Source organism: Lutra lutra, chromosome 5 (genome assembly GCF_902655055.1).
Source record: "Lutra lutra chromosome 5, mLutLut1.2, whole genome shotgun sequence".
Classification (NCBI taxonomy): Eukaryota; Metazoa; Chordata; class Mammalia; order Carnivora; family Mustelidae; genus Lutra; species Lutra lutra.
This window is the reverse complement of record NC_062282.1, coordinates 127350602-127494780: the sequence shown is the minus strand read 5'-3', so window position 1 is coordinate 127494780 and position 144179 is coordinate 127350602. Positions and strand designations below refer to the sequence as shown.

Here is a 144179-nt window from a genome sequence, read left to right as displayed (position 1 = left end):
GAAATCTTGCAAATGAAAAGAAAATTCTTTATTATGACAAGTGGCATTCCCAGTTTCAAAAAAGAAAAAAATGTGTTCTAGATTTCTGTGCACACATTACTACCCCTGGCCCATTCAAGTCATAAAATCTCACTCATGGAATGAGAACATTTTGTGGGTCAATCACAGGCACGTTTGCGTGGATGGGCTGCTACACAGAGTCAGAGTCTCCAGGTCAATGATGAGCCAGATGTTGCCAATGGTGCCACTCCCAGAGTTACTGTTTCTGAGAGCTGGTGCTTGTGAAGTACGGCCAGCTGAAAGAAACAAGCAACCACAAAAAAATATAATGGAGCCTATAAGAGGTCTGGGCCAAAAAAAAAAAAAAAATGCACATATACAATCACCTGATTGTTAGGCTTTACATTCAGTTTCAGGAGTCTGCATTATCTTGAAATGACTTGCTGAGCGGTGCTGGAAAGTCACTAAACTTTTTATGCTATGCAGTTTTTCAATCTATAAAATAACTTAATAAAAGCAATTTGATATAGAATAGTGTTCCATATAAGCAGGTGTCCTTGAAACCATTCACTTTAAGAGATCAAACAGATTAGCTTCCTATGGACAGCCTCACATGCTATCACAGGAAGTATCTATGGAGGACAACAATCAAATGCCACGGGCATTCATAAAACCAAAGTTCAGAGTTAGTTGGAATTTGAGAAGGCCCTTTCTCCTCTGTTGCTCAGGCCCTCGAATTAGGAAATATCAAGAATCCCAAGCCTTTAGACAAGCAAAAGAATTAAATTCTCCCTCCCACACAGCCAGAAACAGTCACAAAGATGGCTCCACTGAAGAATCAAGGCCAATAGAAAAGTAAAACTAAAATGCTGCCCCATAAGCAATCCAACTTCTTCCATCCAAACCACTTTGGGCTCAGTGTGGAATTATCTGGAAAATACAAGATTTTTTTAAAAGAGAAAGGAGGAACAAGCCCAAGAACAAAAGTTGGAAAGGGGATGAAGAGTAGTTTATGGAACAGAGACCTTCACTCACACTTCTTTTTCTCCCAGGCATAACTATAATCTCAAACTACTACACTCATAAGGACAAAAAGCACTCTTATTTCTTTATGAACGTTCCCCTACCCCATCCAACCCAGTATCTTCTCACTCTCACCTAGCTTTTAATGAAGTACCATGCAAACAGAGCAGATGGTTCACTGGTTCAGAAATGTTACCTGACCTATAAGTCTAATCATCTGAATCCAGCAATTACTGTTGGAAACAAGTATCACTTTTCTATACTTTGATTTTACATAATTTGGTAGAAGAACAGATTGAGAGAAATATATAGCTCTTGGAACATACAGAAGCACAACAATTTACATCTGTATCTGTATTCATGCATGAGTTTTCTTTAATCTTTTTCAAAACTTGTTTCATACTTCTGTACAGATAAATGTATAGGGTGAAATTTCATCTCCACATAGATTTAAATAACTGATATAAATTCTATCCTCCTTATTAGAAGGTAAACTGTTCTAAAGCAAAGACTTCTATTTTACCTCTAGTTCCCAATAAATGCCCATAGATGAAGAGATACATATATTTTTAGAGTCATTCTGTTAAGGTAGTTCATCTCTTGCCATTGCTAATTTTATACTCATATGTTTAGTCTTTTGTTTGTTTGCTTTTGTTAATATGAACCATCTGTGCCTCTCATCCTGTGTTTTTAAATAAGCTACCTAATTGTAGGGTTTTAAATTTTTATATTTTACTCTCAAGCCTGCTGTTGATCATTTTTGTCAAAATTGAATGCCTGCCCTTTAAAAGGTCATTTCTGAGGTTTAAACCTGTTGGTTTGTGTTATTACAGCAAATCTCACCCCAGAATGTTTGGTGTTGTACAATAACCACCCATCCACTGCTGTGTGGAATGAATAACTAAGTCAAAAGCCACTATTTTCTCTTAGTTGTGAAGATCAACTTTTAAACATGCACGCAGTCTGTGGTTTGCCATTTCACTTTTTTCAAGTAGTCAGCCAATAATATTCCAAAGAAAGTATACAAAGGCAATCCCCTTTTAGACAACTTTTTTGAAAGGTAGTATTGTTACACAGGACGTATAGTAAGACAATGATAAATTTCAGTAATACAGTCAATAAATTATGTCTCTAGTCATAATTTTCTTTGACCTCATAGATTCAACAACCAAATTATCCTTTATTTTTATATGACAAGGTAATACTATATTATTCTGCAGAAAGAGAATACTTGTTCTTTCTAAAAAGAACTGGAGGGCACGTAGTGCATGGAGCACTGGGTGTGGTGCATAAACAATGAATTCTGGAACACTGAAAAGAAATTTAAAAAATAAATAAAAAGTTTAAAAAGTTTAAAAAAAAGAATTGGAGACAATCTAAATTATAAGCATATTATCAAAAAAAGTACATGTGAGAACAGAACAATAAAATTAGATTTGAGAAGAGAAATAAAAAACTTTAGAAGATGAGAAAGCATTTTTTTTTTTAACAAGAATGGAGCTTAGTTATAACAAATGTGTACTGTTTGACCCTAGGTTTCTAGGCAGTCAGTGGTAAAGGGCTGTGGGAAGAACTAATGTGTTCTCTGATATCCACTAATCATTATAAGAAACACATACCAACACTGTTTTCTTGATAACTGCAAAGTTCACAGGTGTCCCAAAAATGAATACTGCAATGGCTTTTTGGTATTGATAACCATGACCTAATGAGATCAAGTGCTTCAGCCTGGAGAAATGAAAGAGAGTCAGGTAATCCTGAAAATTTACTGGTCCAATAAAGTGTCCAATTTTGGAAAGTAGTAGTAAGATTAATACTAATAATGTTAGAAATAATAAGGAACTAGTACACTGGTCTACATAAGACCTTATAAGAACATTAGGTATACAATTCTAGATTCTGGAAGACAACCATCTCAACATGAGAGGTATTTCAGTCACTGTAAGTTTTTTTTTGAATATACTCAATGGAGTGTAACAAAAATAATTCAACTATGTTTTATTTTTGATGTTCTAAAAATTACAAATATAAAATTGTGTTGTTTTCTTTAAATTAGTTAACCTGGAAGGTTTAAAATACAGATAGGGTTTCAAATATTTAAATAGAGTATTAATATAGGATTATCTTTAGAACTAGTTTTACAAGAACACAAGACTTATGTTTTATTAAATGCATAGTATTCCACGGTCATCTTTCGCATTTTCATTAAAGAGATGTTGACGGCAACATTAGGAAAATGGGAGCCAGAGGACTCTGACACCCACATCCACTACATATTGTCTGACCAGGCCATATTACCTAAGTACTTGGCATTTCTATTTCATAATCTGCACAAGGGTAGTAACACAGACTTGGAAGACTTTCATGGGGGTAAAATCACAGTCTCTCATCCACAGATACTGCTTTAAAAAGCCTATCTGTCCATAAACAACCTCTCCACAATTACATAAAATGCAAAAGCAGAGACACTTCTTTTGAGTTTAGTTCTGAAGATCATTTTACAAAGATTGCTAGCAATAAAAACAATACTAGTGGCAAGAGGAAGTTTTATTTTTTATTACCAGTATCAGTGAAATCCTATTTTATCTGATAATTTTCTTGGTTCCTCCCTGCTCCACTATTTTTTCCTCTCTACTTCACTTTTAGCTTCCTCCACTTACACATAATCTCCATCCTTTTGCCAAACCACAATTATTAGAGAGGAGACTATGGAAGGAAAAGTAAACTAATATGTCTCTTGGTATCAACAAAATCATGTATTCCTAAAAGGAAATCTGTCTGCAAGCAAACCAAATATTTTCAGCAAATCAATATATTGAGAAGCTGTGACATCTAATAATACCTCAAAAATTAACTTACTACCTTTTTATTCATATTAGTAATGGATTCCCAACAAAATCTCATCAAAACATAACCTTTACCTCCAAAGACATGGTAAAAAAGGAAGTAGATGTAAGGAATATCTTTGTATACTTTATTTGGTTTTAAATAGTGATTTTCTACTTTCACACATTGAAAAGGGGACTCCTCAGTTTATCCTGTCCTTTTCAACAAAAATATACAATTCCCTTGGGTGCCTGGGTGGCTCAGTTGGTTAGGTGACTGCCTTTGGCTCAGGTCATGATCCTGGAGTCCCAGGATCCAGTCCCACATCAGGCTCCCTGCTCAGCAGGGAGCCTCTTCTTCTTCTGATCCTCCCCCCTCTCATGCTCTCTCTCTCTCTCAAATAAATAAATAAAATCTTTAAAAATATATATATATACCATTCCCATTCTAAAATTTTCTGGTTAAAAAAAAAAAAGTTTTGCTATTGGGATACTTACAGATAAAAGACCACTCTGTGAACTATATAAATAATGTTAACAGTATGCAATATGATATCAGTTGAGTGGTTCTCATGGAAACTTTATAGAAAAAGAAAGCATTGTACATTACTGGTAAGAATTTCAATTGTGCTCATGGTAATTAAAATATTTAAAACATAAATCAAGGTATAAACTCCTCACATAAACATAAAATCAAAAATATGAATTCAATATAATCAAAGCTATAAAGCAATAAATTAAAATTAGTGTTAATTTAATGTAATGTCTGATGATGCTTTGCTTTTAGTCAAATTACCAGATCCAACATGTTTATATTACTGGCTACGATAAAACAGCTTTTCTTAAGCTCAGTATAACTACACAACTGCTTTGTGTAATGACTTCTTTCTTCCCACTATTTTATGAGCTATCTATTAGCCACACCAAGGTTATGGTTGGTAGGCAACTGGACAGAGACATCCAGAGTTCTGGATGTTTGGGAAGTGGTTTAGGCTGGAAATTTTAGGCTTACAAATTGAACACAATTTTGTGGTATTTTATGAGACAATGGGAGGAATGAGGGTAGTTAGAGAAGAGGTCCCACAGCCAAAAATTCATTTTTGGAATCACAATAAAATAATGATCCAAACCCACCAAGAAAAATAAATGCCTCCGCATACCTGGATCCTTTGGTTCCTTTCATCACCTCTTTATGGACTTCCCTATATCTTCAGTTCAGATTAGTGGGTTTTAAACTGTAGGAGGAGGGGACAACAAAATTGTCCCAGCAGGTGACAATAAGAAATGGGGAACACAAAGGGAAGAGCCCGAGAGACACTTCCCACCACTACTTCAAGTGTACAGGACTTCATCTGCTTTTAAATATGAGTGAGCTAAAAAAAGTTTCACTTAAAGAATTGGTTCTGGGGGCACCTGGGTGGCTCAGTGGGTTAAGGCCTCTGCCTTCGGCTCGGGTCATGGTCCCGGGGTCTTGGGATCTAGCCCCGTGTGGGGCTCTCTGCTCTGCGGGGAGCCTGCTTCCTCCTCTCTCTCTGTGCCTGCCTCTCTGCCTACTTGTGATCTCTGTCAAATAAATAAATAAAATATTTATATAAAAAAAAAGAATTGGTTCAGTGGCTAGGAAAAAAATGGATTAATTCTCATTGTATGTCAAGAAATAGAGAAAAACTTGAGTTACCTTATATAACAAGAAATGTACCATAAGGATACACAGCTACAGAAACCCAGGGCAATCTGGTGCTCAGAAGGATAAAATCCTTGTGGCGTGGTAGATTCTTCACATCAGTGTACTGGCATTACCTTAACTCAGTTTTTTTGTCAAATACATACTCCACTGTCGCTATTCATATACCTAGAGACAGACCTATAATCTTTTCTCCTCTTTGTAACCACTGATTACTCACAGTTCTACCTCCTCAGAACTTTGATTTAAGATCATCACTCAGGGTTCTATTTATATCTCACGACATCTTTCAGCTTCTCCTCCTCTTCTTAACCACTAATGTTTCCCTATTTTCCAATCAGTCAATTCAAGGGGGTAGAGTTCCATTATCCGCACAGGTCAGATTCCTCAGCAATGGCTGTGGATAGGGAAGATTGGCCTGGGAAGGATCATAGTTTGTTAGGCACCAAGGCTGACATATTTAACATAACAATGAGCACAATTTATTAAACATATACCTTCATTAAAAATGAAGATAAAAATATGTATTTTAAATAATTTACTAAAGGATAATTATTTATGGCACAGTACCAGAGAATAGCCATAATCCGTAACTACTAGCAAAATGCATTAATTTCATCCAAATACTACCTGACCTTAGTGATTTTATGTGTGTCAGGCTGCCCACTACAATTTAAGGAGCAATTTATAAAAATCAATACAGTGTGCAGGTAACCTCTTAATGAGTTCTGACGTATTTTCTACCTCAAGTGGAAGACATTTAAGAATCTCACATCATGGTGAGAGGGGATCACGAGTTCATATTCAAATAACCAGAGAAATCTCAGCTGCCAAAAAAATAAAGTGAATGAATTTCACAAAAACACTTCGTATTCATTCCTTTTTATAAGAATGGTTGAGGGGGGAAAAAAAGAAAAAAGAAATCAACTTTTTAGCCATGGTAAAAATCAATTTTTAACAAACATAAACGCTTTAGTTTAGAGCTGCCAGCTGAGGAATCAACTGTGAGAGCTTTTAACTTAGATTTAATAAACACAATAACTCATTCCTACTGCTTCCAGGATCTCTATAAATTTCCTAGTGCTGAATATAACAAAAAGTATCTCGAGAAGAGAATAAAATTCTTAAATACCCCAAACTCAAAATAAACCAATTTGGGGGCAGTGTTTCCTTTTTCGTGTAAAATTTTCTCTTACACAAATGGTCATTAAACACCTAGAATGTAAAGTAGAGGGCATCAAAATCTCTACATAATAAAAATCTTCTCAAGAAGGTGAGAACTCCATATCTGATGAAGACCAGATTATTTCAATTCATCATGAACACCAAACCTCAGTGTTAGGAAACATGTCAATTTCATTCTCCTTCTCTAAAGAGTTAGGTCATATTTGTTAGTCAATGAATTCTGTGTACACATTCAACAAGAAACTTCTATTCTATTTAGCATATATTAGTTCTAGTCACACAGAAGATTGATACATAGAATTTGGCATAATTAGCCAAGAGCCTGAAAAGAGATACAAACAAATCAAAAAGAAAATTTAGAATGCCTTTGGAGTGTGCGTGGGGAAGTCATCGCCTTGAGAAAGTGTAAGTCAGGGGTACCTGGGTGGCTCAGTGGGTTAAATCCTCTGCCTTCAGCTCAGGTCATGATCCCAGAGTCCTGGGATTGAGCCCCACATCAGGCTCTCTGCTCAGCAGGGAGCCTGCTTCCCTCTCTCTCTCTCTCTCTCTGCCTGCCTCTCTGCCTATTTGTGATCTCTGTCTGTCAAATAAATAAATAAAATCTTAAAAAAAAAAAGTATAAGTCATCTTTTAATTAATGATACCACAATGGTGTGATGTTACTGCTATTTTTTTCAACACTGTACAGCAGCAACATCACTACATCCATTCATTATACTTTTATAGATTTAATTAGTTTTTTTTTTATAATTTTGCAAAGAAATTATGAATGGTGTTATAGTCCTGTCTGGGAGGACAAGTAATGTAAATATTTTTACGTTTTGTGGTCTATTTTTAAAATCTCTGTTTGGGAACAAATGAAGTACTTCATTACCTGTTGATTACAGAATACATGGAACTCATTAACCCCAAAATGTTATTCAAATTCTAACTCAGAAAAAGTTTAAAGGTTGAGGTGAATTAACAGATTGACTCCCTTACAAGTTTTTCAATGGGTAACATACATGAACTAGAGAATAATGTTACAAAGATAGTACCTTGAACTCTTCCCACAATGTAACTTGTGTGCTATTGCCCTAAACCAAGAATCATTACATCTTAAAGACAAAAGGAATGCTACCTATTTAAATTCTCAACTTTCACATTTTACTGATGGGAAAAACAATGCTTTCAAAAGCTTAACTTCTGACTTTAACTTTTAACTTTTCTCAGAGTCGAATAGTGTTGGAGTCTGCACAGGAATTTTTGCATATTCATTTAGAATTAATATCTAGATGGACTGTGTTGCTAATTCAGCAAGCCTGTTTCTAAATAAAATGAAAATAAGAAATCATAGAAAATTTCTGTAGAGAAAATGGTGTCTTGGTATCAATTTAAATGATAGTAAAAAGAATGTGTTCTACATTCCATCTATCTTTTAAACTTTACATCATAATTACTTTTTAATGCTTTAAATTAAAGTAAATGGGAAGATAAGCATTCTCCTGTATTCAGATAATGTGGTCTTATTATCACTATCCAGGAATGGCCTTAAGAGATCATTAGTTGTGCTACCTATGCAGTACAAGGAAAAAGAGGTAAATATTAATCACAAAAGCATAAGATGAAATAAGAACTCAATATATGTAGCAAAAATTTACCACTTTTTCTCAGAAATTGAAAACTAGAAGCATACAGGTAGACTCTGGCTTTCAACTTCAATTGTTTGGCCCCCTTATGTTTTAATTTTTATAAATTCAATTAATTATAAACCTTTAAAAATTGAGAGATTTCAAAGGTATATCCAAATTTTCAGATTCTCTCAACAATTCAAAAAACCTGACAGTACGAGGATAGCATTTTCAAATAGCAACAATTTATAGGCGCTGGGTAGCTGCCCCTTACGTAGATTACACCCTCTTCGAGTGCCCCACAGTCCTCACCACTCCTACTGTTCTCTCAAATACATTAACTGCCTGGACTCTGTATTCTTAAAAGATTGTTATCTGATTTAGTAACCAATATCTAATAATTACACATAGCACATCTATTTGTTCAGCTCCCTAGAGCTATATCATGGTTAACAATATCCATTAGTACTTTTCAGCAGCAAATAAATACCCAACTAGAATTTATTAAACAATATAAATATTTATTATCTTGTATGCCAAGAAGTTCTGAACTCAGTTATTAGGTTGCCTAATTCTCCAGTCCAATGATATCTCAAGTGAGTATAATCTCTCACCTTCCTGCTTTACTGTCCTGAACAAATAACCACAGTTTCTCTGGCTACCTTCTCTTCCCCTCCCAAATTGACTAGCATTGCTCCTGGTGTCTCACCAGCCCATAAAGTCCAGAGTGATGTAAGAGACGATCTCCTCTTTTGTATCTCTTTTTATCATTGAGGAAACCCAAAATATCCCCAGTAGAATTCTTATAAAATTTCATTTTCCCCTCTTTTTGCTGAAAGGAGGACCAACCTCCCTCCGAAGCACATGGCTACTATATTAGGGTTCACCAGAGAAACAGAACCATTAGGATGTGTATATATATGTAGAAACATTTAAGGAACTGGCTCACATGATTCTGAAGGCTGGCAATTCCAAAATCTGCAGGATGGGCTGGCCAGCAAGCTAGATGTCCAAAAAGAGCTCATGTTTCAGTTCAAGTCCAAGACCATCTGCTAACAAAATTCCCTTTTGCTGGAGGTCTTTTGTTCTAGTTAAGTCTTCATTTGATTGGTTAAGACCCACCCACTTAGGGAGGTCAATCTGCTTTACTCAGAGTCCATAGATTGAAATGCTAATCTCATCCCAAAACACACTCACAAATATACGGAATAGCATTTGACCACATGTCTGTACACTGTAGCCCAGCCCAGCTGACACAGAAAATTAATCATCACACCATACAAAACTTCAACAATCAAGCAAGTAAAGGTAGAGACGGAGGAATGGCTACAGGAGGCCAAGGGTGATTTATTCTGAAAGGCACATCAGTTGGTCCTGTTGCTTAAACTTGAAGGTTCAAGGAGAATAATCAAGAAGAAAGAAAAAGCTGCCTTCTTAAATAAAGTTCAGAGTAATCAAAATTGGCGCAGAAATGAGCCTCCTGATGAGGTGATTCAGGCCACATGCCCAACAGGGAAGCCAAAACAACTTTGACTCTCCTTTTATTTTATGGTTGATTCATTGCCCATTTCATGAATGTATTCTTACACAGTGAAAATTAAATGAATTAGCACATTCACCTTCCGCAAGTACCACCAAGAAACGTAGACTCGGGTTTATATCCAATCACATACACACTCTAATAACTGTCTTCCCCATTATGAGCCTTTAAGCAGGAGGATAGCCTATAGGTTAAAAGTACAGACTCTGAAACCAGATTGCTTGGAATCAGATTCCAGTTGGCACTAACAAATGTGTGACCTTAAGAAAATTCTTTCATCTTTCTGAGTTTCAATTCTTTCATGAGAAAAAAATGGTTTTTATTAATGTACAATGAGTTAACGTGTGTGCACTTAGAACAGAGCCTGACAAATAATAAATATGTGTTTGCTATGCTTATTTTTTAAAGCGGCATCAAAATCTCTTAGGAAGAGAAAACAGCAAGTAGTCTCTCCAGAGACTGGATGTTAATCTTTTTAAAGGTTTTATTTTTAAGTAACCTCTATACCCAATGTAGGGCTCAAACTCACAACCCTGAGATCAAGTGTAGCATGCTGTACTATCTGAGACACTCCTGGACAATCATTTTTCTTAGGGTGTAGAAAGAACTGTCTCATGATGGAAAAGGGAGAAACATAGGAAAGTGAGGTCTTTAGAAAGCAAAGGGAACAAATTTCTCTGAGGGGGAAGGATGCAGGCAATTTGATGTGGTGTAGGGGGGAGTAGAAAAAAAATCCTTGGTCCTCTAAGAAAATTAAACATAAAGAATAGTTTAAGGACCCAAACAGAAGAGAAACTGAAGATTTCTCCATATATTTTGCATAAGTTATCTATTGCTGCACATAAGAAATCACAGAAAATTTCTGTAGAGGAAATTGTGCTTTTAACAAGACACAATTTCAGTGGGTCAGGAGATCAGGAATGATTTACCTGGGCCTTCTGTGTCAGAGTCATACAAGGTTTTAAAACAGGTGTCAGTGGGGCGCCTGGGTGGCTCAGTGGGTTAAGGCCTCTGCCTTCAGCTCTGGACATGATCCTGGGGTCCTGGGATGGAGCCCCACATTGGGCTCTCTGCTCCACAGGGAGCCTGCTTCCCCCTCTCTCTCTGCCTGCCTCTCTGCCTACTTGTGATCTCTGTCAAATAAGTAAAATCTTTAAAAATAATAAAAATAAAAATAAAATAAAATAAAACAGGTGTCAGCAAAGGCTGCAGTGTCATCTGAGGCTCAACTGGGAAATGATCCACTCATGTGATGGCTGGCAGCATTCATTCTTGTGCTGCCAGAATCAGGGCCTTTGTTACTTGCTGGCTGTTGGCTGGAGATTACCCTCCCGTTGCCATTGGCGTTCTCCTATGGCAGCTCACTGTATGCCATCTTGGTTCTTCACAGCCAGCAAGGGAGAATTTGAAAGTCCTAGCAAGATGAGTGGTATAGTATTATATAATATAATTGCTCACATATAATCCCTTCACCTTTGCCCTACTGTACTAGTTAGAAGTCACAGATCCTCCCCATTCTCAAAGGGGGGGTTTATGTAAAGGAAGGGAAGGGTTTATGTAAGATATGAATACCAGGAGGCGAGACTCTTGGGGGCTACCATAGTCTGTCTGCCTCAGATTAGTAATACTTTTTCTTCTTTCCAACAACTTTTATCACATAAGATTTGCATTGCTCTTTCTCTTTGGCCACCAGGACGCCCAAAGCCAAAATTTTGACTCAGCTTTAGAAACTACTAGTTTCTAAGATCTAATAGTCTCTGTATGTGTATCTGCCTTATACTGACCTTCCCTATAAGTATATGTTAGTTGGTGCTAATAATTCATACATCTTTTCTCCATTTACTTTAAAAATATATATATTCTATATAATTCCTGCAAATCCTCTGGAGAATAAGACATGGAATCAATAATTATACTATAAGGGCATTATTTAAAAAAAAAATAGCTCAGCTTTGAAAAGCCATGAAGTCAAAATGCTGCATCAGCTTTTCTGATTTTCTCCATTAGTACAGCAGAAACCCTATAGGTTAAAACACACTCCATCCCTCACCTTGATGCCACTACTGATCTCCCTAATTACAGCATAAGTCATTCAATTCAGTTACTATATATACTACAATTTTCACTTAATCAACAGAAATGTCCCTTTCCACTTGGTTTGTACAAGCTCTCTTCTAAAACCTAGACAAAGAAAAATAATGCAAGCAATATAATCACATCAGGGATTAAAATTAGGAAGAAAAGTATTCAGTTTATAATACACATTCCATAAATGTGAGCATATTCAATGCAGTGGGGATAAAATGATAGTGTTTTAGAAAAGCATTACTTTGAAATGACTTCCACGATACACAAAACATTTAAGAAGACTTTTCCTTAATTTTGACCAATATCAGTATACAATTTTTAAAAGAAATTTTGCTTTATCAAGCATAGTTTTATCTCGTGTTTTCCATGTTTTTAATTCAAATGATAGGACTAAAACAACTAAGAATAATTAATATCTTTGAAGTCACCTATAATTTTTATGTCAGCTCTTCTAAGTAATTTTTGTTTCCCAGTGAATAATAATTTCATGCTGTGAGAAAAATGAAAAAAATTTTAAAGGATGCTTTCATCTTATATTTGTCTAACCTTTCTAAAAAAAAAAAAAAAATAAGTGCATTAATTCTTTTCTGGTCTTAACTTTACTCACTCATACAATTAAATGATACTCCGTGATGTTCAGTGCAAGCCATAGCTTTGTTGATGATGGTGACTGCAATCTTCTCAAAGGAGACTACATTTTTCAGTTGTATGGGTTAAATCGCCTCACTTTACACAGACACAGATTTTTTTAAAAGTTTAAATTCTCTCCGTTTGGGTAAACTACGATTTCTTCATAGTCACCAACCCAGGTCCTATCACCATACCTTCCAGTGTGACGCAAACACCCTGACTTATAGGGTATGGCTGATACAATACTCAGCAATATGCATGGAATGTTCTTTAGAGTGTCCCTGGGATTTTAAGAGGTAATAGTTATGTGCATGCTAAATCTAGATGCCTTTTAAAGAGAAAAAAGGACGCCACAAGACTGCCTCAGAGGGCTGGGGTTGTGTGGCGGGAAGGAGGGGTGGTCCACTATAAACCCAGACATGTCTGCTTTGGAAAGTTAATCTCACGGCCTGCACTTCACATGGGACTATTTGTCAGCAGATTGCTTTCTGTTCATTATAACTCTCATATTCAGGAAGAAGAAGAATTGGCCAAACCAGTAATATAAATGCATTGTATGCTCTACCCCTCCCTCTTTATGATTAATTCTACCAGTGGTACAAATTTGCATGAATGAATGTCAGTGTGTTTTCTGCCCTGAACATTTCCTGCTGGCTTCAGTTCAGCCCTGCTGACATTTATTACAAATAATAGCTAAATATTCCTGATTTAATAGCGGCAGTGGCCCCACATCTGAAGGTGATGTCTGTAATAAAAGCAGACAAGATGAGCTTATAACAAATACTAATCAGATTGTGTTTGCACACATAATGGATAAGCCTCACAGATATACCCACAAAATGTAATGGTTGTTTTTTTAAATGCATCTGCCAGAAGTCACAGTTCAAGAACATACTGGTCGCTTTATTTCTTTTTCATTTCCCTTCTTCCTCCATCTCCTTAAAGTACCAAAGGCCTCTGTGCACAATCAAGATTGAATATTATCCCCTTTTTTATCTGGAAAAATGGGACACTAAACACAGAAGACTGGCTGTGGTCTTTTATTCATCTTTTGTTGCTCCTTCTAAACAAAGGGCATTGTCCCCTGATAAATTCCATTTTCTGTCTCTTATTCAAAGGTAGTTTACACACTAGCTACAGTGATTCTCACACAATGCAGTGACTGGCAAAGATACAAATAACTTTCAAAGTTCTTTCAACCTGTTGACCCAGGTGTCCCTTCTGAAAGATATAAACTAGCCCTTCCACACCTCTCACAATTGATAAAGGAGACTATAAAACCTGAGATTACAAAAAGAAGACACACAGTGCCTACTAAAGGCAGGTTTAAAAAGCTTCTGAGAATAAAAGGTGCTTTTCTCTTTATCCTACCCAAACTTCACAAGCCTCCATATGAAAATTGAAGGAGGACAAGTTAACATTGTCTTTCCCTTGGCATTTAAACACTTAGGGATTTTATTCACTTGGCATTAATTGTGAATAATATCCTGAAAATATACCTTTTTCTATTTTTATAGTTTTCTTTCCAGAGTAGACTGTGCAGAAAATTGTAATGAGAAGGGATTACAACCACCAGAATTTTTTTTTTTTATATTGCACTGAAAAGTATTACTTGATTGGCAGACACTCCCTGAGGTGCGTAAACTGACTATATCATACTTGGAAGCAAAAGTATTAATCACAAATTGTTTTAAGAACTTCCTCAATGATGAACCCCAAAAATATATAACTTGAAGTTGAACCATCATGGATGCAGGCATAAGCTAAGGGTGGAACATTTTTGTTGAAGGTCAAATATCATGTCCTATGCTACAGAGTCACCTTGGGATGTCGCCCATAGTAACTTCTAACTCCCACTCTCCTCTGATTCCTCCAGTAGTCCAGTGGTCAAAAAGTCTATGAACATGGGTCTGGGGTCCACTGCTGCTTTTTCTCACGCATCGTGCTTCGACCACTACTACCTGAGTGTCCAACAATGCTCCATGCGAATTGATATCTGGAACGTAGATTCAACAATCTTTTTATTATCTTGATATTCCAAAAGAAATGTAAACTGCCCACCTCATCATACTGATAGTCACGGTCTCCCAGATGAAATTTGTTGGTTTGCTTGTGATCTTCAAAAGAACTAGAAAATTAGGCAAAAAGTACCCACAGTGGTTGGGAAGAGACACTATCCTCATTTTACAGATGAGGACAACGAAGTCCAGGGAGTTGAAATGACTTGCCAAAAGTCACACAGTGAGTCTATGCTTTCTCCATTACGCTATTCTCCATTTACCCCGAACTCACCTGTTCTCTTCTGTTACATGAGAACCACTTTTCTTGATTCATCTGTCCTGAGCTGCGAAGTTTCATAAATGGGTTTTCAGGATTCTCGAGCTATTCGATCCATTTGGCCATACATATGACCCATGTATTATTCTGTCTGTTCAGGGTTTCCAGTATTCCCAGTGTGGCTGCCCATCATTTGATGGTGCCATTAACTTCTAATATATCCTTTTCTCATCTTGATGAGAAATCTTGTTTAGACCGACAAAAAAGGACTTCATATGCATTTCTTCATTGCCACATGTGATCTTTCCATGGCTAGCCTTTAGTAACCAGGTACTCACATGGACTTGCTGAACTTTGCATCCTTTCTCCCTGCAGCATTATTTTTCTCCCATTTTTGTCACTAACAGTTATGCTCCTTCTAGTTCATATGCTTAGCACATCGCGTTCAGATTTCTCTGCCTCCCACCACTTGCCTTCACATACATTCAGCTTCAGCAAAATGTCCATTATGTTTCTGGGTACACTGTATATAAATCTCTTTTAGCCTCTGTGCCCTTTTTATGCTCTGGGCTGGGAATACCATTTCCCTATTCCATTTTGTTTCTATTCATACACTGCCTCTTCTTCGGGCCTTTTCCTGAATATCAGGCTGATGTGATTTCTTTCTACTCTGAGCACCTAATGCCCTTCCTGTCACTTCTATTTTCATAGCACTTATATAGTGGCCTACCTGTATTACAGTTAACATGCACTAGGAGCTCCAGACCATGTCTTTTATAATTCATCCTTATACCACATAGCACACAGCACATTGGAAAGGATTATAGAGAGATAGATAAATAGATAGATTAATATTTATTATCCATAAACCATAACCATATATTTTAATCCTTAGCAAAAACAAATTTCTTCCATCATAAAAATAATACATCTTCGCAACTCTATGTCAAAACAAAAATGAAGCATATGCCACTTCAGTGTTCTAAGAGCTATATGAAAACTGAAGAGAAAGCAAAATGGATTTTATATTCTGGCATACTGTATCTAGCAGAAGCTGTATGCCTGAGACCAGACGGTTAAACTAGGAAAGAAGGAATCACAGGCAGGCAATCAATCCAAGAACTGACCCACCTTGGAGGGAGGATGGGAGAGCTGATCGTGTAAGTCCCAGTCTGAGTCTGAAAGCTCAGGAACCAGAAGCTGATGTCCAGCATCCAAGGGCAGGAGAAGACGGATGTCTCAGCTCAAGAAGAGGAAGTGAATTCACTCTTCCTCAGTGTATTTGCTCTATTTAGGCCCTCAATAGATTAGAGAATGCCCACCCACATTGGGGAGAACCAACTGCTTGACTCAGTGTACTGATTCAAATGCTAATCTCTTCCAGAAACAGCCTCACAGACACACCCAGAAGTAGTATTTTACCAGCTATCTGGGAAACCCTTAGCCCAACCAAGTGGACACATAACATTAACCACCACAGAAAGGCAAGTGTTCACATGTTTCAAAGTCTAGCATCTATAACCAGGGTCAAATTCTAGAAAAATTCTGAAGAACTGATAATATTCCAACAAAGGTATCAAAAAAATTCCACTGAGGTGATTTCTGAAGACTAGATGAAGGGAACTGTAACCTGGAATCAGAGATTAAAAATTTTTTTTAAAGATTTTATTTATTTATTTGAGAGAGAATGAAAGTGAGAGAGATCACAGAGAAGGAGAAGCAGACTCACCGCTGAGCAGATAGCCCGATGTGAGGCTCGATCCCAGGACCTGGGATTGTGACCTGAGCTGAAGGCAGTCGCTTAACCGACTGAGCCACCCAGGCGCCCCCAGAGATTAAATTTTGATAGGCAAATGGTAATGCAAAGAAAGAACATTGCTAATGAGCAAAAAGAAAAGTTGTGTCAACAGGGGCCCAGAACTAAGTTGTGTTAGAGTCTGGCTCCATGCTCACAGAGCATTTCCTTTAGTTCCTACATTGCAGGAAGCCAGGCACTCTGGAATAACCTCTGGAGAGTCAGTTACTATCCTTGCATTTAGCAAAAAAAAAAAAACACTACTGATTTGCGTCTAATAAAATGAACACAAACTTTTAAGAGACAACCCACCTTACTATGAGACAATCACCCAAAGCCATGTTCTCAAACTCTAATGTGCATAAAAATCCCTGGGGGGGGGGGGGTCTCATTAAATTGCAGATTCTGATTCAGAAGGTCAGAGATAGGCCTGGAATTGTGTATTTTTCTCAAGCACCCATGTTCATACCGGTTCCTGAGTCACACTTTGAGTAAGGAAGACATACAGAATAGCTAAAGTGGAGCCCAAAATATAGAGTAGTCATATTTTAAAATCACAACCTAATGCATAAATTAAATAATGTATATACATGACTTATATACAGACTGTATAATTTGTTACATTATCTGTGATAACATGTTATATTCTTTCAGAACTCTGAATATATGTTATTATATTCCCTTGCCAACATTTAACAAAAATTTTGAAGTGCTTGTTTTCCATATTTATCTCTTGCCTCTGTCTGCTTATATTCTTTTTAATAGGTTCCAAATGAGAAATGTTCACTTCACAGATTTTAATTACCTGAAATCCTTTTTTCCTTATTGATTACCAAGAGCAAAGTAGCTTTTTGCGTTAACCTTTCAAAATGTCCAATTTAATTTATGAATACAATATTTTTTCAGTTCACTGTGTATAGATGATGCATACTGTTTCATACTGTTATAAAAAGACTGTTTTAATTACCCCACAGAAATGTGCCTGGGATGGAGAATTGTGAGAGTTTATGAACACAACTGCCCAACAATTTATTGGAAGAGCACCCGGCATCCACAAAGCAATGGTACCAGTGGTAGATAGAGCATTCTCTCAACTGTGGGGTAAATTTGTTTTGACATCACATTAGGATTAAATCAGTTATGCAATATTCCATTATGGTTGCCTTTATTTTGTATTTTTGAAAACAAAAGCCTGATTTTCTGGATTTCTGCTAACGGGCTAAACATTGACATAAAGCCCCGAGAAAGCCCCGAGACATCACAGTAGGAGGAAGGGGGCTGCTGCTGATGAGGTCATCCTGAGGCATCTGAATCCAGGGCTTCCATTATTCCAAATGTGGTAGCTATTCTGGGAAGCTTCAAGGTCACAAGCCAACACTGCTTGATTGCATTCACTTCTCTGATGCCTTCAGCAAGTGTTGCTCCTTTTTACATTTTCTGGGCTTTGAAATTCACATAGCAACTTTATCCCCCCCAACCCAATCAGAAGGCTTTCATGCAAGCCATTCTGCAAAACACAAAATCAGGGGGAAAAGAAGCTAAATCAAACTCAAATAAAAAGCAGTGATAGAAGGCTTCAACAAAGTCCACACAGGGAATCAAACCTGCTTTTAAACAAAAATATTGACATAGCAATTTAAAATAAATACCAGTTTCATATGCTGAACATTTTATTATTGGCTCACAGGACTGCAAATGTAAGGAACACATTCTTCTCTGAAACATTGCCAAAGGCAAACCTCTTAAAAACCAAACATTGTGACATGTTCTTAAGCAGCTTGCCATCATGTCAATTGTTGCATTTGGTATAACATAATGCCTGCACGTTCATTAAGCCCACATTTTGCAATTAAGGTACATATGTTTTGCTTCTCCAAATGTCTGAAAGCCAGGTGGAACGAGTCAATCGCTTTGGTGACATTGAGCATTTCTACAACAATGCTGAATTCTAGCTCAGTATTTTGCATAGTCTGCCTATTATATAGAAAACAGAATTGCCAATATGTCCTTTTGTGTAAAGCTGTAAATGCTCAGAAGATCTTAGCAAATACTGGCTATGTTGCTGCTAAGGTACATGAAGCAGATGTCTACAATTACTTTGTTAAAAATTTTCATCGTAAAAGACCCTTCAAATAAAGCACTGCTGCTGGTAATTGTACATTAATTGGCTTCATTCCTCTCTGAAGGTCTAGCAGAGCACCATCCTCTGATTTGCTGCTTCCCAAAGCATACTGTATGCTAAAAATATTGAGGGGGTCCTTGTTCTTTCATTGCCTTTTTACATCTTTAAGTAATGTGCCTGCAGAAATAAGTCCAGTGATTGTGTCCTGACATTCAATATTTCTTCAAATTTTTAAAAAGCAAAAGAAAAATGGATGTCATTATGATTGGGACTGGTAATACCTAAGGATAAGAGGCAAGGACAGAGTAAAGATGCTGACCTAAAGTTAAGATGGTAAGTTTCAGTTCATTGGAACCTTGAAATTGTGAGCACTTGGGCAACTGAAAAGTTAGGTGTCAAGTAGCTAAACAAAATATGGCTTTCACAAATAAATCCCAGCAAGGCTAGAGTTGTGTGACCTCCCCAATTTACCTCTCTAGGTAGAGCACCTTATAACTCCCATCTCGATGTCAGGAAAAGCTAATTAGCTGAAAGCTACATCAGAGGTGAAAGGGCAATGGGAAGGCAAAACAAGGATTGCTTCAAAATTGCTCTCACTGTGTGTCTACTGGAGAGGGGTTTGAGAAGATTGCTTAAAGTACAAAAGCTCTTTCTGATATTTCTGACAGTTAAAGTACCTTAAATTGGAATGCACTCCCATATAACAGAATAAGGAAGAAAATCATTGCTGGAGAGTGGTGGTGATTATGGGATGGTTGGTGTTCGCTGTAAAAACCCATGCAAGTTGGTAAGGTTTTTTTTTAACAACTAGGAAAATATTAGATAAACATGACCTATGAAATCTTTGATGTTTAACCACTCACTACTCACCCTTACCCAATCTCCCACACTTAACCAACCCAGCTCAGCAGGATATTTCACTGTTTTTGTTTTAATAGTTTCAGTAAAATGTTTAGAGGGATCCAGCCATTTATGATCTATTCTAGACAGAAGAAAGGGCAGGAACAGAGCTCGAGAGATGTGAACATCTAAGGAACTTAGGAATTACCTCCCAGATAGTGGTATCAAAGGAGCACTGGAATAGGAGCCAGGATCCTTCAGTCACTGATTAGTCTGCATCTTTCATAAATCATTTAATCTTTATTTGACCTTATTCTTTTATATGTAAAAGGAAGAGGCTTATCAACATCCAGTTTTGAATTCCCTATGGTGACTACAAAAGTCCCACTTCTGCATTTCCTTCAGTGTTCTTAAATACCAGCATTCAATTCTTCCCTCTGTAGTGGTTTACCATTGACAAAAAAGAGATTTGGGGTTTAATCGCCTACATTTCTCTCAAGTAAACTTTATTCAGAAATTGTCATCTATACACATATCAGTAACACTCAATGATATAATAAATTTTGGAGTTTCAACAAATCTAAAAAATAAAAAGTGAAAAGAATGGGGTATTTGCAACTATTGAAAGAATCTCAGATACCAGATAGAGCTCCCATTAACGTGAAGTCTTCAAAGATGGTCAAAATTTGGGAAGACTGAAAGAGCTCAGGAGAATATCGTGATTCAACCAAGACTCCAGAGAATTCATATCAGAACCACGCAAGTGAGGTCCTAATTTATGATAAAACCTATATCTCAAGTAAACAAAATAAGAGAATACATAGAGATTAAAATAAACCAAATACTGAGCCCCTACTGGGTAGAAAGCACTGTCCAAGATGCTGAAAGATGAACACGTCATGGACCTGTCCAACAGCAGAGAGCTGCTTTGTAAAAATACAACAACAACAACAACAACAACAAAAAATACAACAACAACAAAAACCCCTCATGCCCTTGAGCTACCTGCAGACCATCAGTTGGGAGATTACAGTAATGTAAGTAAAATAAACTCAGTTAATCAAATCAGCTTACTAAAAGGACTAAACTGGATAGCCTAAATGGAAAACCATCAACCCAGTCCAAACTAAAATCAGACAATTTGGTCAGGGTGTGAAAGCAAACCACTGTTCAGTTAATTTAACAGACATTTCACTTTGAACCAGGTGTTTGGCTACCACTAAGCTTCATCTAGAAAGTGGGACCTGGCTTGTTTTATTGTAGTACTTATAAAACAGTAAGAACAAGATGAGAAAAATGGGAAAACAGAAGAATAACAAATGACCAAGATGAACACAGAAATCATATCAACGGTAAAGTAAAAGAAAGGAGAAGAAAAGAAAATGAAGAAATTGAATTAGATGATTTCTAACTATCCTTTTTCAATTCTAAAAAAAAAAAATCCATTGTATATCAAGTTTAGAAATTAGAGAAAATGTGTACAGGCCATCCAAATATCACAAATAACTCCATGATTATACATGGAGTAATATATTTCAGAATACATTTATCCAAAGTCCAATTTAAATTATTTCTATTCAAAAAGTTTAAGAAGTTAAGTGCCAAGTTCAATGTCAGGTTTGAAGATGAATAAAACACATTTAATAGTTACGTGAAGAACAAATGCTGACTTCCATAAACAGATGTTTCTTTCTTGTGATCATTTAGATTACTAGCACTAAAAACATTCAAAACATCATGATATTTTTCATCCAGTTACATAATTGTATCATGTTTTGGTACTTTCTTTGGAAAACAGATTAAATTCTTTCTTTGGAAAACAGATTAAATTCTATCAGACCCATAGGCTTAACCCAAAATGTCCTCTTTCTTTTACATGGCATACTGTGGGTAGAGGGCAGGGAAGAATTGCTCTCAGAAATATGAATTGAAGCATCATAATTAAGGTTCCATGTTTAAAGCTGAATTATCTCTAAATATCTCTAGGTAGTCTTCCTTATGTCTGGGTAGTCTCTTCCTATGTCTCTAGGTAGTCTTCCTTATGTCTCATCCTTATATTTCTTTTAACATAGATAGCATCACTGAATTCTAGAAGTTTCTATAGTAATTTGGAAAGACTAGGGTTAAAATGCCTCATTTGCTGGATGCTAAAATAGTACTTCCCATGGGCTTTTATTAGGAAAAGCCAGTGGGAAAAACTGAAAAATTATTTTGAAATTAACTACAATCTATTAAAAAAATCATATTCATTATGTTAATTTGAGTTTTCCATGCCAATATACTACTACTATTTCTGTATGCTGCTTTTATAGACTTACCATGTTGCACTTAGCACGCAATGTAAAAACACTATGACTAATATAATAAACCCTAGGACCTTTAAGAGAAATAACTAGGAAACACATTCAGATTCTCCAAAAACATACACTAAAAATAATGATTTAATATCTTACATATAAAATCTTATCATTGTCTCTATTGCAAAGACTACACATAACATACTAGGTATTCCCAATCACTGAATTTTAGAACTGAAAATATCTTATAGCCTGCATAGTGCAGGATAGCTGAGACACAATGCACACATGCTGCCATTCATCTTTCCTAAACCCAAGGCAGACAGTACCAATCAATTTCAGCTTTCGTTTTCACTGAGCCTAGGTGTAGTCTCCAATGATTATCCACACAGTGCTCTAGGCTGCCCTTACCAATAGATCACAGTTGGCATAGCAGATGAAATATATTGGCTAACTCTACCCCAGTCCAGCATCCTCAATGTACACACACACAAAAAAAGCAAAAGTAAGGAGAATATAAGTAATTCCCCATTTTGCTATTCCATTAGTTTTACAGTAGAACCAAGATTAAAACAGACTTTGAGCTTTTATAGCTGTATCTTGTTGCCTTAGAGAATTTTTTTTAATAGTAAGAGACAGGAGGTTTGAAATTAGAATATTTTTAATTTAAAAATCCTATTGCCTTATTTTCATCACATTGCAGCTGCTGATTTTCATATACATAATGTGTTATTTTTTCCTGCTGCCTCGCTTCATAAGCCAAAACAGTTCTTAAGAAAAGAACATTAGTCTCCCATCTTTTAGAAAAATATATATATTACTGAAGAAGTTACAGTTTGTGACAAATAGGTTTAAAGAATTCACAGAGCTAGTCAGTCCTGAAAACAGTTTCTTCTAGCTAGCGTATCTCCGGTTTGCTTTCCAACTGACCAAAAAATTCTGGAGCTACCCACCTCTACATGAGGATATCCTAATTCGTTACCCTGATGCCTAACAAAGTCTATCACCCATCTTTATGTTGCATGAATCATTTTATCATCACTCAGAGCTAGAATTCCCTTCCAAAGAGTTTGGTTTGGTGCCAGCCAGCTGACACTTGGACTCTGGCTTCCATTCTCTTTCTACAACATGTCCATCTCCCCCTTCCCATCCTATTACACAAACATGACCTAACTCCAGCCCTTGCAACTTTCAAGCAAAATAAAAAGAATGCTTGTTTCCATTACCATCCACTCAGTAAATATGTATTTAGTACCTATTACATGATAGATGTTGTTCTAGGTGCTAGGAGTCAATAGTGAACGATAAATTGCTGACTCAATAAGTTTACATTCTATTTAAAGTTTAGGAGGTAAATATACAGCATGCCAGATGTTGCTTAGGGCTGAGGAGAAAAAGGAAGATCAGGGGCTCTAAGGAATGATGGGGGAAACTGACCCTTCTACTGAGGCAGGTCAGAGAAGACTTATTAAAAACCCAGTGTTTGATCAGGGGCCTTGAGAAAGTGAAATAAGTAAATAAAACCAAGCTGTTTATATATGGGTAAAGAAGTCCTTGGCACAGAGATAGTACTTAAAGCCACAGGAATGAAAAGAACAATGAGAAATTGCTCTCCAAATTTTAAAGGTCAGGGTAGCAAGGAGACACTAAGGAGGAATCTCTAGCTATGTAGGAAACCAAGATTGAAGGGGTAGCCTAGAAATCAGTTACAGTGTTTTAGGAGTGAGGAAGTGTTTGTGTAAAATGATACTGAGGGGCTGAGTAAGACAAGGTGATAATTGACCATTCCATTTCACTACATAAAAGTCAGGCATACTTTATGAGAGTGGTTTCAAGGTCATCAAGTGGGCTCAAAGATGAATGAGGACAGAGAGTATACAGTATGTATAGAAAAGCCTTTACTAGTAGTTTTACTCAAAAGAAAAATAAATGGAGTACAGGGAATTTGAGAGGTTTCTTATTACTGTTATTTGTTTTGAAGATAGGAGAAAGCTTCTACGTTAATTCACTGGAATGATCTGGTAAAAAGCAAGAAATAATAAAGCAAGAGAGAAAAGATCTGTTAGAGTAATACCCTTGACTAGGCCAGAGAGGATAGGGTCTTAAGAGTAAATTGTGGTGGTAGGAGGGGAGACAGAGGATTTTACCATACCTAGAAACACTTTATCCATAGTAAAAGAGTTTATGTGTGTAGATGCAGTGTGCTGAATGATGTGATGATAGGAAGATGAAGAAATTCTCTCCCGATTATTTCTATGAAATGAGAAACAAAGAGTTTAAAATGAAAAGGTTGAGGAGAAAAAAGATTCTCTCCTCTATTAAACAACCTTAACCAATCATCCTCTTGCCCAAATTAATAGAAAAGCATAGGGAACTATCCATTCTTTGCTAATTATTCACTCCACTGCTCCCTTACATAATCAAGAGTTGACTGTATATTCCAGAAAGACTGACATAGGGTTGGCTTATTACTTTCACCTTGAAGGTAGTTTCAAAAATCACTCAACTCACAAATACGTTATATACTCTGTCTCTGCCCATCTCCAAATATTTCCTAATTATAACCATATCATTTTTGCTTTCTCTGACTTTACTCAGGACATAAGCATCCCTCTAAAACAAAGTTCTTCACAAACGCATTCACTTAGGAATCAAGAGGAGAGGAAAATTACTCACTGTCCTAGAGTCCTTCCAACTCATTTTCATTAAACCTCATCTTTATCTCTCTAGTCCCTTAATCCCTACTTATTTTAAGTTGTGGTCTGAGAACTATGCCCTAGGCATTTAAAGACTGGAAATATATTAGGAAATGTAAAACCTACAGTAGTGAAATGAGTAATTGTTATTCTCATGGTGTCTTACTGAGACAAACAAAAAGCAGTTCACATTCATGACTGTTTCCAATACGCAAACTCAGCATGTTTTTGCTTATCTGGGAAAGAGGAATGAAAGAAAAAGGAGGACTGAGGGAGCCATCCTGGGATGTTTCTGGAACCTCGACACTCACCCTCTCCAACACATAAAATATTTGACCTAGATATTATGGGAAAAGTCTTTTGACCAAGGGTAGAAACATATTGGAGTAGCAATTTATTCTTTGCTTAAGGTAAGACAGTCACCTCACAGAGAAGAATATTTAAAAAAAAAAGAGAGAGAGAGAGAGAGACAGAGAGAGAGAGAGAAAGAGAGAAAGAAAAGGAAAAAAAAAAGTTCTGCTGACTGAAAGCTAGGGCTGGAAGATCTTAGAGAATCAGAGGGTTCTCCTTCCCTCACTTCTCATAGGAAGAGCCTTACATATCTGTGATTTATTTGGCATTCGTTACTGTGAGTGGCTCAGCCCGAGTGCCTAAAACCTGGTTGACAATTCAAGGCATAAGAGAGAGCCTTCAGAGGATAGCAGAGGGGAAAGCAAAGGGCACTCTAGGGGGGAGTTGGCAGGGGTTGTGATCTCTGGCGGCAGAATTTGAGGGAATCTAGAAACAGAGATACAAAGAGGAAAAGTAAATACAAGTAGAAGGAAACAGAAAAGGGATGAGGGGAGCCACAAGAAGAGACTATGAGGAAAGTAAAAAAAAGGAAGGTGGTATAATAACATAGAATAAATAGCTTAGATCTTCCCCTCTTGCAAAAGATTAAATGACAAAATAAATGTCCAATTGATCAGATAACTAAATGCAAACAAATTTAGAAAAATTAATATATTTTTCAATATCTCTACGGGTGTATTATTTTAGACCCAAAAATAATACATTAAATCACCCAAAAAAGATCAACCTATATACTTAAAGAAAATATAAAATTCCTACCATCAGAAACAGCATACAATAAAAAGGCAAATGGTTTCTTTCATATCCTTATATCCTTCCCTTCTTTTCCTACAAAACTTCGTCCAGAATTAAGTGACAGAACCCATCAAGGTAGGCGTAGGTGGTCCGCTGAACCGGTGAGAAGCTGCAGCCTTCAGCTGCCTCTAGGGGAAGGGGCTTCCTCTAGGAAGTAGGAAGAGAGTGGGAACAGATGAGCAGCCTAGCACAGCTGTCAGAGCTCCAGCGGGAAGAGGAGGTCATGTCTATGTAAGGGAGCAACCTGGCACATGATGTGGAAGGCTGAACAGAGCCAGGAAGACATGCGGAGTGATGGGAGAGGAAAGTGGTAAGACAGGAGACTGGTTACCAAAGGATTGATGAAATAAGTGAATAAGAAGAGGATAAAGAGAGCCAGATTTCTCACAGTGTTTAGGGCTGACAAAGGGGGGTCAGGGGAACCACAGCTAAGATGATGGGGAGTTGGATTAAATATATCGATGTTAACTCACTTATTTCATAATAAACAGATACATGTAGAAATACAGTTGGAATGTATATGTGTGTATTACCTACCTCTGTCCGCTGAGAACGCCTGTGAGCAGTGACGGCCCCAATACTAATGAGGACACTGAGCACTCCAATTTTGTTTTCCAAAGTGACTAGGAAATTGCAAGCCAAAATATTTACAGTGACTATTTAGGATGTTAAATATTTCTCAAACATTCTTCAATAAGCCTCTAATACTTTTATAATGACAACCAATGGTTTAAAAAATACGTAAGAAAGGAGAGGAAAGTAAAGGTTCTGCGGCCTCTTCCAGGCACTACATCCCTTTTCCAGGTCTCTTTGTCCAAGTCTGCCTACTCTCTCAGCTAGAAAGCAAAAACATTGCGCTCTTGAGCTTGCTTTGGAGCCAAGTGCAGCGATGTCAGAGTTCAGGCCATAGGAACTAGGTAGAAGTTCCTAGAGATGATTTCATTATGAACATAAAGCCTACTAGTTCTTTTGCTCTCTGGCTTCTTCCTGCCTGGATAACACATTCTGTCCCCGTAGGTTCAGTAGTCATCCTATGACCCTGAATCAGGAAGCAGGAGGACAGAGACTTACATGCTAAAGAGAGGAGAGTGTGAAAATGGAAAGCAACCAGGTCCTTCACAACCATCTTGAGCTGCTATGCCAGCTCTGGACTCCGCACCCCTGAATTTGTTTCATAAAACAAATATGTCCTCATGGGTTTAAATTGCTATTTACAGCAGAATGCATTCCTAACTGATACACATATTTAAATTGTGAGGAAGAGTGACAGAAAGAGAAAAGTACTTACATTGTATACAAACAAGATATGGGCCAATATATCAATGACCTCCCTACCAAGGCTTCAACATAACAATAGTGTTGTCATCCTCAGATTTAAAACATGCCAGGTATCTACCAACCAAAAGGTCACCACTTTTTATTTTTTAAAATATTTTTGAAGACTTTATTTATTTATTTGACAGAGATCACAAGTAGGCAGACAGGCAGGCAGAGAGAGAGAGAGGAGGAAGCAGGCTCCCCGCCGAGCAGAGAGCCCGATGTGGGGCTCAATCCCAGGATCCCGGGATCATGACCTGAGCTAAAGGCAGAGGCTTTAACCCACTGAGCCACCCAGGCACCCCAAGGTCACCATTTTTGAAAAACCACTTCTTTGTTTGAGTGAGAACCACCTAAGCCTCCTAAAACGTGATATTTAATTCAACAGCACATGCAACTCATCCTTACAAACATGACTTTAATCTTCTAAAATCTATTAAATATGACTCCATATTATAAATTCTATAATATTCCAGAGACTATGAAGTATACTAGTGAACATTGTTGAATTTAGCATTGTTAATCACTTCTCAAATCTTTCTGGATTGAAAGGAGCCCAGGAGAGGGCTGGAGAATATGGTACCTAGACCCCTAAGTGGTAGTGGAGCAAATACGTGAGAAAAGTTTCATCTTATGTTTGGGGCATAACCCAAAGTGCCTTCTTGTAAGCAGTATTTCATTCAAGTCTCATATATTAGCCAAATATACTTATATGTCAATATGTGGTCTGAGAAAAGATATTATTAATATGGATATTTGGCAAAGGGCTAATATCAGAACACATAATGAACTTCTACAAATCACTAAGAAAAAGATAAAAACAGAAACATCCCATTTAAAAGTGCACAAACTTGGGGCACCTGTGTGCCTCAGTGGGTTAAGCATCTGCCTTCAGCTCAGGTCATGATCCCTGAGTCCTGGGATCAAGTTGCACATCAGGCTCCCTGATCAGCTAAGAGACTGCTTCTCCCTCTACCCCTTCCCCCTGCTTGTGATCTCTCTGTCTCTCATTCCTTTTCTCTCTCTCTCTCAAATGAATAAAGTCTTTCAAAAAGAAGTGCACAAAAATTAACACTTAACCAAAGAGAATTCGAAATGATAAAAAATATGAAATTTTTCATTAGGGAAATGCAAATTAAAAGTCACAATCAAGTATTACTGCATACCTACTGAAATGACTAAAATTAAAAAGATGGAAACCTTTATCAACAATCTAGAGCAGCCAACACTCTAAGATACTGCTAGCATGAATATCAATTGCACAACCACTTTGAAAACTGTATCTTTTAAAGCCAAACATATACAAACACACAACCCAGCAACTTGGCTCTTAGAAATGCACACATATGTCCATGAAAAGACAGAGTTTCATGTCATAACAAACCTACTTGTATTAGCCAAAAACCATAAACTACCAAATGCCCATCAAGAGCAGAGCATATAGACAAAATGTGGTACCTTCACACAATGAACACCATACAACCAAGAGCATGAACACTCTACAACAATACAGAAAATGCTGATGACTCTCCCAAACAGAATGATGAGTGAAAGAAGCCAGACACAAAAAAATACACACTGTATGGTTCCATTGACCATAACGTTCAAAACAGGTGAAACTAATTTGTGCTTTTAGAAGTCAGGAGAAAATGCTACTCTTTGTGAAAGGAGGTAGACACCAGAGAAGTGCATGGGGGGGTTCAGGGTGCATGTAATATTTTATTTCTTGATGAGACATGAGTAGTCACCAGTGAAAAGTCACCCTCTCTACACATATGCTTACTTTTCTCTTGTGCATTATGGTTCAAAAATGATATAAAACTTAAAATGCATATAGACTTGTAATCTATCCTCGTTTAGTATTTTTAATTTTTTTCCTTGGGGTAATCAAGAAAAAGTTGGTATTACAGAGAAAACAGGTTTATATATCAGCCTTTGTACCTCGTAGCATCAACCACATGCTCCCAGAGACGTCGGCTTCCCAGTATGAGAAGTATGGAAAGCTCATATTCTTTTCCAAAACACCATTCAATACAGCATACATTCTATTCTCTTCAGCCTTACCATCAGTTATACTTCCAGTCAATATTATATCCATGTCAAAATATTTGGTGTTTGCTATATATGCCCCATTGTGTCATTTCTCCAAATCTTCATGTTTGTCCACTATCCAGAACCTAAAACATAATGATTACTCAATGACAATATTTATTAAAATAAAAAATAAAAACTTGGTTTTCAAATTCAACATCAGCAATGACAGCTAGTCCATATAACAATCCCTCACTCATCACAGAAGTTCTTGGGGCCGCTCCCCTTGGGGATCCAACACATCACAAAGTCCAGACATTTTGCAATAATCAGAAAGTATGATTATTTTCTGCAATAATCAGAAAGTATGAACCCTGCCCTACTGCATCATGCTCTCCTACAGCAGTAGTTACTGTTACACTTTGAGAAACTAAGGCAGACCAAAGCTTAATATGTTACTACCCAGCTATGACCCACACATTCTATATACCCCCCAAACTTTCACTCCCCAAAGACACACCAAACGCATGTGTTTTATGTAAAAACAAACAAACAAAGTGACTCAGTAGATATGAAAGCAGAACAGCTTACTGGTAGAGTACGCACTTTGCAGTCAGAAAGCTCTGAGATCACACACTAGTTCTGCCTTTCTACCCCCAGAACAGAAATTCTTTGAATACAGGAATTTTTGTCTTTTGATTACACTGTTGTATTGCCAGCACACAGACCAGGTCTTGGCACATGGTTGGCACTTAAAGATTATTTGCTGAGTGAATAGATCACTTTGGCAGTATCAGAAATTGACAGTCACACCTCTATTCCATCCATCAAAACACTTGACATCCCCAGACCAATAATGCTAAAGTTGCTATGTATCTTTAGATCCCATTATAAAGGAAGAATGTGTGGAAAAAATATACAGCTCTGTGTCAGCAACAAAATTGAATGCAAATAGTGGCCACAAATTTCTATATACTGTACAATATCCAGATCAAAAAAAGAAAGAACTATGCAATAAATTATGCAATCTGCTTTTCAGAATAACCTTTCCAAATCTACTAAAACTAAAACAACAAGAGTTACATTTTTCTTCACCAAAACCTTCTCACTTGGAGAGAGTACGAACAAAGTGAAACTAATTAAAATATTTATCTAGTCATGGACATGCAGAGAGGTGACAAGAGTGTTGGGCTTGGAGTCAGATGGACCTAAATTTTAATCCAGCTCTGGCACTTACTAGTCATATGAATGACCTTGGAAAAGTTTCACCTGCAAAAAGAAGATAATTATATACCCCATGTGGTTTTATAAGGAATAAAAAGAGATAATGCATTAAAGTTTCAGTGCACAGGCTAGCACAGACCAAGTTCTTAATAAATGTTAGATCTTGCTTTTACACTGTCTTGTAAATATTATGTTGGAGTTTTCACTTGTTTTAATTCTTAAAGTATTTTTAGAGACAATTCAGCAGCGTCCGTACTTCCTAGTTTCTGAATCTGTTGATATGAAAAAAATCAAAAGCTCATTTCACTCATGGGGTCAAATTTGCTTATGAGATCATCATCCAATCTTCATCTATTATGTTGAGTAAAATTATTTTCCCAAAGTGATCCACCTTTAATCCAGTCATAAAGAGCTAGCTGTTCCCAATTTTAATTGACAAATCTAATTACTGTGATGAGTTTATTTATAGTCACTATTCAATATCTATTGATAGTTTCTTGACCTTGAAAAATATCATCCAATTAACATGGCAATATGTGTTAATGGATTTTTAAATTACTTCACACTTGATAAAAGGTAAAAGAAAAAGGGAAATTCATTTTTGGAAAGAGGAATCACAATTTCGAAAACAAGCCTTATATATATGTCATTGAATATGCAACATTAAGGGTTTCCATTGCATGCATTTAATATTATGGTAGGGGAGAAGTTAGTTTATTGATTGGTGGTACATGTTTCTGGAATTCTTTCAGGAAGTCAGTCCCTAAATTCAGGCAACAAAATGTCTGCCCAACTCTCAGGAGAGAGTTTTGGGGTTTTTTCTTTTGTTTTGCTTAGAATTTGTTAAATGTTAGTTCATTCTTTCAGAACATAAAGTTGGTGGATGATTGATTAATAAAAATCACCAACTGCCTGAACTACATGGGAGATGGGGGACCATTCTTAGAAAATTGAAGGAGAATGATCTCAGTCATACCAGTAGCCCTTGGAAAGGGAGTGTCAGTTGCTACTGTTCCCACTGCCCAGTCATGCTCTTTTCCCACTCTCCATATTTATTACACGCTGTGTTTGTCAAACCTAAGTTTAGACATAGGCTTGGAATCACAGATCATCAGAAGCTTTTAGGAACCCTAAATATTATTTTCCCAACTCACCATTTATACGAAAAATGGTGAGAAGCTGAGAGGTGAAGTGACCAAGTATCCTTGGTCAAGAGATTCATACTTTTGTTCTCTTCTCTATCTCCCTCTCTTATAAATCTCTCCAAAGCAGGGACTTTTTATTAGGGTGTGATATGAATTGGGCTGTATCTCCCAAATTCATACACTCATGTCCTAACCCCCAGTACCTTAGGATAGGACTGTATGTACAGATAGAGACTTTAAGAAGTAATAAAGGTTAAATGAGGTTTTAAGATAGGGGCCCTAATCCAATATGACTGGTGTACTGATCAATAGAGAAAGAGACACCAGGGATGCCTGTCCACAGAGGAAAGACCATGTAAGATTACAGCAAGAAGACAGCTGTCTACAAACCAAGGAGAAAGGCGTAAGCACAAACGAAACCAGCCAAAACCTTGATCTTGGACTTCTAACGTCCACAGAGATGAGAAAATAAATTTGTGTTGTTAAACCACCTATGATATGATATGGTATTTTGTTATGGCATCTCAAGCAGACTAATACAGGGAGTCCATGTCCCAGCACCCAGTACAGTAAGTGGCACAGAGTACGTGGTCTTTACAAAGAGAGGATGGGACAAAGGAAGGAAGGTATGAAGGAAGGAAAGAAGGGAGTCCCTTACAGATGGAAATTGGTGTCCACAGAACAAAACTCAAAAATGTCTAGGTTTTTTCCACTGTGGCAAATGCTATGACATTTCTCAATTATAAAACCTGGTTAGCACTTGCCTTTGCATGTGCTTTGCATATACTTTCAACCTTTAATGTTTATTTATTATTATGCACCTGCAGGACAGTAATTTTATTTTTCATGTCTCAAATCTACATGTTTGAAATCAGCTGTTATATCTGAAGAGAGAAAAATAGACAACACCTGTGAAATTCCTATTTTGCTTCAAGCAATTTATTAAGAAAAATTTTATGTATTGAACAGAAGTAGCTCAGCCAGGCTACATCTTAAAAATCTGCACAGTTACTACAAATTATTTTGCTCTGATAACTAATCTTTTAAATATAGGGATGGAAAGGAGTAAGGGAGAGATTTAAATATTTGCTTTTTGTTTGGAAGTGATATTTCCTTTTAAGACAGAATGCGTAAGAAAGGAAACTGTGCCTCTGGAGTTTAAAAAATACTCATTTTCTTGGCATAAGATAAATTGGAATGGACTATTGCATTGAGAACTATCTCTAGTACAGTGAAGTGTAGCAAAATAATGCTTAGTGAGCCTCACTGTGCATGAAGATGCTTCAGTCAAATGTACTCAAGGACAGTTCCGAAATTGTTCCTTACTTTATTATTCTGGGAGATGCCAGGTAATAACCTATTTAAAATGATATTTTTAAAAACTATTTCTTCCATCTGGAACAAGGGTTGGAGGAGGCTACACTCAGAGCTTGTCGAGATAAGATGGCAATAGAAGACCTTGCCAGGTAATTTGAAAAGCCAGACCTTGACTGGCTGGCAATCATATGGACATAGTTACCTGTTGATTCAATCTGTAAGGCATCCATGGCTCATCCCTTACTCCCTACTGATTCTGTGACCCTGTGGATACCCTAAGTACCTGCCTGAAGGAAAACAGTATCTCTAATACTATTACCTGAACATCTGGGTAGAATTATGGTCCAGTAATTAATTTACTTTGGTAGCTGCATCAACATTATGTCTAATCCTGTCACCTAAAACCATCGAACAATTCAAACGGAAGAAGAGTGTGTATCAGTATATGCATATGCTTGTATGTTTGGATATATATGTATATATCTGAGTACGTGTGTGTGTGTGCACATGTTTCTATCTTACAGACAGGGGACAAAGAGAAAGAGAAGACATAATTTGTCCTTCCATTAAGACATTCTTAGATTTAATCATGCATTTCATTCATTGCAACCTCAAAACCACCAAAACCATCACAAATGACTCCAGTCAAAAACTGAGTAATGCTTGTTTTGCTGCAGAACCTATTTTTTAAATTCAAATTGTGATTTCGTTTTTACCCATTTAACCTTCCTACCCTCCCTAACATATGTTGTTCTATCTACAACAATCCGATCCACTATCTTGGAACCAAGTAATTTCCTTTTTTATATTTAGCAGTTTTCCTATCCAAGTGAGCCTTGTGTTGTGTCCTCCATAGTTTACAACTTCAAGTTTACAAACCTGACAAATAACATAAATGAGTGAATAACTGTAAATGCTTGGTATCTATGTTCATTTCTCATTTTTCTCACACTTGATATGGACACAAGTAAAAGTACTAACTTTACCACAAGAGAAACAAACAAAAAATATTGAAGTGGAAAGATAAATGGCAGCTGACACACAAAATTCATCCAGGAAATAAAAGGGAGTGGTGAGGACTGTAGCAAACAGATGACTAAAGCCTCTTTTTAAGTGAACAACAGCTATGCGGTTGCAGACAATGTTTCCTCATAAGAATGTGGATAGAGGATATCCGTATCTTCTGAACTATCAGGAAGAGCCAAACATCTGAATATTTATGGAAAATCCCTCACTTTTTAAGTCCTGGCAATTAATTTCAAATTTTTAAAAATACACAGAAACTTCAAAACAACCTGCAGGCAAAACAGAGTGTGACCCAAAGAGTGAAGGAACAGATTTAGCCCAAGCCACCATCTAGCCACCCCTGAGATACTCACTAATTTAGCATATATGTACTGCCTCATGTCACCTCTTATTACTGTCTAAAACACACATACGTGCTCTGCAGCCAACCTGTTTGGCTTTGAATTCTGTTCCACCATTCACTCTCTGTGTGGCCTTGGGCAACCTCTCTGTGCCTCGGTTTCCTTCTTTGTAAAATGCAGATTAGTAATAGGGTTGTTAAATGATTAAATGAGGTCCTATTGGTACAGCAGTTAGAAGAGCTTAAGGCACAAGGTAATTAATCACAGTAAGGCAGTTAGTATTAAATCTTACATTGTATTATCACTTGCTGTATTTCTTCCCTGCCTCCTCCCTGACTAAACTTTAAAAGCCTCAAAGGTATCTGTTTATACAATGTGATGCTTAACATAGTCTCTTTTTAGAAAAGGATCACGGTATTTTTTTAAGCCCCAAATATAGTAGAAATCTTAAAAGGATATTTAAGGAAATTGACTGAAAATCAAGGTTAAGCTACTGCTTGTCCTTGCCTTTGTTCTATATATTTAAATCTACTGTAAGGTCAGGACATTGCACCAGTCCATGTCAATTTGTTCTATGATCAGTTATAATGAATGTTTTCCAAATCCCAGACGTATAATTTCCTCTTTGATATATTCTATCCAGTTTGCAGTACAACAGACAGGAACTATTCATGTCCTTTTCTTTTCTCCTTTTGAAAAGACTGGGAGAGAGTTAGGGTTAGATAGAACAGTAGGTACATGTAGGGCAGCCTTGTGTGGCTGGAGCCCCTGGGTCTTTCTCACCTGCCTTTACTTAAATTGACGAAGGTTACATCACAAAAACCTGACAGGGTGCTTGTAAAATGGAGCCATTATTATCCTCATTCTTTTCTTCCACTATAATCCTTGTTCTCTTTGAAAATAAAGAGTAGGTTCTAGAAAGGGAGTGTTACAAAATGGAACCCCATATTTCACAGCATGAAATTCAGAATTCTGAGACAGATAACACAAATAGAGTTTTACACTATAGACTAGGATAATGACTGTACCAGAGAACTTTGGGAGGTAGGCTCTAAACATATAAAGTTAAAGGCATGTCTAAGTCCAATCTAAACTTCTCTCTACCCCAAATTATATTTAAAATGTTGAACATAACCATGTGTCACTAAGCAATCAAAAAAACCCTTTTCCTAAGTATTAATGGGTAGACAGTAGCAACAATGGAGTGGAGCCAGAGAAATACAAGGTAGTTTAAAATGTGTTTAAAATGTGCTGCTATTAATATCAAGGTTTTTCAGAGGAGATTTTTTGTTTGAAAAAAAACATAGCCATGAACCCTGGATCACCTTGTTGTGTAGGGCACATGGGTTATATGTGGGTTTACATAGAAGGGGTGAGTGGTAGAAGAGAATATGGAAATATTAGAGTTAAGAAAGAACAAGGGGTTTTGGAAGGAGCCAAATAAATCATGGAAATTTAATGAAGAATTACATAAATCATGCAGAGAAACCGGTCTTGAAAATTTAACATAAGAAAAGGTGAAATTTGAAAGAAATGAACCATACCATAATTTACAGTACTAATTGTTTCTTTAAATAAATATTCACTGATTGCCAACTCTGTTCCAGGCATTGGGCTTGATTTTGGAGGAGGAAAATGCAAATGAGACACAACCCTGAAGAGCCACCAAATGTATTCTATGTATCAGTGAGTATTGGGAGTAAGCTTACAAGACAGAGAGAAAATACTGAAGAATGTAAAGGTAAAGTCAAAGGAGAGACTGGTTTGCTAGGAAAGGAAGGGGTGGACAGAGGAGAAAGGATTTCAAGTGCATTAACTCTTGAACTGAGTGGGTGCTGCTAGGCAGATGGCAACTGAAGGACATCACTTCATAAAATTAATTCCTGCGAATGCTTATTTTGCTCCTCTTTCCACAAATTCCAAAGCCCGTGCCTGTTAGGTTATGGGGAAACTCGGTTAGGCTCTTGCATATTATTACATATTGCCAGGGATGTTGCAGCAATTACATTCTTTGTATCCTAATAATCACACTTAGTTTTAAGGAAACAATGGATAGTGCTTTGCAAAACTTATCCAATGCTTGCTCTCTAATAAACTCCATAGACCCCAAAGCCAGGGGAAAAAAAAAAAATCAAACAGAAAATTAGGCTAAAAATGATTCAGAAGACTGGAGATTGGAACCTCCACCCCAAAATGAAATCAATCCTAGCTAATTTAAATAGGAAGGCATCTATTAAAAGAATATTAGGTATGTCTCAGATTCATTGGCAAAGTTGGGAAATGAGACACATAGTTAGGCAGTCAAGAATAATGCCCCCGATCTGGCCACTGACCGCGTGGATCTGAACCCCATGACTTGGCCCTCCATACTGGATGCAGGCAGAGGCAGCACTGCTCTCGCTCCCCCTGAGTTCAACCCAACAGACAACTCCTACCGCTGACAAGAAAACTTCTCGAAGTACCGCCTATTCTAGGATGGCTACCACTGACCTAGAAGTACCTAAGTCACATGTCCTTGTCCTAGCTAAAAGGGAGGCTAAGAAAGTATCTAATATTTTCACCTTCTATAATGGGAAGTGGTGATGCCCCTTTCAAAATGCACAAAGAAAAGGTCATTCCCCTACATAGGAATAGGGTTCAAATGCTGGCCAACCAAGTGGAATGTCAGGCTAAGACGTAGTTTTGTCTAGCAGAAAGAATACAGAATTTGAAGTCTGCCAAATCTCGACTTGAATACATCCTCGGCCTTTCATTAGATATGTGACAATTTCTCTGAGATTCATTTTTCACATCAGTAAAGCCAGGAAAACAATGTCAACATTTCTGATTTGTGGGAAGAAACACACATACACACACACACACACACATACATAATTTGGAACTGATTAACCTAGATTTTTATCTCTTGGCATCTTAAAAATGGGAGAGAGATTTCATTTACCATGAAATATTGATGTCTTATTTTGCCTAATTAAAGAGAACAAATAAAAACAACTTTCAAACTAACTTCTAAAAGATTCAGAACCACTCAAGAATCATGTAGGGATGTGAAATGAAGTAGTCTTTATGCCAATTACCTGGCACTAGGCATTTCCAAAGAAACCAAAACTTTGCCACAAAAAAATAAATAAATAGGATAGACGGCACATACCTCAATATTATCAAAGCCATCTATGAAAAACCCACTGCAAATATCATTCTCAATGGAGAAAAACTGAAAGCTTTTCCGCTAAGGTCAGGAACACGGCAGGGATGTCCGTTATCACCACTGCTATTCAACATAGTACTAGAAGTCCTAGCCTCAGCAATCAGACAACAAAAGGAAATTAAAGGCATCCAAATCGGCAAAGAAGAAGTCAAACTATCACTCTTCACAGATGATATGATACTCTATGTGGAAAACCCAAAAGACTCCACTCCAAAACTGCTAGAACTTGTACAGGAATTCAGTAAAGTGTCAGGATATAAAATCAATGCACAGAAATCAGTCGCATTTCTCTACACCAACGACAAAACAGAAGAAAGAGAAATTAAGGAGTCCATCCCATTTACAATTGCACCCAAAACTATAAGATACCTAGGAATAAACCTAACCAAAGAGACTAAGAATCTATACTCAGAAAACTATAAAGTACTCATGAAAGAAATTGAGGAAGACACAAAGAAATGGAAAAATGTTCCATGCTCCTGGATTGGAAGAATAAATATTGTGAAAATGTCTATGCTACCTAAAGCAATCTACACATTTAATGCAATTCCTATCAAAGTACCATCCATTTTTTTCAAAGAAATGGAACAAATAATCCTAAAATTTATATGGAACCAGAAAAGACCTCGAATAGCCAAAGGAATATTGAAAAAGAAAGCCAAAGTTGGTGGCATCACAATTCCGGACTTCAAGCTCTATTACAAAGCTGTCATCATCAAGACAGCATGGTACTGGCACAAAAACAGACACATAGATCAATGGAACAGAATAGAGAGCCCAGAAATGGACCCTCAACTCCATGGTCAACTCATCTTCGACAAAGCAGGAAAGAATGTCCAATGGAACAAAGACAGCCTCTTCAATAAATGGTGTTGGGAAAATTGGACAGCCACATGCAGAAAAATGAAATTGGATCATTTCCTTACACCACACACGAAAATAGACTCAAAATGGATGAAGGATCTCAATGTGAGAAAGGAATCCATCAAAATCCTCAAGGAGAACACAGGCAGCAACCTCTTCGACGTCAGCCGCAGCAACATCTTCCTAGGAACATCACCAAAGGCAAGGGAAGCAAGGGCAAAAATGAACTTTTGGGATTTTATCAAGATCAAAAGCTTTTGCACAGCAAAGGAAACAGTGAACAAAACCAAAAGACAACTGACAGAAAGGGAGAAGATATTTGCAAATGACATATCAGATAAAGGGCTAGTGTCCAAAATCTATAAAGAACTTAGCAAACTCAACACCCAAAGAACAAATAATCCAATCAAGAAATGGGCAGAGGACATGAACAGACATTTCTGCAAAGAAGACATCCAGATGGCCAACAGACACATGAAAAAGTGCTCCATATCACTCGGCATCAGGGAAATACAAATCAAAACCACCATGAGATATCACCTCACACCAGTCAGAATGGCTAAAATTAACAAGTCAGGAAATGACAGATGCTGGCGAGGATGCGGAGAAAGGGGAACCCTCCTACACTGTTGGTGGGAATGCAAGCTGGTGCAACCACTCTGGAAAACAGCATGGAGGTTCCTCAAAATGTTGAAAATAGAACTACCCTATGACCCTGCAATTGCACTGCTGGGTATTTACCCTAAAGATACAAACGTAGTGATCCGAAGGGGCACGTGCACCCGAATGTTTATAGCAGCAATGTCTACAATAGCCAAACTATGGAAAGAACCTAGATGTCCATCTACAGACGAATGGATAAAGAAGATGTGGTATATATACACAATGGAATACTATGCAGCCATCAAAAGAAATGAAATCTTGCCATTTGCGACGACGTGGATGGAACTAGAGGGTATCATGCTTAGCGAAATAAGTCAGTCGGAGAAAGACAACTATCATATGATCTCCCTGATATGAGGGAGAGGAGATGCAACATGGGGGGTCGAGGGGGTAGGAGAAGAGTAAATGAAACAAGATGGGATTGGGAGGGAGACAAACCATAAGTGACTCTTAATCTCACAAAACAAACTGAGGGTTGATGGGGGGAGGGGGTTGGGAGAGGGGGTGGGGTTATGGATATCGGGGAGGGTATGTGCTATGGTGAGTGTTGTGAAGTGTGTAAACCTGGCGATTCGCAGACCTGTACCCCTGGGGATAAAAATATATGTTTATAAAGCTGTAAAAAAAAAAAAAAAAACCTAATGATGTACTTTATATTGGCTAATTGAACATAATAAAAAAAGAACTTAAAAAAAAAAATAAATAAATAAAAATTTTTTAAAAGCCTAGTTGTAGAAGAGAAGGGGCATCCATGGAGAATGGATAGAAAAGGATTTGTAGAGCACTTACACTTCCTCCTTTCTCCTCTGTCCTTTGCAGAAATAGACAGACCTTTCACAAGCACCAAGCACTGTTTGCTAAGCACCAAGACCTGCAAACAATCGGGAATAGGGCAAAGCTTACTCTCTTTAATTTCTCCCCACACTGAAGCTCCAAGGCAGAGGAAATGAGGCTTTCTAAGTACTCAGAGCAGGCTACAAAAACAATGTCAGGCAAGGAAGGATAGGTGGTGACCACAGGAGACCACACAGAAACCATCCAATAACGATTCTGCGGAAAAGAAGTGGCACCATCCCCATATTTTGCTGACAAAATATTGAAAAAATCGAATATTACATGTTTACATGTTGGTAAACTTAGATTGTTCAATGCATTGATTTTTATAATTATTTCATAGTCGTGTGTGGAGGAGGCTAGAAAGAGAGGCTATGTATAGAGGGAGCAGAAACAAACAAACAAACAAACAAAACTAAAGCCAATCAGTCATCACTGAAATGAGTAAATCTCATCAAACAGAATAGATTTTTTTCTGATACTTGCGCATCTTCAAATTCCAATTTTTAAGAAACTAAGAAAATGTTTTAGTGGGTTCTAAATAAACCTATCGTTCATGCTCTTCCCAGAAAGAAAAAAGTATTATACCTGAACCTTGTACCTACTCCAGTAGAACCCTCATAACATTTAAGCTGAACTCTCGATTGTTAGCTAAGAGCTACTCAAATCTTGACTGGCAGTGTTGTTTATCCCAATGTACTGCTAATAATGATCATTAACTTTAATAACAGCAATAAATTCCAGTGTTCAATGTGTCTTTTCTCTGAGAAACTCGAAACAATTTCACATTTACTATGTTTTTTGTTCACAGGCATCCCTGTGAGGACTGAAAAAGAACAGAAAGTATATTGATTGTGCTATAGAAAAAGACCCAGTGAGGTTAAGTACTAGACCAAGGTCATAGAGCTAGTTTGAGGCAGACCCATGATAGATATTGCTTAAGTTAACTACATAAACTAGAGTTGGCCTAAACCCAGGTATAACAGATTTGATTAAGACCTATATCTCTGAGGCAGAGAGAATTGGACCTCCTCACCAGAGTCACGAAGTCTTTGCCCTGGGCAAACCTCAAATTCTCTTTCTAAAGGAGCCTTAAATCAGCCTATTGACCCCTGCGTCATTTTATTTTCTTCACGTTGTTTGGCATTATAGTGCCTTCCTGGCTTGCATGAAGCTAGATGTTTTGGTCAATGCAATGGGCAATTTTGCTACCCAGGCTTCTGACTATAAGTACTTGCCTGGTAATGAAGTATTTCTTCAATTGAAACAAATTATTTTTTATCATCACATTTGAAGACCACAAAGTTCCTGTAACATGTGATCACTGTAAAAGTATTCTGACGCTATTTTAATAAAAAAGATATTTTCTATTGGCTAATGTATATTGATTTTTGTCTTTTCTATTTGACCCTACCTGCCCTCATGTTGCTATGCACACTGGCCATTTCAGACACTTGCTTTAGGCTAACATTTTTGGTGCCTTGGGACTATTACAGGATTTTCTCAAACATGTTATTGTGTCCAATTCTTACCATTATTTACCAAAATCTATACTTTCAACTCAATTATTTTGCCACTTGACTCACTTTTTTAAAAGGTTTATTTATTTGAGAAAGAGAAAGAGGAAGTGCAAGTAGGGGGGAGGCACAGAGAGAGAGAGAAAGAGAGAAGTAGACTCCCTGCTGAGTACAGAGCCTGATGTGCGGACTCCATCCCACCCACACCCTCACACCCTGAGGTCATGACATGAGCCAAAAATCAAGAGTCGGATGCTCAACCAACTGAGCCACCGAAGCAGCACCCTTCCACTTACCTCATTCTTATTTCTATAGTTCAATATGGAAAATATTGGCCAAGAGCTACATTTTCTAAAACAAAACACAGATTATTTGAATACAAATTTTAGCAAGAATTTGACTATGCTGGCTAATTACTGGAATAGAGTTTTCTTCTACAATGTGTTCTCAAAAAGAAAATTACTTTAGTTCTATTTACTAAAATAACAAACTCTTTTTAAATCCTTGCCAAGACAGTCAATGAGTTACCTCCATAAAAAATGAAGAAGCTTCCTCAGTTTTCCTAGGGTTTATAAAGCCACTGTTTATAAATATCTGTCTATAAATATCTTTCCATGGTAGCATTACTGTAGGGTAAAGGGGGAGAACTAAAGTCCATGAAGCCTGCACCCCCCCCATCTTCTAATGACATATTAGGTGCCAGCAAAAAGCTATGTGCCATGTTTACAAGTTGTGATAATTGGGAATTTCATTGTCTGCAGTGAGGTTATTAACCAAGTCATATCTGGTAATGTTAAGGAGTCAGGAGGCAGTGTCACATTCTAGTTTGCCCTAACGGGGACTGACTTTATCTTCTTACATAGTATTCCCTATGAAATTTCCTTAATCTATTTTTCTTCAGAATTATATAGAGGCATATAGGGAAAAGCAGCTTATAAGGAAAATAGCAGTGTTCCATGTTCTGGTTCTGGCTCATCCTTAACTCACTGAGAATCAGTTTCCTTAACAGCACAACGGAGGCAATAATGCCCACTCTATATATCTCCACTCTCAGAGAGCTATAAGAATAAAATAAAATAATGCAAAAGTGCTTGTTGTACCATAAAGAACCACTCAAACAACTCACACATACAGCACTTTTTTTTTTTCAAAGCACTCTAAGAGTACATTTACTCTTTTCTCAAGTAGTGAACAGCACTTTTCAAACCTTAATAAATGTCAAGGTTATAAAGGTACAATACCATTTGTAAAGTTCAGCTTAAAGGTAAACAGGGCAGCTTATTAGCATCCACAAGAACTGTAAGTTAATTTTAACCTAATAAATATCTTGAAAATACTCATAAGAAGATAGTTCATCATGCCAAGGAAACTTATCCTTTAAATTCGTGCCATACTCAACTGGTTTCTTAGGCAGGCTACTAGTTGACTCTTTTTGCAAACTTTTATGATGCAACTAACTTTAGCATCTAGTATGCAAGTGAGCTTGGAAGTCAGAGAACCTAGATTCAAATTCTTCCTCCCACATACTAGTTCTGTGATTTGGGGCAAAGTATATAACCTCTTTATGCATCTATTTCTTTAACTGTAGGATAAATAAAATGATAATGCCTGCTTCATAAGAACGTAACATAGATTAAATGAAATAATAAACATGAAACACTTGGCTCAGTATTTGATATATAGTAACATGACACAAATTTTAGCTATTAATAACATTAATAATGATGATGGTTATAATTGCTAATAATTACTATACTAAGAATCTTCATAATCATTTTAATATTGAATGACCTAATAAATAAGCATCAGCTGTGCTGGAAGGGAGCATGTTGTTTCAGTACAGAGAAACATAAAGAGGACAATTTTTCATCACCAGTTTGCTCTGGATAGACATAAGTTAGTTACAATCATTTTTTATACTTCTTTTTTTTCCCCTTCTAGTTGTCAAGTACAACTGTCCAATGTGGCAAATGTCTCAGAAACTTTCAAGTGTTAAAGTAGGATTCTGAAGTGTTGTATGTGAATAAGTTATAAAATATATAAAATAAAGCTTAGGAGAGCCAAGAGTTGGAAACATGTTAACAATTGTATATGACAAGTCATACAAGGTTTTTGACCACAATGCCTGCATTCTATTTGTCATGATTCACAGGGGTCAACAAGTTATGTAAAAGCGTGGTATCTACTCCTATGGGCAACACTCCCAAACACAGTCATACACATGAGGCAGAGATAATAAGCAACCACTACGTTTGGAGATTATCATTCTGTCCCTTCTTCAGAAAATAAAAAGGATGGGCACCTGGATGGCTCAGTTGGTTAAGCGTATCTGCCTTCAGCTCAGGTCATAAGCCCGAGGACCTAGAGATAAAGCCCTCTTGCTCAGTGGAGAGCCTGCTTTTCCCTCTCCCTCTGCCCCTCCCTGCAGCTTGCCCACTCTCTGTCTCTCCCATAAATAAATAAAATTAAAAAAAAAAAAAGAAAGAAAGAAAGAAAAAGGAGTAAAAAAAAATAAAAAAGGAAAAAAATTCCTAAATGTCCAGGTCTAGAAAAGGTATTCATTTGCCAAATAATTTGTGCCCTGAGGAAAAATAATAACATTGTCTACTTACCATTGAAATAACCACAGAAAAGTTTGTAGCTGGCATACTTCAAAGATTTTAAACTTCTCTTGGTTCCTGGAAAAAAAAATTATTTACTCTTTTAATTTGGAAACTTTCCACATTCTGCTCCTCTATCTACAATGCTTGTCCAACCCCATCTAACTCCTATTTTCACCTGGTTAACTTCTCTTCATCCTTGACTTTGCAGCTTAAATGCCACTACTATTGGCGAAACTTCTCACACTCCCATGTCTAGATATGGTGCCCTTGCTAAGTACTCACATGTCTTGTACTTCCCCTCTGATGCTCATTTTCACACTGCATCTTACTTACCCACTTACTTGTCTATATCACCCTCTGGACCATATACACAATGAAGGCAGGAGACATGTCCAAACTGCTATCATTGCAACCTAAGCACTTCACACGGTGCCTGACACTTTGTAGATTTATTTAATATTTGTGAAAAAATTTTTAAGTGCTCTCAAATTTCCGAACTGCAGCTAAGTAAGTATAACCATTGTGCGCTTTGTAAATAATTTCATTGTTTCCTTTTTCAAATAAATATATAATATGCCATGTCATATAGTATGGTCTTCATTAAGGTTTTCTATTTTTCAATGCTCACACCAAGAATCCATTTAATAAATACTTAAAAATAAGTGATTAGACTTAGCTTTGTTTTTCCATTGGCTGGTACAGTAAACTGTAATTATTTTCAAGAGCACCTCAGCCATTTTTGCATTCTCAGATAGAAAAGGAGCTACTTATTCTGTGTTTTAGTCAAAAAATACATAATGTGAAAAAAAAAATCTGAATGGACTGAGAGGCAGACAAAAGTCTTGGTTCTGCTCTGTCTCAGTCATTACCTGGCTTCTGGTCTTAGTAATCTACGTGAACAGAAAGCTGCTTAACTTCTCCAACTGCTTCATATACAGAGTAATAAAATTTGATCAGGCAGTTTCAAAGAGGGAAACACTTGAATATCATTAAAACAGAAAGAATAGAGTTTTTCATGAACCCAGCTATTGGAATCTGCAAAAAATATAGAAACTGGGGCCACAAAAATATACTAAAGAGGAAGGAAGTCTGACCGGTAGTATCTCAAGCACAACAGAATGTGGAGGTCCACTTTGGTCCTCATCAGAGCTCTACACAGACTGAGGGGAAGGAGATCCCAACAATGGGGTCTGTCTACAGGGACACTCACAACCCTGGGTGGTCATTCTTGTCCCCAGTTCATTTGACACTATCTAAGCTCTCCTCCATTCACATGGGTCAAGGATTAAGATTATACTTGTTTGTTCAATTTAATCAAGGTTTAACAGAGAAAAATTTGTTTTTAAAATTCCCATTAATTAATAAGTTAGCTAATGATATTATTCCTGAATGGGATGTAATAACTGCTTCAGGTTTCTCAAGTTCTCCTGGACCAATTACTTCTTTCAATGCACAAATCTGAATCCTGCATGAAACCAGTAGATCTCAACCCACAATGTTATTAAGCCAAGACTGTTTCCCCAACACTAGTTCAGTATTTCTTAAGGCAAAAACAAAAAACATAAAGCAAAACAAAAAAAAGATAAAGAGCAGATCTTTCTTAATGACTGCTTTGAACTGGCTTTTCCAGCAACCATCACAACTGACCATTTCCTATTCAGTATGTTCCATAATAAATGTGAGGATTCTCATGTGTAGATGGGAGTAGTGAAGTGAGTTAGGAGTAAAAAATGGAGCATATGGCCCTCTCCCCAGAGGGCCATCAACTATCTTAGAGTACCCTTAGAGCCCACAGCAATTTAGTTATTTGGAGGCAGTTCTGGAAGGAATGACGAGGTAGGAAGTTAGGAGGTGTGATTCAGGACAACACCTGAAAAACAACACCTGAAAACAAAACATTATTTTAGCCATTTCCAGACACTAATATAATAACATAAATAAGTACATCCGATGAGATTCATTTAATTAGCAAGACTCTAGGACACCAAATAATTAAGTTTGGAACTTCCAAACTTCCAAACGTTTCCAACTTTTCTCGATCTATTAACGCAGAATGTATAGTTCCGAGTAATTCCAATGCCAGTACCACAATAATCAAATATTTCTGAGATCAAAGTGCCTTATAGAGACCTATGATAAAGTATATTTCCAGGAGCATCTCTTTAGCATCAGGCTCTCTTGGGGCCATCACTGGATCTTCGTATAATCTAAATTTCAGGGAGTTCTACAGCAAGGCATAGTGAGAATTCTACTCAAATAGAAGATTCAAAAAGCAAGGATGCTGCGGTCTAAATGTTTTATATAGATTTTAGGGAAAAAGTGATTTTTTTATCTTTTACCATTTTTATCATTTTATTTTTCATCATAAGAGCTCTTTTTAATCCCTATCCTCTGTTTCACCCACCCCCCCACCTACTACCTTTAATCTTTTTTATGATTTTTCTACATCTCTCTCCTACTTGGTCTCCATAGGATTCAGACATGAGCACAACAGGAAGCTAAACAAATGATGGGGAACATGTTGAACTTGAGGTTGGCTCTGCCCTTCTGCAGCCAAGGTTCACTTATTACAACACACTCATCCTTCTTTTTGTCTCAGAATAAGCTCTTCTAAAAGTTCTTTCAATGAAGGAAAAGTGCCCACCCCACCAGTCTTCCAGACAAATTACCTGATGTTTTCATCTCACTTAGAACCCCACCATGCTTGTAAAAATGTACAAAGGCATAGAATAATATGGCTTAATAGTACAGCATAATTGCAATATAAAATGAGAGAGGATGAGGAGCGGAGGCAATAGTAGGAGATGAAGTCATTTAACTAAAAAGGGCTTATTTATGAATGCTAAACAACTCAAATTTACTAAAGACAATAAAAAGCAATTTATATTTTTTATATATAGAATTGGATTCAGAGGATAGATCGGGATGGGGCAACATAGGAGATTTGTCTAAAAGAAGAGAACCCCCTTTTTTTTTACATAAGCTCTATGCCCAGTGTGGGGTCTGAACTCACAACCCTGAGATCAAGAGTCACAAGCTCTACCAACCGAGCCAGCCTGATGAGCACCGGGTGTTATATGGAAGTGCTCAATCACTACATTGTACATCAGAAACTAACATTATTCTGTATGCTAACTAACTGGAATTAAAATAAAAACTAAAATAACGATGATAATAAGAATAATAAATAATTAAAATTTTTAGAGAAGATAGCCAAACTTAGATAAAATAGACTTCAAAGGGACACCTGGGTAGCTCAGTGGGTTAAAGCCTCTGCCTTGGCTCAGGTCATGATCTCAGGGTCCTGGGATTGAGCCCCACATCGGGCTCTCTGCTTGGCAGGGAACCTGTTTCCTCCTCTCTCTGCCTGCCTCTCTGCCTACTTGTGATCTCAGTCTGTCAAATAAATAAATAAAATCTTTTTTAAAAAAATAGACCTCAAAAAATTAAAAATAAAAAAATAAGAGAACCTGTTATCTCCCACCTGTTTTGGACAGACTACCAAAAGAATCTGGGCCAATACTGATGATTACATTAAATTTCTCTTAGAAAAAATGTCCTCTGGGGTACCTAAGTGGCTCAGTGGGTTAAGTGTCTGCCTTTGGCTCAGGTCATGGTTCCAGGGTCCTGGGATTGAGCCCCACATCAGGGTCCCTGCTCAGCAGAGAGCCTGCTTCTCCCTCTCCCTGTGCTACTCCCCCTGCTTGGGTGCTTTCTCTCTCTCCCTCCCTATCAAATAAATAAATAAAATCTTTTTAAAAAGAAAAAATGTCCTTTAATACAAAACAAGATAAACAAAGTATTCCTTCTCATCTCTATTCTAACAAAGAACAATGAGTCCATCAGTGGATACAATTCATGAGTTCCTCATCAATTTTTAAGAAAAATGACTATACCTTCCAAAGATGATATATAAAAATTCAATATATAGACACATCAAAATAGGAAGTCATTATTAAACATTAATGGTTAAATTACTTTCTTGGATGAAATTGAAGTAATCTTTCTACATATATTCGTTCAGTATATTTCCTAAAATGCATTCAAATGATTAATACATTTTTTCTAATAGTCACATCAATTCAAATCTTAAGTCTAGATCACTGTTCCTATTTAATGAAAAAAAAACTTGTACACTTATTAGCTTATGAGTATTTATACCTTATGTATATTTACATGAAAACAACTGTACAACTAAAGAAGTAAAAACATACTGAATTCAGTTTACTTAAATGGATACTTTTTAAAATACATTATAAAAGAATAAAAACAAGATCTTCATATAATCAGGAAAACAGTACCATTAATAGGTCACACCTAGGGCACACTAGATAATTCACAACCTCCTGGGGTAGAGACACATTTTTGAGCCTGTATATATGAAAAGGATGTATTTTAGGTGATTGTTCATATGGCTAAAACACAGTGTGCCTCCTTATGCAACTGAGAAGTTCATAAAATTTGTAACTATGTCTTCTTTACCTGTCTTTTGACTCTGGTCCTGAATCACCACTGTGATCCTTGGGCTCTTTTCTAATTCATGAAGGCTTAATAGAGTCTTCTTTAACCATTTCCCCAATACATATAGAAAAAAATAAACCATGATATCAGAAAGAATGCAACAGGAGAAGGAAAAGGCAGAATTGTCCGTTTCATGAATATAAATTCCTGATTTTGCTCTGTCTTCAAAATTTGTTCTATTTTTCCCTCTCAACCTCCAATACCACCTCCTTCACCTAACTTCTTGTCATTTGTTTACTACAATAAAATGTGCATTGATGATAGCATCGGAAAATGTTTGTGGTAAAATGAATGATGTATTCGTTTTCTGTGGCTGTTGTAACAAATTATCACAAACCAGGTGGTTTAAATAGAAGTTTATTCTCTCACAAGTCTGGGGACTAGAAATTCAAAACCAAAATGTCAGAAGGGCCACTCTCCTTCTGAAGGCTCTTGGGCAGACTATGTTCTTTGTCTCTTCTAACTTTAGGTAGCAATTGTCATTCCTTGACTCGTGTACCCATCACTCCTCCTCTGTGGTCTACATCCATGGTCACATTGCCTCCTCCTCTTTTGTCTGTCCTCTCTGTTTCTTGTCACTAAATTTAGGGCCTATCTGGAAAATGAAGGACGACTTGCTTATCTCAAGAACTTCAACTTAATTTCAGTTGCAAAAAACCATTTTATTATTACTCCTTATTTAAAATCAATTAATTCACATATATTATTAGTTTTAGATGTACAGTACAGTGATTAATCAGTCTTATATAATTCCCAGTGCTCATTACATCATGTACCCTCCTTAATGTCCATCACCCAGTTACCCCATTCCCCTATGCCTTTCCCCTCCAGCAACCCTCAGTTTGTTTCCTATGATTATGAGTCTCTTTTGGTTTGTCTCCCTCTCTGATTTCATCTTGTTATACTTTTACCTCTCTTCCTGTATGAGTCTCTGTTTTGTTTCTTAAATCCCATATATCAGTGAGATCATATAATAATTGCCTTTCTCTGATTGATTCGTTTCACTTATCATAATACCCTCTTATTCCATCAACATCATTGCAAATGGCAAGATTTCAATTTTTTTAATGGCTGAGTAGTATTCCATTGTATATGTATACCACATCTTAATTCATTCATCTGTTGATGGACATCTGGGCTCCTTCCATAGTTTGGCTATAGTGGATATGGCTGCTATCTATAAACATTGGGGTGAAGATGAACCTTTGTATCATTTGTATCTTTGGGGTAAATACCCAGTAGGGCAATTGCTGGGTCATAGACTAGATCAATTTCAACTTGAGGAACCTCCATACTGTTTTCCAAAGTGGCTATACCAGCTTGTATTCCCACTAACTTTGTAGGAGGGTTCCCCTCTCTCCACATGCTCACCAACACCTGTCATTTCCTGACTTAATTTTAGCCATTCTGACTGGAGGTAGTATCTCATTGTGGTTTTGATTTGTATTTCCCTGATGCTGAGTGATGTTGAGCATTTTTTCATGTGTCTGTTGGCCAGCAAAAACCCATTCTACAAATAAGACAGCATTCACAAATTTCAGGGATTAGAATGTGGACATATCTTTCTGAAGGCCATCATTCAACCCACTAAAATGGTATAATAAGTAAGTGTAACATAGTTGATAGACACTATGCATTTGTATGTAACAAATATTAGTAGATAAAGTCATCATTACTTATACAGTCGATAGAAATTTAATGGCTCTAGAGGGTAATAAATTAAACGTGTATTAAATAGCTACTATGCACCAGGCAGAGAAGGGATCCAGGTTTTATGTAGCCTAGAGAACTATTTTTTAGAAAATAAAACTGTAAATATACAAGTAGCTGTGAAAGTGAGTATATATTTAAATGAGGAAAGGATTTGTAATAAATTATAAAGTTTTAAAAAGCTGAAAAATACCAGAACATAAGAAAATAACCTATCACTTTTAACAATATTATTAATTGCCACTTCCGTAGTACTTGCGTAATACTTTTTACCCTCCGTTTTGGGTTCATTCTGACTAGCAATAATTTGTATATCACTTTCAAAAAAAAATGATAATTCAGTCTTTCCTCTAGCATGGTTAATGAAAATTTGTTTTGTGTTATTGATAGCTTAGAAGGCTTTTTCAAGCTTCAACACAGAGGGAGTTTTATGTTTTTTATGTTGTTTTATGTTTACTATACTATTTGATGTTTACTATAAAACCACAGTTTTATGGTGTTTTACAATCACTGTGGGCAAGCTCTTGAAGAATCTCAACACTTTGATCTGTAATACATGCCTCACCCCATGGACTTGGCGAGGTCCTCCCTAGACTTACCCCATGGACCTAAGTAGGTCCTTCCAGCCCCTCGTGAACTGGTCCTTGTTGGAAGAGGGCACAAATGGCAACAAATCAAGACCTTCAGAGCCCTCTGATCCACACAAGGAAAGAATACCATTTGTTCAGATCCTCAGGATAAACAGTGGTAGGGTCTGGATGAACAATGAGTTCTACCAGGTAGGATTTTCATAGCGGACATGGATAGACATGGAGATGCTGGTGACCCACAACTACCCACAGTGGGAGGTCTAATACCTAGAGCATGACCTGCACTTCCTTTCCATATCCAGGGAGGAGGACATGCTGGAATTGAAAAGGACCTGTGCAAGTGGGGACCCTGAGGCTTAAGCTTCATAAGTTTCATCTTAAATTCACTTCTGGAGTCAGGTATTTTCTATCTATATCTATCTACATAATTACTTTAAATCTTCAAATTGATCATTTAAATTAGTTTGAAATAAAGATTATAAAGACCAATGAGATATTATAAATATTACTTCTAAGTTACAGTTTTATAAAACTTGAATTATATGTGTTATTGAGTCTGGAAAGATATGATAGACTTTGAATTAACCTATGAAACCTACTAGAAAAATAATTAAGATCATGTCCTCTACTGATAAATAATCAGGTACATGTCCATTCCTTAACACATATGTGCATATATGATTTAATATAGTACTAGTTTTATTTAACACTGAATAAATATAAATTAGATTACCTGTGTACCAACCAGGAATATGCCCATTTTCACATAATCTTTTGCCTATTAAAAAAAAATGTAGCCTATTTTCCATAAACCTGATCCTACAATAGAAAAAAAATATATTGAGAATAACAAAATACCATTTCAAGTCCTGTCTATAACAGTAAATTTAAGCATGCAAGGTACACAATGCAGTACCTAAGAATAAACTAGTAATCTGCTTTATGTTAAAAAAAAAAAAAAGGAAATAGCATTCTAAGATACAGCTGCATAGACTATATGATGAATATTCAACATATGAAAAACTGACAAATTTATCTTTACTCCATCATTAAGCGTTTTTGTGACAAGCTGGGTATTCATCCCATTAGGGGTCTTTTTTGTGTGCATTCATTTAATCTAATGCTTGCTCATGCCCTTTCCTGACATCCTACAAGACTAGTCTTTTCTTTTCCAATTCTGATTACCCATATTGTTAGAAACTCATACTAAGAAAATTCTTTTCAATGATAGGAAGACAAAACCTTGGTCAAAACTTTCATTCTACTACCTAAAGATCTAATAGCTTTTCCTTCAGCCCACCTTAAAAAAATGTTTTTTCAGTGCCGCTCGCTGTTAATTGACCATGTCTTCTCACAAGACTTTCAGAATCAAGCGATTCCTGGCCAAGAAACAAAAGCAGAATCGTCCCATTCCCCAGTGGTTTCGGATGAAAACTGGTAATAAAATCAGGTACAACTCCAAGAGGAGGCACTGGAGGAGAACCAAGCTGGGTCTCTAAGGCGTCCCACATCACGCGATGTCACACCTAATGGGCACCACGTATTTAATTAAGCTACTTGAAGATCATGTGTTCTATTCCATCACCCTGTAAACACCTTTCTGCCTGGCCAATAGATACCACTTATCAGCGAAAGATTTTTTCTGTTACTATAGCTCTGCACCAGTCGGTTGGTTTGGTAATAAATGTGAGGCGTTTGAGCTGTAAAAAAAAAAAAAAAAAAAAAAAAAAAGTTTTTTCAGAAATGAATGTTTTTCATTAACAAAAATATAGTAACTATTTTTGCTCAGCAGAATTCCATCTCTCTTTATACTTTCTGATTATCCCTAATTCAGGAAAAGAGAATTCCTTATTTTATAGCAGAGCCCACCATGTCAAATTACGTATTATCGAAGTAAATTATTCTTTTTTTTTTTTTAAAGATTTTATTTATTTATTTGACAGACAGAGATCACAAGTAGGCAGAGAAGCAGGCAGAGAGAGAGGAGGAAGCAGGCTCTCCGCCGAGCAGAGAGCCCGATGCGGGGCTCGATCCCAGGACCCTGGGATCATGACCTGAGCCGAAAGCAGAGGCTTTAACCCACTGAGCCACCCAGGCGCCCCAAAAAGTAAATTATTCTTTTCATACATCATTTACTGGTGTATACAAGACAAAAGATTTGACTGGGGGATTTCATTCAGTTTTAGATCACTCAGTAAAATGACATTCACCTAATAATAACTCATTGAAATCAATGTCCAAAATGGATTCCTGGTGTTAAGGTGGAAAACAACACTGTAATAGGATTAAACTCTGATCTCTAGAATCCCTAGTACACCACACTCATTGTGAAACTTAATTGGAGATTTTTCTGTAAACTGCTGAAATTTGGCAAACCTATGCACTAGAAGATTTCACAGGTCCTTTCCAAATATTTGACAAGAAAGAATATTCTCCACGTTAAAAAAAAAAAAACGCATGTGAAAAGTACATCATCAATGTAACAACAGAATTGTGGCTCCTTCATTTATTATGTATTCAGTGCCTTGTTTATGTATTTCACTGCCCCTGGGCTCATGACCAAACATCAATACCTGTTAACACATTTTCAATATTTATAAGCTAAAAGCTTAGATCCAAGTATTATCAATAATGGTCCGGCTACTCCATTCATTCTCATCAGCATCTCAATTATACTGCCTACCAATAAGCATCCTCAGGAATTAATGCAGGCTAACAGTTTTTAAAAATGTAATTTAAGGGGTGCCTGGGTGGTTCAGTGGGTTAAAGTATCCGCCTTCAGCTCAGGTCATGATCCCAGGGTCCTGGGATCAAGCCCCGAATCGGGAGCCTGCTTCCTCCTCTCTCTCTGCCTGTCTCTCTGCCTACTTGTGATTTCTGTCTGTCAAATAAATAAATAAAATCTTTTAAAAAAATGTAATTTAAGGCAGCTTTAGGGTTAGGATTGCCAAATGTCTCACTCACACCATTGCCTCCCTTCTTTTAAATACTTACTCTAGAAAGGATTTTGTTTTTCCATATGATAGAAAGTATAAACAGGAGGCTGAGCTCAAAATTATACTTGCATAGTGATCACACCAAAGTTAAATAGGAAAGAGTATTGCCTACTAATATAAATAGCACTGACTAGTAAATAAGATAGATAAATGTCAGAAATGAAAGTTTGTCTAAACAAAGATGAGCGAGAAATGGTACGTATTTACCATAAACATCCAGCAACATAACTTAGGCTGTTTCACTGAACTAGTTTTATTTAACACTTTACTTTGTTAAAATAAATGTGAGAATCTGAGTTAAACGGTTTTTCAAATGACATTGTTCCCATTAATAATGCACGTGCATGAAGAAGACTAATATAAAAATCTTTATATAGAAAATCCATATCAGATAATCTTTATAAATACATCTAATCAGAATTTGATTTGTACGAATTTAAAGAATGCATATAATCCCACTGTCCTGAAGGAGTAAACATTTCTTCCTTAATTGTTACAAGAAAAACTCAATAATATCTTGCCAGAGAGGTACCTGGGTGGCTCAGTGGGTTAAAGCCTCTGCCTTCGGCTCGGGTCATGGTCTCAGGGTCCTGGGATTGAGCCCCGCGTCGGGTTCTCTCTGCTCAGCAGGGAGCCTGCTTCCCCCTCTCTCTCTGCCTGCCTCTCTACTTGTGATCTCTCTCTGTCAAATAAATAAATAAAATCTTTGAAAAAAAAATAATATCTTGCCAGAAATGGGACGATGAACCCTGGCTATATGAGAGTTTCCTAGAAAATACACAATTTTGTTGTTGTTGTTGTTATTGAAGAATCTTTTAAAAATATTAGGCTATTTTATTTTACCATGATAGAATGGAAATTATTTAACTATTGAAATCTATTTGAGTTCCTAACATACTGATTTCTGATTAATTAAGGTTTCATCATGGAAACCTAAATTGGTATTTGAATCCTAGTACATGTTTATGTCCAAATTGGAAGAGTTTCTCTAGTTTGGAAGTGTGTTTTTAATTATTTGGCAATAAGCCAGTGCTATAATGACACGTGATCATCAAGCATCTACCAAGTGGACTTTCCCTTTTTCTTGGTGTGAAAGAAATCCATTCAAATACTAAAATCAGATGAATCAGTGCTCCACTTGGATGTTCACATCTCTTTTTCACCTTAAATTAACCCACATACACAAATCCTAGTCCATTCCCCAAACTAAATAGATTCTCTAAATAGAAGAAATACAGGAATGTGTCCTAAACAAAACAAAGATGAAGTTGACATTGCTGTTTGCCTGACAATAGTGCTGAAAATTGTGATTCAGATCAGTGAAATATGCTAGAGATGGCTACGAATGAAGTTTTAAGCCACCTCTCACAGTCGTTTTTTTCCTGAAGGATTTAGATTCTCCCTCCTACTCCTACCTCTCTCCATCTCCCTTTCTTTCCACCCCTCCCCACTCACACACACATTCTACGTGACTGTCATGTATCAAATGTTCATATATAGGATACATTTAATCCTCATAACATTCTGAGAGTTGATCTACCTATTAATATGGGCATTGCTTAGAAATAGTCACATATTTCTGTATCACACTTGCCCAACAACTTCAAATCTCTGCAATCCTAATAAGAATCAGAAAATCAAGTGTTTTATCCAAGGGCTCAAAGCAGCAAAAAAATAGAGGTCAAAAGCTGAACCAAAAGCTCAACTCTGATATTACAAAATTTGTGTTTTTAAATATTACCCAGTTACTACTTATTCCTACTTCCGATAGAATTCTGCTTAGTACAGACACAATTTTTTATAGTACATAGCAGATTAAAAGCAGAAAATTAAAGAGGGAAAGCACATGTTTCAGACAGCCAAAAAAGCTGCTTAAAGACATATATAATGCAATATCCAAAAAATCAGTGTGTGTATATATATATATATATATGTATATATATATATATATAAAATGCAGTTACAAAGAATCATAGTGGTCATTTAGCCTAAGGACATAATAACTTAATGACCCCAAAACTCCAAAAAGTACCAGTTATACAGTACTAACACCTACAAGTGATCTAATTTTACTATAACTGATGTAGGTAGAAAGATGAGTTTTATAGAAATTCTTCCTTTAGAAAATGGTTTAAAAATATAGGCTGATAATAAAGCCACATTTTTGTTGTTATGAAATTTATTTATGAAGAATGCTGCATTCATTGATGATAGGTATTCATTAACTGCTGTAGGACTTAATGTTTTTGGTATCACACACTCTGAGAATCTCACATACATACTTTGCATCATAGACTGTTCTTTAAAAATGAAGAAAACAAAACGGTATATTAATATCCTTGGGCCTATTTAGAATAATATGAAAAGAATATAGGTCAAGCAAATAATTAGTCTGATTAACGAACCCCAACCCAATATCGTTGGTAGTTTCTGAGGTAAAAAGTAGAGCAAACAGGAAAAACAAATGACAAGAGGAAAAAAAGAAAGGCTAGAATAACTTGCCTCAAAATATGGCAAAAAAAAAAAAAAGGAAAGATATGTTACTGAAAAAGGTGATCTATATTATGTGAAATTCGTATTATCTAAAAGAAGATAAGAAAAGGGAGAGTGGAAAGAAAGGAGTAAGGTCCAATATTTTAGGATGGAAACAATCAAGATTCAAGTCCTTCTGAATGGAAGGCTCCAGGGCTCCAGGAAATCTAATCCCTGGGAAAAGGACTGTTATCACTTTGACCCAAAGATCAGCCTTCAGACCACCTCTGAGAAATAGACAACTGTGAGCATGAATACTCTAGCCAAAACAGAAAACCTTCTGCATTTCTGTTGTAAAGTACATAACCATGTCTTACTACTTTCATTTTAGGAATAAAAAAAAAAAAATTCAACTGCTGTGAAATGATAGGCCCACAAATAACCTTGTCCTAAGTATTAGAAATGGGCCGCAAAACCGGAAACTGATTAAAGTATTTTCCTTCATCTTTCTCCCAACTCTAATAATTTCTTTCCTTTCTTTTCGTCCTTTGTGTGAAGGACAAAGCCTGTCGAGATGCACGCCTGCAACACAAACACAACCATCTTTCCTCCAGGTCCCAACCCAACTGTAGATCCATCATTTCAAATGACAATTCCATAGGAAATCAATATCTTCAAAGGAAGATTGCTTCAACTACTGCAGCGTGGACTGTGGGTACAGCCAGTGAATTCAAGAGCGCACACCCATTTGTAGCTGCTGCTCATTCGGGCAGGATTGATTGCAGGTAACCTTCCTCAGAGAGGATGTGGAGGAGCTATTCATTTCTTCTTCTCTTTTCAACGTACTCCTCTATTCTGGATCAAATAACAACAGTGCTGAATTATAAATAGCAGGAGATAAACAAACACGCTGGCCCACTCAAAATGCTAAATAATAACTCCACCTGTTGTTTAAAGATTGATGTTCTTTCCACTCAACGTATTCTTTCTTCATATTCCACATTACTAATAGTGGCTGCAATTCACTAATATTACATCTCAGGATACTCCATGCAAAAAACTATGCTATAGTCCAACTCACAGAGCTTTTTTGAACACTCTAATCAAATACAACCTAAAATCCATAAAAACCCAAAACCTGAGATTTTTTTTTCCTGCTTCCAACTTTTAAAACTGATATTACATATTCTTAAAATACCTTTTTTAAACTTTTTTCCCCTAAGTATGTGTAGCGCATACTACACATGTGCATACTACACTACACATTTTGAAGAAAAAATTAAGATTTGGGAGGGAAAAGAAAAAGTACAACCACTGGAAATCCATCTCCCAAAGATAATCATTATTTTATCTTAATCTATTTTCTTCTAATCCTTTTCCATATGATTGTTTTTACATAGTTAATCTCAAACCGAGGATGCAATTTTATACGTCCTTTATAAAACTAAAAACACAAAACATTTCCCATAGTCATGGACACAGTTCATCAATATCAATATCATACTTCAGGGTTATATAATAATTTATTTTGCATAAGTACCATAATCTACTTAATCATATCACTACTGCTGATATCTAAGTTGTATTCAACATAGTATTTTGTGATCAGACACAACTCTGAGATAAATACTGATGTGTATTTCAAAGATCTTTGACACATTGATAAAACATCTTTCTAAAAGAGTTGTTGATGTTTCTTTTTAGATATGTATTTTTTAAAATAAACCTCTTTTTGCTGATCCCTGATGTTGACCATCAAAACTGTCCAGATATCTGCATGTCAGTGTACGAAATATGTTTTCTCTAAGAAGAGTTGAAATGGAAGATGGTTCTATATTACCAGGTAAATCAGCCAAAGAACAAAGTGACTACCAGTTTAAGCCACAAACGTTTGTCTTATGTTACATGAGTTGTCAAGCTCTCTAACACCAAGGCTTAATAGTGATCCCACAAAAGTAAATGCAATATTCACTTTTCCCTCAGCACACTAAGTATGATGGAAAAGACAGAAAGAGACAGGGAATAAATAAAATTTGGAACTGCATCAGACACAATGAAAACTTCAATCTCAGACCCATTTAGGTGAGGAAGAGAAAAAAGCCCTAACAATTAGTAAGTACATGAGGCAAATCAGCCCCCACTCCATGTCAGCACTTTGTATTATCTTACAATTGACCAATTTTCTAATTTTAAGAAAAGACCAAATAGTGTTAGGTAGAAAAAATGATCACGTGACAGTCAACAGCGAAGAGTTTAAGTTGTCTCTCTAACAAGCTCTGTGACCTTGGACAAGCCAGATAATCCCCCTGAATAAAGTGTCCTCTGTGAACTCCTTGGCCAGGAAAATTAACCTAAATTTCTTTGGAAATTTAAAATTCTGTACTTCTCTGTCCAACTTATATGCAGCAGGATAAAATCTATAGATGGTTTCCCTCATTTTTCTTACTATTGTCTGACCATATACCCAGGGATATTCCCTGCCAAAGGAGGAGAGTAGGGTATAGACCAAAACAAATAATTCAAATGGATTTTTAGAGCATATAGCATAGGTACTGGTCTGAAGGTCAAAACTCTATTTGCAAGACCCACCCACTTGAAAAGGGAAGATGTCTACAAGAATTCTAAATATCTGGTTTTGTTTATCGGGAGTAAGAAGGATCTCAGAGCAAAGGGTTATAGTATCGCTTCTCAAACTGGTGTTCAGGGCCCACACAAAAACAATTTCCTGAGTCTAGACTGCACTGTTTTGTTTGTTTGTTCCCTAGTGAATTAGAACAGAGTACATTACAATTAGTAAGACTAAGGTAAGTGTGTGATTTGGGGGGTCGATATGAAAATGTACCTCTCACAAAGGGTTTCTATCAAAAAGAAATTTGAAGAATACTAGTCTAGATTACAATGCACATTAGGATGGAGGAGGAATATGCTTATGTAAGTCCAGTTGTCCAGAACCTTCATATGTTCATGGGTGACATGGGAGATTGAACTTGGAGGGGACCTGAGGAGGGAAGCTATGCGCAACTTCTCAACTGTTGTACCAAACTTTCTTCCCATTGACGGCTTGAAACCCAGAGAAACAGGGTCAATAGAAACCACCAAAACTTTCATTAGAATATGAAGGCAGAAAAAAAAAAAAAAAAAAAACTCCACGTCTCGTATGGATTTTGGAGACAGGCAGCCTGATGGTGTGATGCTCACCAACAAGGAGCCACTACTTTTGAGCATAAATTACAACAGGACAGACATAGACAGAGAAGTACCTTGAGACTCCACCATTTTTCCTCGAATCCTGTGGGATATGGAGAGAATCAGAAAAGACTCTCTTGCCCAAGTAAGGGAGAGAAATAAATGAAAATTAAGATATAGTGTTCCTGAAGAATAAGGGGATGAAAAGTATGGTGAGAGTGGGGAGGCTTCCAGCACAGAATGAACTTCCCAGAATGCTCACTGCATCCTGCTGACACAGAACAGAGGGTAAGCTATGCTGACACTGAACACAGCAGATAGGAACCCCAGACCTACCACCTCCCTTCAATGTCATGAAAACATGGAAGTGTCTAAGAACCTAGATCCTTCTGAGGAAGAGAAGCAGGAAAGGAGACTTAAAGTTGCCGGAGTTTATCCAGAAAATATAGCTTTAGATTGGAAGTTACCTTGATTTGGCAAGATTGATTCTCATTATAGTGGAAATGGGGACTTGGAATACATGTTAAGTTGATTAAAAAAGAAATAACAAATCTGTGGGTTTTTTTATTCATTACATATTCCTCTTACATTAGATTTTAAATACTTCTAAAAGCATAAGATATTTTGTTGTTTTTAAATCACTTAGTTCTGAGGCCAATATCTTCCACATAATGACTGATCAATAAATGTTACTTTCAGGGCTTCCCAAACTTTTTATTGGCATGGCATATATGTAAGAGTTGGAACTTGGGCACCTGGATGGCTCAGTCTGTTAAGCATCTGCCTTAGGTTCAGATCATGATCCCAGGGTCCTGATACTGATCAAGTCCCAAGTCAGGCTCCCTGCTTTGCGGGGAGTCTGCTTCTCCTTCTGCCCCTCACCCCAGTCTCCACTGCTGGGGCTCTCTCTTTCTCTCTCTCAAATAAGTAAATAAATAAAATCTTTGAAAAAATAAAAATAATAAAAATAAAAATAAAAATTGGAACCCATATTGTGGGTTTGATAAAGTGAAAGAGGTTCACTTGCCCAGAGCCTGGGGCCACCACATGCCCCAATGATGTTATCTTAAGATTAATGGAGTCAACCAATGACAACACAAGCATTTCAAAGTATGTAGCCTATTGTATTACTAAATAAAATTTGCATAATGGATTAAATTTATTTGTGTGATGCTTAACATGTACCACATACAAAACACCACATTTACTATAGGACACACAAACATTATAGCAAATGTCTGCAGTTTCTGGTTAAGACAATCTAATCTTTCAACACCTTGTAAATACTAAGAAAACTTCTCTACACAAGTGTCTATAGTGATCCCTGCATATCAGCATATTTAGGCTAATAATACTATAGAGCATACAAGTATTCAAGACATTAATTTAGAATTTATGCCAAATACGAACCATTATTTCTTAAATGTTTCATAAATAATCAACAACACTTCCCTGTTTATTAGCAATGGCTCCATGAACAAGACCCTTAGTACACAGAAATGTCAGAGGTCCTACTACAATCAATTACAAATAGGTTATATATTATTTTTTCTATTGCTTCTAAATGTCATGATGATTTTCCCTGTTTTGAAGTGTGCTTTTATTGCATTCTGGATTGTTTTATTACTCTAAGAATCCATTTGAGTCATTTTTAAGTCCAAAAGTATATTTTACCGAGTGACCACATTGATTCTTTTGATCTCTACTGAATAAATAATATTCATTTTTAATGACCTATTATTTTTCCAGGAGATCATGAAAATTTAAAAATAACTCTCTTGCTGGAACTCATGTCAATCAACTACAATGATGCAATATAGAATTATTGCTAAATATAACAAAATTCCACCATGAATTAGATAAGAGAATAATCTTATTCTAGGAAATAGGATCAAACAGGGCATGATTTTCTTTTAATAATTAGTCAAGAATCCAGCAATGTTGACTTAATTATTTTAACAGTATGTTCAAAATACTGTGAAAAAAGAAATTTAATTACTTTTTTAAAGTGACTCTTTTACCAGAATAGCAGTTTACTATATTACATACAGATTAAATAAAGGTATTCCTTTTGGTGCCAGTGGTCCCTGAACACAAATAACCTACAAGGCCCCATTCTACTATCACCTTCTCCACAAAGCCTTCCCTGAGCCTCCAACCCAGAAACTGACCTCTCCCTCTTCTCGACTCCAGAAACACACAGCATCTAAACTACTGAAATAGCACCTATCATATGTGTCCTTATAAAGTAATTCAAGAAGAGACAGCATTCATCTCAAAACAGAAGAAAAATCAAAATATCTTAAATTATTCAATAAAGGTCATAGCCATATTGAGGGATATAGTATCTCATTTATATTTTAAAAATCTGTTCCAAAGGGAACCATAAAGTTGGATTTTGTTAGAACTAATGGAAATAGCAAAGTGTTTTAACCATAATGAGACTAATGAGACTAAAGTCTCATTTTAAGACTTTAGTTCATAAATATTTTATTTATTAATATATACACCAAAGAAGTAATCTACATATTTATGTGTGAATTCATAGCAATGTGGCTTGTTCTTTTGCCCAAAGAGACTTGTCAACATTAAAGTGCCTGTACTAAACAATAAAGTTACTTGTAATCAAAAGTGCATTTCTCCAAAATAATAAATACATTGGCAATGCCTAACATCATGTTTCTAGCCCTTTAGTAAACACATCATTTCCACATGAGGATATTCATTTTCATTTTTCCTCCTCTCTCCTTCATAACAATGAGTTAAATTTTCATTGCAACCAATGTACAATGGGCTGGACAACCTCAGTCCACAAATTATAAAATGCATGTTAAGGATTGAGCACAGTGGCTGGTTCACTCTAAATGCTCAATAAAAGGTTGCCATGAAACAAGTCTTACGTTGTTGCACACATCAGAAATATATTTAGAACTGCCTAGCAGGACAAAAATGAATTGTCCAAAGGACATTATTTTATGAAATCTAAAGAAAAACTGAATAACCAAGTTATGGGGAAAACAAAGAAGCACGTGGATCTTAGGTAAAATTGAGACCAAGAGCTTAACACCATCAGGTCACTCAGTACTTCCTCCCTCCCGTCACACCAGCTTCATTCTTTCTAGATGCAGAAGGCTTTCTCAACACATGACCATATCAACCAGCAATCCCATGCCTATGTATTTACTCAAGTGAAATGAAAACTTAGTTCACACAAAAACCTCATATACAAATTATTATAGGTTTATTCATAATTACCTAAAACTAGAAACAACCCAAATGTCTCTCAACTGAGGAATGAAGAATCAGTGGTACATTCACATGCTAGAATATTACTCAGTAAACAGCAATAAAAGAACAGACTATGATAAATGAAACAACATGCATGCCTCTTCAATGTATTTCACTAAATGAAATAACTCAGACTCAAAAAGATATGCACTATATGATTCCATTTATATGACATTCTTGTAAATGCAAAACTATAGAGATAGAAAATATGTCAGTGGTTCCAGGGATTGGTGCGGGGGAAATTCTCAACTACAAAGGAATACAGAGAAATCTGGGGGATAGGAGTGCTGGAGCTCTTTCTATATCTTGGTTGTGATATTTACACCAACTTTCATTTCCATTTACTGACTTTCCTCAAATCCAAAGGACAGTACACTAAAATGGGTGAATTTTACTTTATGTAAATTACACCTTAGAAGATTTTGAAAAAGAAAAGACAAAAAAAAAATGGCTTAGAAGGAAGGACATGACAAATATTGAAGAGAAAAAAATACTGAAGATATTGTCTTAGATATAGATCATAGGAGTCCCTGAAATTAAAAAGAACAACAACAACAACAACAAAACCAAGCAAGTGGATAAAACAAATACTAAAAACTAATATGCAAGAAAACTTTCCTAAGTTCCAGATTTGAAACTGCATATTATAAGAGCACTCATGTACCTAACAGACTCGGAACCACTATCACTAAGTTATACTCTAAAAAATTACTGAACTTTTAAAGGGAAAAAATATGTTTGGGCATTTTTTTAAAAGCACTTATCTTATAAGAAAAGTAAAATTAGATTATCATCATACTTTGATAGCAATGTCTATGCCAGAAAAAAATGGAATAATGTATTTTATTATTCTCAATCTCAATCTCAATGACAGAATATGTGTCTCAAGCACTTCATATGCAGCAAAACTAATTTTCAAATATAAAGGGCATAAGGCAAACTGTTACAGATGTTCAAGAATTCAGGAACACTCTCATGAGAACTTTCTAAGGAATCTACTAAGGAAAGAATTCTGGCAACCAAAATGACTACAGAAATATCAACATAAGCACTGATGACTGAGCATTACATTTATAATTACATTGAGAACTAAAACTAAATGAATTAAACTAAAAGGTAACTTTTATATACTCAGACCTTATAATTCAACCACTAAAAAATGAAATGAGCAAGGAATGTGAATAGCATGTACAAAAATTACTTTAATTGTGTTCCATGCTCATATCGATAATTGTCTTATTAGTAATGTCATTTTAAGGCTTCTGTATGTATAATCCAGGATAAAGGAAATAAGAAATTATGGCATAATTTTAATTCTACAACTCCTATGTCCTTGAGAAGAGGTTACATTAAAAAACCCATAGTACCTACATTTATTGAAAAATATCTATATAAACTCATATATGATTTTTGGATATGTATATATTCAAAGATATATTATTTCTGTGTGCTTCCCACCTCTGCCTACAAACTTAATTTTATTAAAATGCCAAGAAACAATGACTAGACCAAAATAAATGGGCATCCAGATTTTAAACTCGAAATCCAACTTTCCACTGAATAATCCAGAGTTTGATTTCTTGGAAAAAGAACTGAGGACTGACATGGGAAATATGCAAGATAAGGCCAGAAATTCTTGTCAAACCAGGCAGAGAGTAGAGAAAGGAAGCAATCAAAACCTACCAGAATGCTGTCAAAACACTCATGAGTCAAATGGAAGTGTTTCCCACCAGGCAAAAATGAGACAACTTATGCTTCAGGAAAAAAATAACGCCAAGAGGCTGAAACATATCACAACACATTTAAATCTATGAGTTCATAATGATTGGGAAAAAAGCCAATAGGTCTCTGCAAGATGATCGGAAATCAATTCTGTATCTTGGAAACTGTAAATTACAAGAAATAATTAAACCTCAGTACTGTCTTCCTTTTTATACCTATCACTCCCTTGAGTTTCTTTCAGTTTCGCACCCTGGTGTGCACAGGTGATAAACTAATGAATAAATTCAAGGGAGTGGTTAAGTATAAAAGTTAAGGTAGTGGTTTCTATTGGGGCAATTGGGACTCAGGGCACGTGGATGGATTCTAGGATGGCAGACAAAATTTTATTTCCTGCTCAGGTAGTGGCTAAAAGGGTGTTCACATTACATTAATTCATGAAGCTACATATATTTTTTGTGGCTTTACATATTTGTTTTACTTTAAAACAAAATACAGAAACCTGACAAATAGATTCTTATGTTTTTCTAGAGAGTAAATACAGAAGAATTGCAAAGGTAAGTTTGGAAAAAGGAATAATATGAGATCACTTTCTCTACTGGTTAAAAATATAAAGATTTGGTAACTAAACAGTATGGTACTAGGAGGGACACAAGTACAGAGATGAATGGAACATCATAGCTCAAGCTTTTAAACTCATACACAAAGACTTAATATGAAAATTACCTAATTCATACAGTAATTAAACATACATTTCAAATTGATTTAAGATCTAAAACTAAAAAAGTAAACTATAAAGGAGTTAAATAAAATATAGATTAGGTTGGGGGGCTAAGCAAAAGGGAATACTTTTTAAGATACTCATAAGATTCAGAAAACATAAAAAGAAAATATTGACATTTGAATAAATGGGAAAAAATCTCAAAGATAAAATATATCATAACTAATTTTTTAAATGACAAAGATTATGTATTAGTAGCTTATATGATGGGCAAAAGATTATTATCCCTTCCATAGAAAAAAGATTTATATATTTAAAAAGCAATAATTTGGGGCGCCTGGGTGGCTCAGTGGGTTGAGCCTCTGCCTTCGGCTCAGGTCATGATCCCAGGTCCTGGGTTCGAGCCCCACATCGGGCTTTCTGCTCAGCGGGGAGCCTGCTTCCTCCTCTCTCTCTGCCTGCCTCTCTGCCTACTTGTGATTTCTCTCTGTCAAATAAATAAATAAAATCTTTAAAAAAAAAAAAAAAAGCAATAATTTAATAGAAAAGCCAAAGGTCACAAATGGGTAATAGATGAGGGAATAGAAAATACATATATATACATACACATATCTACTCATTATAGAAAATAATGCTCAATTTCAATGCCATTCATAATTTTTAATCTACTGGATTTGCCCCCCCCCAAAAAAAAAAGTTTAAATTAAAAATAACCAACCTTTAAGAATATATAGGTATAGAGATATACAGGTACAGGTTCTGCCACAGAATCTTTTCTCCTCCTGGAAATCTTTTAATTATTTATTATTATCATTTTTAATGGTAGCAATAGAATTTACTAAGCTGGCCCTTAATACAGGTGCTGGGGCTTGTCCATGGTGCTCTTGATGTACAAACCCCAGATGTTCTGCCAATCTTCTTTTGCAATGACTCCAGAAAACTGACATCTAAGTGGATGTCGTACACAAGCTCATCATCTGTTATCTTCACGTGGCCAAAAGCCACTGCCAGACACAGCACCTTATTCATCCAGAATCTATCTTGGACTTCACTTTATCCACTATGGCCACCACATTCTCATTGTGGCTCAGCAAGGAAGGGAATTTGCCATCCTCATTAAGGCCTGGACCCAGGATATATGGGATCTGCTTGATCAGAGATTCTGAGGCCAAAAAGGTACCATACTTCTTGGCCACCTTCCTAATTTTTTATTCTTGTTGAATTTCTTCAGTACCTCAATGTCCATGTGGGGACTACCCATAACTTTGGCCTCATCACAGATGCCACTGGTCCCCCAAAACACATACGGAGAACTTGGGGCAGGGAGTGGACTTGAGCCTGATGGTGCCCAAGAAGAGTTTGTCCTTCTGAGAGTCAGAGTTCTTCAAGATGATCTGCAGCTCCACCATCTACAAAAACTTACAGCACAGTATCCCAAAACCTCCTGGTAGCAGCACAGGACCTTCCCTCCCTCCCCCCACCCCAACCCCTGGCCTTGTACAGAGTGTCACAGGAGATTTTACTGCCCATAGTGCCTCACTTCACAATAACTGGAGACTCCTGAAAATCTTTTAAATAATATAGCAATTTTGAACCTAAATAATCTCTTTCATACTTCTCATGTTTTTGTCTTTTGTGCTGAATTCTAGGTAAACTCCTTTGTTCCATCTTCTTAATCATTAATTAAATCTTCATCTCTGATTATTCTACTGTTCAGACCATTTACTGAGCTTTTTACTTTGATAATCTCTAATTGGTTAATTTTTTTAAGCCTGTCATTGTTTCCTGGTTGCGTTAGCTTCTTTTATCTCTTTAAGGATATCAATCACACTTTCTTAAAATCCTACTTGTTCTTTAATTCTGTTTTCCCTGGTACTATCCATGAAATTTCATGGATTCGGTTACTGGTGATATTCAGATCCATGCTCATCTTCTGCTTTCTTTGTGCATTGGCTCCTACCCAATCACCTCCTTTCCTTCTTTTGCAACAACAGACAATGCTGGAATACACACCCTTAGGCTCCTTATATACTAATATTTTCCCTTTGGGAGGATGGATTCACAGAAGCTGGTGAAATAGTTGTTCATTATAAATTTAATAGATAATGTCAAATTATGTTACTTACAAGTTGGAATAATTTACACATCCACTAGCAATCTGTTAGCTAGCCTCATTTCCCCATATCATCACCAGCTTTGCTGATTTTTTTCAAGCTAGATTTTGGATTTCTCTAAGTACTGCTAGTGCAGTATGAATTAGATATTACCTTCTTTGCAGCTGTACTTATATACTCACTATTTGGCTGAATGAGTGCATAAGTTCAGCCTCTGGATCTCTCTTACGATGCTTTCTTTTTCTCCCCATATTAATTTTCACATACTAGCATACTACGTAACATACTCATTTATTATATTCACTGTTTAATGTTTGTCTCCCCTTACTGAAACAAGAAGCTGGAAACTCTGTTTTATTCATAGATATTTCCGAGTGCCTAAAACATTGGCATGTAATAGCTACTCAGTATATATTTGTTGAGTAAATGAATGACTATATAAAAATTCACTTAATATCCTAGTAAAAACTTAGAATATTTCTTCCTGAAAAAAATGTTCTGCAAAGTGCTTATTATAAATATGGATCTGTTTCCTCTAACAAATGTTATGAACTCCTACAATCATGTATACATTCCAAGCTGGCTATACAACAACTTGCTCTAAGAGGAAATCAATATAACATGATTCTTTCTTGGAACCCATTCAGGAAGCATAAGCCACCAGCAGAAACAAAAGAATACATGCTCCTCATAAGTGGCAGTTGAGTGTGGACCCTGAGTTTTTGAGTGTGGACACTGTCTCAGAGAAGGTTTAAATATATTCATAATTAATTTATCAAGTAGATGGCTTTTTCTGGAAGTAACAATAACAAAATAACATTAGCCTAGTTAAAGTAAATATTGCTTGTCACTTTAATATACTAAACATCAAATAATATAATTTTAAATGAGATGATATACCAATAAGATAATCTCCTATTTTAAGGTGATCTTAAAAATACTACCTCCATGTAGCACTTTGTAGTTTTCATTGGAGCCTCACAACTCTGGGAGCTAGGTGGTACAAATATTAAGTTAAGTGATTGATTAGTAAGGAAGGAAGCCAGTACTTGAATACACATCTTTGGAAACACTTCTTTCTGAAGAAGCAAGAGATTAAACAAAAAGCAAATATTTGGAGTCAGAAGTAGATTTCTATTCTAACTCTGTAATTACTAGGTATGGAAACATCAGCCACTGAATTATCTACTCTAAGCCTCAATTCAACATCTATTTATTTGCCATTAGGCAGGAAAGGATAAGAAAACAGCCATGCATCAAAGGAAGTCATTATCCAATTATCTATACATTTTAAATATACTAAAAGTTTGTTATTTATATTGTTCATTCACAATGTTTCTCTGAAACATAACGTTGTCCTCTATTTTCCTTCTGTTTACAAAATGCTTCTGGATCTAAGAATTCACTGTTGTGTAATTTATCCTTCGGCTACCACCCAACAGGGATACTAAAGCTGGGCCAGCGACCTGACACACTGCTATGAAACTGTTAAGAGAAGGATGCTCTGTTGTTTTACCTCTATTATCTTTCCTGTCTTCAAACGCATCTGTCGCCAAAGGTACAAAATTCATGCCAATCCTATTCTACCCCTATGCCCAACTTCCAGTCCCCAAGACTTCAAGCTTTTGGAGATGCATAAAGATTAATCTTGGTAATGAATCAGGTTAGGACCCAAAGTTCCTTTTCTCCTGTTTCTCTTCTCTTCTGCCCTTTTGGGCTAATAGTTTCCTTAAAACTCTAATCAGTTTAACAAATACTCCTTGAGTGCCTTCTATGCTGACAATACTAAGGTGCTAGGAACAGAAAGCTATGTAGAGCACAATCCCTATCCTTAAGGAGATTATAGTTTATTAGGGGAGAGAGATAATTAAAGAAATCAAATTGCTATAATTCAATATATACAGTGGTTAAAGATAAGCTCAAGGTTTTATAGAAAGAAAGAGGAGGAACACTCCATTCTAAGAGTGGAAATCATGCTAATAAAAAACTACAAGAAGTGAAATCTGATCTTACAGCATGGGTAGGAATTAGCAAGTGACAAAGAGTGTTACAGTTGGAAAAAGAATACAAATAATTACATAGAAGAATGATGCCAAAGGTTTTGTTCAGGTTACAGATGGGTATTTCTGGGGCATAAAATGTGCTTAAGTTTCGAACATGTGCATTCAAGGTGTCTGTAGGACAATTAAGTAGAAATGTTTTTCAGAGAGCTTAGGAAAAAAGTCAAGACAATATATCTAGCTACCACCAACAGTATAATAAGATGAAGACAAGTACAACTGAGAAAAATCAAATAAGGTCTGAAGGAGGGAGAGCATTGCTATTTTATATGGCATGGTTAGGAAATGCTTCACTTTTAGAGTGATTTTTGAGCAAAGATCTAAAGTGAGAAGGTGAGTTAGAGGAATCATTCCTAGATAGTAGGATATCTAGATAATAGGAATTCCTATTCCTAGGAATAGAGCTTTCCAAGAAAAAAGAAACAGCAAATGCAAAGATCTTGAGTTACAAGTGTGCTTGGATTGGGAAACAACATGGGGTCGGTATGGATGAAAAAATACTACAGATGGAGAAAGAAAATAGAAGGAAGAGATGTCAGAGAGAGAATAAGGAGCCGGATGAAGAAGAGCCTTAATGAACATTGTATAGACTTCATTATGTGGAATTTTACTTAGAATAATATTGGAAGCCAGTGGAAGTTTAAGCTGGTAAAGTAATATGATTTATGTTTAATGAACCTACTCTGGCTGTTTTAATGAACCTACTCTGGCTGTTACCTACTGTATGGGCAAAAGCAAAAACAGGCTTTTATTGTTGCTATCATTATTTTTTTTTTTTTTTGAAGGTCATACCATTTCAAGAGAGAATGGTGGTAGTTTAGAGTGGTAACAAGAACAGGTAGGAATCAGGTACCTTTTGAAAGTAGAGCCCACAGGATCTTTTGAGTTTGAGTATACGAGAAAGGGTAAAATTAAGGTTAAAAAGATAATACAAAGTCTCAAATAAGAAGGACCAGTCAGTAGGAAAGGAAAACAAGTTATGAATGCACAGAGCAAAGGAAGTGTATTTGTTTAAAGAAAGTTTAGAGAAGGAGAATGTAGCAGTATCATCTAAAGCAGTAGAGTTTTTTTTAAAAAAAAAAAAAAGGATAAAAATATCCATTGGAGTTAACAATTTTGAAGGTGTTATCTTTTGCCAAAGCAGTTTCAATGAAGTGGCAAGGCAGAAATCGGATTGCAATGGTTTGGAGAGTGAATGGGGCCTGAGGAATGAGAGATAGCACTAAATGTTATCACTTCAAAACTCAACAGAGCAGAAACAAGAGGGTTATAGTTGCTGGGTATTTAGAGTAAAAAGATTTAATCAATCATGTGTTGCAACTCAGAGCTATGAAAGATCCAGGGTAATCTCTTCAAACCCAGGGTTTCATGGTGGAATGGATCATTTCCACTTTCCAGTCATCAAGACTTAAATGTCAGTTTGCTTTGGAACCCAAGTCACAGAGAGAACTCCAGACGAATGACTCAACCATTCAGCAATCATCCAGACAGAAGCATAATGGATCCAAAGATGTCACCAGAACATTAGTAAACTGCCCCTGGGAAAAGGACACATTCATTAAGTTTGTGCAGCATTTTTTCAGTTCTATCAATATCTGGATTATCACTTCACCTGATAAGTCATGTTTAGTTTCAACTTTTGCTAAGCAGATAAAAATGTTAAATTCTAAAAAATAAACATACATCTTACTTTCACTTATTTAAATGAGTTTTATACAGATTAAAACATTATTTAATTGTTGTGGTCTCAATAAGACCTTAACATTTTTCCATTTTTAATCAAGTATAATCTATCATACATAAATTATGTACTATCTTAAAGGTTCATATATTGTATTTTTAAAATGCCCTTCCATTAGCATAAATAGAATATTAATCACTAAACTTTTAAACTGGAAATAGTTGTAGAGACATCAAATCCAAACACCTTCATTTCTAAATGAGGAATCAAGCTCATGAAATCTTGGTCAGGGTAAGGTTACATAAATACCAATAAAAACAAGATGAAAATCTAGACTCCAGGATTTTAATAAAGTCTTCTTTCTACTGCTGTAGTCGATAATTCTTTTAAGTAGTCTCTGAAAAAAGTACTGGGATATCATCAAAATCAAATACCTCAAATCTATTGACTCCTTTATATGTATCCTATATATGGCACTAGGCACTGTCCTAAGTCTTGACATAAATTATTTTAGTCAACCTTCACAGCAACTCTAAGAGACAAGTACTTTTATTAGCCCATTTTGCAGGTGGAGAAACTAAGCCTCAAAGAGACTGAGTAACTTTTCCAAGGCCACTCAGGTAGCAAGCGGTAAAGCTGGAATGGCATCTGAGGCTCTAGGCCATCTGTTTATTTCCTGATGCAGGCTAAATAGTTCTCAAGATCTAATTCAAAAAGCAGTGATTGAAAGGCTACTATCAGTAAGGCAGTGTCTTGGGAGCCGAATAAGATATATAAGATACGGAGCTTAAAAACCTATCAAAAAAGACCGATGTATCCACCACTAACTGCAGTACAGAACAAAGGGTGTTTAGGGGAAAAAGAAAAGCAAAGTGCACTGAAGAGAAAGCAATTTCAGGGCTGAGGGTGGACGTGAAAATGACCAATACTACCTTACAACCTACTGAGATCTGCTTGAACCAATCTGTTACTAGTAGAGCCCAATGGATATAGAATATTTCTTTTTAATATTCTTAAATGCTTATCATTCAACTCAACTTTTTTTCTATACCATACTCAACTCAGCCACTTCTAGATTTAGGCATTTTTTTAATGCCCATGGTGCAGAGGGTAAAGAACGCGCAGTAAATAAATCAACTGTGCACAAGCTCTCTTAATATATCAAAGAATCTTTACAGAAAGTTATTAGAGGCCTCAAAGCCTCCATAAAATAATCCACTTACATTCACTGTCCACTTAAGTGGCCATCTCTAAATTTACGAGTTAGTTTCTTGCTTAAAAGTCATATAACTTGTGAGTGTTAATTTCTTAGATGACCCTGGTTTGGTAAGAAATTTGCAAATGAGAGTCAGAGTAAGGAGACTAACTCCTGCCAAATACAACCCATTCTGGATTCCTAAGTGCACCCCAGACCATTCAAGAATCCCTGCTCCTCAATGGAATATTTTTTGACACAAGCTTATGTTATGATTTCTTGAAGATGAGGGAATATATCTATGATTTTTGTTTAAGGCCCAAATTTTAGCTATATTTTTCTTCAACTAAGTATTACCAACTATGTTTTATTTTTAAATGCCCAACCTATATAAGAAACTGTGTATGTTTTTAAAGCCAGTAGAAAAGCCAGTGCAGTGTTTTCCCCATTTTCTTACCAAAAACATTACTACTGCAAGCTAACTTGTACAAACATGAAGTATGAGTGCCTGGGGTGAAAATAGTATTAACCTTTTTATTACAGGGAAGTCTATCCAAGCTTCCACTTTAACTATCTGATTGCTTGCCACTTCTAATTGATCCAGAATTCAGTATCACTGTTGTCATCTATAATCTTACCTAAGTTCTCCCTCCCCTCTCCCCAACCACACTAAGTCTCCATTGTCTTTTTCTCAGAGCAAGACTAGTCCAGTCTTCTGGAAACTGCTTCCCACTGGGCCCCACCACAGGTTAGCTACCTATAGCAGGACCAGTACCTAGAAACTTTCAGGCTCCATCCCCAGTTCAAAAAGATATCGGTGGGTCACATATCTACTTAAACCTCCTATAGATTTACTTTTCACTTCAGTGTCCTAGTTTCAAAGGTTTAGTCATTTCTCACAAGTAATAAGATACCTAAAAAGCCTGTCTTCCTTGAATTTCTGCTGTCTTGAACTTTAACTAACATTCCTTCGTTCTCCATGTTAGTAACTCCACATTCCACTGGGAAATAAGGTTCATTTCTCAACCCTTGAATAAATACATTATTCATTTTAGTATTTCCACAAATTCTAATTTGGGATATGATATTTTTTCTTATCCGTAATATTTTTAAACTATAAATTTATAACATGGTATGCTTTCTACTAGAAAAAAGTCAAGCAATGCAAGCACAATATATACCTTCTTTTTGAGATTACAGGAAGCAGAGTGACCTTATAAAGAAATGTTAGCAGTCAAATGAAGATATTTTGTACTATCTTTACTGTAATCCCCTTTCTAATTAACCTGCTATTTAAAAAATCAAACTTAGTATTGTTGAAAACTAGAAATACTCAACACAGCTATAAAATAAGAGTCAGTGGACAGGTTAATGGTAGTATACGTACCTGTCATTTTTCACACAATCAAACTTCTACCAGGGTATTTCTTAAGCATTACATGTGATCAAATGGCTTTTTAACATTTTATGGGCTTTTAAAGGCTCACCATGCTTTAACTTACAGCTATTATTTCTAATATAGTTGGGCACTGACCTGATGACCCACCAGATCAACCAGAAAACAAAACAAAGGACACATACTGGTCAACTGCTAGCTGGCAAGTCCCTGAGTGACCAGGTCAAAAGCCCTCAGCAAGTATACAGGAAAAGATTAATGGGAAGAGAAAGAAATCGTCAGCTAATGCCACAGTAAAACTCGCTGTTCCATGGAGATATTAAACACAAAATCCAGCCACATTGGCACAGAACTCAATACTGGGGTGTTAACCATGTTCAGACAATTTGAATATTCTTTCTCTAATTAACAAATGGTGCCTGCACTTGGACGGAGCCAAGGATTTGAATTGAAAACAAAATACACATTGTACTGAGATGACTCAAACATCAGTAAGTCATGCAATCGGTCTCAAACCGACACTTTTTTACATGGAGGGGTAACGGTAAGAAAGAGGGAATCAGATGACAGATATGGTATTCCGGTGGTGAACCGCTACAGTAGCTCATCATATTTACCCAGGTATCTCTTTAAGGTCTTATTTGTGAAAGGCTGTGATAAAACCGAATAGAACTTTAAATTCATTTGGCTTTTGAGATTATCACTCTATTTAACCTTGAAAGCATTTTGCATTTTCTCATGCCTTTGTTTGCTTTCAGGAATTTATCTTCATTTTAACGTTAATCCGTTTTATATCTCCTGCCTCTTCTTCGATCCACAAGGTTCAACCTTTTCCTTTTTTTTCGATCTGTAGTGTCTACGGTGTAGGTGGGGGTAGGAAGGCTTCTGTCTTTTTGTAAAGACACATAATACGGTCATCTTAAAAGTTATATATACATACGTGTGTGTATACATACGTGTATGTATAAGTGTGATTAAATCAATGATCATTTTATCTGTTAGAAAAAATTGGTATCAGAGTAGTACTTGTTCTATATTAAATAGCAGTTTTACCTCAGATTTACTGAGTCTGACAGTTATACTATCCTTAAGGTGACAGTATTTTGTCTCAAGAAGCCCAAACATTTCAACCTTACTCTCTACAAAAGTGGAAGTAAATACTTACCAACTTTTGCCATAAGAACCATGAAATCAGCTATGCAATGACTGTCTTAGACTTCTTATAGAACTGTAGTAGTTTAGACCAATTTTGCAGAGCCAGGCACATTTTTTGCATTATATATTGCAAACAAAAAACATAGGAAATATGAGCTTTCCAAGGGCCCCCTCTCCCTAAATTTGTTTACCGTTGGCTCCAAAAATAAAAATAAATCAATGTACAAATAATGTCCACAGAAATGTATGTCAACTCGGGCACCTGGGTGGCTCAGTGGGTTAAGTGGCTGCCTTCAGCTCGGGTCATGATGTCAGGGTCCTGGGATCGAGCCCCACATCAGGCTCCCTGCTTCTCCCTCTCCGTCTGCCTGCTGCTCTGCCAACTTATGCTCTCTCTCTCCATCTGCCAAACAAATAAATATAAATCTTTAAAAATAAAAAGAAATGTATGTCAACTGCTACTCGGTTCATATGCAAATACAAAAAAATTAAATCTCAAGAGCAAAAGAAATAATTTATTCTTTTCAAATAGAATTATCTAAAATTTTTACATCAAAAAAAATCAATCTAATGTGCTGCATTCAAATAGATGCATGAGAATTAGTATGTAATACAGTAAGGAGTGGGATCTGCCAAAGTAAGCATGCCTAGGACACATGCTGTGATCACTACAGATCTTCATTCACAAGTCAGCAACATAGTAATTAAAGATGGTGAAACACTAAGGATTATGTAAAGCAATGAAAAAAATCTGTATTAGAACTATTTGTATTCTGGAAATTACTTTCTCACAGACATTATTAAATCAGATAAATTGGGATTTCCCTAAAATCTATCCCACTGATGAGAAAACCACCGGGAACTTGGGTCTTCTTATTATAATTGGTCTTATTTTTATCTCTTTTCTGAAAACAATATCAGTAGAACAGCCAAAATCCAAGATAATTAAATATGACCAATACTTTCCCAAAGTTATTGTAGGTATCAATATATCTATAGTAGTTTTTTCTTCTTTTGCCAACAATTCAAACATGCCAGAGCTATACCATAGCATAGACACTAAGGAAATGTTCCCATATAGCAGTAATTGTTTCATATTTATTTTCTTTAACCCACACAAAATGTCTAACAATGACCCCCATACAAACATTTCTTACTTGAGAAAAATCAGAGAATTCTCAGTAGAATGTCATGGGCTTGTAAGAATCAGACTTATAAACTACCTTATATCAAACCACCACATCCTATTATAGTTCCACACCTTGTTGAAGGCCCAATATAAACTTGGACTTGAAATCAAGCACCCCAGTATTATAAGCTAGCCTATTTTTTTCACAATAACAATTCCATGGAGAGAAACTACTCTTACTTTCTAACAGGTTTGAGACTCTAAAATGTGACTGCTTCTCTTCAGTAATTTTCCATCAAATGTGCAAGATACATCTCGACAGTGAAACACCATTTCTCATTTACCTCTTCAACGAGACTGAAAATATGTAAGAGGACATTCTTCTATATAAGGAGACATTCATTTTACTTAAATAAAACCAGGGTGGATCTATGTGGTTTGGTTTCTTTTTCCAAATATTTCTTCATAAAAAAGCATTGATTTCTTAGCTTCTATGACTGGATGGGATAATTTCTTTTCAATCTGCTATCTGTATCTCAAAATGATATGCTGACTTACCTGTTGTTACGACATACTGTTTGAGTTATACCAAACCAGTCACATTTAGTAGCTAGCTTTCTTAGTGATCACTAATCTAGTCACTGAGAATACAAGTTGTAACTCAAAGCCATGAACTAAGTTTATGGATTAGCAAGTCTATACATATGAGGCCTGCTGGGGACTGAACGTTTTTAATTAAAGTAAAACATTCCCAGTAGTGGAAGCAGAAATGAGTAATTTTGAGAATTTAAATCACAGTGATGAATTGTGTCACAAAGTTTCAAAACCGCAGCTACCACCATCCCCACCAGAGGTGTTATTCTGCTGCATTCTGAATGGAAAGCCCAACTCACCTATGAATCATCAAAAGCAATATTAGGAATGAAGTTCATCCTGAACTATAAGTCCTTGTACAGGAATGTGTCAAATAATCAGTGGTTCTATTTTCCCCAAATGCTATTATCTTGCTCCAGTACAATAGCAGGTCAGATGGTAAATAATAACAAAGCCATCTAACCTTAAACACTTCCACATAATAAGCTTTAGTTAAAAGGGGTAAAAAAAAAAAAAATGTAGATTTTATCATATCCAGGATAAATCTCACTACTTAGAACCAGGTAAAAAGAAACCCCACCTGAACAAGTGAAAGATCATAATCATTGTTTATTTTTAAAGAATTGTTAATACTTCAAGCTGCAAGGGAAAGAGTAATATGACAGGTCTGTGCTTCGGATCCATGAGAGAGACCAGCTCTCCTACTTGCGTAACTTAAATTTCCTGTACCTCGACTCTTTGTCCATAAAATGGAGTTAGAAGACAACAGTTACAACGAATTTTGGCCAGTGCATCCTGAAATACTGTGGGTGCTCATGAACATTCATTTACTCTATACCCACAACAATTATACAAGATTAATAAAATATTTCTAATAACTATTCGGTAATTCTGCTTCAATACTACAAAACATGATTTTATATAATAGAAAATGATTTTGCTTTTTGGGTATAATCTTAGGTGATTAAACAAGAAAACTGCTTGTTGTCTAAGTAGGTTAAACAAATTTTCTCCCCTCATAACTTATTTATACTTTTAATCTGGTTAGAAGAAATAACAAAGGAAACAAAAAAATAAAAGCCTTCATCTTTATTAAAATTTCCGAATTCAGCTGGATTCCAACCCTAGTTGGCTACGGCTTACACAGACATCTTTACCAAGTCAAAAATTAAGAACTGCCCAACAAGCTTCTTAATACCTATAGCCTTGTTCCTTCCATCCAGCCATTGATGTGCTAGTTTTATTCCTTGGGCTGAACATTCAGAGCCCCTGATCATCATATGCCACTGTCTCTGTCATTCAGTTCTTAAATGCCCTATCATCATCAGAGAGGTTCTCCCTGATCAGTTCACCTAAATTACTACCTGTCTCTGACCACATTATTGTTTATCCCATCGATTTGTTTTATTTTCTTTTAGCAATAATCACTATCTTGTTCACATACTTGTTCACTTGTTTCATAAACCTGTTGAGCTTAGAAACCTGGCCCGGCTCAGGCACCACTGTACTGTTAACATCTAAAATACTACCTGGTCTCTAACAAATACTAATTATTTTTAAAGATTTTATTTATTTATTTGACAGACAGAGATCACAAGTAGGCAGAGGCAGGCAGAGAGAGAGGAGGAAGCAGACTCCCTGCTGAGCAGAGAGCCCAATGTGGGGCTCGAGCCCAGGACCCTGAGATCATGACCTGAGCCGAAGGCAGAGGCTTTAACCCACTGAGCCACCCAGGCACCCCACAAATGCTAATGTATTAACTGCGAGGATGAATCCTGATCCCTATTACATATAGAGGAAAGGGTAGGCACTTTTAAAAGCACAATGCCTACTGGACATTCTTCATCAAGGTGTGTTTCCACTTTTCTTTACAAACTGTATTTGCCTCAAAAGAACACAAGTCTAATGTAGTGCTGTCTTCAGCCCAATCTACCTCAGGCCATCAACAAAAGGAAAGGAAGCCACTTATCCAGAAAAATAACAACAAAAATGGGTTCCTGTTAGGATCAAGGACATTTGTAGCCTCATAAAGTGAAAGCCTGAAAGAACAATGCCAGACAGTAAACCTATGTTTTAGCAAAGCTGACAGATTTCTTCACTAGGAAAAAAACAAAAAACAAAAACAACAACAAAAAACCCTGTATGACAAGCTTTTATTAGATGGCGAAAGTAGACAATATCACCATGTAGTGCCTAGTGATCAATAGTAATACATAGCTGTATGGTGTATACCCTTCCTGAAATAATTACTAAAAGAAAAAATGGGAGAAACTTTTGACAGTGAGGCACAGTTTACATTTCAAGAATTTCTTTCTCTGCATAGAAAAAAACTTTTTATTTATGATCCAATTAACCATAACATCCCCCAGTATTTTTGTAGCTATTTCCAAGTTGTCCCCTTGTCACAGCCCTTTTCTTTGCACCTAGAATACTGTTTGTAAACATTTCCTGGGAGCACACAGAAACCTCGGCAAGGCGCACATGATTTTGTCATCTAGAATTAATCCCCAATCTTCTCCCATTTTTTATCATCTTGTTTTTCCAGTTTTTTAATCCCCAGCAGGTTACTTAAATTTGCCTTCATTTGCAATCTGCACTTTCTTTGGATGCCATTTTATTTTCCCCTACTTATTACATCTGTTCTCTCCCATAAAAGGTAGATTCTCGTGGATTCCAGCACATTTGAGAAAGAGAAGTCATACTTCTTCCATAGGCATCAAAAGAATATTGTAAATCATACAGTGGGCTTTGGGTATCAAGTATGTTATACTGCTTTTGTATTTTTTTGGTCATTGATAGCCTCTTTAGGATAACTGTAATAATTCTCAGTTAACCTGAGAATTTTCTTTTGTGATAATATTCTACTTTGCTTTATCTCACCTCCCACATTACCAGCTCTTAGAGGACAAGGACCATGTTTTACTCAGCTTGGAAGTCTCAGTAACACTTAACACATAATACTTTTAAGAGTTCTCAGGGGTGCCTTGGTGGCTCAGTGGCTAAAGCCTCTGCTTTCAGCTCAGGTCATGGTCCCAGGGTCCCAGGATCAAGCCCTGCACTGGGCTCTCTGCTCAGCAGGGAGCCTGCTTCCCTTCCTCTCTGCCTGCCTCTCTGCCTACTTGTGATATCTCTCTGTCAATTAAATAAAAAAATTCTTAAAAAAAAAAAAAGAGTTGTCAAATTAACTAAGTTGAGTTAAATTCTGGACAAATGGGAGTTTTTGTAAAATTTTAATGTCAGATTTTAATTTCTAGGATTCCTATTCTATGGATATGTTTTGTTTTGATTAGCCTTATAATTAATTTAATAATCATTACCTTAGTTGTGAAAACAAAACTTGAACATAAATAGAGGCAAAACAGCACATAAAATGTTTCATATAAGATGATCCTGGTGGGGCGCCTGGGTGGTTCAGTGGGTTAAGGCCTCTGCCTTCGGCTCAGGTCATGATCCCAGGGTCCTAGGATCGAGCCCCACATCAGGTTCTCTGCTCAGCAGGGAGCCTGCTTCCCTTCCTCTCTCTCTGCCTGCCTCTCTGCCTGCTTGTGATCTCTGTCTGTCAAATAAATAAATAAAATCTTAAAAAAAAAAAAAAAGGTGATCCTGGTGGTACATGTTAGAATCAGGAATATACCTACTTCCCAAATTAGAATCTTGGACATACATCCCTGATAAAGAAGGAATGACAGGGGCGCCTGGGTGGCTCAGTGCATTAAAGCCTCTGCCTTCGGCTCAGGTCATGATCCCAGGGTCCTAGGATCGAGCCCCGCATCGGGCTCTCTGCTCAGCGGGGAGCCTGCTTCCTCCTCTCTCTGTGCCTGCCTCTCTGCCTACTTGTGATCTCTGTCTGTCAAATAAATAAATAAAATCTTAAAAAAAAATAAAGAAGGAATGACAAGAATATTGCACTGACAGGCAATTATAAATAAAGGAGTTCAGGAAATAAAGATACCTTCTAGACACATTATGAAATCAAATGAACTTCATTTTGAGAAAGGGCGTTATAGACTAGAGTGCTATAAAATGCTATAAGATGTTAATGACCGTTCTCATTAGCATCATCACTTTTAGTAGGGATTTTCTGGTAACTGCTTGGGGAGAAAGTTACTTTAAGCTAAGCCTTCAGGGATGCACTATATCTGAGACAGACCATATTGTTTAAACATTCCATGAATCTCCACTTCCTCATTCTGGTCTATTGCCAATTGTTTACCAATTTTTTTCAACTCAATCCAACTTTTAAAAATCACCACTGTTGACCTGTTCTATAAAATCCTCCTCTTTAAGTCTCACTTCAATTTTAAATCCATTTAATTGCTTCAAACTTGGTGAATTATTCTTACTAAGTTTTTAAAATTCACAAAAGGGACCTATTTATCTATTAGACTATCCAAATTGTAGACTAAATGTGGCATGATTCAAGCCCTCAGAGTACATTAAACAATATCTCTCCCAACTTGATCTAGAAACATGAAAATGTTTATTATATTCAAAATACTTTGATATTATATTCAAAGTACTTTTTATGTTGTTTCGCTACAACATAAAACTTCACCAGATTCTCTTTGGCCTTATGCCATAATTCTTAATTAATACTTGTAGGTTCCATAACATGGTTCAAAAACAATGGTAAATCATTACGTTACAGACAGTGATTTCTGAATTAATTCTAAGCACCAGCAGCAATTCTGCTATTACAAGCTGCATTTAGATCATAAATTACTCTGTAGGTCATGTTGTCTATGCCAAATAAATGTGAAGTTACTACATGTGTGAAGATGGCAATTTGGTAAAATAATATTTAGAGTACAAAGGATTCTCTTGGTCAGAACCTCCTTGTAGCTGAAAATAATGATGAAAAACTAGCCAGAGAGTCCCTGAAACACATTTGTTGAAAACATGCTTCATCTTCAGCAGACACCTGAGAAGAAACTAGTTAACAGCTTCACAGATTCAACAGGGACAAGCATCTTTCCTTGGCACTATTTTAAATTGCTACATAGCAGGGTGAGTCAGTGAAACAGGGGGAGAGGCATAATTGCTTGTTAGAAAAAAAGGGGAGGGCAATAGAGAATGCTAAAAGAAAATGTATATTAAAATTAACCTTAATTGAATTCATGTGCTTAAGGAAATAACAATAAAAAAGACTTCTGGGGCGCCTGGGTGGCTCAGTGGGTTAAGCCGCTGCCTTCGGCTCAGGTCATGACCTCAGGGTCCTAGGATCGAGCCCCGCATCGGGCTCTCTGCTCAGCGGGGAGCCTGCTTCCTCCTCTCTCTCTGCCTGCCTCTCTGCCTGCTTGTGATCTCTCTCTGTCAAATAAATAAATAAAATCTTAAAAAACAAAAAAATAAAAAATAAAAAAGACTTCTAAGAAATAAATATATGTGCCTATAAATCAAAATACAGCATGATTTTTTTAAAGATTTTATTTATTTATTTGACAGAGAGAGATCACAAGTAGGCAGAGAGGCAGGCAGAGTGAGAGGGAAGCAGGCTCCCCGCTGAGCAGAGAGCCCGATGCGAGGCTCGATCCCAGGACCCTGAGGTCATGACCTGAGCCGAAGGCAGCGGCTTAACCCACTGAGCCACCCAGGCGCCCTGAAATACAGCATGATTTTTTAAAGATTTAGTTATTTTAGAGAGAGAGAGAGCGGGGAGAGAGAGATAGAGGGACAGAGGGAGAAAGAGAGAGAAAATCTTCAGCAGACTCCCCACTGAATGCAGAGCCCGAGGACATGAGGCTCTATCTCATGACCCTGAGATTATGACCTGAGCCAAAATCGAGTTGCATGCCCACCTGACTGAGTCACACAGGCACTCCCAAAGCATGATTTTTTAAAATAATATGGAGCCTCAGGAATCTGTTCAAGAATTTATTTAATCCATAACTACTAAGATATTGCAAGAGTTTTAATAGGGTCATAGGAAACAGGAAAATATTTTCTGAATGTCAGCTTCATGTAAAACAGCCATACCCAGAACAGATACAGTAACAGCAACTCTGTGGTACAGGGGTTGGTAAATACTTTATAAAGGGGCAGCGAGTAAATATTTTAGCCTTTGCAGGTCATAGGTCTCTGTCACAATTATTCTACTCTGCCACTGCAGTGCAGAAACAGCCATAGACAATATGTAGACAGCTGGGCATGGTTTTGCCCCAATAAACTATATTTACAAAAATAGGCAGCCGATTAGAATGGCCAATATCCAAAATACTGATATCACCAAATCCTGTTTATGATATAGAGCAATAGGAACTATTCATTGCTGGTGGAAAGGCAAAATGGAACAGCCGGTTTGGAAGACAGTTTGGCAGGTTCTTAAAGAACTAACCAAACTCTTACTAACATAAATATCCAGCAATCATGATCCACGGTATTTACTCAAAGTAGCTGAAAACTTACGTCTATACAAAAACCTGCATACAGATGCATATAGCAGCTTTATTCCTAACTGCCAAAACATGAAAGCAATAGGATGTCCCTCAGTAGTGAATGGATAAATAAACTGCGGTACATCTAGACAATGGAATATTATTCAGGAATAAAAAGAAACGAACAGTCGAGCCACGAAAAGACATGGAGAAACTTTAATGCGTATTACAAAGTGAAAGAAGCCAGTCTGAAAAGGCCACATACCGTACAATTCCAGAGATTTAACATTCTGAAAAAGGCAAAACTATAGGGACAGTAACAAAACCAGTGTTTGCCAGGGGTCGGGAAATGGAAGGATGGATAGGCTAAGCACAAAGGATTTTTAGGGCACTGAAAATACTCTGTATGATGCTATAATAGTAAATGCATATCATCACGCATTTGACAAAACCCACAGAATTTAAGACCAAAAGCGATCCTTAATGTAAACTACGGACTCTGGATGATAACGATGTGTCAATACAGGTTAATCAATTATAACAAATGTAACAAATGTACCACTCTGGTGGGGGATGTTGATAATGGAGATACTATGCATGGGTTGGGGGCAGAGGGCATATAAGTAATCTCTACCTTATGTTCAATATTTCTACAAACCCAAAACTGCTGTTAAAAAAATAAAGTCTATGAAAACGCAAACAAAAAGAACAGGCAGCCAGCTAGACATGACCCATAGGCTGTATAAAGCTTGATGACCTACCTTTAGAGTATGTTAATCCTGGGTCAGGAATCAGAAAAATTCTCATGGCTTCTGAGATCCACAGACCTCTTCTTCCCAGTCTGGGGAATCTCACTTTAATCAGAGGAAAATCTTCCTCTGTCCTGTTACTTTTATCTTAGAGATACTCCATTTCTCCTCTATTTCCAGAACACCAGTTTTAGTCTCCTCAGGTGACTTCAGCTTTGGAAATTCTCATTAGAAAGGAAAGTACCCTACCCATTTCTGTTCTGTATAATATGATTGTGATATAGTCACTGCAGCCCTCTGTTCTCAGGTCAACATTGGGAATAATAACAATACACATTTTATAAGGTACTATGAGAATTAAAGTTGTTCTCATTTACAAAGGAGTAAAGTAATTAGCATTCAGAAGATATTCATTCATCAGAAAAAATGAGTACCTACCATTTACATTATCATGAATGGAATTGGAGGGGATTATGCTAGATGAAATAAGTCAAGCAGAGAAAGACAATTATCATATGGTTTACTCATATGTGGAACATAAGGTATAGCATGGAGGACCATAGAAGAAGGGAGGGAAATTTGAATGGGAAGAAATCAGAAAGGGAGACAAACCATGAGAGACTGAACTCTGGGAAACAGACTGAGGGTTACAGAAGGGAGGGGGGATGGGAGGATGGGGTAATGGGGTGATGGGTATTAAGGAGGGCACATGTTGTGATGAGCACTGGGTGTTACACACAACTAATGAATCTTTGAATGCTACCTTAAAAACTAATGATGTACTATATGTTGGCTAACTGAACATAACCATAAAAAAATTTAAGATATTCAATAAATTTTCACTACCATTTTTACATTTATGTTGTTCCACACACCTCTGAACAAAGAAAACACCTAATCTTTAACCTGCATAAAAGGAAAAGGAGAAAATACAGGGAGAGAAATGTGTTTTAGAAAGCTCAAAAGATTATCCTGACAGAGAGTTGACTCAACAAAGCATTGACTAGGATGGTGGCTAGAATGTTATCTCAGATATTTGTTTTGAGTCACTGTAAAAATAAGATAAAAAACACAATCTCTGGAGCACCTAGGTGTCAGTTAGGCATCCAACTCTGGATTCTGGCTCAGATCATGATCTCAGGGTTGTGAGATCCCTACATCAGGCTCTGCAGTAAGCAAAGAGTCTACTCTCTCTCTCCCTCCTTCTTCCTCTGCCCCTTCCCACTCTTCCTCCCTCTCTAAAACAACAACAATATACACAATTTGTAGGCAATTCATCAAAACTCTCATGTTTGCCTGTGGACCAAGAGAGGTCAATATGAAGACAATACAGAGAAACTTGACAATAAGGCAGTAACACCAGCCACATCTTCAGGAAGTAGGCAAAGGGTCGAAACAACTTTCCAGCTCATCATTAGGAGAACTTAGCTGGATTCAACAAAGCAAAGGAGGGTGAATTATTATCACCCATCACTCCAGCTAATAAAGAGCCACACACCTAGGCATTAAATCCCACCCAAAGACATTGTGGGCCTTGCATCCTTCTTAAAACAAAAGTTTATTTCAACATAAAATGAACATATATATAATCCTGGCTTTTCCTGTTTGTTCATTGAGAAGCAAACCCTAATTTCCTGACCTAGGAAATCAAGCATATGAGATCACATATTAAAATCCTAGTTTTCGGGGCACCTGGGTGGCTCAGTGGGTTAAGCCGCTGCCTTCGGCTCAGGTCATGATCTCAGGATCCTGGGATCGAGCCCCGCATCGGGCTCTCTGCTCAGCGGGGAGCCTGCTTCCTCCTCTCTCTGCCTGCCTCTCTGCCTGCTTGTGATCTCTCTCTGTCAGATAAATAAATAAAATCTTTAAAAAAAAAAATCCTAGTTGTCTACATTTTGAATAAATTTATCCTGTGGATTTTGGAAAATACTGATATCCATGGTCACTTTTATATACACTAAGTGTTGGCAGTTCTCTGTACAAAAGGTGAATTCAGGGTGCCTAGGTGGCTCAGTCAGTTAAGCGTCTATCTACAGCTCACATCATGATCTCAGGGTCCTGGGATCAAGTCCCACAAGTGGGTCCCTACTGTACAGGGAGTCTATTTCTCCCTCTACCTCTATCTCTCTCTCAAATAAATAGTCTTTTAAAAAAAATGCTTGATTCATACTATGTCTCTTAAACTAATGCTATCCCTATTTTTAGTTCTTTACTTATTTTTTTTTAAAGATTTTATTTATTTATTTGACAGAGAGAGACACAGTGAGAGAGGGAACACAAGCAGAGAGAGGGAGAAGCAGGCTTCCCGCTGAGCGGAGAGCCTGATATGGGGCTCGATCCCAGGACCCTGGGATCATGACCCAAGCCAAAGGCAGACACTCAACGACTGAGCCACCCAGGCGCCCCAGTTCTTTACTTATTTTTAAGTTACTATTAATTAAATGACTTTAATTGCAAATAATACACATTGAGCCTTGAAAATCATGGATTTGAACTGCACAGATATATTTATTTGAAGATTTTTCTCAATAAATACATTGGAAGATTTTTAGGAATGAAAAAACTCAAGAGACAAACCATGTAGCCTAGAAATCTTGAAAAAATTAAGAGAAAGCTATGTCATGAATGCATAAAATATAGGTAGATAGTACTCTATTTTATCATTTAGTACCTATAAAACATATACCAATTTATTATAAAAAGTTAAAGTTTATGAAAAGTTATGCACACGAACATTTACAGACCATACTTGGTACCACTCAGAGTTGCGAGAAATGTAAACAAATATAAAGATGAAAAATTAAATCAAACTGCATAAAATTAACTACAGTACATACTGTACTACCATAATAATTTCATAGCCACTTCCTGTTGCTATTGCAGAGAGCTCAAGTGTTGCAAGTATCTGCTTAAAATGCCGTGTGACCCTAATCATCTCCGCCTGAGCAGTTCATCTCTCCAGTAAATTGCACATGGCAGTAAAAAGTGATCTCTCCTGGTTCTGCCTATTAGCAGTTAAGTTTTTGGGAAGTCAAAAGTTATTCATGGATCTTCAACTATATTAGGCAGAGGGAGGAAGAGCCCCAACCCTTGAGTTGGTCAAGGATCACCTGGATGTACTTTGTATCACAAACTGTCTTCTAAATACATTTCATATCTAAAAACTGCCCCACATAAACTTAAGAGCTAGTTGAAATTGTGAAAAAAAATTCATATTCAGATTATTACCTAGATACAACCAAATATATTTTAGCACACTGAACAACTTAAGATTGTTAATCATCTTTGAAATATCTAAATTAAACCTTTCTGCCTATTCATTCCTTTACTTCATTAACAAAGCATTGTGGGGGTATTTATTTGGCAGCAAAGGTGAAAACATCTGCTCTCTTCTTGTTTGTCATCACCCAAAACTTTTAGCTTTGGGAACATTAAATAATCAATTATAAACTAAGACATATCAGATGCAGGAGCCAATTCTGTACAATAAACTCACAGCCCCAAGTTTATCATCAGGTCAGCCTATAAATGGCTATTTGAAGTAGCACCTAGATTTCTCTTTTTACCTGAACATCTATTTGGTTTCCCAAACTTCAAATATAATAATTTGTTCCTTAACTTTGGCTCAGACATCTAAAAAGTAGGGTCTTGACTCCCTTCTAGAAACCATATTCTCCTGACCTGTCTAACTCACATGCTAAGATTTAAGATACTAACTTTCACATAAACTAGCCCAAATTATAGTCAATACTCAATGATCTTGAATGCATGTGATCCTTATTTAATTCATCTAAGAAACTCTTGAAATTGTTGATGACACCTATAGTATCCATATTAATTGTTGATACTCCTCTCCACTAATAGCTATTACTTACCCCACTCAGCTTCAAGTGAATGCACTGATCCAGTTATGCTCTCAGGGTGATATTCTAAATGTTCTAAAATAGCATGGGCAATTGGGTGATGGGCATTAAGGAGGGCCAAGAGGTGATAAGCACTGGGTGTTATACGCAACTGATAAGTTCTTGAACTGATAAGTTCTTGAACATTACTCTGAAACCAATGATGTACTATAAGTTGGCTAATTGAATTTAAATAAATTTTAAAATAATGAAATAAAATATCATGGGCATTAGCCTATGAGAATGGAAGCTGGACATACCTTTGGAATGCGATAACATTTTTTTCTCCTCATATCATGTTCTAATTGGGTGTTCTATGGACAGCCTTCCTGTGATTCACAAAATCAGGTTTCTCCTTCTAGCGGTCTCTCTCAATCATCAGCAGCCAGCCAAGAGATGAAGAAAGAAAGTAGAAACGTGAAGAAGAAATACTTGCTCTGAACCACCCTGGCCTAGAGGCGATACACATCACTTCCACACATATTCCACAAGCAAAAAAGTTATATGACCCACCAAAATGCAAGAGGCATAAGAGGTACCGCGAGGAAGTATATCCAATGAGTACAAACCACTGTCTCCATCACATATACAATATATTAGAAGGCAAAAGTGCCATGGGATAAAAATGAACAAAAGTAAAAAGGCTTTTGAGTGTTTGGAAAGAGGTCACAAATTTAAACAAGTTACTCAGAGTAAGCTTCATTTATCCAGTGACAATGGAATAAAGGCTTAAAGGGGAATATGGGTAGGTCCATACATGTATCTAAGGAAAGAACATTTCAGGAAAAACAGTCAATTCAAAAGCCGTGATGTGGGATAGTACCTTGTAGTTTCAAGGAAAAGGAAGAAGGCTGTCATGGTCAGACCAGCATACTATAAGGAAGGCCTGAGACCTACGGGTGGGGGGGGGCGGGGGGAGTGGAGAACAAGAGGTTTTTATAAGCTGTTACAGGCTGAATGTTTGTGTCTTCCTCAAAATGTTGAAGCTCTAACTCCTAACGTGATGGTATTTAAAGGTGGAGCCTTTGGGAGGTGACTAGGTTTAGATGAGGCCATGATAAAATCAGCACCCCTCTAAGACAAGGAAGACACGAGATCTTCTTCTCTCTGCCATGTGAGGAAACAGTAAGAAGCCCTCCAAAAGCCAGGAGGACATTAAGAACCAAATCTGTTGGGGGGTCCTGGGTAGCTCAGTCAGTTAAGCATCTGAATGTTGACTAGGGCTCAGGTCAGGATCTCCTGACATGAGATTGAGCCCCACATCAGGCCCCACACTCAGTGTGCAGTCTGCTTGTCCCTCTCCCTCTGCTTCTCCCCCTGCTCATTCTCTCTCTCTCTCTCAAATAAATAAATAAAATCTTTAAAAAAAAAAAAAGAATCAAATTTGTCAGTGTACCTTAATCTTATACTTCCAAGACTCTAGGACTACGAGAAATGAGTATCTATCATTTAAGCCACTCAGTCTATAGTAGTTTGTTATAATTAACCAAGATACTAATACATAATATACTGTAATGCCTTTTGCTTTGACTCTGTAGAAAAACGAGAGCCACTGGTGGAAGGTGATTTGAAGAGTGACATGACGTGGGTTACATTTAGCAAGACTATTCTGTCATTTGAGAAAACACTACAGTGCAGTAATTATGGAACATGAAAGAGTAGTTAGAAAACTATTACAACCATCCCAATGAGGGATAATGGTAGACTAGGCCCTGTTAGTAGGAATAGAGACTGTAAGCAAATGCAAAATTCTGGATTGGTGGAGTCAATGTATACTCTAACAGACTGGTATAAGCTTTCAGAGCTGGGCAATTAGAAAGTGGGAGCCATCACTAACTGATATGGGGGAGATGTAAATGAAATAAATTTGGAGAGGACAAGAGTAGAAATCCCTCTGTGGACATATTAATTTTGAAGTATCTATTAGAGATCTAAACGAGGCTATCGAATAGTCAGCTGGATATATGAGGTCTGGGTCAAAAGATATAAATCTGGCAATTGCAAACACATAGACAAAATTTAAGCCATGAGGCAGATGAGATCACCAACACAGTAAGGAGAGAGAGAAAGAGAAAAGATCCAAGGTCTGAGGCCTGAGCCAAAGTAGCATTAAAAGGTCAGGATAAATAAGAAAATCAGAAAAGAGGTGAGAGAGAAGATGCAGTAGTAATGCAGAAAGAAATAAGAAGAGCGTGGTATCCTGGGAGCTAAGCGAATAAAGAGTTCTCAGAAAAAAGGAATTCTTGACTGTGTAAAACGCTGCTCATAGGTCAAGTAAGATGAGGACTGAAAATTGAACGGAGCAGCCTGAGGCTGTTTGTTGACCTTGATAAGAGAGATTTCGGTGGGATGTGAAGTAGCAACAACCTGAGAAGAGTGAGTGTAAGCAGATATGAAGAAAGCTCTCAGGGACCAGAAGTGCAGGTAACAATTTTGAGGACTTTTACTGCAAAGAGAAGCAAAGAAATCAGGCTGCCGAGGAGGTTTTTATCTTGAGATGAGCCAATACCATGTTGTTCCCAATATGTATCAACGGTAAGCTGCTTGAGACTCCAGTATCACCACAGACGTACACCAATTTCTGCATTTCTTTAGAAGACAGTAATAGCAGCACAATTCTCCATTCTATCCTTGGTCGAAATATAATTATTTTGGCTTCCCTCCAATAATTAACTTAGAAAAATGCATATTCAAACCTGCTAACAATTTAATATTTTTTAAACATATTCTATCGACGAATGCCTTCTATTTCAACTTAGTTACCACAATTATCACCCTGGTAAAGTGTGAAAGGTGTACTTATCCTTCTGTCTCTTCCTGCCAAAATATGACACACATTAGTGTCTTTCCCTTTTTAATCTGAATCATCACATTGTTTCTCTCCCTATCCTTTTGCTTCAAAGCAAAAAAAAAGATAAATCTTCCAAAATAAGAAGAAGCACATTCATCTTCAAGAGCAGAATCTGAAGCTAAAATCATCTCTGGCTACCCTTCACACAGGACATCATTCTCACCATCAACATCTTTACCTGCAGACTTAAGGCAACAGAGAACCAGTTGCTTTTTAGAAGCAAATGCTCCTCAAAAAAAAGCCAAGCTATTCCACAGTCTTCCTTAGGAAGAGTTCATGTGGCAACACTAGGACATACTGTTGACAAGTTTCCATCAAACAGTACAGAGCTGAAGCTTTTCAGAACTGATATTAGTAGGAACAGGGGAAAAATGAAAGAGGTCAGTTAATATTCACCTATTTTCACACAGGTAAGCAAAATTTAACTCTCTGAGACATGTGTTGGACCCAGTACAGCAAAGAGCTTAGAGATTGGAAAAATGTAATGTGAAATTTAAAAGATCCCTTTAAATAAACATTAAACACATAAATTAACTGTTTTGGTAAGAATGGAACTTAGGTGTTATTTGATAACACTTTTATTTCAGTAATTGGTTACAAGTAAAATTAATTAAAACAGAATGGGAGGTAACTCAATGCCTTTAATTGATCAAACATTTAATCAGAGCATATAATGTACCAGATTCTGTGCTAGGGATACCAGGATGAAAAAGGATGTTTTTCTTACCTTTGAAGAGCTCACATTCCAACAGAAGAGACAAAAATTTAAACAATGAAAATAGAATAGAGAAAGTGTTCTAATAAAATATTAGAGACAGGTACAAAAAGACACAGAAGGAAAGAGTGGCTAATACCGCTGAAGACAGTGGGGAAAATTAAAGAGAAGAGTTAATATGTGAAAGATAAAATTGTGTTTCTAGAGCTTGGAGAGGGTTGGAAGAGGCCAGAGACACAGGTCAAACAATTTAAGGCAGGGGTGTTATAGTTCACTCAGGCTGATATAACAAAAATACAATAGATGGAGTGGCTCAAACAACAAATATTTATCTCTAAGAGTTCTGGAGGCTGAGAAGTCCAAGATCAAGGTGCTTGCGGATTTGGTATCTGGTAAGAGCCTGCTGCCTGGTTCATAGAGGGCTGTCTTCTTGCTGTGTCCTCACATGGCAGAAGGGTCCAGGAAACTGAGATCTCTTTAATAAGGATATTAATCCCATTCATGATAGCTGTACCCTCATGACTTCATCACCTACCAAAGGTCTCATCTCCAAATACCATCACACTGCATGTTAGGAGTTCACATATGAATTTTGTGGGGACACAAACTTGCAAGGGGTAACAGCAAAAACAAAGGCAGCAAATATAACATGGTGTTTTTAAGATGGAAACATAGTCATCAAAATTCTAGTAGGCCTGTTTCTGAAAAACAAGGCAGTCAGGGCAAAAGACAGACTTCTCTTTCCATAAAGTATCTCTCACAACAATACCTGGAAGGTGGTCTATTACTGAACATGAGAGGGGGCAGATGCAAGTGGCAAAGGAAGACCATCACTTTGTGAGGAAACTGCTTAAAGAAAGAAAGAAGGAAATTTATCAACCTTGATTTTTCTCATTACCTCACTACTATCTTCCCTAGCATTATCTCAATTTATCAGCAAGTCTTACAGTCAAACTTCAAAGTGTATCTCAATTCTCTCACTTCTCTCCATCTTCTCTGATAGACCACTTCAAGCCACCATCATCACTCTCCTGGACTAGGAGAATCACTAACCAGTCTCCTTGCCTCTTCTCTTGCTCCCTGACAATCTTATGTCTCCCAAATCCGGAATCACCATTTTAAACCATGAATCAGATTATATTGTTCCCTGACTTAAAATGCTCCATCAGAATACAATTGCGATTAGAATAAAAATAAGTGTCTATTACCGTCTATAATAGGCTCCGATCCACCATCACCACTTATTTTCTTTGCCCAGATTCATCTTTCCCGTGACCTTAACATGACTAGCTCTGTCACTATTCAGTTTTCAGCTGAAATGCCACCCGTGAAGGCCTTTTCTGATCACACTACCTAAAGCGGCTCCCACTTTCCACTCTCTGTCCATTACTCTGTTATATTTTCTACAGAGCACTTATTGCTGTCTGAAATGACCATGTTTATCTTGTTCACTTGTTTATTGTCTCTGCTACCCTCAAACTTTTGCTCTGTATCTTCCTCACCTCTCAACCTGGATAGAATTGAAGAGAGTTAGGGCCTTGTTCTGGATTAGGCTTTGGTTTAAGAGAATGTTGTGGCTGGTTTGATCTATCCAGACCACTCAAACTTCCTCCATATCAGCAATAAAGCTGTTTCACTTTCTTATCATTTCTGTGTTCACTGGAGTCATGCTTTTCATTGCCTTCAAGATCTTTTCCTTCATGTTTGCAACTTGGCTGATTGGCACAAGACGCCTAGATTTCAGCCTGCCTTGGCTTTCGACATGCCTTCCTCATTAAGCTTGATCATATCTAGCTTTTGATTTAAAGTGAGAGATGTGCAACATTTCCTTTTACTTAAACATCTGAATACAGACCCCATTGTAGGGTTATTAATTGGCCTAATTTCAATATTGTTGCATCTTAGGGAATAGGGAGGCCTGAGGAGAAGAAGAGAAATGAGTGAAATGGCTGGTCAGTGGAATAGTCAGAACGCACACAACATTTATTAACTAATGTCACTTTCTTATATGGGCACGATTGGTGGCACTCCAAAAACAATTACAATAGTAACATCAAAGATCACTGATCACAGATCACCATAATAAATATAATAATGAAAAAGTCTAAAATATTACAGGAATTACTAAAAGTGACACAGATACACAAAATGAGCAAATGCTATTGAAAAAATTGGCACCAACAGACATGCTTAACACAGGGTTATCATATACCTTCAATCTGTAAAAACACAGTATCTGCAAAGTACAAGAAAACAAAGCATGACAAAACGAGGTATGCCTGTATGCTTTAAGTCTTTCAGAGACAGATGTTAAGTCTTGGTATCAGATACCACGAAGACTTTGGCATCAAGGCAAATCAAGGGCCCCATTCATATAGGATACCAGGTAAAAACCCTATTTGGAGACTTCCCTCTCCCAGATATAGCTCATTCCTGTGCAATGAAAATGATTATATGTTCATTAGTATTTACACATTAGTTTAGTTCTAAGAATCAAAGGCAGTAGGAGACACATGGCAGAACCTTCTAGAAGAACTGGGAAAAAAGAGAAATTAAATTTTGTTACAAAAAAGTTATGAACAGTGAGATTGGAAATAGGGGGGTTTCAGAGGCAGAAGTGGCACTGTGATTCTATCCGACACTTTCCATGGGAAAGAATACCACTTCTAAGAGACATGAACAGTCACCAGAAAGAAATCCTCCACTGTGCAAGATATCGAAGGCTTCACTGTGTGCTGAGTAAAGTCACTACTCCCCCTTGTTTCCCATGCAAACTTCTGTTTACAGTTCAGCTTCCCTGGTCCCTTGATGCTAGGAAAAGATAGAGGTAAATATAGGAATTCCAGCTCCCCAAAAAAGTGGGGTGGTCTGCAGTCCTTGTTGAGACTACATCATAGCCCAACTTCTCTCTCTGTCCAATCAGCCACCTTTACTTCAATTCTATAGGTGTTGATCCCAATATACTTCCTATATGCTAAAGTCTAGTTCCAAGTTTACATCCCTGACAACCCAATCTCCAATCTCTACTTTAAAGCATATTAGGATCCAGGTTTCAAATGATGTTGTTGTCAGCAATCTATCTCTTAGCTCTGCATTAAGTTCATTTTTAACAAGTCTCTCCTCTGTGGTAGAAAGTAGATTTTAGGTCATTTTACCAATTTTTTTTCCAAAACCAATGCTGTGAAAATAAATTTGTCTCATGACTTTGTTGATGTTAATACCTTTGTCGAAATTTTGTAAACAATTGCTAAAATTAAAGTTACGCTCATATGTCATCTGAGGAATTGGTACAGAAAAGCTAAAAAATGCCCAAAAGTGAAAGAATATGACATAAAAAAAAAAAAATCACCCAAAAGAAATGACATTATTCTGGTTTCCCACAATAAACAATTGAATATATGAACTTGGAAATAATTTGTTAAGAGATTTGGCTTTAAACAATAAAACTATTCAAAGCAGCGTTAGGAAAATTAGAATGAAGAGAGGTGATTGCTGTTATTACTGTAATGTACTATGTGATTACTATGTCATATTTAGCATATAGGAAACAAAAAAACAAAATTCTGGAGACTCAAAATAGAAATTGATTAAAAATCGTAAAAAATTATATGCTTAAAGTACAAAATTAAGAGGAAGGCATCAAGAAAAACTCATACCAAATATTAAATTTTACTACCACTTCTTGGAAATAAACTGAGATTTAAAGGTCACATGGAAGAGTGACAGAAGAATCTCAACAATACAAAAAGACAAAAACTGAAATTAAAAAGATATGAAGGAAACAGAAATTGAAAAAAAATTCACATAAAATGCTCTTAGTTGTTAATGATGAAATATTGTTTTCTAAACATGAAATATTTTTAGAAGAATAAATCACCCCATAATCTTAGAATTTACCACCTATAAATTCTTCAAGATGCTTATATAAAAATAAGAACTAAAAAAATAAAAGCTCATTTTTAAAAAGCATTTACATCTTTTAAAACATCCACTAAGTATAAATTGCAGTAATCCTTATAAGTAGTTAAAAGAAATAAGATTTTGGTAAATTGGTAGATTTGTCATTTAAGCAAATTTTCATTTGGGAAATTTAATTTCAGAAAATTAGTTTTTGTAGAATTGATTTTCAGTGAGTTGGCCTGCCTCCACTAAGACAGCCCTGGCAGCCACAGTTTTATATTCTACCAAGCCAATCAACCCCAGCTAAAACGCATACTTTGTTCTAAAAGTTCCAGCTGAAGTCCTGGCATTAGCATTGACCAAGACTGTTTGGGTCATGAGCTCATCTCCATACCAGTGACTGTAGCCAGGGATATGGAATATGGTGATCACGCAAGCCTGATCCTTCTGACACCCTCTGGAACTAGGAGAGCAATCAGGCCCACCTCAATCACAGGAACTGCAAGTGGAAAGGGAAGACTCAGAAAAGGAAAACCTAGGTCTCCTACCAGAGAAGAGGAACAGTAGGTATTTGCTATATCTTTCACTCTGAGACTTCAAATAAACTTTTTCCCCATAGAATAGCATTTCTCTAACCATGGCTAATGGAACCAAATTTTATCACAGCTTTCAAAGAGGGTCTGTTATCATGCTTTCACTTTTTCAAACCACTTGAACTAAGAAAGGGCATAAAAGAAAATTTTTTTCAAAAAAATTTGTTTTTTCCCCTATAACATGCTATAAAGAAGAAAGGGTACATTTTTTTCCTCTATTGAATGATTTCTTTAACCACTCTGCTTTTTTGTTTCAACTCCAAAATTCAAATTAACATTCTATATTTCTGGCTGACAAGAGGAAAGATATTCCCAAGTTGAAGAACATACATTTGATATATGTTTGATATATTTGATAGATGTTATTTATTACATCCTTCTAGACTCTTACCCCACATTGGGCTCCCCGCTCAGGAGGGAGTCCGCTTCTCCCTTTCCCTCTGTCCTTCCCCCTTGCTTATGCTTTCTCCCTCTCTCTCTCTCTTTTAAATAAATAAAATATTTAAAAAGAAAAGAAGAAAATAGACTCTTCCTGGTATACAAAACTTTTTTCCTATACACCAAAATTTTTCAGATTTTAATTTTTTAACATATGAACTATTATTACTTTTTACCACATTTAATCTCCAAATTAATCAACTCTACCCTGGATAATTGAGAGTTGGCGCTTTTTTAATAAAGCAAAATAAAATTATAGGTGTCTAAATTGAATCTTCAGATGTTCCTGAAAATGTTCTCATACTCTTTCTTTCAATAATCATTCAACAAATACACATTGTAAGTCAATCACTGTTCCAGGCACTATGGATATAGCTAAAATAAATGTCTTATGCTGTGGACCTTACATTTAGTAGGGCAAACAGAGCAAATAAATAAATACATCATAGCAAGTACTGTAATTATTACAAAGAAAAACAAAGCAAGGCAAAGGATCAGAGAATGAAAGGAATATTTTAGGTAGAATGGTCAGATATAGGAGTACTCCATAAATAATAAACTCAAGTTGTGTTTCAACTGAGAAAAAAGCAAATAGGAAATAAAATATCACCTTTTTTTTATAACACTGATTGTGGGAAATGTGTCTGATATCTGTGGACAAGCAGAATCCCTAATATTAAAGTGCACAATTAGACAGACCTGCCAACCCAGTAATCATCAGTGTTGGAAAACTGCAGGCTTCCTCATAGAGTTAAACCTCCCTCACAGCAACATAGCACATAGGACGGGGAACTCCTGCAGGCAGTCAGATGCCAAGGAGGATGATGGAAATGTTCCCAATAGCCCCTTTCAATCTCTCAAATAAATAAAGTCACATCTCCTCTACTGCCATGTAAATAAGAAGCTGGAGACAGGACAGGTATGCTATTAAAGCCCCTACACATGGAAGAAAAGAGGAGGAGAGGGATAAGAAACATCTTCATGAAAAGTTGTGTTTCTCCAGCCACTTTCTGTGGCTCAGGTGCAGATACAAAATGGGTGAACAGAGAGTTGCTTGTGTTTAACCAAGGATACAATCTCATGAGTGTTATAGAAGGCAGGGGTGCAGAGGAGAAAGCGAGAGGGGGTGCTGAGAGTGTCTGTGCCATCAAATATAAATTGGATAAGGAGAAAAGTGAGTCTATTACAACAGTAATACACAATGCCTAAGTAGTATATTAAATGAATTAGATCCAAATGTAATCAAATAATGACAAAGACAGAATAAGTAAATGACCTGGAAATATAAGATAGTTGATCTGACAGAAGAAAATAATGGTCCACTGAAGACGTTCACATACCAATCCGTTGAACCTGTAAATATGTTACCTTATATGGCAAAAAGGACTTTGTAGATGTGATTAAGTTAATTATCCTGAAATGGGGAGATTTCCCTGGATTATCCAGGTGGGCCAAATATAATTACAAGGGCCATGACAAAAGGAAAGCAGAAAAATCATAGACAAATAAGAGATGTGATGACAGAAACAGAGAGTCAAATTCAGAGAGATTTGGAGATGCCATGGTTCTGGTTTTGAATGGGAAGGAAGGAAGGGAAGGAAGGAAGGAAGGAAGGTAGGAAGGAAGGCAGGCAAGCAGGCAGGCAGGCAGGCATCGCAAACCACAGAAAGTAGGTGGCCTCTAAAAGCTAGAAGAGGCAAAGAAACATATTCTTCCAGAGGGTCTCCAGAAGGAATGCTGCTCTATTGGTATTTTGCTTTTAGCCTCTAAAACACATTTCAGACTTCTTACTTCCAGAAATACAAGATAAAACAATGGTGTTGGGTAAGCCACTAAGATCATTATAGCAGCAATAGTAAATACAATTGGTTAAAGAGTAGAATGTTCAAATTCAGTATTTTGAAGGTGGGGTACCTATTGGTAATGACAAAGTTCAGCACATAGACTATAATATGATCAGGAAAACTGAGGTCAAGAAGCTCATAGGGATTGAGTGTGATCATCCACAAGGTTATTGAAGTCATCAATAATGAAAACAGTGATTCAGCTTTTCAAATCTTCAATGAGGTTTATAGACTACCAAGAAGGGAAATACAGTAATCTAGAAAAAAAAAAAACAATGAAACAGGAGGACATCTACCTCATCTCCAGTCTCCACTATATGTGGGAGGTGAGATTTTAAAATCGTCACCAGTAAAAAAAACTAGATGAGTATCCATATCCTCAAGAATGACCAGGTTTCAGGCACCTGGGTGGCCTAGTCAGTGAAGCATCTGCCTTTAGCTCAGGCCATGATTGCAGGGTCCTGAGATCTAGTCCTGAGTCAGGCTTCCTGCTCAGTGAGGAGTCCACTTCTCCCTCTCCCACCTCCCTGCTTGTGTTCCTTTCTCACTGTCTCTCTCTCTCTCTCAAATAAATAAAATCTTAAAAAAAAAAAAAAAAGACTAGGTTTCAGTTAAAGAAAAAGGGTAAAGGGAATGATGAGAAGAGAGCTGCAGATATCAAGGACTTCAGATTTTCATGATACACTGTAAAAGCACAGTGAAAGAATTTGAAGTACAGTGTGGAGGCAAATGACTTGGTCATATCAGGAGATATTTGAAGCTTATGGAGCATGAAACCAGGTGATGATCTATGAATTGAAATTTTGGGGCTTCTGAAGGTGACTTAGATAAACATGAGAGTAAAGTGTAATGGGATTTGTCCTGATTTTTTTTAGAAGGGTAAGCAGTTCTAAATGCAGCATTTTTTGATGATTATTACCTTGGATACTTGTAATCATAAGATAAATGAAGAGTGATTGCCTTACCAGCAAAAAGTGAGGTCTCTGGGCTTCCTTCCCTTAAGCTTCTCTTAGTGAGATAGACTCATCAAATACACAGAGCTGGGAGGTCTTGCTGAAATCTAGCAGCCCATGGAACCCTCAGGCCTCCTTTGCAAATGCCAGAGAGTGGACCATGGCTATGGGAGAGGCATTGAAGCTGTGGACCTCTCAGCGATCTGCTGTGGAACCTGTTGAGATCATGGTGGAGAGCGGGACAAGCCAAGAAAGTTAATGTAATCATATGAGGGTTTTCCTAGATCTGCAGTCCTATTATTTCTATGAACTCAAGTATCTTCAGTAAATATTCTATCTAGAAACAGAATCCGATATTTGGAGAAGGAATAATTTATAAGAAAAACTGAATAGGTTAAAACAATTGGAACAATGAAAATGAAAAAGAGAAAACACTGCAAATGAGAAACCGCACATATTGAAATGGCTTTCACAAACACAGAAATGAGAATGACTTTTTACAACCTATGAATGTTTGGGCAATCTTAAAAGCGCAAACAGCAGTGGAAAAAAAAATCCCTATTCACCAGAGAAAAAATATATTCATCAAATTTGTTCTAAAAGTGAATTCTGTTTCTTTATAACCAATAGAGCTACCACAGGAGGACATCTTAAAATTTTAGTTTGCACATTAAATTTACACATTTTAGTTAATATTGAAAGAAACTGTTAGTACTTTATTCCATAAGGTACAAAGAACTGTATACAAATTGTTCTCTTTGGGACAGGGGTTCTTAGCATGGATTCAGAGTGCCTATGAAGCCAGTGAAATTTTACATGAAATTACATGATAGGATGGATGTCAGTAAATACAGGATGAGGGTCCTCAGCTTCCTTGAAATCCTCAAAATGGTTTCATCTTAAAAACAAAACACCACATATACTGCTCTAGGACCTTATAATGTAAAACAAATTAATCTAAATATTGTTAATAGCATAAACAGATAAATCATAAAACATTGTGTTAAAATGTTAGACTTTCATTCTCAAAATAGTGAATGGAGAGGGGTGGGAGTTTGGTGGGTATCAAAGGAGAGGGGAGGGAAGGACGAATCAGGAGAATACAGAGGATTGTTAAGGCAGTGAAAGTATTCTGAATGATACTCTGGTGGTGGATACATACCATTATACATAAATCAAAACCCAAAGGATGTACACTACAAAGAGAAAACTCTTAACATAACACTACGAATTTTAGTTAATAATAATGTATCAATTATACCTCATCAACTGTAATAAGTATAGCACAAAAATGCAAGACATTAATAATAGGGAAACCACTGGGTTCAGGGAGGTACATGGGAACTCTGTACTTTCCACACAATTTTTCTATAAACATAAAACTGCTCTGAAAAATAAATCCATTGAGAAAAAAAAAGATGATGCTGATCACTTTGAATAAAATGGACTGGAGTAGAGCTAGAATGGAAGAAGGAGTCCAATTAGGAGACTTCTGCAATCAAGAGATGATAATAAATTGGACTAGTATAGATAGGAACCAAAAGGGAAGAATCAGAATTATTGAGGGGGGTTGGTATGAGAATTAGCGGTAATTTGAATATGGGTTAAAAGGGAGGGAGATGTACTGATAAATGACATACATTTTTGGCTGTGTACTAGAAAACAAGTAAAATTCCAAAGTACAGATTTTTGAGAGATAGATACTTTCTGAAGCCAGTAGGATGGGTCCATGGCAGCTAGGGATTTGTGAAAGGTAGTTAGAAAGTTCAAAAGAATGTTCATAAAAGAAGCAAAGAGAGAATATTTTATATCCTACAATTGTTTTGATATTCTCATCCTATCCTAGTCAACTCGGGCTGCTAGAACAAAATACCATAAAGTAGGTGGCTTAAATAAAACATTTATTTCTTAAGATCTGGAGGCTGAGGAATCCAAGATCAAGGTGCTAGCAGATAAGCTTCCTGGTAAGAGCCAGCTTCTGGCTTGCAGCTGGCTGCCTTCTCACTGAGTTTTCATGGAGGTGGGGGGAAGCACTCCAGTCTCTCTTCAAGCCCTCTTCCCCGTAGAGGATGTTTGGCTTGCAGCTGGCTGCCTTCTCACTGAGTTTTCATGGAGGTGGGGGGAAGCACTCCAGTCTCTCTTCAAGCCCTCTTCCCCGTAGAGGATGTTAATCCCTCATAAGCCCCCCACCCCCCACCTTCATGACCTCAGTTAAACCTAATGACTTCGCAAAGTCCTTAGCTACAAATAAGGTCTACCAGAAGGTGGGGGAGGAACAGAAAACTATCCCCCAAACTGAAGAGGCACTTTGAGACTGAAAAACAAAGCAGGTGACCCTCTACAGTTTACAGTTTTATTCAGGGTAACTTACTGCCAGGATAGACTGGGCGGGTGATGACCTACCCTGCACAGTTATTCTCTGCAAAGTCTGGACCTTAGTCTATAAATTTTATAGAGCAAGGGGACAGATGGTGGGGCAAGGGTGGGGGGCACTACAGTAAGATAAAAGAGTTTGCATGCATTTCAGAGGGTTGGCATACCTATGTGACAGCTAAACTTTATTAGATCTTATGGGCCACCTGTGAGTCAGGATTAAAAAAAAAAAAACTCTGTTATCTCTAACAGATTCATGGAAGCCTGAAGCAAGCCTCCCTCCATCCCAGCCTCGATGGCTATTTCTAAGGTAATCTCCAAGAGGCTCAGAACATGTAACCCCAACATTGTCAGCACTCCTACACTATCATCTTCAAGACAGGCTTCAGCATAGGAATTCTGAGGAGACACAAACATTCAGTCTGTAACGCGTGTTAGCGCCTCTAGCCCTAAGCCAGAACCACATTATTGTATAACATAAATTTAACTCCATACAAGTTAAGTACAAGATTATATATATAAAACAATACTTGACATTTTAAAAGCAACCAGTTATTTAAAATAATTTAAATATTTAACATTTTGAAATAAAACTTCCTCTCTCAAAGAAAGCCCAGTGTTAACAGATGCTGTTTGCAGTATTTTTATGTCCACCCTGTCTCTCTCTCTCTCTACCCCCTGCCCCAAAAGCTGACTTCCTAATAAGCAAGGACTCATGTATCCTATTCTCCAATTTCTATCAAAGTAATCTGAAAACCAGCAGCAAAAATGCCCCAGAACTCTAAATTTATAATGATCACATTAGGGGAGAATAAAGCAACCAAGATCCAGATAATTTTGGACTTTATAGTCCGCAGTCAACACCTTAAATCTCATCTGGAATCAGAGCAGATCACAGAGCAGTGATGTAATAGCTAATGAAAACATTATCACAGCTTGATTATGTAGTAATATGATGCATTTCTCATGCTGCTTTCATTAAAATAGCATCATACCCACAAAACTTTTGAATAGACCATCTCCAGAGAGAGTAGTTCAAAATTACCATCTTATTAAAATATAACTCCTGCTTTGGTTGCTCTTACTTGCTTTCTTTAAAGTCTCAAACTATGGCGTATGTAGCCAGGAGAACATGGATTATCCCTGAGACCTAACGGAACAGGGCCTTATATTACACAGAGGCCCAAGAGTCTATTTACTAAGCTGCTGCTTCAAAATATATCCCCTTCACCTACTACCCGTCCATTCTATCCCCAGGGCATCAGCTTCTGAGTTAGAGCTGAGATGAACACTCCAGCTTTTATGCCTGGCCCAACCTCATTCACTTTAAGTCAGTTTTTTCGTTTTTGTTTTTGTTTGGTTTTTTCTTCTTTTAATCACCTCCTTTCTGTCACAGATCCTCAGAGAGTTCTGCACCCCAGTGTCATGACTCGTCATGACCTAAGCTTGTGAGCGGAGGAAATGGATGAGGCCAGCAGAAAGTCAGGAAAAAAACCTATGGATTAAAAAAAAAAAAAAAAGATGAAAGAAGAGGAGGATATTCAGGTTTCCTCAACCTCTCATTTCCCCAAAAATACATCCACCGCCTGACAACTGTTGATCTCCCTTCATTTAACATTCACTGATCACAAGGATTTCAGGCAGAACGCAGGGGGAAGTTAGAGCTGTGAGAGGTCATTAGTCTTCTCCACATGGGAAGAGAAGGAATGTGTAGTCGTCCCCTCATCCTCAGTGACCTGTTATAAATGATGATTTTTTTTAAAGATTTTTTTATTTATTCATTTGACAGAGAGAGAGAGAGATCACAAGTAGGCAGAGAGGCAGGCAGAGAGAGGAGGAAGCAGGCTCACTGCTGAGCAGAGAGCCCGATGTGGAGCTCGATCCCAGGACCCTGAGATCATGACCTGAGCTGAAGGCAGAGGCTTAACCCACTGAGCCACCCAGGTGCCGCATAAATGATGATTTTTATGTCAAACTGAAATTTTCTTCATTCTTTCTTGTATAAATGTATAAGGGCTATTCTACACTAAGATGGGTCACCAAGGTAGCTTATAGATTTTCCTTCCCTTGAGACCTTTAAAGAAGATAAATATCAAACCGTCTTTGAAGGATGACATGGAATTCTTATCACAGGTTGAAGAATGAATTAAAAAACCTTGGCTGTCCCTAGTGCCTATGAGTAAAGGAAAAGCAAAATGAAACAAAACATTAGCTATCTTCACAATATAAAACAATTCCTTTAAACACTTTTTATTTCCAATACAGCAATTTTTCTTTTTTAAATGTAACTCTCTGCCACCCTGACATTAAATGTCAAAGTAGCACCAACTCTGTCCAGTTGAGCTACAAAATTAATTGACTACTATGAAAAATACCAATGTAGCATAATGAGCCACAGAAGACCCATATCAATACTAAATTAGAAGACATAACTGCCTTTGAGAACTCAGTTATGCCCAAGTCTGCAGTGTCTAATAATTAATGCAGGGTGACTGGAATGTTTATTAAAAGTACTAGGATATTTGACATCTTCTGAGTAGACGTAGACTCTAAGAGAAAGATAAGGTCATCTCTTTAGAACTCCCAAGTACTAAGAGCTGATGAGTCTTAAAATAGCAACAGGTTACCAATGTCTGGTATATAGTAACTAAATGTTGAATAAATGGACTATATTTGTTTCTTCTATCCTTTGTTCTTTTTTTTTTAAGATTTTATTTATTTATTTGACAGAGAAAGATACAGTGAGAGAGGGAACACGAGCAGGGGGAGTGGGAGAGGGAGAAGCAGGCTTCCCACCAAGCGGGGAGCCTGATGCGGAACTGGATTCCAGGACTCTAGGATCATGACCTGAGCTGAAGGCAGGTGCCCAATAACTGAGCAACCCAGGTAAGATGACTATTTACTGCCCTTCACAATATGCTCAGACCTTTCTCTCCTTCCAGTATAAAACTGGAATTAATACATCTTGCTTTCTTTTTCATTCAGAGTATAATTGCCTGGATAGCTACATGTACAAGAAGGAAAATGGACCACTATCTTACACCATATACAAAAATAAACTCAAAATGGATTAAAGACTTGAATGTAAGACCTGAAACCATAAACCTCTTAGAAGTAAACATAGGTAGCAAGTTCTTCAACATTGGTCTTAGCAATATTTTTTTGATTAGTGCCCTTAGGCAAAGGCAAAAAATGCTAAAATAAACAACTGGGAGGGCATCTAACTAAAGAACTTTTGCATAGCAAAGGAAACCACCAACAAAACAAATGCAGCCTATTGAATGAGAAAAGATATTTGCAAATCATACATCTTTGTATGGTGACAGACAGTAACAGGACTTATGGTGATCCTCTCATAATATATAAAAACATCAAATCACTATGATATACACCTGAAACTAGTAGGATGTTGTATGTCAATTCTACTTCAATTTTAAAAAGTATAATTGTGGGCCACATGGGTGGCTCTGTCAGTTAAGTTTCCAACTCTTGATTTTGGCTCAGGTCATGATCTCAGGGTCATGAGATCAACCCTTGCCTCCTAGCAGGCTCCAAGCTGAGCAGGGAGTCTGCCTGAGATTCTCTCCCTCTACCCCTCACCCCACTTATGCACATTCTCTCTCTCTAAAATAAATCTTTTTTAAAAAGTGTGATTGCGTATATCTAGATTCTTACTGGGTTATTTTATGCAGCTGAGGTTTATGTTACCTTTGTTAAATCTTGAAATCAGTATGAATCTCAGCAGATCTTTCAATCATTGCTGAAATACATTTTGAGAGTTCAGCAAGCATATAAATTTTCTTTTCTAAATTGTCCACCTTTTCCATCTCAACTAGAAACTGAACAAGTGGAGTATGAGTTAGACTAGGCCCAGATCCCACTGATAATTTCTAACATTCATACATCAGTCTATAGTATTCAACCCTTGTTGGTTTGGTTTTTTGTGTGTGATTTTATTTATTTATTTATTTATTTATTTATTTATTTATTTATTTTTATTTTGGTGTTCCAAGATTCATTGTTTATGCACCACCACTCTGAGAATTCTTTATAATAATTTAGCTGTAATAAAAATTTGCCAAGGTGTAAGCAGAGATATTTCTACTGCTAAATTTCTAGGGCTATGATCTGGATATCTATCTGGATAACTAAGTTCCAAGAATCTGATTCTGACATACCACAGCAATGTGAAGAATCATGTTACCAGATCTTCCCTTAATTCAGCTCTTATGAAGGACAGTCACCTAAAAGATAGAATGATAGTGATTTGGGGGGGCTTCTTGTGGTTCTAAGATCCTGATGGAGAAAAAAATGAGGAATGCCATGAGCTTTCGGGCTTTTCTTAGTAGGTGACCTAGTATAATCAAGAAATGTTTCCACTGACTTGACGTCTACTACAAAATTTCACTTCCAAAGTTGACTTTATTTTGAAAAGCTAACATGAAACCAAAAAGATTATTTCTAAAGTAGTTCCTTTAGATACAGCCTTAATACTGAATGCCCAACATTCATTTATTTTATTCCCTCTCACTTAAAACTAATAGGAGATATAATTCTCAATTTTTCTAGGGTTATCACAAAATAAACAAAAGATGTTATATTAAAAAAAAAATTGATCTAATTCTCTAATGCAATGAAAATTTATAAAAACAGTGCCCCATAAGAGCACTATTCCTTTTATCAATTTGTCAATTAATCTACTAATATTTAAAGTTAATTTTAGGTTAGCTATTTTGTTTAAGTTGGTTTTCTTTCTTTTTTTTTAATGGATTTATTTCTTAAAAATTGCAAAGAATGAAACAGTCCATTAAAGACAGCTCACAGATATGTCCCACAAAATTATATAATCTAAAGTAGGAAATAATTTTAAGCTCAAATCAACAAATGGAAACTCCGTACTTTGTATTTAGAAGACATTTTTGTCTTTCTTTCTCAAACTTTCCCAAAGCCCTTATTCTAAGAACTAATTTCCTCTCCCCTAAAGTGAAAAGTCCATCTTTTCATGTAGAATATAAAACAGGATCTAGATTTCTCTAATATGGTAATTTATGACTTAAAAACCCCTAGATTCAGTTGTTTCAATAGCAACAGCTATAATTACATCCTCTTTTTGACACTGCTTTCCTGATTTGATCCTATTTAAGCCTTTCAAGAACCAACATAGTGACATGATGTTCATTCAGAAGAAATCAAGAAAAGTAGGATTATACTCAGATAAACATAAACTCATGTCATGTTCAACGAAATACTCTGGAAGCGTTGAATGTTTTCTAAAATGTTAAATATTTCATGGTCACAAAGATAAACTTCTCTGTGTCATTCTAAGAATTGGGTTTGTTTGTTTCTACAATGCCTGTGCACCCTCTTATGGTCATTTTAGGATTTGCTTTATTGGGAGATTCAATTTATTCAAGGCTATTCAAAGATTTCATCTTGTAAATTTGAATCTTTATTAGAATAATGACATTTACACACTTCACACCTTTAAATCTGTGATTTCATAATCCCAAATATTAATTAAAGCTCACACCTCTTCACACTGCTGAGAAAACCAAAGTAGATAGAGTTGAGGTTACCAGGATAATAATTAGGAAGCACTCCATACTTTCCAATTATGTCTGACATATTAACAAGCTAATAAGAATTTTAGATTCTGCCTCCTAGGCATAAAACAATTCAACAGAAAGGCCATGATCGGGTATCACAGTCCTTATTTCCTGAAACTGATATGACAAAAATCAACCTAGAGTTTGTTTGGGCCTGTTTATACAAAGAATGAAAATGACTTCTGTAAGACAATAGTCTAAAAAGAACAGCAGTAACGTGGCTGTTTTTCATTAAAAAGTAGCAATAGCAAAATTAAACCCACACACACACACACACACACACACACATTTTATAGTTTAATTGACTCGTATGTTGTCTTGTAAACCTTAAATTCCTTTAAACCTAGAGATCATAAAAAAAACTAATGATCAACTGTTACCTATTATGCTTAATTTGACACTCATAATAAAAAGAAAGACTGCTTATTCCTTTCCTGACTTAAAATCTTTTTCTTTCTATTACTTGAAGTTTCATGTTTAAAAAACATTTAGGAAAAAAACATGAAAAGTTATAATGATAAGCCTTATTTCGGTGTTCATGCTACTGCTACTGATAAGGATATCTGCTTTGAGGTGAGGAGAAGCAACTGTTCAAACTCTACATGTGGCAGAAAAACTACTATTTAAAATATTTGTGAGAATTGTTGCATTTCCATATATTTTTCTCTTACTGAGGTGACTGCCTCACATTGTGTATTTTTAACTTAAAGTGTAACTTGAGCACTGTATGGATTTTAAGTTCCTCAGTTATATTACATTCATATTTTTGTCAGAAAAGTACTTTAGAACCAATAGATATATCTATAAATCAATAACTTTGATTTCAAAATACAACTAACATTTTTAAGGGCACAAAAGTGCACTAACCAAGAGTGCAAGAAATTCCACAACTGAAAAACACTTCAGGAGATAGAAAACACAGTTTCATCAAGCTAAAGTCAGATATTACACAGGATAATGTCCCAAATTTATAAGATTCTGTTAATTCCCAAATTACAAATGAAATCTAAAAATAAAATTTGGTGTGGATGAACTGAAAAATGCAATTATTTCTCACAGTAGATAACAGCACTTAAAAAGATCCCCAATGCCTGTAAGGTATCAATCCATAAGTTTCCAGTATATTATTCAGTGTGTCAGATGTGTTCACAGAAAATATACACTTCAGAGCATTAGGTTATTGCCAGTTCCAGAAATGTTCTTTATAATTATACTTCCAAAGAATCTAAAATCCTATAAGTCATCTCTCTTACAATATAACCATGTGCATTGTCTAACATATCTTGTTCATGGGTCATAAACACTGAAACACCTGATAGGAAGTTGCCAAGTGAACCCTACCAGCACCTCCTTGGGTATGCATTCTTTCACAATAATAATAACCTTGGACAGCTGGAATATACCTTATAAAATATGTGTGTCTTTTTTTTAAAGAGTGAGTATGTCTTGCTAACAAGCATTGTGAATGTATTCTGTTCTATAAAAGTCTGATGTGTCCTACAAAATTTAATTGTGCATTCAAGGATACAAAACAGTTAAAATCTACTGGCTCCAACAACCACCTAGGAAGCCAGTAATGAGGGTTGTTGGAAAGCAGAGTAACCCAGGGGTCCTCAACTACTTAGCATAAAATTCCAGGCCCTCAAAATCAGCCATAGAACACTACTTTTCGTTTCTTCAGCACTATTCCTTTGCACATCGTAATGGTTACACATTCAGCTCCTTCTAGCAGAAATAATGCCCTCCCTTATTGCAGTATATCTATATGTATTGGGACTTATCACATGGTAATGCAAAAAATTTGCTTGAATGCCTAGCACTCCCAACGGACTACCATAGGTAATTTCTTAAAGACCTTAGGAACTGAACTGATTTATTTTTATATTTCCCAGTACCTGAAAAATACTAGGGATGATGCAAAAAGATGGTTTTGGAGTCCAAAACATCACTAAAAAGAACTGTGTTTTAATCCTAGCTGCACTGAACTTTCCATTTTCCATATATGTAAATGATTACGTATTTTATTCCTTGCAGGATTGCTGGGAAACTGAAAGATACCTATAAAATGACTAACTCAGTGCCTGGCACATAGAAGGCACCGTATGTACTCAGTAAATGTTAGTTGAATTGCTCTTTCCCTATAGTGCCTTCCGTGTATATATTAACTCAAAATCTCTCCAGGTTTTTCAAAATTTAAATAACTATCTCGTTCCTTCTTATGCTTTGTCATACACCATAATTTAAACATAATCATATCTATAAAGAATTTTACTGTATATTCAGGCCATTTAGGCATTCGAAAACACTAAGTTCAATTTTTTCCAGACATAAAATATCCTAAGAAATGGGAACTAAAGTTCAGGCCATTCAGCTTTATTTTCTCTTCTATTTCTCAATAAAAGAGAAAAAAAAATGTTTCAATATTTATAAGACTAAGAATAATGGATGTGCATAATTTTGCTTTAACATACATTTTTGCCTTTTAAACCCAGTTTAAACTCAGTGAAAGGCCAAGAACATGGACTTAATTATGCAGGGGAAAAAAAAAAAAAAGATGCTTTAACTGCAGTGCACATTGAATAGACAAAATCCAAAGAAAGCAATCCTGCCTGAAACGTTCACAAATCAATTCATTATATTGATTTGGAATGAGTTGTGCTGTAATTTAAAGCATAGATTACTGCAGGCCAAACTTGATAACGTTCTTTTTTTAAGGTACTTCACTTGGCTATGGACTTGACCTGAGAATTTTCAAGAAACAGTGACTTGCCTAGCCTTTAAAAAAAAAAAAAAAAGTCTACTCTATATGTAAAAACTACATTTAAGGGTAATGATTAAGAATTGGTCATAACTAAATTTCGAAAGTACAAAAAATTGTATCTGAGTTAACTAATAACTTTAATAAACAATTGATATTTTGAGAAAAGGCAATGTGTTTCTATTTCATAATGATTTATCCCACATACAATGTATAGATGTTTCCATCTCATTTCCTAGTTCTAATAAAGTTCTAGAAGAAAAATTTAAAATTTGATTCTGTTATGTTTCTTCTTCATGGAAAAAGCTGTTCCTTGGGGAACGGTGATTATGCCTAAGAGTCCTTTTGTCCCACTCAAATCTCCTGATGACTCAGTGTTTTATCTCAATGCAACTTAAATATTTTGTCACTTTTTTTCACTTAATCTTAAAAAGTAGGGATAATAATAGCTGTCACTACATAGGGTACTTCTCAGAAAGCACTGAAACTAGGGTTCAGAAAAGCTCATCTAATTTTAATTACACATCAAGTATGAAGTCAACTATTCAGTTAATTAAGTGGCTAACTATGTGTTTCCTGGAGGAAAAAGAATATTTGTTAAAATCATTTTCTTCATAATAAAATATAGGGCCTAGTGAATGATACTGCCTCCTCTATTACCCTGTTTCCTAAGAGGGCAAGGGAACACAACAGGAGTCCAGAGAATATAAGTAAATAAAATAATAATTTTTAGCTGAATCATTCCTGAGTCCCAAGAATCAATGTAACAAGGTCTTGCACAACATTAATTCTCCTTCAATGAAATTTCTCTTGGGCCTCAGTTTCTTCATCTGAGCAATGACCTTGATTTCCCAATTCTCTTGTAGTTTGAAGTGTTGTGAGTTCTTAATAAGTTAAATTGGACTAATAACAGAAATCAACTAGTCTGCTGTAAGCTAATATCTAGATGACACATGGATATACAAACATAGGAATGTTTAAATATGCAATATGTAAGTTATTTAAACACATGTATGGATCTATTAAAATTTGAGAAACAGTTAAGTTTTGATACAACTTCTTCAAAACTCATCATCTGTGGTAAAATGACACAAAAACTGTGGAAAACCAAGTATAATACCTCAGTGGAAACAAATTACTTTATTTCCCAGGTTTCTCTTCTTTAAAAGGAAAGCAGACTAACACAGCAAAATTATGATCTATGAAACAAATCATAACTTAAAGAAGAAATTTTCAATTATTTCCACAAATGCCTAAAGCTGTTTAAGCTTTCTAAAATGTACTACTCTGTTGAATAAGAGCATTTTAGCTCTATAAAAGCTTTCTTGAAGTTTGCCACAAAATTTCAAAATAACCACCTTTCCATCAACAGAAAAATAAGTGATTTTGCTGTGACATTTTTCCTGCAACAGGAAATCTTTCTAATTTTAAGTATTTGGTGTTTGTTTTTTTTTTTTTTTTCTTGTTGTAGAATAAGCAAAAAGCCAGGAAAAAATAAGTTGGCTTTTCTGAGTTATTGGTCCTACAATTAAAACAAAATTCAGTCTCTAAAACAGTATTTTTAAATACAATTTATTCAATTGATTGCAAAAATAATTCTTGAAATAAAATGAATTAGTGATAAATGTAGGTCTCTATTTAAAGATTCCCTACTAACTTTTACTTGTGTAAATTTAAAAGATACAGTCCTTTCAAAGCTGACTATATACCGAAAGTCACAACCTTTACTAGCACTGCCACCTGCTGTTGATTCTAAATCATTTTTCAGCAAATATCTGAAAAAAACAAAATAGAATTAGCATGGGCAAATTGGTCTAGAAAACAAGTAGCAACACAGATTTTAGAGACAATCTGTGTGAAAGCCACAGATAAAGTTTTGCATGACAGTACCTAAAGTTATATCTATATGGTAAAATCCTCTTAGTATGCAAAAGGAACAAAATAGGTAACTGTAAAGGCCCTGAGCCTTTTTAGTTATTCACATTTGTTTGTGGTATAGTTTTAAAAGAGCATTATTTATTTGCCAAAAAAGAGCGGGTTGCAGTCTCCAGGAATATGAGAGTAATAAAGTTCTTCCAGGAGGCATTATATGATTTCCTTCTAATTGAGTAAACCATGTCTAAGAAATAGAGGAAGATATAAGCATGTAGGGAGATAGAAGTGAATGTGGCAAAACTGGTGAATCTACCTGAAGGATATAGGGGAAAGCACTTTTTGATCCTTTCAACTTTGCTTAAGTTTACAAATTTTTTAAATAAAAAGTTGGAGAAAAAATTATAATATGCTGATATTTTTAATCTGTCTTACCAGTGCAGCTAAACATTACAAACTTTAAGGGAACACTGATACTATAATAGACAAATTTAATATGTATTTTTAAGTCTGAGGAAGGTTGAAAAACTTTTTTTAAAGAATACTGAGCCTCTCTTTTTCTCCCCTGTTCTAGAAAAACATGATATACAGCAGCCATGGGTCTCAGGGGAGATGGCTATTCGTGGAGCCAGAGCAGTGACCTAACACTGCCTCTTAGGGAAGGCAGGAACAAAGTGTATAAAAGAACACGAGTTTACCCAACACTTTTTTCTTTTATAATTTAACAGCTTCAAAACTGAAATGTTAGTTGCCTTGAAAGCTTTACCACTGTGCTTCCTTTTCTCTCTCTTATCAAACACTAAAAAGCCATAATTGAGAACTTCTTTAAAATATATTCATGAGGATTTTATTATTATTAAAAAGAAAATTCATTTTAAAGCTGCTAATTTTTTTTTTACCAAGAAACCTAACATTTGACAAAATGTTAGCTTTTGGGTTGTCTGTACAACTCTCTTTCTGTGGATTTTCCCTCCCAGCAACTCTATCATATAAATTCAAATTCCATGACTCTAGCCAGTCATAACCCACTGGGCAGTGCTTCTCTCTTCTGGGAGTTCAGAATTGGAATTCAGAAAGGATATTTTGGTCTCTGATGTTTTCTGAAGTAGTGACAGGAAAACTGAAGATGTATGGGATTGTCATGGAGTACAAAATGCATGGAAAAGCAGAGAGAAATGTCCATATGCATAAAGAAAATAAGGAAAGACATGTACAGAAATAAAGAAGAGAAGACAACACAGAAAGAGAGAGGGAGTAATGTCTTAAAGCTTTCCAGTTCCACATGAGCCCAGGAGTACTTCTTGCCCTTGGGGTTCATGACATTGCCTTGTATTCATTTGCTCCCCCCACCCTACCTTCCACCCCACACCCTTAAAGTCTCACTAGTTTACAGTGGGTTCTGTTTCTTAAAGACAAAGCCTTGACTCCAACAATTTGTTGACACAAGAGATACAGAGAAATTTTTGATACAACCAAAAAATTAGAACCCCATCTAATAATAAAAAAAAATTAAGGATGTAGATATTGTGTATGAAATACAATTTTTTTTAAAGATTTTAATTTATTTGACAGAGAGATCACAAGCAGGCAGAGAGGCAGGCAGAGAGAGAGGAGGAAGCAGGCTCCCTGCCGAGCAGAGAGCCCGATGCGGGGCTCGATCCCAGGACTCTGAGATCATGACCCTAGCCAAAGGCAGCGGCTTAACCCACTGAGCCACCCAGGCGCCCCTGAAATACAATTTTAAAGATAAGCAACCTCTATGGAAAACTGCAATATTTATCTTAACAGAGTCCCTACCTAGGAATTATAGTGGTGACTATGGCAGATTATATTATTTCTTTAAAATATTCATCCCTCCTCCTTTTAAATTCCCTCTCTAGTAGTTCTCCCCATGAAAGAAATATATTTCCCACCACCACAACCTCAGGTTTGGCTACATGACTTGCTTTGGCCAATCCAAAGTAAGGCCAAGTGACTGCCATTGCCAAGCAGGAATGTGAAGGCGATCTTCCAGTTTCACAGAGTCAGCCTGCTTTCCTTTCTCTCTGACCACAGGAAAAAACAAAAAACAAAAAAACAAAGCTGAGCCTGTGTTATAATAATGTGCAGGTGTGTTACGTGTCAATTTGCAATAGGTATGTAACTGGAATAAGAAATAAACCTGTATTGTTATAAGTAACTGAAATTTTGGAGTTGATTGGTACCATGGGATAACCCAGCAAAAGCAGACTGGTACTTGTCTCAAATAGATACTCATTACGAATAAAGCCAATCAATAAGAAAGTAAATACTTTATCTTGGAGTTCATTTAAATATTGCCAATAAGCTTATATTTTAAATAAGCCCTTTTAGTTTTCAAGCTATCATACTGTTGATGATTTTAAGGATCCTTATAGAAAACGCTTACCAAAGGATAGATTTACTATTTCCTCTGTGTTTCTAAGAATGGTCAACAAATTAATCAAAAGACATACTTCTTAAAATATTTCAAAGATATTCTAATTCTAGCCTCTGTACTTTTCCAAAACCTGTGAGTACAATCAGGTTTTTCAAAACAATGTATCAATTAAGAAAAATTCTTAACCAATTTTATGCTTTCTTTCAATCTTATGAAAACAACCTGATAGCAAGGGTTCTGATTCTTCCAAAGAGTACAAACCAAATATATATATATATATATATATATATATATACATTAATACCATTCCTATTTCCTTGGTCGCTTTATAAAACCAATGGCCTTAAATCCTCTATAATCTAGATATTAATTTTGCTGTTGTTTAAGTATCTTTGAAAGCAATGTCCTATTTAATAGACTTTTGATAGATGGAAACAGTTATCAAATAAATGTAAGATAAAATATGAGGCTAATGTTATGCATTCTGTCACTAAGATTAGCTATGTGACTTTAGGGAAGTCATTCAACCTCTATGAGTCAACAGAGAAGCTTAGAAAAAATGAGGATAATAATCTATGCCTACCACATGTTGTAGGAGCCAAATAATGCTATAACCTCTTCCCTCACCTAAAAAACAAAAGGGCACTTCTGCACAGAAGCAGAAGAGATGCATAAATAGAGTTTCCATAAACCTTAGTACAAAAACTAGATTGTTGAAGAATCAGGTAATGTTGGAAACTGCTTCTGCTTCTCCACTAACCCCCTAACCCCACTCTTAAAAGCACAATAAACTGTATTAATAAGAGAATTTTCTCATGCACTCACTTTTTTATTCTAGGTGATCATTTGAAAAACATCTCCATTTCAAGAACAAAAACACTTTCATGTCTTTAACAAAAGAGACTAAGAAATAATCTCAGTGTGTTTTAAATTATATATGTTAATATTTGTCTAAGCCTTGTACTTATTTTTACTCATTTAATCCTTATAACAATTCTATGAGGAAGTTACCATTAATTAGTCCATTCTTATAAGAAAACTAAGGCACAGATTAATTAACTGTCCAAAAGTCACAGCTCTTAAGTAGCAGAGGCAGGTTTTGAAACCAGGCAGGCAATATTAAAACTCCATTTCAACCAAATATTATCATACCAATACAAGTGAACCAAAAAGAATTTGGGGAAAAATGCAAATGATATTGTATCAAAAAAAAAACTACTACTTCATTAGTACATATTAAGTCTGTCTTTTAAATAATCCCATTCACTTAAATTATTGACATTTTATATTGATAGAAATCAAGTACATGCATCAACTAACATAAATGTTGCTCATCTAAATCCATTACTTCTTTTTTTTTTAAAGATATTATTTATTTATTTATTTATTTATTTGACAGACAGAGATCACAAGCAGGCAGAGAGGCAGGCAGAGAGAGAGGAGGAAGCAGGCTCCCTGCTGAGCAGAGAGCCCGATGCGGGGCTCGATCCCAGGACCCTGAGATCATGACCTGAGCCGAAGGCAGCAGCTTAACCCACTGAGCCACCCAGGCGTCCCTAAATCCATTACTTCTATTGCTACAATTTCTTCACCAGTGTGGCTGAGAAATTTTCATCTCTGAGCTAGACTGTGTTCTTGGTAATGAAAAAGTAAAGTTGAAAAAGCTAAGATCATGAACAAATAAAGGTATAGTAACTGTGACACAATAAACAGCTATGGCATCTCTCTAAGATAATACTCCACACAAATGCATTCCAAATTGGATGTATAGTATACATCTTTCATATCTTTTAATATCTTTTAAAGAATAAATACATAAAGATGGCAATGTTAAAAAAAAAAAAGTCCCACAGAATGATGGACTTTTACATATCCAGAATGTGTAAATATATAACTCTCTGCAAATGTGAAAGACACATATCTTAGATTGAGATTTGAATACTAATGGCAAGTTTTTATAAGCTATTACTTTTATATAGAAGATATGCCATTTAAACAGAGAAATTTCAACTCTGAAATTCCAACTGTGATTTGAGAAATCATTAACTAGCTGAAAAAAAATATTTTTCCAATTTGGAATTATATTCAAAACCTTCAAGAAAGACTCAAAAGATTCAGTTTAATTTAAATAATTTAAATTTGACATATTCAAATAACTCAGAGCCTTTAAATTTAAAGAAATGAAAAAGAAAATACCCAAGTCCCAATATCAAAGGTGACAAAAAATCCATTACTTTTAGGAGAAAAGAGTCAAACATTTCCAAGGAGACAATTTGACTCCTTAGAAAAACTAATTTGACTAAAATGAGCCAGGATTTTTTATTGGTCCATTATGAAAAAGCAGATCTTGTTCATTTTATTCCAATATTTCAAGTGAGAAAATTCAGACAAATTAAATATAAAAGAAGGGTCTCTATATTTTTACATCTAAATTTGCTCAAGACAAGTTATCAACAGAATAGAAACTTGGTTATACCAATTTGTCACAGAATAATGATTACTACAGTGAGAAATACCAGTTCCTGTAAATTCTCAAAATAACCTTCATTAGTACTCTAAACTGCATAAAACTAAAAAAACAGCTGGGAAATTACTACATTTTAGTTTTTAAGAAACTTGGTGAGGGATGTTTTTCCACCCCCAGAATATATCTCTTGCTTTTCTAACAATATCACTAAGCCCAAGAAGGCATCTACATGCATTTCCAAGTTTCAGTAATGGTCAATGTATTAAATAACTAATCCAGTATAATGCACTATTCCAAAGTAGAGTGTTTGGCCAATGTACCTCTTCAGAGAGATACTGTAATTGCTTCACTCCACTTTCAATGAATGATCTGTAATGAAAGTTGCTTTTTTAGGCTTAACCTAGAGCTGTACCCTGTGGGAAATGATGGGTCTTTATAAAATGTGTTACAGTTTACTAATAAGGATGCAGAAGAAGCACAACTGATGAACCAGCAAATCTGCTCTGACTTATTTGGTCTTTACTGCATGAATTTGAATATCATCAAAATACATTATCCTTATCCATAACCTGCTTCCTATGATTCACTCTATCCTCATACTCATTTCAAAAGGAACTTTAAGCACTTGAATATTTTACATACCTGTGCTGGCCCTAGGCATTACATAAAACAGAGTGGTTTTTGTTTTTTTTTTCTAAAGGACAAAAATGAAGTTTTGAATAGGAAGAAGTAACCAGGTGAATATTTAGGAACTGGACAAAATCAAACAACATTTACATAGATATAGATATATAATTTTTTTTAGAGGAACAGGATAGAGGCAGAGGGAGAGAAAGAATCTTTTTTTTTTTTAAGATTTTATTTATTTATTTGACAGAGAGAGATCACAAGTAGGCAGAGCAGCAGGCAGAGAGAGAGGGGGAAGCAGGCTCCCTGCGGAGCAGAGAGCCCGATGCAGGGCCCGATGCAGGGCCCGATCCCAGGACCCGATCCCAGGACCCTGAGATCACCACCTGAGCCGAAGGCAGAGGCCTTAAACCACTGAGCCACCCAGGCGCCCCAGGAGAGAAAGAATCTTAAGCAGGCTCTATGCTCAGCTGTGGAGCCCAATGCAGGGCTCAATCTCACAACCCTGAGGTCATGACCTGAGCCGAAATCAAGAGTCAGATGCTTAACTGATTGAGCCACCCAGGTGCCCCAACAATATTTATATTTGATACTGATATATAATCAGAATTTCTCACCTAAAAATAATACAAAGTTACCTTTCCTGAATATTTACCAATTGGCTATCAGGGAACCATGGAAATATGGATTAAGATTCTCTTTCCACCAATAACTGATTGTTTTATCGTGAACACACCTGTTAATTCTTCCCTCCCTCCCTCTGGATCCCTTCCTACCTTCATTCCTTCATTCTTGATTCATTCATGAATTCATTTAACTCCTACAGTGGGTATAACATATGCTGGGCTAATGATTGCCTCTAAGTTTAAAAAGATGAACAAAATAGTTGTTCCCAAAGGAGATCCTAATCATTTGAGTGACAGGAAAAAAAAAAAAAAAAAAAACCTAAACTACAAAATATTATAAGATGGGTTCATTCAGAGTGCTCTTGAAACAGACAAAGGGATGTAAACTCAATTTCCCAAAGATGGTGACACTTGAACTGAGCTTTGAAAAATCAAGCAGGCATTACTGCAGAAAAGACTGTATGGGTGAGGAGGTGGAGTGGGGTAGTTATTTTAACCAGAAGAAATAGGAGAAGAGACATGCCACATCCTCTAAAATTACTTAGCTATGAGTCTAGGGTAGGTAGCAAATAAGGAAGTGATGGATTCTCCAAAGTTGGGTGCATATGCCCAAAGGTTTATAAGACAAATATAAGGGTATAGGAATAAAATATTAAAACTTCTTATACAATTGTTCTTACCACCTTTTTTTTCAAAATTCTCTTTTTTGAATAAATTATTTAATGAACATAATTTTTTAGTAAATAAATAAATATATACCAGGTATATGTTCTCCCCAAATTTTAATTAGTGGTATTGCAATAAAAGAAAGAGAAAGAACCTCATATTCTATATTATTCTGAAAGTGATGCATAGTAACAAAGCATTTTTTTTTTTTAAAGATTTTATTTATTTGTCAGAGAGAGAGGAGAGCGAGCGAGCACAGGCAGACAGAATGGCAGGTAGAGGCAGAGGGAGAAGCAGGCTCCCCGCCAAGCAAGGAGCCCGATGTGGGACTCGATCCCAGGACGCTGGGATCATGACCTGAGCCGAAGGCAGCTGCTTAACCAACTGAGCCACCCAGGCATCCCGTAACAAAGCATTTTAAGCAAATAAGTAACAGTTGGATTTTAAGATTTTATTTATTTATTTATTTATTTATTTGAAAGAGAGAGAAGGTTGGGGGTGGGATATGTGTGTGTGCCCATGTGCATTCACAAACTAGGGGAGGGGCATATTGGGGGGAGGGAGAGGAAAAGGGAGAGAATCTCAAGCAGACTCAGTGCTGAGCTCTGGATCTTAAGACCCCGAGATCATGACCTGAGCAGAAACCAAGAGCTGGAAGCTCAACCACTCAGCTACCCAGGCACCCCAATGATTGGATTTTCAAAGGTCACTCTGACTGTATTCTAGAGGGTAAATAAGAAGATAAGCCCTGAGACAGGTAGAACAGTTATGAAGTCACTGTAGTAATCCTAATGAGAATATCTTAAATAATGATGGTGGCACAATAGGAATGCCAAGGAGGAGGCAGAGACTACTTGTAAGAGAAAAAAAAAAGAGTATAAAACTATAAATCAGATTGACTTACATCATTTACTACATTTCAGACCTTACACAATTCTACAAAGATAATTCACATACCTTTCCAAAAGTTGGCTTACAGGTCAAATTAATATGTACTATGTCCCTATTTGAGATCATTAAAACTCAAAGATGAAATTATATTCTTATTTCCTGATTAGAACCAATATTTGAACCATTCTAGTTTTTCTCATGTAAGTTCATTTAAATATTACTCACAAAAGATGAGAAAGGGGGAAGGAAGGAGGGGAAGGCAAAGGTGAAGGTGAAAGGTACTAGATGACAGAAAGCTAAGATGCTCAAATCAGTATCTAATTATCCAACACCATCATATTGGTGATAGAACAGAGATAGTATTTGCTTCCACTTTCTTCTCTGTTTTACCAGAAATGTTCAAGAGGCCAGGGGCTTTTAAATAAATCTGTGTCCAAATATATCACAGATTTCCTTTGCTAAGAACCAGAAACTAAACAAAAGAGAACAAATAATGAGATATAATTTAGGTAAGTTATGCTTTATCCATGGGAGTTTAAACAGTTGGCTTTAACAAACTTAGATACATTCTGTATAAGGGATCTCCATTAAGTTTAAATTGTGGAAAAGGAAAAGATTTGATAATAGAATTTGATTAAGTTGTACCTTCCAGTTCTATTCTCCATTAACATTTGAAGAATCCCTTTCCTATTTCTGAATGAATAAATAAATTACTGTTCAAATTTTATTTAAGATCAAAGTGCTTGGGGGGCGCCTGGGTGGCTCAGTGGGTTAAGCCGCTGCCTTCGGCTCAGGTCATGATCCCAGGTCCTGGGTTCAAGCCCCACATAGGGCTTTCTGCTCAGCGGGGAGCCTGCTTCCTCCTCTCTCTCTGCCTGCCTCTATGCTTACTTGTGATTTCTCTCTGTCAAATAAATAAATAAAATCTTTAAAAAAAAAAAAAAGATCAAAGTGCTTGGTTCTACATAAGAATTGTCACATGGATGGCCCTGTTGCCAGAAAAACTCCATGTGATTTAAATTTGAAATGTTTTTGTCAGAGCAGATAACTTTTTAACTAGGACAAAATGGAATATTATATGAGATACCCTAGTGGCATTTTGTAATGGTTCCTTATCCTGGCTTCTTAAAGGGTAAAGTGTTTTCTAAGTACTTCATGTGGCCTTCAGTGGCACAGCTCCTCTCTTAAATTATTCTGGCTTTTCCACAATTCTTCCAATCAGATTTATATTGAAACTGGCTAACCAGTATAATGACAATAAATGGATTCTCAAGGATTTTTTACAAGAACTTAAAATACATAAAGCATTTTTGGGGTGTCTGGCTCAGGTGACAGAGTATGCAACTCTTGATCTCAGGGTCGGAAGTTCAAGCCTCACAGTGGATGTCTGTAGAGATTACTTAAAAAAAAAAAATAGATAGAATCTTGGAACATGAAAACAATAAAATTAAATTAAGATGTTAAATAAAATTAAATTAAGAAATAAATAAAATACATAAAGTGCTTTACCATGACTGTTAAAAAAATCACCATATAATGTTAAAAATGAGGTTTTCGTACCTTAAAAATGGTACTTTTAGAATAAAAAGAGGGAGAGGTGGAATATTTCTGTAATTTTTCAAAACTCTGGAAATTCACTGAATATGAACTGACAGCTCAGAGAATAAAAACAAAATGCCATCCCACAGATTCAAAAAGTGTTTATTAATCATTCTAAATTTCATTCCTCTTTTTAATGTATTCTGAGAATATCATGGCAATCAGCATTGTATTATTGTTGTAATGATAGCTTAGGAGGCAACAAAAATCCTCTCTGGGATACTGAAATCATACAAGTTAGAGACAGCTGACAGAGCACTGTTGGGGCACTTCGTTTAGAAATTACAGGTAAGGTGCCCTCTATAATAGTAAAGTCATTCCAGTTTTTCATTCCAAAATTCCAGATTTACTTCTGAACGAAACCTATATGGGGCTCAAAAACAAAATATATTCACCACCAACAATAAATTCACTGACATGTGAGCACATAACATGTGGCTTTAAATATAGCACTAAATTATTCGTCCTCCATAGAGATAGAATGGACTCTGATTCATAGAGCAGGTAACAAACCTAAGGCTCTCAATCACGGCTGAAGGAATTTACGTGCGCTGCAGACATTCACTCTCTGTAGAAGGTCATCGCTTCACAGCCTGGGAAATAATCCCTGCCAGCGGACTTGCAAAGTGCCTGAGGCATCGCTCCTGAGAGGCATAACTCCTCTTCTTTCAAGGCTAGAGGTCAGAGCCATGATCACAGCTCAGTCAAATTTAAAGGAAAATGTATCTAGGGTCAAAAATACCCTAAGGAAAAATAGAAGACTAAAACTAAAAAAAAATATATTGTGCTCCTCTGGGCTTTGGGATAGTGATAGGAAAACCTGTTGCAGAATATTAAATGCAGATCTTTTTTCATCTGATGGCTTCAAAATAGCTAAACTGAAACTGAATACGGAATCTGATGCATGTCATGCTGCAATCAGTTTTGACGACATTTTTAAATGCTACAAATCCATTTAAATCCTCATCAGCCTAGACCTTCTAAAAAAGAAAAAAAATCAAGCTTAAGTGACTTAAACATGAAATGTGAGCATTGGTTCAATGATTAAATTACTGCATCAATTAACTTGAGTACACAGAAAGAATGCTCCTCTTTCAAAGAAATGTTAATTCTGCTCCCAATCAGACAGACCCCTCCTCATATCATGGTTGTTGCTTCATAAAACACAACTCACACAGCAAAAGGGGAGAGATGATTTATAAATAAGAATAAACTGCTGTTTGGGAATTCTTTATAAAATACATAAACTAAATTGATGTTTATGTGAAAAATATAGTCATTTCCATATACTTCCAAGAGTGAAAAACTCTGAAAATTGTTTTTGAAAATCATAAGACAGATGAAATTACCATTAAACTCGACAAAAGTGGCTTGGTACCCATAAACATCATAAATGAGTATATTTAAAGATTAAATGCATTTCTGGATGTACACATCGCAAAGGGGAAGGTATTTTATTTTGGTCATCTCTGCCAACTGCTATTACATGCTGTCATTTTCAGTAAGGGGAAATGTATTTGCAAAAGCAGAGTGAGCACAACAGGCCTTAAATCAGACAAGTTGGGGACTGCTGACAAAGCGTTGTCTGCACTCTGCCTATCAGGGCCCTTGAATATCAGAATTTTATGGTGTGTTTTCCTGACATATCTGATAACATAGTAAACTCTACCATCTCCTTAGAATCTGGAGTTCTAACCTACTTCTAAGTTTGCTCCTACTCTTTTAAGGGACCAGACTCCATCTTGGCAAGGAGGAAAGGAAGATTCCCTGATGAACTGATTTTGTCCTTTCATTATTCTTGGGCTTTCAAATCTCAGTTCAGAGATTACCTGGTCACTGTTTCCTCTATCACTTAGAACAGACTATGTTACGGTGAGGTAGCGACTTAACCCTGAAATCTCTTTGGCTTACACCAAAAGTTTTATTTCTCACTCATATAAAGTCTGTTTCAAGTCTGGCAGCCATCCATAGCAGCTCCCTCTCAAGGGTGAGTGCCAGTCCTATCTCCTTGTGACGTCGTTATCTTAACGTGTCATACCCATATTGCCATGACAGGGTAATAAAGATATGGAGGACAAGGTAATAAGGAGAGAGCAATTAGAAAATCTAAGGGAGGGGAACCTGGGTTGTGCAGTTGGTTAAGCATCTGATTCTTGGTTTCATCTCGGGTCATGATCTCAGGGTCCTGAGATCAAGTCCTCTATGGGGCTCCATGCTTAGTGTGGAGTCTGCTTAAGACTCTCTCTCTCCTTCCCCCACCGGCCCTCCCCCCTGCACTCTCACTCCCTCCCAAATAAATGAATTAATCTTAAAAAAAAAAAATAAGGGAAGAAAATCTAAGAGAAGAATATTTTAACAAGAGGAAAAGCTTGTCCAAAGTCCAAAGCAAACTTGGTATATTCAAGAATGTAGTATATTTGTATGATGTATGTAAATCAGAAACACCCCAACTATAGTTATATGTGAAATTATCTTATATCAAGGATCTTATGTGAAGATACTTTTAAGGAATTCACCTCTATATTTTCAAGTTAAAAGCATGGTTCCCATCATACTTCATCACTCTAACTGCCAACTTTATTAAGTGCCTTAGGAAAGAAAAGCAGCCATTATCATATTCAATTTTCTAAAAATCAGACCCTCTTCAATTAAAAAAACAATCTATTAGAGAATAAAGCAAAACCACATAAAGTGTTAATACAAAAATTTGAGGGGCACCTGGGTGGCTCAGTTGGTTAAGTGTCTGCCTTGGGCTCAGGTCATGATCCCAAGGTCCTGGGATCAAGCCCCACATTGGGCTCCCTGCTCAGTGGGTAGCCTGCTTCTCTCTTTCCCTCTGCCTGCCACTCCCCGTGCTTGTGTATTCTTTCTCTCTTTCTCTCTCTGTCAAATAAATAAATAAAATCTTAAAAAAAATACAAAAATTTGAAAACAATGTGTGAGTAAGAATAAGATATATCTCCAGAGAGTATAAGGCTAAATTACCAAATAAAATTATCTACATAAACTTTTATTTCTATATTATCTATAAACTAAAGTTTCTGTCTGGTTGAGGGAAAATAACTAGATGGATTTTCACTAAATTTTCAGGATACAGTTAGCATATTTCTGTCTTAAGAAACAGTCTATGTGTTACACACAACATTCATTTGCAGGGCACACAAAAAAGGTAGAGACTAACTTTCCAGAGCAGCTAAAACTAAAAGTACAACAAAAGGTCCATGAAATCCTAAAGGGCTGGTAATTGTGAGGGATAGGCCATTTTGTAAAACAATGTTATAAATGGACAGGAAGAAATTCATGGTTTCAAATTTGAATTACAAATTATTCAACTCAAAGGCAATCAATCCAAATTCCATGCACTGGTTTGCAATAACATTAATTCTCATATACACAAGAGAATATAGTGTGTCCCAGAATGAGTAGTAATAGGGATCTATTTATATAATAATAGTTAATGATTCTCCCAAACTTTCCAGTGGAGGTTAACTACCATACAACAGAGGTTCTGAACTAAAAAGAGGAAAAAAAGATTGTTTTAATTTAGGTTTTCCCAGAAGCAAATCCTGAGACAAAGATTCACATGTAATTGCTTATATAGGAGAAAAAAATGGTAGGGAAAGAAGGAAGTGAGCCTGGTAAGGAAAGGCAAGCATAAAGGGTTGGTTATTATTAATCATGTATCCACTGTGGATTAAAACCAACCAACAAACAAACAAACAAAAAAACCACTAATTCCACTCGGGATATCTGGCAAACAGTCTATAGCAGTCTAGCCAGTGTGTGAAAGACACAGTTATTTTATATATTCATTCATGTCAGCCTTTAGCTAGGGCTACTTCCAGGCAGTATTAATCATCTGGCATTGCAGAGCAGAAAGACAAAGTGGACCCCGGTGACAAGAAAGAGCCCTCAGACAAAGGAATACAGTGGCTGGCAATTGGGATAAGAGCCAGCATACATTGAAGTGGCAAGAGCAAGGGGATACCAATGGTAAACTAACAATCGTGTGGACAGAAATAATCTAGAAGACCCAATAAGAGAGGGACTTGAGTTGGACTTTGAGAAATGGATTGGATTTGGTTAAGGGAAAGCATTTAAGTTAGGAAAAGTGGCATGAGCAAAAGGTCTGAGGTAAGATATCATAAGAGTTATCCTAGGTCAGTTATAAGCCAGTTTGCCTGGATCATGGATATAATTAGATAGGAGATTCTTGGGAAGATATGGCAAAAAATATATGTTGGGTCCATATTAAGAAAGGTAGAAATGTTGGCTAAACAGTTTAAACTTTTTCTTCTAGGTATTAGGGAACCTTTAAGTTTCCAAGCAGGAAATTAATAAAATGAAAACATTATTTTATGGCATTAATGTCCATGTTGGCACCACTCTTGTCTTTGGAATGTAAACTTCTATTGGATAGGATCTGTATCTGTTCAATTTCCCTAGGGGAGGATTACATGCAGAGAACCATTCAGTAACCTATTAGCAATGAGCACCCCAAATACAAAGAACTGTGGTATCTAAATACCATTTCTAATGTTCCTTGAAAAAATGGATTCCAGATCTGTGCAGAATATTTATAAGATGACTTTAAAACATTTTGTTATTCCAGAAAGGAAGCTGTCAAACACTACAGTAGCCTGGTCAAAAGAACAAAGGAGCCCACTTAGGGTTCCAACTGGCCAAAGAAACAATTTGAACATCAAAATAATAAATATTACAGAAATATGGGGGGTTTTTTTTAGATTTTATTTGTTTATTTTACAGACAGAGATCACAAGTAGGCAGTGAGGCAGGCAGAGAGAGAAATATGTTTTAAATAATATCTTCAATGACTAGAAATATCAAAAATTTAACATCTATGAGTTCATAAAAATATTTAAAAAGTTGAAGGATATTAGGGAACTAACTTATTATTCCTAAAACTAGAAAATAAAGGAAAATTGTACACTTATCCTAATTTTCCTATGTAAACTGTACTTACTGAGGTAAAGCTCTTTACTACAAAAAATAATTTCTCTTAATAAATGTAGTATGGTCAAATTAGAATTTCATCATTTTGCAACTTCTAAAGAAATAATGGAAGACAATAATCATTAATGGCTGCTAAAACTATTAGCTGAAAAGTGATGGGAAAATTCAGGTTAACAATATTTAGACCCAAAAAGCAATTGCAACATGACACAGACAACCAGACAGTGGAAGCTTCTTAATGTAAAATAAGGGGAAGCAAATAATACCTATGAATTCTTTCTACCCATTGGAAAAAAATGGTTTTTAATCTCAATAACCTGTAGATTTAACTACCAGTTCAGGGGCACCTGGGTGGCTCAGTGGCTTAAAGCCTCTGCCTTCAGCTCAGGTCATGATCCCAGGGTCCTAGGATCAAGCCCCACATCGGCCTCTCTCTTCAGTGGGGAGCCTGCTTCCCCCCGCATTTCGTCTCGACCTGCCTCTCCGCCTACTTGTGATTGCTGTCTGTCAAATAAATAAATAAAATCTTTCAAAAAAAAAAAAAAAAACTACCAGTTTATAAGAAATAAGGCAAAAAGACACAGAGGAATACAATTTATAAAATTCAGAATATGGGACATTACAAAGCAGATAATCATTATTCTTAAATAAATCACAAGAAAAATATTATAGAAGAAACTATAGATCAAAAGACATCAACTGTAATGTGGAAACTTTGTTTAGAACTGATTTAAGCAAATCAAGTGTAAAATATATTTAAAAAATTTTGAGACAATTATATTAGATATTTAATGAGTCTTCCATATTACAGAATTATTATAAAAATTTTAGTTTGTACTAACGATAATATAATTTTATTCTTTTTAAGAGCCATTTTACATTTTAGATATATATTCATAATTCCAAAAAGTTTACCCTTAAATATTTATCAATAAAATAATATGGTGCCTGGTATTTACTTCACAAGAATCCAAAAAACTGGCATGGCTATATATTTGTAATTGTTTATGCTAGATGATTAATATATGATGCTCCTTATACTAATCTATTAAATATATGCTTGAAGACAAAAGTTTGGGTATTTCAAGTGAGTTACCAAAACTTTGTACTTCTTTTTTTTTTTTTTTTTTTTTTAAAGATTTTATTTATTTATTTGTCAGAGAGAGAGAGAGAGAGAGCACAGGCAGACAGAGTGGCAGGCAGAGGCAGAGGGAGAAGCAGGCTCCCCACAGAACAAGGAGCCTGATGTGGGACTCGATCCCAGGACGCTGGGATCATGACCTGAGCCGAAGGCAGCGGCTTAACCAACTGAGCCACCCAGGCGTCCCAAAACTTTGTACTTCTGATCTCCTGTCTGATCCTTGCTATCATTAGAGACTAAAGACAACTACCCACAGAAAGAAGCATAGGGCAAAGCTTTAAAAAGCAGTAATGATGGGGTGCCTTGGAGGCTCAGTCAGAAAATCGAGCAACTCTTGATCTTGGGGTGATGAGTTCAAGCCCTACACTGGGTGTGGAGATTATTAAAAAATAAATAAACTTAAAAAAATAAAAAATAAATAAATAGAAAAATTTTAAAAAGCAGTAATGAAAGCACAATGCCAAGGAGTATACCTAACTTCACTGTGAGAAGAAAAAGCTTCCAATGTCTCAAATTCATTCAGGAAGCAATGGTCAGCCTTAGCCAATTCAACTTAATGACTGCCACGGTTGCAGTTTGTAAAGAAAAAAAGCCCTGGTCTAGGAGACTACCAACAGACTACCAACAGACTACCAACTCTGCAAGCTCGGACTCACGTAACTTTAGGTTTTGGAATTTGAAAACACAGTAAGTGAAATAACAGCATGAATGATAATTGCGTTGTGAGTACTAACTCTAAATTCTAAACTTCGTAAGAGCTTTAAACGCATTATCCTCTTTTAACCACATAACCCAAGGAGGTGTTGTGGGCACATAATATATACTTTTTAAAGGACGATTAAATGAAGTAGGCAACAATACATGGTACCATTTTGCACATAACGAGTTTAGGTTCAGAGATGCACACTGTTTTAAGGTCACGCATTGGAGTAAGCTGGTCCAGCCAATATTCCAGTGGAAGAATGCTTTGAACATGCATGCCACTGCATCAGACCATACAAGAGAGGAGGTTAGGGGACTGGATGTGAAACACTGGAAAACTTAAAAACCTCTTCCACAGACCTACAGCTTTCCGTCGGCCGCACCATACTTCATAGGTCTCCGCAAGACCGGGAAAGAAAACCAGCCTTTCACTCACCCCCAAGAAGCTGGACCTCACAGCCTGGAGCTCCCGCCGAGGCTCCCGAGCGCCTTCGTTCCCCCAAACCCCTCCCCTTCACGGATCGCGCACAATTGGTGACCGTGAAACTACATTACCCATAAAACCGTTCGAGAACAGCGAACCTCCGCCGGAAGTCCGGAAGGCTGAATCCGGCGCCGGGAAGAGTGAGAGGGGTTTTCCCGGTGTTGCGGCTTTATCTTGCATTCCTCTACTCTGGTCACCTTTGGGTTAGTAGCAGCAATGAGTAGTTAGTCGGCCCCGGTGCCCTCCGTGGGGTGGGTGACCAGTTCTCAGTACTTTTTGATCTCAGCGCTGTTGGCCTGGCCATGCTGGGTTGTTAGGCGCAGCCTCGGGATGCGGTGAGGGTGCAGGCGCGGGAGCTATGGGCTCGTAGCCCGGCTTCACAGAGAGGGCAGGGCATAACGCCTGTAGGCTGCTGTGGCCTTTGCAGCCCAGTCTCTGAGGTGGGGAAAACGAAGTGCTGCTTCCACCGTATATTCCCGTTTAAAAGGAGTCTCACAGGAGTGACAAGAAAGTAAACTATCTCAAGGCGTTTAAATGTTGGCAGAGACCTTGTGTAGGTGGCGCTTGACCTGTTAAATGGCCACCTTGAATGCTGAAGGCCGTGGAATTCCTTAAATCGTCATTGACTTCACTGACGGATCTGTGTTTGACCTCTGCCCTGTCTCTTTAACCATGTGACCTTGAGCGAGTCGTGGGCCCTCGGTACTTATCGGTAAAAGTGGGTGTGGTTTGGTTAAACGGCCTCTCAGAATGGTTCATGTTCTTTTTGGAAAGCAAGGACGGCATTTGACTAAGTGAGTCACCTCATCCTGCCTTCAGATTCTTACCTTGCGGAAAACCTGTCAATGAGAAATGAAAAAAATCCAGCAGCTGGATTGCAGATTCTGTGTGATTCTCTGGAATGAGAAATGGTTGTTTCTAGATGGCTATGCTGCCACCAAAAAAAAAAAAAAAAAGCTAAGGGAGAAAGTATACATTTTTCACTGCCTTTCTCCTGAGAATATTGTAGTCATAAGAAGTGCACTGGAGGTAGTGAATGGTACTTTATTTTTGGAGGACAGTCTGCCCTGTGGAGTGTCCTGTGGGGAGGGTGTAGAAATGACTATGACCTCAGAACATGAGACAGTAAAATATTGCTTAAAGTAAACCTAGCTGAAGAACCTGTGTGGTGTTTTTTGGGAAGTCAATTTAGGGGAAAGGCAACTTGAAAGGGACACTATACATGAGTCAGTATACAGCAATGATTCCAAATGAAGTCCTGAACTGAAAAGTTGTAGCTTTTGTTACTGATCATATTTGTAAAGCATTTAGAAATCTCAGTACGAACAGAACAGCGAAGTAAATTCTACAGTAAAGTAATAGTTTTCTCATATAAAAGCCACTCGGCTAATTTAAATTATAAACACATTTTCACCATTCCTGTGAGTAGTTGTTTAAGCCTTTTATTTTAATCCCAGAATAGTTAACAGTGTTAAAATTAGTTTCGGGTGTACAATATTGTGATTCAGCAATTTTACAGGCTGTTGCGTGCTCATCCTGAGTATACTCTAATCCCCATCACCTATTTCACCTGCCCCCCCACCTCCCCTTTGTGTAGTTAAATTTTACCTTTTTATAAGTAGCAGGAAGATAAAAACAGGAAAAGTAAATAATCTTTTCAGCCCATTTTTCCTTAAATTTTGTTCATACTCCCTCGACTATAAAACTGATCAACCAAATTGCAGTGTGGGAACGCTAGAGACAACAGCACTCCAAATGTATGGACTATAACCTTTTCTTTTTAGCCTGAATAACTTATTGCTTAGAATGATAGAAAGAAGTTAGAATCCAAATCAATTCTTTTTTTTTTTTTTAAAGATTTATTTATTTATTTATTTCACAGAGAGAGATCACAAGTAGGCAGAGAGGCAGGCAGAGAGAGAGATAGAGGAGGAAGCAGGTTCTCCGCTGAGCGGAGAGCCCGATGCGGGACTCGATCCCAGGACCCTGAGATCATGACCTGAGCCGAAGGCAGAGGCTTAACCCACTGAGCCACCCAGGTGCCCCTCCAAATCAATTCTTAATTAGCATTTCACTAAACAAAAATTCATACCTTACAAAAAATATTTTGTTCTCGTAGAGAACTTAAGCTTGAACCATTTCCACGAAGAATAGCTCAGTTTGTGCCCTACCACTTTCAATCCACATTGAGATGAAATTTATTAAGAGGTATGAAACATATTTTCTATATATTTTCTTACTGAAACAGCAAATAACAATGCAAAGTTAATGGTTTAAAAAGCTTCTTTGATTCAAATTTTGACAAAATGACCAAATGAACAGGGTTCAGTAATTGATCCAAAATATATTGTTATCTGACTTATGACAAAGATGATAACTGCAGTGCAATGGGACAAATGGTAATTTCAAGAGTGGTGCCAAGTCATATGGATTATCTACTGGGATAAAAACGTATCTAGCCCCTACTTCACACTATGAACAAAGATCAATCCCAGATGGATTGTAGAATTAGTTGTGCACGGGAAAGCAATAAATTGTTTTCATGTGAAACTTAACACAAGTTTTGAATAATCAGCTGTAAGATAATAATTTTCCTAAGGGAAGGCACCTGTTTCTGGTATTATAGAATCTAGGAGAATACTAGTCATCATCTGCTAAAAAACCTCTGACTCGACTTCTGCTTTAACTCCCCTCATTCCTCTGGATCCATATTGAAATCCCTCCGGAATACTTCAGAGTCCTCCTCTTTATAATGTTTGTTACCTGACACTCCTTCTCAAGGATATTCCCCCTTATCTTTATTACCAAAGTTCTTTATACATTGTTATACATCCCATGATGAATTATATTTAAAATTAAAATTATATTTAAGACAATTTTGAAATGTATTCTGTGATGACAATTGAGTACTAATTACCTTTTGAAGAGTGTGTAACTTTAAAAACCATAACTGTCCTAATTACATCTGTATGTAGATAATGTTCCACCATTGAACAAATAGCAATTGAAAATGAGTATTTTTTTTCTATTTTCCTCTTTTTAAGGAAGAAATGTCTTCTATAAAAAGAAGCCCAAAGGAAGAAATAATTTCCCAGTTTCACTATTCAGCAGCAGAAGGAGATATTGCCATGTTAACAGTAATCCTCAGTCATTCTCCATCTCTTCTCAATGAAACGTCTGAAAATGGCTGGACTGCTTTAATGTATGCTGCAAGAAATGGGCACCCAGATGTTGTCCAATTTCTACTTGAGAAAGGGTAAACATTTTAGAGACTACTACCTGAAGGGCTCTGGTTTAATTTCTGGGTTACATACGTCCTTTTATATTTTTCTTGTAGCCATATTTATACCATTGGGCTTGTAAATAACTTACTGACCAGTTTTATTATATAAAAACACAGCACAGTATCTAACTAAAAGCTTTTAACTTCATTTGTTGAGAGAGAAATCCTTCATACTTAATATCAAATCAAATTTATGAGTTAGTCTAATCCTCTACTCCCTAATAGAAAATGTAGATCTACCCACTATGACTATGAAGAACCCCTCATAAAATTTTAATTTCTTCTTATAACATATAAAACTTACTGTTTTTATTTTATAATTCCCCAGAAATACTAAATATCTATTATCTCTAACTTTTCATCATTTATTATTTCTTTTAACCTTCCCATTAGTAAATTATGTCCTAAGAGAAAAAAAATCTACATAATAATCATTAGTGGGGCTATCATGTGCATCTGGAAACATTTTATTGTAATAAATATTAAAGAAAATGTTTATTTCCTATTTTATTTTTCTTTCCATCTGTAGGTGTGACAGATCCATTGTCAATAAATCAAGGCAGACTGCACTGGATATTGCTAAATTTTGGGGTTATAAGCATATAGCTAATTTACTAGCTAATGCTAAAGGTGGGATGAAGCCTTGGTTCCTAACTAATGAAGTGGAAGATTGTGAAAATTATTTTAGCAGAACACTATTAGACCGAAAAAGTGAAAAAAGAAATAATTCTGACTGGCTACTAGCTAAAGAAAGCCATCCAGCCACAGTTTATATCCTTTTCTCAGACTTAAATCCCTTGGTTACTCTAGGTGGCAATAAAGAAAGTTTCCAACAGCCAGAAGTCAGGCTTTGTCAGCTGAACTACACAGATATAAAAAATTATTTGGGTCAGCGTGAAAAGATCACCTTGATTTTTCTTGGAGTAGAACTTGAAATGAAAAAAGAATCATTTAATTATGCTGGAGAAGTCCCAAGAGAAGAAGAAGATGGGTTGGTTGCCTGGTTTGCTCTAGGTATAGATCCTGTTGCTGCTGAAGAATTTAAGCAAAGACATGAAAATTGTTATTTTCTTCATCCTCCGATGCCAGCTCTTCTGCAATTGAAAGAAAAAGAAGCTGGTAAGAAATGTATATGGTTTACCTATTGGTAATAATTACTTGTTGGTAACAATCTGGGTTTTGGAACTGGATTGGAGTTATACATATCTTCATTTTCTAGGAGGCGTGCTTTTTTTCAGTAAGCAATGAAATTAGGCTATCTTCATTAGAACTTTCCTAAATTTCTCATTCTAGGGAACTACTCTCCTGAGCAGTTTTAATCAGCCAAAATTACTTTCCCCAAAATTAATCCTAATGCATGCTAGTGTTATTTGATTCTTCAGTGAATAATTATGGAGCACTTGCTATACACTAAGCATGATGGCAAAGACTTTGATTATTTTGTTTTCTGTTGCTAGCATACAGTGTAAACTGTATGCTAGTTTATGTGGGACCTTATATGCCATGGTTTTATTCCAAATTCCATTTAAATGTTGTAACCTGACCTATGATTTAAAAAACAAAAACCCTCACTCTGCCTGCTTTGTAGATCATGATTTGTAGGTAATTAAGTGTGAAGTCAGAAGTCTTGTTAAGAAGGGATTGGCGATTATAGTAGTTTAAGTAAGAGGTTGCAGTGGATTGGTTTGATGGAGCGAAAGGGAGAGTTTGAGATGTTCTGGAGGTAAAACTGATCAGGCTTCATCAGTCAGTAGAGGCTATTTCAAGTGAGAGAGAGATGATGGTACCCTGGACCACAGCCTGAATTAAGGTCATAATGGTATAGATAAAGAAAGGGGGTTATGGGGTGCCTGGGTGGCTCAGTGGGTTGAGCCGCTGCCTTCGGCTCGGGTCATGATCTCAGGGTCCTGGGATCGAGCCCCGCATCGGGCTCTCTGCTCGGCGGGGAGCCTGCTTCCTCCTCTCTCTCTGCCTGTCTCTCTGCCTGCTTGTGATCTCTCTCTGTCAAATAAATGAATAAAAAAATTCTTTAAAAAAAAAAAAAGAAAGGGGGTTATGTTCAAGGTATATTTTAGAGAGAAAATTATCGGCATTTGCTGATGGATTGGGTATGGGGTTTATAATGATGAAAGAAAAGATCAAGAATGATGGCTAGGTTTGAGATTTTAGTAATTTGATGTATAGTGATACTATTTCTTGATTAATATAGGGTGACAGGTTGAGCAAGTGAAGCAGGACAGTCTTGAAGTAAATAAATCAAGATTTTAGTTTTGGGCATATTCAGTTTTACAGAAGGATATTGGAATCTGAAACACAGAGGTGAGGTGTGAAGTGGACATACCCATGTGGGAGTCATCAACATAAAGGTGATATTTAGATCTCAGGAAACTGAGATGGGGAGTTGAGAACAAGCAAGAAAGAGAGCCTCAGAATCATACCTGAATCCCCCTAAATTTTGAGGTCAGGTAGAAAGAGGAGCCATCAAAGGTATTATTGACAGTGTGGCCATAAGGTATGAGGAAAACAGGAGAATGTGCTCATGGAAATCAAGAGAGCAGAGTATTTCAAAGAGGAAGTGGTCAAATATATTGAATGCTATAAGATAGACCATAAATATATATATATATATATATATATATATATATATATATATACACATATATATTTTTTTTTAAGGATCTTTCATTTTGGTAATAGGAAGCTGTTGATGAATTTGACAAGAGGTATATCGGTGAAGTGGAAAGAATATAAGCTAAATAAAGGTAGACTGAAAAGTTAGTGGGAGGTAAGGAAGGGGTCACTTGTCAATGTCCACCTTCCCTTAGGAGATGTGTGGTGGGTCCTTTCAGAGACCGCTTAGATTATCTCATCCCAAAGTCTGTATTGGTATGTTTTAGTCTCCACATCTATGGAGAAAACATTGCACTTTTTAAAGAAAATATCTTTTCTTAGGGCACTTGGGTGTTCAGTCATTAAGTGGCTGCCTTCAGCTCAGGTCATGATCCCAGAGTCCTGGGATCAAGCCCCTGCATCAGGCTCCCTGCTCAGTGGAGAATCTGCTTCTCCCTCTGCCCCTCCTCACCACTCATGCTCTCATTCTCTCTCAAAAATAAATAAAATATTTTTAAAAAAAGAAAATATCTTTTCTTTGTAGCTATGTAATTTTAAGATCAAAAGGGTCTCTCTCTTCCTCTCTTTTTACTAGCAAGAAAACGGAGGCCCTTTTATTCACTTGCTGTGTAAACTTCCACAGTTAACCTCTTTGTGCCTCAGTTCCCTCCTCTAGAAAAAGAGGATAATAATACGTACATCATAGGATTGATCTAAACATTAAATAAAATGAGGTAACCTGTTGAGCTATGTAAGTATTTTTATTCATTTCACATAAAATATATTTGTATTATTTGTCATTCGTATTATCCATCCATACCCCACTATCCTCTGTATCAGATGGGCCAATAGAAATATAACTGTTTTGTTCTTCATTAAAATAAATGATACATATGAAGATCTTTCTATGATGCTTCACACATAGTTGGTACTAAATAAATATTAGCATTTCTTATTGAAACAATATTGAAATAATGTAAGTAGCACAAATTACATATTACAAGGTGACACAGTAAGGAAATATTTACTGTTGCCTACAGTTCATTGAATTTCATTATTAATTTGTTTTTATGCATGGTTTATTTTGTTTTTCCCAGTTTAAAACATTGTTATTGTTGTTTATGGTCATTTTGCTTTTTTTTTCAAAAATCCTTAACCCAAATAATGTGTTTTAGTGAGAACAAGTGTCGGGCAAATGCAAATGTAACATTTCTGCTTTTATTGTTTCAATTATAACATTTCTGATCAGGCCATATTCTTTTTTGAAGTACCAGGGTAAAGGCTATAGCCAAAGTATATATATTTTTATATATGTATATATATTTATTCTAGTAGGCATTTTTTTCATGAACAAAGTTAACCATGAATGTTATAAATGAAGTATTTCTTTTTTAATATTCTGTGCAATTTCCAGTTGTAAACAGGATGTGTTTCATGGTGACATGGACCAGTACTAGTTTAGCGACCCAGGAAAGGAGAACTCCGGTAGTTTCCTATTAATATGTTCTTTGTAGTCCAAGTCTAAATTAGGAAGTGTCTACATAGTGTATTTTTATAAGAATCACTATTATAGGGGTGGGGGGTGGGAGGTTGGGGGCACCAGGTGGTGGGTATTGTAGAGGGCACGGATTGCATGGAGCACTGGGTGTGGTGCAAAAATAATGAATACTGTTATGCTGAAAAAAATAAAAAAATTTAAAAAAAAAAAAGAATCACTATTATAAAATCAATATTTGTAAGATCACTAGAATACACTAGAATCTTGTGTATCTAAAATTTAAAAATCACCAATTGTAAAAGCCTGACCTAATATAGTATATAAGATAGATGTGCTAACATCTATCTTATATGAGAGTTATATCTTATTAGTCCAAATTAAAGTTAAATCAGATTTTCATCTGTCATCTATTGGATTAAACATTTTACTTCAAAAGAAATATACATCATAAAAATAAAAATATGAAAATTCTTGATCACTTAGCTATTCAGAAAATACAGTGTATGCCTTGACTTACGAACATTTTACTTTGATATTAATTTGTTTACAGTTTATCACAGAAATAAAACTTTTTTATGCTTCTCTTAAAGGGGTTGTAGCCCAAGCAAGATCTGTTCTTGCCTGGCACAGTCGATATAAGTTCTGCCCAACCTGTGGAAGTGCAACTAAAATTGAAGAAGGTGGCTACAAAAGAGTCTGCTTAAAAGAAGACTGCCCTAGCCTCCATGGTGTTCACAATACATCATATCCAAGAGTTGGTAAGTCTTTTCTTTTACAGTGAAATTTCAGACATCTGGAATCTTAGGGAATAAGACGTTCTGGGAAGACAAGATTTTGAATTGTTGAGGGGTTCACCTTTTTATTAAAACCACATTTAATATAACTTGAGACTATAAGTATTAAAGTATTAAATAGTTTCATAGCTTTTAAGTAAGGGACATTGTACATAATTAGCCTTTTTTTCTTTTAAGATTTTATATGTTTATTTGTCAGAGAGAGAGCACAAGCAGGGAGAGTGGCAAAACATAGGGAGAAGCAAGCTCCCCGCTGAGGAAGGAGCCTGATGCAGGGCTTGATCCCAGGACCCTAGGATCATGACCTGAGCCAAGGGCGAAAACTTAACCTTACTGAGCCACCCAGGCATCCCTAATTAGCCATTTCTTAACTCTGAGTTAATCAAAATGAATTTGATGTATTAAAATACATGATTTCAAAAGTCTACCAATCTGGATCTGCTTAATGCAGAGACCAAAAAGAATAAAATAAAATAAATAAAAATAAAAAACAACAATTCAGTGCCTGTTCAGGACATCACCAAAGCAGTACAGCCTGGAGCTAGCTTTTCATCACTGGTGTTGCCTACCTATACCTTCTCTCCTAATTGCTGCTTTGGAGCCTTCTGTAGGTTTGGAAATCTGAGAACCTCGTCCTTTAAAACTTGTGAAAAAATAATAATAAACGATCAATAACTGAGGAAGTCTCCTGAGAGTAAAATGCATGACTTTGTGACACCTGGTTTCACTGCTCAGGAGCCTTTTACGTTTGATTCCTGTTTTCAGTCATGATCTAGCAAGGAGAATTCATTGCATTAATGACTTCTGGGAAATAAACTCTAAGTTAAATTTTATATTTTTAATGGCTTAAACTTAGTCATAGAACCACTTTAGCTTTTAAAAACATTTGTTCAAGATTGGGATGGAAGGGAGAGGAAAATTCGCATTACTATGGTAAAATTTGTATTTTCTTCATGCCATATAATACCTACTCTTGGAATGTCTGGGTAGCCCACTCATTAGGCATCTGCCTTCAGCTCAGTTATGATCCTGCAGTCCTGGGATTGAGTCCTGCATAGGGCTTAGGAAACCTGTTTCTCCCTCTGCCCGCTGCTCCCCCTCCTTGTGCTGTCTCTCTCTCTTTCAAATAAATAAATAAATTCTTTTTAAAAAGTGCCTACTCTAACATTTTTATAATTAAAATATATGCCTAGCATACAGTAAGTATATAATACATGTTGCTATTAAGAAGAAGACAAAATTGATCTTTCTTTACGTATAATATTCTTTGCAGTTTCCGTGAAATATTCTGTCATGAGGCAGAAAGAAACACTCTCATAATTAGAAAAGAGTCTTGTTCTTATAAGGGCTATACCTTTTTATTATACTATTTGACAGTGGCTTTACACAATGAGTCTAAATTATTTTTCCTATCATTCACTCATCTGATTTTTTTTTAAAACAGATCCAGTAGTAATCATGCAAGTTATTCATCCAGATGGGACCAAATGTCTTTTAGGCAGGCAGAAAAGATTTCCCCCAGGAATGTTTACTTGCCTTGCTGGATTTATTGAACCTGGTAAGCCTTTACTTAATAGTTTTGATAATAATCTTCCTTTAACTTAAAATTTCCAAAAAAAAATTTTAGGGGGCATTTGACAAATTATCATGCTATGAAATTGGGTATTTTTAAATATTTTCTGTGTATTTTGAGTGCTGTAATATTTGTTTTTACTAGAATAATTTTGTCCGTTTTAAGAATTCAACATTTCGTCTTTCATATTATTGCTATTACCAAAGTATCTGCATGACTTATACCTCACTCCCTTCTTTACTAGACCCAACTATGTCACCTTATCAAAGAGGCCTTCCCAAATAGCCCCAAATACATTAGTTAGCATTGTACTCTGCATTCACAATTCTGTCATCCTGCCTGACTTTTCCCTATAGCGCTCATTACCACCTGACATGGCGTGTATGTGTGTATGTATTTATGTATGTATGATTGTATTTATGTATGTGAGATTGTATCTCTGTATTTATTATATGATGTATGTATGATGTATCTATTTATCTATCTACTCTTTTTTCTTATCTTCTCATACCAGAATGTAAGTTCCATAAGGGCTGGGATTTTATTTCATTCATCATTATAGCCCACACCCTTAGAGCACTGCCTTATATGTAGTAGAAGCTCAATATATATTTGTGGAATAAATGCTAATTGATATATATGTTTAATCTTAACTTCCAGTATTAATCTGCACTGATAATAATAGTAGTAAACATAATTTGTGCACACTCTCTTTTGAAGGCTTCCCAGATATTGAATCATATGATCCTCATACAGCCTTATAAAGTAGGTACTTATTACAGCCGTTTTACAGATAGGGCACTATGGAACAGGGGCTGAATCACTTGCCCAAGATCAAACAGCTAATCAGTGATAGGGCAGGAATACAAACCTGAGCAATTTGGCAGAGTCCATGCTCTTAGTCACTATGCTGTCTCTAATAACTCTAGGCCCTTTTTTTTTTTTTTAACTGCTGTGTACCATTTTATTTATAAATACTCTTCAATTCACCCATCTGCTGTCGGACAGTTAGTTTATATCTGTTTTTGCTATCGCAAACAACACTGCAAAGAATATCATTATACTCCTCCTTGTGCACATTTGCAAGAGTTATCAGTGGTATATACTTGAGAGTAGAATTGTTGGCTCATAGGATATGAGCATCCTAACCTTTCATAGACATTGCCAAGTTGCTCTTTGAAGTGTTCCTACCAATTTATAGTCTAAAAGCACATGAAATGTTCTATTATTCCACATCATCACCAAGTTAGGATTTTCATACTTTATAATGTCCTAATCTGATAGGTATGAAATAATCTCATTGTAGTTTTCATTTCCCTGCTGATGGAGCATCTTTGTCAAATGTGTTTTAGGCATCTGATTTTCATTTTCTCTGAATTTTACATGTTTATATTCTTTGCCTAATTTTGTTTTGGTTGTTTATCCTTCTTTTCTCATTTCAGGTGTTTTGTAGTATGTATTCTCTAGCTATGGTCTAGCAGATATCTTAACGCTAGTCTATGACTTACCTTTCCACAATATTTTTTTGGTGAACATGAGTTGATTTTAATATGGAAATATAGCATCTATTTGAAATAAAAAGTTACATTTAAATAGCAAAATATTTCTAAACTTTCAGATAAACTTAGAAACAATTCTCTTTATTCTATTTCTCAATTCTAACAAATCAGAATTAAAAAGCACATTTTGGGGCACCTGGGTCACTCAGAGGGTTAAGCCTCTGCCTTCGGCTCAGGTCATGGTCTCAGGGTCCTGGGCTCGAGCCCCACATCGGGCTCTCTGCTTGGCAGGGAGCCTGTTTCCCCTCTCTCTCTGCCTGCCTCTCCACCTACTTGTGATCTTTCTCTCTGTGTCATATAAATATATAAATATCATATTTATATGACTTACATGATATTTATATGTTTATATATATTATATATATTTGTATATTATATATGTCATGTAAATAAAAATAAAAATATATATTTACATATCTATAAATAAAAATAAAAATATTTTTTTAGAAAGTACATTTCTAGGCATTATTTTATCATAACTGAGTCAATAGTCATCTAGAAGAAAAAAAATCATTTAGAAAGAAAAAATACTGTTTCTTATATGGTTTTTAAACTTTTAGTGTTAATGTAATTTTCAACTCTTTTCAAGAAAGTTATCTGCAGTAATTTTTTTAACAACATAAAACAATTTCAAAATTTTAGTAAGGAAAAAGCCATTTATAAAAATCTTAGAATGATAATTTGTAACTATTTAGTGATAATATGTAAATGAGATAATATATAAAATATTTGCATAGTGTTCAGCTAATAGCAGGTGCTGGATAGTTGTAGATGTTACCATTTTTACACTGTAACCAAAAAATCTGGACCTTCAAGAAAAATTTTGGGGCATTTTGATTATGTATGTGGTCATATACTTTAAGAAATAATTTTTTTTTAATTCCAGTCTAGTTTTAGGCTTCTACTTTCTCATGCTTTGAATTGGGTTTCTGTCCAAAGTGATTTCTAAATGTTTGAACCATTCGGAGCACAAAAATGTCCAAGGCATGTTCATCAGCTACTTGTTCTTTTGCCCCATTTGATTAGGAGAGACAATAGAAGATGCTGTTCGGAGAGAAGTAGAAGAGGAAAGTGGAGTCAAAGTTGGCCATGTTCAGTATGTCTCTTGTCAGCCATGGCCAATGCCCTCCTCCTTAATGATTGGTTGCTTAGCTGTGGCAGTGTCTACAGAAATTAAAGTTGACAAGAATGAAATAGAGGATGCCCGCTGGTTCACTAGAGAACAGGTAAAGTTCAATTTAATTTCCTCCTTCTATTGATTGTTCTCTGACTGTATCAGTTTGGGCATGCAGCAAGGATACATGTTTTCACCAAGTTGAATGAATCGTATGGCCCACCCATCATGCATGGATTACAATGTAATTGATGTGTCCTATATCAACTCATTCTGTGAGGTTCTTTTAGTTAATGATTCTGTGCCATTTTCTAATTTCAAGTGCCATTCCTTCAGATTAATGATGCTTTTCAATGGACTTAAAATAGGTAAACATTATGAGAAATATGAGAAACAGGAAGATTATTCTGAGATATTTTGTATTTTAGTTTACAGCATTAAAACAAGTAGTTCTCAAAAAATATCAGTAAAAATGCTTAAAATTTTTGAAAAGTTCTTGTTCTTTTTAAAATGTGCTTAAGGACACAAATAACAAAACTATATACCAAAGATATATTCACAAAAACTTTTTAAAACATCTTCCTTCAGTAGTATAATGAAAGATAAATTACTTGTCTGTGTTTTGCTTAACCCAAAGTATTTGTAGAGAAAACAAATGGATGCACTGTTAGTAATGAAGAGTGAAATCATTTCTGCTTTGCCTAAACAAAATTTATTTTATGTCCAACTTCACAAAGGACAAATTAAATGTTTTTTGGAATTTTATAAAAGGGAACCTGTTGGAAAGTTGATTTCACTTTGAAAATAAGTGTGACGCATGTACTTTTCTTTTTCATGTCCTTATTTTCATAAGGGAATATGCTCTTCTGGAATATTTTTGCAAATTGATTCATTAACTCATTGAATCAACTAAAAGTGCTGTACTAAATTTAGCATGTTGAACATGGATGTTGTCACTTTGTACTGTTGTTACTCACTGTAAAATAATCACATTTTAGTTAAATTGCATAAGCATAGAAGTAGTACTTAAGTATGACAGTGTTGAAATCCTAATACATTTTATTATGGTGTATTTTAGGTTGTGGATGTTCTGACCAAAGGGAAGCAGCAGGCATTCTTTGTGCCTCCAAGCCGAGCTATTGCCCATCAGTTAATCAAACACTGGATTGGAATGAACCCCAATCTCTAAATCAAATAACTAGATTTTGAGTATTAATTGATTTCTAATAACTTATTCCTCAAGTGAGTTAGAAATATTTAGTGCTCTTTGGAATGTCACAACACAGTATTGGATTTCCGAAATATTTTCAACACGTACTTTCCATCTTAACCATAGAATCTGTGTTTTTGTAAGTTACAACACTGCCTCAGATTTTGTTAAATCCAAGTCAGCCTCTCCAAATTTTTTTTTTGGTTGTGCTCCACAACCAAAATACGGTTTTGTGGAGCAAAACCATATTTCTATTACGAAAAATCATGTTATAAAGATGGATACTCTAAAATGTAAACAAACCTAAATTCCAGTGCCTCTTTAAAGCATTAGACTGCTCACTGAAGTTCTATTCTTGAGAAATAATTTTAATGAATTTTAAGCTTCATTTCCAGTCATTGTATTACCATAAAGGTTCTTTCAGCCGTCAGTAGCTGATTTTTGTTCACTTCCCATTGTATTCCACTTTTTTTCCTGGTTTCACTGTTCTAGCAGTGGTGCTGTTATAGTGCTACCATGTGTCTGTTTTGATCAGTGTTAAGAATTTTCTACTTTAACAACTCTGCTAGTGATCAGAATACCATGCCTTCGTGAAAGGAGAGTTTAGGTGAGAGCATACCATTATGTATGGGACCTCCCCCTTAAACCTAAAATCAATTAATATGTATAGTTATCTGTTACACTCAAAGTTGTTTTTAAGACAAATCAAAATTCTCTGCTTTCTCACTGAAATCAAGTTTATTTAAAGAATTCTCAAAGATCAGATGTTTAATATTTCCCAGATAGGTTTACATATTCAATAAAAACACTGGCTTTATGTCATTTTGTGATAAGGGATTTATCTGTATTAGCAAAAATTATGTAATCATTACTAATTGTATTTACTAAACTCAAATGTAACATTTTGATTTTGGCCTTATTTCAACACATTCTAAGAAGCCTTTATAAAATAAGTATATCTTAGAACTGAATCAGCAAGATTCAGAAAAAAGTAAATTGTAGTAATTCGCAATTTCACAACATAGAACTGTCATATTTTATAAGGCTATTTTGAAATTGTTTTAAAAGCTAGTCTATAAATGTATAAGTTTACATAATTTGGCTCTTTAATATTTTATGTTAGAACTGGAAGAGACCATAAGGATAATATATGTAGATCAGTGACCTTTTATAGATAAAGAAATCCTGAAAGGTGAATTTAATTAATTTAACTCATTAAAGTTGAATCAATTAATTAATCGATGAAAGTTACACAATTACAACTTACCATTGTTCATACAATTAATTGTAATTATAGTTAAATAGCTTAATTTTAACAATCTGTCCTATATAGCCTAGTGCAAGACTCTTCCTCTAATAGGAAGTAGAAACTACTATTTAAATTATGGGTAAAGTTAAGAAATTAAATGACAAGAAGGAATGATAAGATGAAATTAGTAATAAATAAGGAATAAAAAGAAAAAATTTACCAATATTGTTAATTAAAATTTAGAAACTAAAATCATTTAACTTAAATATAATTTTCTTAGATTAAGAACTTTACTAATGAACAATGATTTTCTTAGTAACAGATGAAAGTTTATTGGGATCAGGACTTTGGACAAAATTGACTTACATTGGACATTAAGATACATAATAAAATTTGAACTACATAGAAAACTATGTGCCTTGATTCTTTTTTTTTTTTTAAAGACTTTATTTATTTATTTGACAGAGATCACAAGTAGACAGAGAGGCAGGCAGAGAGAGGGAGGGAAGCAGGCTCCCTGCTGAGCAGAGAGCCCGATGCGGGACTTGATCCCAGGAACCTGAGATCATGACCTGAGCCGAAGGCAGCGGCTTAACCCACTGAGCCACCCAGGCGCCCTATGTGCCTTGATTCTAATGAAGTGGGATAACTTAAGGTTCAGTTTTACTCCAAATTTACTTAGAGATTCTAAGATTACATCATAAAGTTCCAGGTTTCCGTGTACAGGTAGCAAAGTAAAATATAAAATATCAACAAAATGTAGTTATAAATTTTAGTTTTGGTTATATAATCCTATACTCAGGGAAAATCAGTAAGTAAATTATTGTTATTAATAATCATTCTTAACATTGCTAACCTCTGAGGTAAATAACTGCATGTAAGTAAAAGGAATAGCAAAGAAATTTTAGAGGTTCAAGTGCCATGAATGTATTCTAATGGAAATGAAGGTAACAATATATTAAAATATTTATCCATTTATTCTGTTTTGTGTGTTATGTATTTTTTAATATGTTTTGATAAATGTCTTCTGAAAAATGAAAAAAGCCAAATTTTAGTCATCCTCCCTTGTTTAATGATGTGTAAACAAAAAGTATAAAAGCGCTTTTAAAAGTGGTCCTATCTAGAAAAACTAAATCTTTAAGTCATATGTGTATATATACACACACATACAAACTTACATGTAGACATTTGTATACACAGTCAATTTTTCATCATCAGATTTGAAGTTATATGACTAATGTCTATTTTTATTAATTGTCTCAAATTACCAATCTTTGCATTTTGAATTTTCCACTGTTTACTGTTCATGGAAGGGCTAAAAGAATTAGAAGCACACATATTTAGTTGGAAAAATTACTAAGTAACTCTTCAGAGATCAGGTTAGAGATTTGGATGAAGACAAAAGAATGGA

General features: G+C 36.2%; 2 protein-coding genes, 1 long non-coding RNA gene and 1 pseudogene across 9 annotated transcripts; 2 read left to right on the top strand and 2 right to left on the bottom strand.

Annotated features, from left to right (window-relative positions):
• The first annotated feature begins 51974 nt into the window (after positions 1–51974).
• LOC125100368 (60S ribosomal protein L39-like) lies at positions 51975–52376 on the top strand. The gene has a single exon (XM_047730536.1). It carries the CDS (start codon positions 52013–52015, stop codon positions 52166–52168), a length of 156 nt encoding a protein of 51 aa, XP_047586492.1. The 5' UTR covers positions 51975–52012; the 3' UTR covers positions 52169–52376.
• Positions 52377–65901: 13525 nt separating this feature from the next.
• Positions 65902–66975, bottom strand: LOC125101203 (60S ribosomal protein L10a-like; annotated as a pseudogene).
• Positions 66976–70651: 3676 nt separating this feature from the next.
• On the bottom strand, positions 70652–127888 carry LOC125100370 (uncharacterized). Its single transcript, XR_007127518.1, has 3 exons — positions 127831–127888; positions 98707–98909; positions 70652–70763 (listed from the first exon to the last, which is right to left on the bottom strand). It is a non-coding gene; the product is annotated as an uncharacterized LOC125100370 (long non-coding RNA).
• A 78-nt stretch (positions 127889–127966) lies between these two features.
• NUDT12 (nudix hydrolase 12) lies at positions 127967–142702 on the top strand. 7 transcript variants are annotated; one of them, XM_047730531.1, is made up of 8 exons: positions 128026–128081; positions 129998–130086; positions 130923–131008; positions 131691–132280; positions 135860–136027; positions 137508–137621; positions 140222–140421; positions 141388–142702. In XM_047730531.1, exons 3-8 carry the CDS (start codon positions 130929–130931, stop codon positions 141496–141498), a joined length of 1263 nt encoding a protein of 420 aa, XP_047586487.1. In that variant the 5' UTR covers positions 128026–128081; positions 129998–130086; positions 130923–130928; the 3' UTR covers positions 141499–142702. The 7 variants fall into 7 exon arrangements, with proteins under 7 accessions (XP_047586491.1, XP_047586488.1, XP_047586484.1 ...); XM_047730529.1 differs by having other exon boundaries at positions 128032–128081; positions 130923–131134; XM_047730535.1 differs by lacking the exon at positions 129998–130086 and having other exon boundaries at positions 127967–128081; positions 130927–131134.
• Positions 142703–144179: the final 1477 nt, after the last annotated feature.

Coding starts and splice junctions, on each gene's coding strand:
- LOC125100368 (XM_047730536.1), top strand. CDS start 52,013: ATGTCTTCTCACAAGACTTTCAGAATCAAGCGATTCCTGGCCAAGAAA.
- NUDT12 (XM_047730535.1), top strand. CDS start 130,929: ATGTCTTCTATAAAAAGAAGCCCAAAGGAAGAAATAATTTCCCAGTTT. Junction 136,028..137,507: donor TACATCATATCCAAGAGTTG/GTAAGTCTTTTC, acceptor TTTTTAAAACAG/ATCCAGTAGTAATCATGCAA. Junction 140,422..141,387: donor GCTGGTTCACTAGAGAACAG/GTAAAGTTCAAT, acceptor GGTGTATTTTAG/GTTGTGGATGTTCTGACCAA.